The sequence below is a fragment of the Ooceraea biroi genome, chromosome 3 (genome assembly GCF_003672135.1).
Source record: "Ooceraea biroi isolate clonal line C1 chromosome 3, Obir_v5.4, whole genome shotgun sequence".
In the NCBI taxonomy this organism is placed as follows: domain Eukaryota; kingdom Metazoa; phylum Arthropoda; class Insecta; order Hymenoptera; family Formicidae; genus Ooceraea; species Ooceraea biroi.
The window spans coordinates 9,332,830-9,466,389 of NC_039508.1; the positions used below are offsets into that span (position 1 = coordinate 9,332,830).

The 133,560-nt window shown below is 51.4% G+C and overlaps 16 protein-coding genes across 18 annotated transcripts; 6 read left to right on the forward strand and 10 right to left on the reverse strand.

The window, feature by feature from the left end:
• Nucleotides 1–20,289: 20,289 nt before the first annotated feature.
• LOC113561602 lies at nucleotides 20,290–21,159 on the reverse strand. Its single transcript, XM_026968110.1, has one exon. The coding sequence runs from the start codon at nucleotides 21,157–21,159 to the stop codon at nucleotides 20,290–20,292; it is 870 nt and encodes a 289-aa protein (XP_026823911.1).
• A 371-nt stretch (nucleotides 21,160–21,530) lies between these two features.
• Nucleotides 21,531–24,321, reverse strand: LOC113561603. Its single transcript, XM_026968111.1, has 3 exons — nucleotides 22,467–24,321; nucleotides 21,701–22,407; nucleotides 21,531–21,641 (listed from the first exon to the last, which is right to left on the reverse strand). Exons 1-3 carry the CDS (start codon nucleotides 24,319–24,321, stop codon nucleotides 21,531–21,533), a joined length of 2,673 nt encoding a protein of 890 aa, XP_026823912.1.
• An 11,982-nt stretch (nucleotides 24,322–36,303) lies between these two features.
• Nucleotides 36,304–36,873, reverse strand: LOC105277114. Its single transcript, XM_011335283.2, has one exon. It carries the CDS (start codon nucleotides 36,871–36,873, stop codon nucleotides 36,304–36,306), a length of 570 nt encoding a protein of 189 aa, XP_011333585.2.
• A 1,485-nt stretch (nucleotides 36,874–38,358) lies between these two features.
• LOC105277115 lies at nucleotides 38,359–39,138 on the reverse strand. Its single transcript, XM_011335284.2, has one exon. The coding sequence runs from the start codon at nucleotides 39,136–39,138 to the stop codon at nucleotides 38,359–38,361; it is 780 nt and encodes a 259-aa protein (XP_011333586.2).
• Nucleotides 39,139–44,487: 5,349 nt separating this feature from the next.
• On the reverse strand, nucleotides 44,488–46,814 carry LOC109610820. The gene is made up of 3 exons (XM_026968119.1): nucleotides 46,594–46,814; nucleotides 45,068–45,651; nucleotides 44,488–44,828 (listed from the first exon to the last, which is right to left on the reverse strand). Exons 1-3 carry the CDS (start codon nucleotides 46,812–46,814, stop codon nucleotides 44,488–44,490), a joined length of 1,146 nt encoding a protein of 381 aa, XP_026823920.1.
• LOC105277117 lies at nucleotides 46,814–47,835 on the reverse strand. Its single transcript, XM_011335286.2, has 2 exons — nucleotides 47,126–47,835; nucleotides 46,814–46,946 (listed from the first exon to the last, which is right to left on the reverse strand). Exons 1-2 carry the CDS (start codon nucleotides 47,833–47,835, stop codon nucleotides 46,814–46,816), a joined length of 843 nt encoding a protein of 280 aa, XP_011333588.2.
• A 1,315-nt stretch (nucleotides 47,836–49,150) lies between these two features.
• On the reverse strand, nucleotides 49,151–49,747 carry LOC113561604. Its single transcript, XM_026968120.1, has one exon. It carries the CDS (start codon nucleotides 49,745–49,747, stop codon nucleotides 49,151–49,153), a length of 597 nt encoding a protein of 198 aa, XP_026823921.1.
• A 10,400-nt stretch (nucleotides 49,748–60,147) lies between these two features.
• Nucleotides 60,148–61,080, forward strand: LOC105277120. Its single transcript, XM_011335289.2, has 2 exons — nucleotides 60,148–60,216; nucleotides 60,502–61,080. The coding sequence occupies exons 1-2, from the start codon at nucleotides 60,148–60,150 to the stop codon at nucleotides 61,078–61,080; spliced, it is 648 nt and encodes a 215-aa protein (XP_011333591.2).
• A 3,637-nt stretch (nucleotides 61,081–64,717) lies between these two features.
• LOC105280828 (DNA-binding protein HEXBP-like) lies at nucleotides 64,718–65,221 on the forward strand. Its single transcript, XM_011341646.2, has one exon. It carries the CDS (start codon nucleotides 64,718–64,720, stop codon nucleotides 65,219–65,221), a length of 504 nt encoding a protein of 167 aa, XP_011339948.2.
• Nucleotides 65,222–65,741: 520 nt separating this feature from the next.
• LOC113561605 lies at nucleotides 65,742–66,803 on the forward strand. Its single transcript, XM_026968122.1, has one exon. It carries the CDS (start codon nucleotides 65,742–65,744, stop codon nucleotides 66,801–66,803), a length of 1,062 nt encoding a protein of 353 aa, XP_026823923.1.
• Nucleotides 66,804–73,783: 6,980 nt separating this feature from the next.
• LOC105277121 lies at nucleotides 73,784–74,566 on the forward strand. The gene has a single exon (XM_011335290.2). It carries the CDS (start codon nucleotides 73,784–73,786, stop codon nucleotides 74,564–74,566), a length of 783 nt encoding a protein of 260 aa, XP_011333592.2.
• A 948-nt stretch (nucleotides 74,567–75,514) lies between these two features.
• LOC105277122 lies at nucleotides 75,515–76,000 on the forward strand. Its single transcript, XM_011335291.1, has one exon. It carries the CDS (start codon nucleotides 75,515–75,517, stop codon nucleotides 75,998–76,000), a length of 486 nt encoding a protein of 161 aa, XP_011333593.1.
• A 10,914-nt stretch (nucleotides 76,001–86,914) lies between these two features.
• On the reverse strand, nucleotides 86,915–88,818 carry LOC113561643. Its single transcript, XM_026968332.1, has 2 exons — nucleotides 88,031–88,818; nucleotides 86,915–87,809 (listed from the first exon to the last, which is right to left on the reverse strand). Exons 1-2 carry the CDS (start codon nucleotides 88,271–88,273, stop codon nucleotides 87,729–87,731), a joined length of 324 nt encoding a protein of 107 aa, XP_026824133.1. The 5' UTR covers nucleotides 88,274–88,818; the 3' UTR covers nucleotides 86,915–87,728.
• A 1,752-nt stretch (nucleotides 88,819–90,570) lies between these two features.
• Nucleotides 90,571–95,793, forward strand: LOC105276839 (Golgi phosphoprotein 3 homolog sauron). The gene is made up of 4 exons (XM_011334773.3): nucleotides 90,571–92,086; nucleotides 92,178–92,424; nucleotides 92,486–92,661; nucleotides 93,454–95,793. The coding sequence occupies exons 1-4, from the start codon at nucleotides 91,808–91,810 to the stop codon at nucleotides 93,700–93,702; spliced, it is 951 nt and encodes a 316-aa protein (XP_011333075.1). The 5' UTR covers nucleotides 90,571–91,807; the 3' UTR covers nucleotides 93,703–95,793.
• A 3,344-nt stretch (nucleotides 95,794–99,137) lies between these two features.
• Nucleotides 99,138–102,436, reverse strand: LOC105276840 (protein-glutamate O-methyltransferase). 3 transcript variants are annotated; one of them, XM_011334775.3, is made up of 8 exons: nucleotides 102,177–102,435; nucleotides 102,033–102,097; nucleotides 101,701–101,864; nucleotides 101,365–101,470; nucleotides 100,782–101,029; nucleotides 100,514–100,699; nucleotides 100,020–100,425; nucleotides 99,138–99,914 (listed from the first exon to the last, which is right to left on the reverse strand). In XM_011334775.3, the coding sequence occupies exons 3-8, from the start codon at nucleotides 101,781–101,783 to the stop codon at nucleotides 99,573–99,575; spliced, it is 1,371 nt and encodes a 456-aa protein (XP_011333077.2). In that variant the 5' UTR covers nucleotides 101,784–101,864; nucleotides 102,033–102,097; nucleotides 102,177–102,435; the 3' UTR covers nucleotides 99,138–99,572. The 3 variants fall into 3 exon arrangements, with proteins under 3 accessions (XP_011333077.2, XP_011333079.2, XP_011333076.2); XM_011334777.3 differs by lacking the exon at nucleotides 102,033–102,097 and having other exon boundaries at nucleotides 102,341–102,436; XM_011334774.3 differs by lacking the exon at nucleotides 102,033–102,097.
• Nucleotides 102,437–109,227: 6,791 nt separating this feature from the next.
• On the reverse strand, nucleotides 109,228–121,174 carry LOC105276841 (venom acid phosphatase Acph-1). The gene is made up of 8 exons (XM_026968398.1): nucleotides 116,060–121,174; nucleotides 114,790–114,973; nucleotides 114,601–114,708; nucleotides 113,247–113,512; nucleotides 112,423–112,700; nucleotides 111,531–111,736; nucleotides 111,205–111,423; nucleotides 109,228–109,936 (listed from the first exon to the last, which is right to left on the reverse strand). The coding sequence occupies exons 2-7, from the start codon at nucleotides 114,919–114,921 to the stop codon at nucleotides 111,244–111,246; spliced, it is 1,170 nt and encodes a 389-aa protein (XP_026824199.1). The 5' UTR covers nucleotides 114,922–114,973; nucleotides 116,060–121,174; the 3' UTR covers nucleotides 109,228–109,936; nucleotides 111,205–111,243.
• Between the last annotated feature and the right edge of the window lie 12,386 nt (nucleotides 121,175–133,560).

A 133,560-nucleotide genomic window follows, 5' to 3' on the forward strand; every position in this document is an offset into this window, starting at 1 on the left:
TGTTGCAGCGAAGGGGTTCATGCAGGCAGCGTGCCCCAGTCAGAACCACCTGAACCTGTGCTACAGATGTGGCTCTGCCTGCAGGTCATCAGGCGCGAGGATGCGTCGCTGTTGAAGTGGCTCAGCCATGGGTCTCAGCAGGAGCGGACCACAGGCTGGGGAGCGCGGCCTGTGCTCTGCCCCATCAAGGGGAGGGAAAAGTGGGAGTGCAAAGGGGTGGAGACAGGGCCCAGGGGAGGGCGCGGCCGACGGAGGCCGCTCCCGCCGCAAAGTCTCGCCTCCCGGCTCCCATCAGGCAACCCCGTCGGCGGACGCGGCTTGGGCCGACGCGCCAGCCGATGGGGACAGGAGGGCCGGCTCACTCCAGGAGGAGCGAGGCCCCAGCAGGTGACCAGTCGTGGGAAGAAGGCGGAGACAAGGACGACGATGAGAGGGCGGAGCCGCCATGGACGTGGGTAATGGCGGACCACGTCCTTCAGGCCAGCCTGCTGCCCGCCGGGCAGAGATCTTTCCTCAGAGCCTGCTTGACGCGGTTACGCGTTAGAGTGCACTTGGCAGGTATGAGCCCCGCGGACAGCCCCAGATGGGCTGTCAGCATGAGGACCTCATCGCGATAGTTCGTGGCGGCATAGGCTCCCTCTCGCAGTGTTGAAAGGATCAGGGGAGTTCGTAACAACACCAATGGTAGAGCATCACCGTGTTCAGATTCTCACGTGTCCCAGGCCTGAGTCATGGTGAGGATTCTGGACAGGCTGGGGTGCATAGTTTCAGCACCCCGCGGCCTGCTATTGGTCTGAGGGACATCAGTGGATTCCGCGCTCTGGAGTTCCGGCGGCCGAATGCGAAGGGCAGTGGCGGCGAACTGGGCGGCAGTCTGGGCCTGCAGTGAACTAGGAGCCAGACAGCACCTGCGTGCGGTGGGCAGGGGTGCGTGGTCCCGATCTGACCTGGGCATCCCGGCCTCGCGGAGAGTGGTGTCAGGTGGAAGTGTTGTCGGGGGTGGGGCTCTGTGGTTCATGGGTATATCTATAGTGGTGTCTCGCCCCGCCAGCACAGGGACAGGCGGATCTGACCGCGGAGATGAGCATCAGGGGCTGTCTGGTGACAGACAGTGTGCGCCTGTGCTCGCGTCACGTGGCCGGGAAAGCCCGAGGGCGCGGTGAAGTAGGGCCACGGCTGGCTCGGGGACATCGTGACGCCGGCGTGCGGCCCGTGCCCGGGCCGGCCGGCCTCGGCTGGCCACCTATTGGTTGAGCAGGGCTGGCGGGCTGCAGCATCGAGGCGCGCCTGGCGCCGCTTCTCCCGCCGTCGCCGGGGACGGTGGCGGAGGTGGACGCGCTACGGGGAGGCTCCAGGAGAACACCAGCTCCAGGGCGGCGATCAGGGACGCCAGGCAGGGGCCTGGGAGGGCTCCTCCGGTGTGGGGGAGCGTCCTGGGGCGTCATGCGGCTGTGGGCAAGTTGGTGTGGACGCCCCGGAGACAGAAGAGTGGATCCCTGGGCCGCGGTGCCCTGGTAGCCTCTTCCTGCAGGAGGCGGGTGCAGGACCCCAGTGGATGATCTCCGAGCGGCCCCAGGAGATACAGGGGATCGGTCCGGAGGAGTGGGCAGGGATCTGCGCCCGGGCTGCAGACCAGCAGGCTGAGGCCGGAGGGCATTCCAGCAGGTCTGGGCCTCGCAATGGACGTCTGGCCCCGAGGTGGCAGGCGCTCTGCGAGCAGATTGCCTGGCGGAGGACGCTTCCCTCGGCCTGGAAGAGGCCGGGTGGTCCTCATCGAAGGGCAGCGGAGGGGCAGCGGCGGTGCTGGATTCAGCCCGATATGCTTGCTGGGCAGATCGGCAAGCGGCTGAGCAGGTGATGCTTGGGCCGTCTCGTCCAGCACCTCTGGGGTGCTCCAGTTGGAGACAGTTCGGCTGGGGCCGCTCCACGGTGGACGCCGTGGTGAGCGAGGCCTCACGGAGGCCACTGAGGGGTTGGTGGCGTGTCGCTGGAGCATGGTGAACATGCTCTGTAGGGAAATAATAGTGGAGGGTTGCAACTCCTCCCTCCTCGCGAGGTGATCCTGGAGTACTTCAGGGCAGGTCGCTGGGCAGGTGGGTCGGCCAGGTTGAGCGCACCAGGACCCGCGAAGGTGGATCGCAGGTCCTGGTCGGTCTTAAGGACCCGTACCTGGAGACTGCGGCCTGGCAGGTCACGCGCGTCCTTCTGCCAGCTGTCGTGAGTGTTACCGCCAGTGACACCTGCGTGATGGCTGAGGTCGAAACTGGGGAGGCATCCCAGGCTGGCTGAGTTGGTAGTGGTCCGCGCCATCAGGGAAGGCAGGCTGGAGGTGCTTTCCTGAAGACCCAGGCGATGTTCTTTTCGACCATCGAAATAAGGGTCAGCAAGTTAAGCGTCCCGTCGGGACCAAGATGAAATATCTTAACTCACACTGGATAACCTGGTCGCTTCGGGAACACTTCAGTGGATTGGCCCCGAGGAGCTGGAGGGCGACCAACGCGCTAGATCGCTGCCTCTCAGACCTCAGGGGCCCGGAGGGCGAGTGCGTCGCTTGTAGTGGGGACCCGGGGTGCGGTCGATGGCTCATGCGGGCTCCCAGTTTGGGCGGGGACCTCCGCGGCCTCAGCGGGCCTCAGGTGGTGAGGGCAGCCGAGCTGGCAGGAGATGCGTGAAGGCGTACCGCACCACCGTCTCTTACAGGGTGGCGCTGGCCTGGCGGGCAGCCCCCGTGGGGCTGCTGGCAGGGGCACGCTAACGTGCCTCCGCCGGCGGACCTGGAGAGGGGTGTGGTGCTGACGGCCCAGGGCAAGAGGGGCCCTGGGGACCAGCCAGGGAGGAGGGCGGTGCTACTGAAGTGGCAGCGGCGACTCGCCGACAGGCGAATCGGGTCGGAGGGTCGCCAGGGCCGTCAGCCATCCTCTGAGGAGGTGGATGGACAGGGGATGCAGGGCGGTGTGGATGACACAGGTCTCTCCGGACTGCAGATGGCTGGGGGTTCCTGTCATGTCGGGAAGGAGCGCGGGTGCACTGCCACCATTGGGGCGGAGGAGGGACACGGCCACCTTGCCAGTGCGCGGTGTGGGGTGTGGAACGCCGTGTCCTTAGAACGTCGTCGGGAGGACCGCTCTGACCGTCATGAGGAAGATGGTCAGGAGCGAGAGGAGGGACTGGGCGGTCTCCTCCTTGTGCAGCAGGTGATGCTGCGGAGGCCGGCGAGGCGCCGTGGGGTCAGAAGTGGGGTCGGCACAGGCGGCAGTGGCCGCGGGGTGTCATGCTTGACACCGGCGGCCCCTCGTCGCGTCGGGACTGAAAGCGGCAGCGGAGACTCAGGAGAGGAGGTCGGAGGGCCTCCTCGGACTCACGAGGAAGGTCATCTCTCGGTTGAAATGGGGCTGCAGGCGCGTGACTCCTGGCCCAGGAGCAGTGCCGGCAGGACACTTGCCCGTGCACTCGGGTGGCCTTTGGTCGTCGGGCATCTGCCCGGGCATCATCGTCGAGGGGTCAGGGACTCCGCGACCCCCAGCAGGAAGTATCGGGATGGTGGCGGGGCTGGCAGGAGTGTCGGCCGTCGCCTTAAGCATCTCAACAGGAGGCAGGTCCCCGCGGAGCGTGTGTCACCTCCGCGGGTGGGATTAGGGCGAAAAGGGCAGCGCACGCGCTAGGGCGTACACCAGGCAGCAGGGCGCAGACAAGTGCCTTTAGGCGTCTCGCGCTCCATACAGCCAGGCTGGCAGGCAGAGGTGGTTTAGTGGTAAGTCTCACTCCCTCACTTGCCAAGGGGCAGGGAGCTATGACAGGTTCCTCTCAAAAAGGTTGAGTTGCAAGTTCCCCTCAGGGCTCTCCCGTGTGCGCCACCTTGACGTGGTGGAGGGCTCCTGTCTCGATGACCCTTTGCGGCGGTACCGGTGGTCCTTGGACCTTTAGGGAGCCCTGGGCGAGGATATGATCAAGTGCACAGCCTCCGGAGGGCACAGCCCAGCGACTCCATTAAGGACCTTTTCCGTCCCAATCGTCAGTGGGGATGCAGGCTGACTCTGAAGCTTGGTGGCACGGCTGCAGGGAGGATTTCTATCCTCCTCCGTGAACTAATGATGGGGTGCCTTCCGTCTGTCGGGCGGGATGACGTCTCAGCCGGTGGAGGCGCCCGCGCCGTCGTTGCCGCTGGTGCTCGGCCTGACAGGAGCGGATTTGTCACGCGGCTTACGACTGTACGCGGTACGGGGCAGAGTTGCGTGTGGGCCCCTCACTCAATTGCTGCACCTTGGACGCGGTCTAGGCGGCCTGAGTCGGGGCCTGGGTGATGAGCGGGCCGCTGGGACATATTTCGTGGCAGGGCCCGAGAGGGGTCAGGGTGCGGGTTCTAGCCCCTCGTCCTTGCGAGGAAAATGCCTCTGACCCAATCTAATGCGGTATGCTGGCGCCCGGCGGAAGATGGCACCGAGTTGTGACCTTGTTCCCGTACCAAATCCATAGGGCTGCCGTGTGGCAGCGTCTGCAGCAGGCTCAGGTTGTCGGAGGCCCAGGTTGAAAGCCTGGGTTGGGTTCCCAGCCTGGGGTGAGTAAGGGGCTGGGCTCAGGTGCCGGGTGAGTATCTCCCGGCCCAGTACTTGGCATAAACCGACCGCCGAAGACTCAGGGCTCAGTCTGAGTATCCAGGACTGGTATGGGTACACCGGTCGGGCCACTGCAGATAATTGGGATAAACTAAAAATGGATGCTCTGGGAGGTAGGAAGGAGGAGGGTGGACGGGCGGACAGGTGGGGATCATCTTCCTCCGTCACTCAGCCTGTCGCTCCTGCAAAGCGCTGGGGCAAGGCGCCGAAGCCGGGCCTTCGGGGGTGGAACGGCACCGTTCCCTCACCGGAGGAGAAATGAAGGACGGGACTGATCCGCCCCGACACCAAGCGGGGAAGCAGGGCAGTTTCATGCCTCCTTCCTCTCTCTTGCCGCGTCGGGAGGGACGTGGGTTGGTGAGCGACATGACTCAGGGCCTCCGCGTCAGCGGCAGAGGAAGGCAGGGACACCCACCGCAGGAGTTGATAGCTGGGCGGAGGCCAGGTCCAGCAGCCTTGGAGGAGGAGGGTGGCTCCGGGGCGTTCCGCTCCTCCTCCCCAGGCGCCAGAGCGCGGGCGCTGGATGAGTCGCGGGTGGAGGAACGGGTGGGCGTTGACCCTTCACCCTCCACCGACTGCTGCGCATCCCATCCTGGAAGGATGGATGGTGGAGTGGGCTTCAGGGGAACCTCAAGGGGCTACATTGCAGGCCTCGGGGACTGCATAGAGGTGCAGGCCCTCTATCCTTAGGACAAGGTGACAGAATCCGGGAGCAGGATCCTCCGTCAGGAGGTGGACTCACCGTTCGCGAGTGGAGGCTTCTGGGAGCCTCCTCCGAGACCTAGGAGGGGCTCAGTTGCCCCAGGATGGGCAAGCGGCGGACGAGGCGCAGTTCGTCCCCGCCCCGACCACGCCGGCACCAGGTCGGCAGACGACCGAAGTGAGACAGGAGGGCGTGGCTCCCGCTCCTGCTCCACCCTGGTGCAGAGGCGAGCCAGAGGACACAGTCATACCTGCGCACCTGCGACACCAGAGTCGAACTCAGGGCGCCTATTTGCGCCTCAGGGCTGCCTGTGGGCTGGGCCCAGCCCACAGAGGTCAGGAACACCCCAGCAGTGGCGCCCTGCCCTCTGCCTTCTGGCACCATGGCTGGCGGTAGCAGGTTGCAAACAAAACCCCGGAAGGGGAAGGAACGGCGGCGAAGGGCAAGCGGTGGGACGACCATCCCCACGCAGCCCCTCCCTCGACGACCTGCAGCCACGGCGCTGCCGAGACAGGCTCCTCCCCGGTAGAGGGAGGAGACGTAGATCACCGAGTCGTCATGGGCCGCAAATGGCGCAGGTGGCGGAAGAAGGCGCGTGCAGCGTCCCCAGCCAAACCTACAGGCGGTGGGTCCCAGCACTTAACGTGCAGGGACCCAGCTGGGGATGAGAGGCAAAGGAGCCTTCCCCCTCAGCTGAAGGCGCCGTAAAGGGAGCCGCAAGGCCCGCAAGGCGCGGAGGCGCTCAGGGTCAGCGCCCATCGTGCTGGGCAAGCTGGGAGGAGACCTTGGCGGCGCTCTCGAGGTGAAGTTCGCAATTAAATTGTTGGACTCGGAATCAGGCGTCTCCCACTCAAAGGAGCCATCACGGGGCCGCATCGTCTGAGGTCCCAGGCCGGAGACACCAATCAGAAGGCGGATGCCTGTCGGGCCATGTACAGCTTGGCCCACCTGGGCATGAAAGTCACCATAGCCCGCCCCATAAAAGGCGGGCTGCGTGTGGGGCCTGGAGGGGCTCACACTTACCCTTGCAGGAGTGAGGGGAGTGCTTGGCGTGGAGCTGCCCCAGAAGCGATCTGGGCCCATTAAGAGCAGGCCCAGATGGCGTAGAGGGTGGTGGTCTGGGTCCCTGCCCTGCGGCCACTGCAAACAAGCGGCGGCCTGGGCGGGGTCCCAGATAGGCTGGACACGCGTGGGGTGGCGCTGTGGGAACCCGCCCTCCAGTACTACAATGCCTGGAGGTGGGTCGTCCGGCAGCTGCCCCGAGGCAGTCAGAGGTGACCGGTGCTACAGATGTGGCAGACCGGTCACCGCGCTCGTGGTGCCCACCAAGGCACAAATGCTCCCTATGTGCCTGGATTGGGGCGGCCGGCGGCACACCGCCTGGAGGCCCCTCTGTCATTTTGCCAGCAAGCTTGGTCTAGAGGGCGGACGGGCGGCAGTGGGCGGCCGGTGCTGACAAGCCTTGCCTCCCCACGACGCCCTCCCTGCCGGAGCAGGAGGCAGTCACGGAGGAAAGCGAGGCAGCCAGCCCCACCAGCAGGGACAGTGGTCATGGGGAGTACCAGGGAGGAGCGCGGCACCTTCCCCTGATAGAATGGAGAAGGTGGGGATGGCTCGCCTCCGCAGTGGGAGACCTGGAGGAGGTCGGGTGGTCAGTAACAAAACATTTAGCACCTCAGGCAAGCCTGAACCACTCGACAGGCAAGATTTGTTGATCACAGTCTGTCGGGCGTGGTTCCGGGCTGGGATCGCGTCGGAGCCCTATCAGATGCCCAGGGAACATCCCAATTGGGCAAGCGATAGAGGCTCCATCACCCGATCCTGAATCTCAACCAGCAGGTCCCTCCAGCACTTGAGCCCGCTGGAGTCTGGGAGGGATACATGGCCGTCAGGTCGTTGGCATCGCCGTGGTTGGCTGCTGCTTGTGTCCTTCTTGGGATCTCCCCATTTTGGCAGTTTCTGGCGGAGGTGGGGCTGCGTTGGACGCTGGGCCCCTCCCCTCCTGGTCTGGGGACTTCAGCTGCAAGTCACGCGTTTGGGTTCCCCGATCAGACGCCGGGGGCGAGACCTGGTAGACTGGAGCCTCTGGGCTGTGTATGTGAACACGGGCTCAGAGGGTGCCTGCAATGCAGGAAGTCAGTGTGGTTGACTCGCCCCCAGCCCGCGCGGTGAGGGTGGAGTGGAGACAGGATCGGAGATTGTCGACCATGTTCATCCATGACCTTGTCTCCACCCAGGGACGCGCCACACAGGGCTGCCAGGCAGCCGACCGCAGCGATGTCAGCGAAGGAGAAAGTGGACGGACAGGCTGATCTGTGATCTCCTCCGACAACGTGGGCGGGCTGTGGGCCACGGATGATGTGAGGGAGGCCATCTCAGCTGCGGGGCATAATACTGACGAACGCGTGTGTCATGCCCCGAGCCGGAGGCCTCCTAACCGGCAGACGGCGTGCCTGGTGGACGGAGGAGATCGCCGGGTACGGCAGGCCTCCGTCCCATAGGCGCTTCCTGCAGCAGTCACCGGTCAGGGAATGCCGCGGGATGGGCGACGCCTATGGGTTTGCAAAAGCGGGGCTCATGGACAGACGTCATACCTTCAAGGAAGCCTGGGAAGAACTCACTCGGGGAGTGGGCAGGGACCTGAGGGTGTCCATGCAAGATAGTGCGGGCAGAGCTTTAGCCCGTGGGCGTCCCCATTACCAGGTCCTATGCTCCCCAGGCAGGAGGGTCATGGTGCCCTCATTCACCAGAGGGCGTCAGCCTCGAACTGCGGCAGTTTGTTGATGAGACGCGAAATCTCCCTGGAGGAGGTGCGGGCCCGGAAGCGCCCTGAGACAATAAGGCCCCGGACTGACGGGATTCCGGGCAATGCGTGGGCCCAGGCCTTGGAGGTCTGTCCCCGTGCCTGAGGCAGCTCTTCACAGGCAGTGGCGCTTCCGGGACCGTTGGCTGGTGTGCACCTGTCAGGGCGGCGAAGATCATCGAATCTCAGTGGCGCGAGGTGTCCCTGAGGTGATGGTTGGGCCGACCGTGTGGGACATTGCATTATTAAGATCACTGCGGGCTCCCCACCTGCCTCCCGCTGCCAATGCTTTGCATACGCCGATGACGTGCTAGCTGGTGGCGTAGGGGTAGGATGGGGGATGCGGTGAGAACCGCAGGATGGTAGCCTGCGTTGCCCGAGCTGTGCGCCTGGGCTGGAGATGGCCCCACAGGTCAAAGTGCGTCTTTTCCACGGCCCGGCCTCGTGGGCCCCACCTCAGCACAAGTGGTGGGGAACGTGCCTTGTCCCAAGTGGGGCCCAAGATAAAGTATCTGGGCCTGCACACTAGATGGCCAATGGTCGTTCAGAGACCACTTTGTGGAGTTGGCCCCAAATTGGAGCGTGGGGCGGCAGCCGCCGGCAGATCTGCCACCCAATCTCGGGGCCCACAAGTGATGGCTCGTCGCCTCTGGGGCGGCAGTCCGATCCATTGGCCTTGCAGGGCCACCCGTCCTTGCTCAAGTTAATAGTGCCATACCGAGCGGAGGGTGGCAAGTCGCTCTGCCCCACCGGACCGTCTCCCATAGGGTGGCGACATCTCGCGGGGCTGGCCCCATTGCCCTCTGGCGCCCGCGGCCGCATATGCAGGCGCGGAGGAACAACGGATCAGGTTCAGCTGACCGCGAGCCAGGAGGTCCTTGGGCGACAGGCTCGGCAAATGGCGCTGCAAGCGCCAGCGCCAACTCTCGATCCAGGCCATCAGGTCGGAGAAGGCCAGGCATCCACTGTCTGGCGAAGTGGCTAAGACGGGGATGGGGCAGGTGCGTTCCGGATGGACCAGGTACTCTGGGGACATGGTTGTTTCGGTGATGCCTGTGCAGAATCAGGAGGCGCGACCTTGGGCCACCTGCCACCTTGGCGCAGACCAGGATTTAGCGCAGCACACGCTGGAACTGTGTCCAGCGTGGGCGGACTGGCTTCAAATGTCCTGGTCCCTCATGGACAGGACCCACTCTCTAGCTGCTGGCGGTCATGAGTTCGATCACCGAGGCGAGAGGTCATGGAGAGGAAGTTCGCCTCCGGGAACCCGAGCGTCAGGAGATTGCGGCGCCGCGGGGAAGAGGAAGAGAGCCAGCGGGCGGCTCCCCAGTCCTGCGCGTCAGGGCGGAGGCTGGGGCTCCGCCGAGGGCCGTCGACGTCGGAGGCAGGACTCCGGACGAGACCACCCACGCAGAAGGAGGTCCTCCCACCCCGCCGGGGAGGGCCCCTGGTCGCCATGGAGGCCAGGTGCATGGCCTCCATGGGACCCATGTCTCTGAGATCGTCGCGAGGGCAGTGGCGCCCTGGTGAGGCGCTTGGCGCGAGAGGCAGGCCGACGCAAGCAGGACAGGGCAGGCAACGGCAGGACGGCGAAGAAAGGAGAAAGGCAGAAGGGGGTGGGCGGGCAGGCTTGCCCGCATAACCCCCTCCGGCAGAGCAGCGGCCCAGTTCGGCGGTGGCTGGCCCGGCTATCCGAGTCCCAGCCAGCGGAGGGCAGCCGTGGGTGACGGTGGTGGTGGGCAGGGCCGCAGGCTCACCCAGCCTGGCGCGGGCCAGGCAGGCCGTGCCGGGCAAACCCGCCCCAGGTGGGGCCAGCGGGGGCAAACCCGCGACCGTGACCACTCTCCCGGCATTCGACCCGGCACCCGAGGCCAGAAGCCCTAAGTCGCCAGACGGCAGCCGTCGTCATCGGCAGCCGACGGCGACTGAGGGCGTGGAAGGCGCAGAAGGCGTGGACATCGACGCCTGGGATCGCCGCGCAGTGAGAGGAGCCCTGACGGGCCTCATCTGAATCAGGGCCGGTCGCCACCAAGGCGGACGAGCTGGCTCTCTAACTTGGTGAAGATCTTTGAGGTCAGACCAAGGTCACGGCCCCTCAAAGAAGGCGGTGCGCGTCGGCGACTGGACGACGCAGCTACCCGGAGAGTCAGTGTCAGGCGGTCACGGCCGCGGAGGCACCCCGAGACGTCAATGAGTACGTCAGAGGTCCCCGGGCAGCCTGAGGACCTCTTGGATCGAACTTCCTGCTGAATGGCGGAAGGTCATGACCTGGGCGCAGGATCAGAATGAGCTGGGCCTGGGCACCAGTAATACTGGGCAGGCGCTTATCTTATAGGTGCTGGCAGGGCACGTGCAAGCGACGTGCCCAGTCGCGAGACGCCGAGACCTGTGCTACAGGTGGCGCGAAGAGCTGGTCATCGGGCGCGCGGATGCGCCGCTGACCGAAGTGCCCCTAATGCCTGAGTCTCAGCAGGAACCACAGGCTGGGTAGCGCGGCCTGTGCTCCGCCCTCCAGGAGAAAGTGAGCAAGGGGTCAGGTTGGCGGCGAAGGGAGGTGCGGGCGACGGAGGCGCTCCCGCCCTGGGGTCACCTCCCCGGCGGCCAGTCAGGCGGCCCCTTCGGCGGGCGCGGCGCGGAGCCGAAAGCCTTCGTGGGGTTCTGCAAAGAGGCGGCTCCTCGCGGAGGGCAGAGCCTCAACAGGTGACCACTTTGGGTGATGGGAGGAAGATGGCGGAGGCAGAGGGTGAGGCCTGGAGGGCCCGCCGCGGACGTGGGTAATGGCGGGCCAGGTCTGGTAACCTCTTGCCGCCGGGCTCAGGATCTTTCCTCCAGGGCCTGGCGGGCGCGGTTGCCGTTGGGGATGCTGGCGGAGCCCTTCTGGAGCTGGGACAGCCCCAGATTGGGCCGTCGGCGGGGGCCTCGTCGCGTCGTGCGCGGCGACGCCATGAGCTCCCCTCCCCTCCAGTGTTGGAGAGGTCGGGGGAGTTCGTGGCGGCACAGTGGAGAGCATCACCGTGGTCGAGGTCTACGTGTCCCCAGGCCTGGAGTCTCGCCAGTACGACGGGTTCCTGGACAGGCTGGGGGTCATAGTTCAGCACCCCGCGGCCTGCCATTGTCTCCGGACTTCTGCGCGAAGTCGCGCCTGGGGTTCAGCGGCCGGACGCTTGGGGCGCGTGCTGGCGGACGGGCAGCCAGGTCTGGGCTGCATTTGTTGAACGTGGGCTGGACCTTTTCTGCGTGCAGTGGGCAGAGTCGTGGTCGATCCGGCCGGGCATCTCCGGCCTCGCGCGTCAGGTAATCGGGGCCGGAGGGTGCTGTCAGGGGTGCAGACGCTGTGAACCATAGGCGTGTCTATGGTGGTGTCTCCGCCTCAATCCGCCCCGCCAGCAGGGGTAGGCGGACCCCGACACCGCGGGAATGGGCGCTCGGGGCTGTCTAGCGAGCAGACTGGTCGCCGCCCTGCTCGCGTCCACGTGGCCGGAGGCGGAGAGCAGTGAGGCCAGCTGGCTCCCAGGGTTGTCCTTGACACCAGGCGTGCGGCTGCCCATTGGCTGGCCGGCATCAGCGACAGCCTGCCAGGTGAAGCGCAGGTTGGCGGGCTGCGGCGCATCGGGGCGCGCTGGCGCCGCTACTCCACGCCCGGCATCGCCGGGGACGGCAGCGGAGAGGTGGACGCGCTGCAGGGCTCCAGGAGACGGAGACTCCTGAGGCGGCGACTCCAGGGACGCCAAGGCGAAGGCTGGAGAACTCCTCCGGTGCGTGGGCAATCCCTGGGGGCATCGTACCAGCTGTGATGCCCAGGCAAGTTGGCATGCGGGCGCTTTAGAGACGGAAGATGGATCCCCTGGAGCTACGCGCGGGGTCCTGAACCTCTTCCCCGGCAGGGCGGTGCTGAGACCCCAGGTGGATGACCTCAGGCGGCCCAGGATGCCGGGATCGGTCGGAGTGGGCGAGGTCCTGCGCCGGCTGCGGGGCCAACAGGCCGGGGCGGACAGGGTCCCAGCCAGGTCAGGCCCTCGCGTGGAGGTCTGGCACAGTGAGCGCTCTTCAGGCGGTGCCTGGCGGAGGACTTCCCGCAGCGGAAGGGGTGGCTGGTCTACTCCTCCCGAAGGGCGGCGGAGGACGTGGCGGCGGTGCGCAAGTTCGGCCGTGCTTGCTGGACGGATCAGCAAGCTGTTGAGCGGGTGGGCCGTCATCGCTGCCAGGAGTCGGGTGAGAGACAGTTCGGCTTCGGGAGGCCGCTCCACGGTGGACGCCGTGTTGGGTGAGGAGCCTCCGCAGGCCGCTGGCCTCGGGGGTTGTGGTGGCGGTGTCGCGGGCATGGTGGGCATGCCTCCTCCTTGAGGTGACAGGTGGAGGAGATGCGCGCGCAGCCACCTGTCGCGAGGGTGGTCTGGGTGCTTCGGGACAGGTCGCTGGAGTGGGTCGACCAGGCAGGCGCAGGACCTGGTGGGCGCGGCGTGCCGCGGGGTCTGAGTCTCGGACCGCACCTGTGAGAGCTCGCGTGCAGGCAGGTCACGCGTCCTTCTGCCAGCTGTCGCGTGAGGTGTGCCGACGACACCTGCGTGATGGCCGAGGGTCCAGCTGGGGAGACGTCCGGCCTGGCGAGTTGGCAGTGGCGGTGGTGGTCCGCGCCATCAGGGAGGAGCTGGGTGGCGCCGCAGAAGGCCAGGCGATGTTCACCGACCATCTTGGGGTCTGCCTCCAGCCAGATACGAGTCGGCGGGGTCAGCGTCCGGAGGCCAAGATGAGTATCTGGCCTCACCTGGACGGCACCTGTCGCTGGGAGCACTTCGGCGGGCTGGCGCCGAGGCTGGAGGGGCGACCAGCGCTGAGTCGCCTCCTCCCGAACCTCGGGGCCCGGAGACGCAGTGCGCCGCTGGTGGGCGGTGTCAGTCGCCCTGTGCCCGGGGCTCGGTGGGCGGAGGACCTCCGCAGCCTCCCGGCAGGCCCTCCAGGTGGTGAGGGCGGCTGAGGCGGCGGAGGGTCGTGGTGCTGCATCGTCTCTCACCGGCGGCATGGCCTGGCCCAGGCAATGGAGGGCTGTTGGGGTTGCTGTGCCTCATGGCAGGACCTGCGGAGGGGTGTGGTGGCAGCCAGGCAAAAAGGTGGCCCTGAGGAGCAGGGAGGGCAGTGCTGCTTAAGTGGCGGCGACTCGCCGACCAGATCAGGTCGGAGGTCTCCAGGGCCGTCAACCATCCTCCCGCGAGTGGGTGGATGAGGATGAGGACGATTGACCTACAGAGTTTGGCCACGGGTTCTCAGTTTGGTCTCTGGGGTTCCTGCATGTATCAGAAGGAAGCGCAGGCCACCCCTGTGGGCAGGAGGGACACGGCAGGACACCTGGCCAGTGCGCGGCGTGGGGTGAGGAACGCCGTGTCATGTAAAACGTGGTAGGGGAGGACCTCGCTGCCAGGCAGTAGAAGGGTGGTCTAGGGCAGAGAACTGGAAGGCAGTCTCCTCCTTCTGCGAGCAGGTGATGCGGAAGGAGGAGGCAGCCTTGGCTCGACCGAGTCGGCCGGAAGTCAGCCACGGATGACGGCGGGGGCGCGGGGCGCCTGGCGCCGGCAGCCCTCATCGTCAGGGCAGGAGTGCCAGGAACAGGGGTGGAGACTCGGGAGGGCTGGAGACTCCTCGGGAATCACCAGAGAGGGCTGACTCGGGTGGGAGTCGGGGCTGCAGGGCGCCTGACCCCGTTGGGGCAGAAGTGTCAGCGGGGCATTTGGGCACTCGGGTGGCTGGTCGTCGGGGCATCTGCGGTGCGTGTCGAGGGGTCGGGACTCCTTGACCCCAGGGAGGTATCGGGGACTGGGTGGGCTGACTTGGGTGTCGGCGTCGCCCTAAAACCTCCCCTGGCGAGGGGAGAGTCCCGATGTGGTCTGCCACGCACCGCGGGTGGGGATGAGGCCCAGGGCAGCTGCGCAGCATGCAGGGACGTGTGCAGGGCATCGTGGGGCGCGAAAGAAGTGCCGTTTGGCTTGATCTGGCGCCCCACTACAGCCAGGGTTGCTTGAACGGAGGTGGTTGATGAGTATGAGTCTCACCTCCCTCCTTTTCCCCACTTAGAGGCAGAGACCTGTTTTAGTTCTCCGAGAAAAAGTTAGGTTAGGTTTGGAGGTGGCCCGGGGCGGCCCATGGGAGGCGGACCGTTTGGCGGAACGGATCGCGCGACCCTGATGGGCGGAACTGGCAAAGGTGGCTCTTATGGCGGGCAGGTTGACGGGGGTCCGAGGTCTCGAGTCGTCTCGCTCGCGAAGTGGCAGGAGGCCGTTGCCGTGGCTGGGCTGCAGCCCCGGCTGGTGAGACGGGCCCATCAAGGGGCGGGCGGATGGGCCGTGTCTGGGTCAGTGCCCGGCTGCCGGCATCCCAAGTCGCGGGCGGGCCGGATCCAGGTGGATGGACATGGTCGGGGTGTGCTGGGTGCGCCCCTCCAGTGCTTTGTCTGGAGGTGGGACATGTGAGGGCAGCGGTGCCCCAGCCGGGAGGATCGGGTAGCAGTGTTGCAGTGCTGAACATGGCCACCGAGCGCAGGACTGCACCGCGGTGTCCCCGTTGCCCGCTTTGTGCGGACTTGGGAGGCCGGGCACCACCTCAGTGGGGTGGCTGCGCCCGCGGCAAGAAGGGCAGGCATAGAAGAGAAGGGCAGGGGGCTGCGGCGGGGGCGACAGGGACCTTCACGGTCCCCTCACGTGCTGGCCCACATCCCGATGCAGGTGGAGGACGGACGGTGCAAGGTCAGAGGTACTCCCGTGGGTTTAAGGAGCAGCATCGCCCAAGCGCCTCCGCAAGGAGGCAGCGACAGAGGAAGGGACTCCCGTCCCCTCCCAACAAGCAGTGGACCGGCGGCGAGGCACCTCCCCGGCCACCAGTCAACAGGTGGTGGCGGAAGTTTGTAGGAGTTGTTTGGTAGCAGACCAGCACACGCAAGAGCAGGTCAGGTGGAGAGGACAGGGGCCTTCCCCTCCGCTGCGACAGAGGCCTTGGGCCATTTGGCGGTTTCCGGCAGTTGGTGGTGACCTGGAGGTGCAATGGCCAATGCATGTGTTGTGACTCCTCCAGGCCAGCTAAACCGCCGCCGGGCTCAGGACCTATTTGTGGGGCCTGGCGGGCATGGTTTTGCGTTGGCGTGCAGCAGGGCACATCAGCGTGCCTGTCGGCCACCCACATTGGGGTCGCCGACAGGCGTGGCTCCGTCGCAGGTCTCGGTGCCCCGCGCGGGCTCCCCATGCTCGCTGGTCTGGGAGGGGTTGTGGCGGTAGAGTGGGCGACACCGTCGTGGTCGGGTGCTGCGCGTCTCCGGCAATGGGTCTCGCCGCATTCGACGGTCTGTTGACCCGGTGGGAGTGTGTCAGCATTGCCTCCCCGCCCGGAGTCCCTGATCGCAGGGACTTCTTGCCAGGTCTGGCGGGGTTCCATGGTTACGTCGAGGCGAGACCTGGTCGGGTGGGCGGCAACTCTCTGGGCCTGTGCGTCCTGAACACGGCTCAGAGCACCTGGAAATGCGTTGGCGGGGAGTCGATCGGTGGTCTGGCCTGGCCAATCCCCTGCCGCAGAGTGCAGGGGCAGAGGTAAGTCGGACTCGAGACATTGTCAGACATGCCACTCTCGATGTCTGGCTCACCAGCGATGCAATTCCACTTGCCTGCGCCGTAGGGCGACCGACCGGCAGTGGAAGTGAAGGAGATGTGCGAGGGACTCGCTGATCGCAGTCTCCTCTCGCGGCGACGTATTGGCGGTGGGGTCAGCCGGTGGCAATGAGGAAGGCCGCCTGGCTTCATGGGACATCGTCACGGGCGTGTGACGCTGCGTGCCCGGGCAGGGCCTCCCGGGACCGGCAGGCGGCACTATTGTGGTGGGACGTGGATCGCCGAATTACGGCGATCCTGCGTCCGCGCCAGAAAGACCGTTTGCATTCCCATGGTCAGAATAAAATGAGGATGACGTCATATAGGGGTACGGGAACCCGGGGCGCTCCTACGGCGAGTGGCAGGGCCAGGACGGGCCTAGGATAACGAACTCCTCCAGGGCATGGGCCGAGGACCCGTGGGGGCGCCCTTATAACTTGTTATGGGTAGCTTCGCCCGTAGACTTTAATTGAGTCTTGACCCCGAGTGAGGAGAGTTATGACGCTCTTCCAGTGGAGGGCGTCCCCCTGCCAGGCCCGCCTCCCGGATCGGGAGGCGGAGGCCAGGGTCACTCGGAGATGGCCGAGACCCGTAAGGGCTGCGGGCATGCAGGCCCAGCCTGACAGGATCCCAGCAGGCTTTGAGACAGGCCTGAGGTCTCCCCACGTGAGGCAGCTTTTCACAAGCGCCTCAGGAAGGAAATTCCTTCATCTCCTGGAAGAGGCCAGGTGTGGTTCTCGCCGAAAGGTTGAGCAAACCTGCGGACGGGCCTGCGTACCGTGGTGTGTCTGGACGGGAAGATGTTTGGGAAGGTGGTGGCTACCGCATCGTCATTTTGGAACGGTCAGGACTGTGCGACAGGCAGTACGGCTTCGTGAAGGTCGATCGACCGTGGACGATCAAACGCGTCCGATCGGATCCGCAGAGCCATAGCCGCGCGGCCAGGGTGGGGGTGGCGTTGGCGGTCGTGTGCATCGCGCCAACGCGCTACTTCCCCTTCATTGACGGCCGTGGTGGAGTGCGTTATCACCGCCTCCTGCCACCTGTGGATGCAGTGGACTACTTCGGACTGTAGGATGGAATACACCGGTACGGTAGGGTCACGTGGAAGGGCGCCTGTCGCGAGGTTCCTCGAGGTCGGTGTTGGGACCCTACTTTGGTGCTGCATTTGTGGTCCGCCAGGATTGCCTACTGGGCTGCCACCTGGTGTATTATGCCGACACGCGATCAGGTGGTGGTCAGAGACCCAGGATGGAGGCGGCGTATGGCCGAAACGGCGGTGGCGTATGGTCGCGCGTTCGCGCCTAGGGCTGGAGGTGTCGCCTCAGAGTCGGAGGCCATCTTTTCGTGGCGCTCAGAACACCTCCGTACGTCTCTAGAACGTCCTGTCCCAGTGGAGACGTTATTCTCACCTGGTGCCTCCTGGACGACCGCTGGTCGTTCGGATCCTTTGGGACCGGCCCCGGTTGGAGCGACTGGCCATATCGGTCAGCCGCGTGCTCCTTAACTAGGGGCCGCACGAAACTCGCCGCCCTGTACGCGGGGGCGGTCGATCGGTGGCCTGTAGGCTTGTGTGAACGGGCGATGTGGCGTACCAGCCGGGCGACAAATCCGTCGGCATTCGGAAGGTGGCCCGCGCGTAGCCGCGCATATCGGTCGTTTCCACCGTTGGCGACGTAACCGCGCCATCGCCGCTGGCGCCGCGGCATGACAGCGTGCGAGCGGGCACCGGCAGGTATCAGAGGTCAAACAGCCAGGCAAAGTGATCAGGCGACAAGCCCGGCAAGGGCGCTGCTCGGGCCGTAGCGCCACTCGCGGACCCGACCGTCGTCAGGCGGAGGTTGCAGTGCGTCACCTGTCTGTGAGTGTGGACACGGGGATGGGCGGGATGACGTTCGAATAAATCAGTGCTCTCCGGTTATGGGCTGTTCGGGGCTGCCTGAGCCGTATCAGGCGCGAGCGTGGACCAACGCTGTTCATCGCCGGCGCGGACCGGGACACTGGCGCAACACCTTGATGCCCCTCGTGGGCGTTAGGCGCCGTGTCTATTCTGGTCAGCGGATGGGGACTCTCCGTTCCGTCGGTGTGCGCGCGATCGTCGAGCAGGAGAATCTGGTGTCGTTCCTTACTCCTTCTGCGAGTCATCTCTTGGAAGAGCTGTGGCACGAGTCGAAGACTGACCGGCAGCCAGAGGCGGGAAGGATGGGGGCTGGCGCCAGGCTTGGATGACCCGCTGAGAGGATCTGGTGGATCCCCCTCTCCGCAGTATGCGGCGACGGTCAGGGACCACGGGAGGCACCAGGTCGGGCGCTTGTCATAACCCGTTTAGGGCGGGCAGGCCGCCTGGTGGGTCTGCGACGAGCAGGAGCTATCGGGCGAACCGTACCTTTCCGGTACTCACAGAGACGGTCCGTGGAACGCGGTAATCTCGCCAGGTCGGCAGAATTTGCCAGGCGGCATTCCCTCCATTCACCGCGGCGGGAGAGGTCCTCCCTACCACGTCTTTAAGGACACGGCGTTCCTCACCCCACGCCGCGCACTCGGCTAGGGTGTGGTCCGCCGTGTCCCTCTCCGCCCCGCAATGGTGGCAGTTGCGGTCCGCGCTCCTTCCCGATACGACACAGAACTCCCCGAAGCATCCGTGTCCGGAGAGAACCTGTGTCGTCCTGTAGGTCAACGTCCCCCATCCTCTGTCCACCCACTCGCGGAGGATGGGCTGGACGGCCCCGCGACCCTCCGACCCGATTCGCCCGGGTCGGCGAGTCGCCCTGCCACTTAAGCAGCACCGCCCCCTCCCCTGCTCCCTCAGGGCCCCTTTCCCTGGCCGTCAGCACCACACCCCTCTCCCGCAGGTCCCGCCGGCGGAGGTACGCGTTAGCGTGTCCCTCCGCCAACAGCTCCACGGGGGGGTGCCCGCCAGGGCCAGCGCCGCTCGGTGAGAGACGGTGCGGTACGCCCTCACGACCCTCCCGGCCAGCCGCCTCTCGGCCGCCCTCACCACCTGGAGGGCCCGCCGGGAGGCCGCGAGGTCCTCCGCCCACACCGGCGCCCCGTACAGGGCGATCGACCGCACCGCTCCCACCAGCAAGCGGCGCACCGCGTCTCCGGGCCCCCGAGGTTCGGGAGGAGGCGACTCAGCGCGTTGGTCGCCCCCTCCAGCCTCGGCGCCAGCCCGCCGAAGTGCTCCCCGAAGGACCAGGTGCCGTCCAGGGTGAGGCCAAGATACTTCATCTTGGTCCCCACCGGGACGCTGACCCCGCCGACCCGTATCTCGGCCGGAGGCGGCAGACCCCGGCGATGGTCGAAAAAGAACATCGCCTGGGTCTTCTGCGGCGCCACCTCCAGCCCAGCCTCCCTGATGGCGCGGACCACCACCGCCACCGCCAACTCCGCCAGGCCGGACGCCTCCCCCCAGCTCGGACCCTCGGCCATCACGCAGGTGTCGTCGGCGTAACACCTCACGTGACAGCCGGGCGGCAGAAGGACGCGCGTGACCCGCTCGTACGCGAGCCTCCACAGGTGCGGTCCGAGGACCGACCCCTGCGGCACGCCGCGCTCCACCTCGCGGGTCCTGGTGCGCCCGTCCCGGTCGACCCACTCCAGCGACCTGTCCCGGAAGTACTCCAGGATCACCCTCGCGAGGTAGGGAGGGAGGAGCTGCGCGCGCATCTCCTCCACTATCACTCCCCAAGGGAGGGAGGTGAAGGCGTTCACTATGTCCAGTGACACCGCCACCACAACTCCCCCCTCGAGACAGCGGCCTCCGTGAGGGCCCTCACACTCAACACGGCGTCCACCGTGGAGCGGCCTCCCGGAAGCCGAACTGTCTCTCCTCCTCACCCGGAGCACCCCCGGGCAGGTGCCGGACGAGACGGCCCGTTATCACCCGCTCGAACAGCTTGCCGATCTCGTCCAGCAAGCATATCGGCCGGAACTTGCGCACCGCCGCCACGTCCCCTCCGCCGCCCTTCGGGATGAGGACCAGCTTGGCCCTCTTCCAAGCCGCGGGGAAGCGTCCCTCCGCCAGGCACCGCTCGAAGAGCGCCCTCACTCGCGGGGCCAGGACCTCCATCGCGAGGGCCCAGACCCGGCTGGGAATCCCGTCCGGCCCCGGGGCCTGTTGGCCCCGCAGCCGGCGCAGGATCCCCGCCCACTCCTCCGGACCGATCCCCGGTATCTCCTGGGGCCGCTCGGAGGTCATCCACTCCGGGGGTCCCGGGCACCCGCCTCCCGCCGGGAAGAGGGTGTCCAGGACCCCGCGTAGCTCCAGGGGATCCATCTCCTCCGTCTCTGGGGGCGTCCATTGCCGCAACTTGCCCATCACGAGCCGGTACGGACGCCCCCAGGGATCGCCCTCCACGGACCGGAGGAGCTCCTCCCAGGCCCTCGCCTTGGCGTCCCGATCGCCGCCCTCAGGGAGCTCCGTCTCTCCTGGAGCTCCCCGTAGCGCGCGTCCACCTCCGCCGCCGTCCCCCGGCGACGGGCGCGGGAGAAGCGGCGCCAGGCGCGCCCCGATGCGCGCCGCAGCTCCGCCAATCCCGCGCTTCACCAGTAAGTGGGCCGTCGCCGAGGCCGGCCAGCCCGGGGCATCGCAAAGTCGCACGCCTGCGTCACGATGTCCCCGAGCCAGCCGGCCTCCTCCTCCACCGTGCCCTCCGGCCTCTCCGGCCACGTGGACGCGAGCAGGGCGGCGACCAGTCTGTCGCTAGACAGCCCCTTGAGCGCCCATCTCCGCGGTCGGGGTCCGCCCGTCCCCCGTTGGCGGGGGGCGGAGCCCGAGGGCGGAGACACCACCATAGACACGTATCTATGGTCTGACAGCGTCTCCACCCCCGACAGCACCCTCCACCCCGACACCCGACGCGCGAGGGCCGGAGATGCCCAGGTCAGATCGACCACGGACTCCCCCGCCCACCGCACGCAGGTGCTGTCCGAGCCCACGTTCAACAAATGCAGGCCCAGACCCGCCGCCCAGTCCGCCAGCACCGCGCCCTTCGCGTCCGGCCGCCGGGAACCCCAGAGCGCGGACTTCGCGTTGAAGTCCCCGGCGACCAACAGCAGGCCGCGGGGGTGCTGAACTATGCACCCCCCCAGCCTGTCCAGGAACCCGTCGTACTCGGCGAGACTCAGGCTCGGGGACACGTAGACCCCGACCACGGTGATGCCTCCCCACTGCGCCGCCACGAACTCCCCCCCGACCTCCAACACTCGGAGGGGAGGGGAGCCCGCGGCGTCGCCGCGCACGATCGCGACGAGGCCCCCCCCGCCGACGGCCCAACTGGGGCTGTCCGCGGGGGGCCTGAAGGGCTCCGCCGCGATCCCCAACGCGTAACCGCGCTCCGCCAGGCTCTGGAGGAAAAGATCCTGAGCCCGGCGGGCGCGGTTGAGGTTGGCCTGGAGGACCTGGCCCGCCATTACTCCACGTCCATGGCGGGCTCCTCCAGGCCCCTCTCACCCTCTGCCTCCGCCATCTTCCTCCCCATCGTGCGGGTCACCCGTTGAGGCTTCGGCTCCTCCTTCCGCGGAGGAGCCGCCCCTCTTTTGTCCCCATCGGCAGGCGCCGGCTCCGGCGCCGCGCCCGCCGAAGGGGCCGCCTGACTGGGAGCCGGGGAGGCGACCCTTTGCGGGCGGGGAGCGGCCTCCGTCGCCCGCACCCCTCCCCGGGCCGCCGTCTCCGACCCCCTTTGCTCCCACTTTTCCCTCCCTTGGAGGGCGGAGCACAGGCCGCGCTACCCAGCCTGTGGTCCGCCCTCCTGCCGAGACCCGTGCACAGGGGGCACTTCGGGTCAGCGGCGCATCCGCGCGCCCGATGACCCGCCGCGCCACACCTGTAGCACAGGTCTCGGCGGTCCTCGCGACTGGGGCACGTCGCTTGCACGTGCCCCTTCGCCAGGCACCTATAACACATAAGCGGCCTGGGCTCCAGTACGCTTACTGGTGCCCAGGCCCAGCCTACCCTGATCCTGCCCAGGTCGGCGACCTTTCCGCCGGCCTGCGCAGGAAGCCTGATCCAAGAGGTCCCCAGGCCGTCTGGGGACCTCTGGATCGGCCCTACTTCGACGTCTCGGGGGTCGCAGCCTCCCGCGGCTGCGACCGCCCGAGACACCGACTCCTCCGTAGCCGCGTCGTCCAGTCGCCGGACGCGCAACTCCGCCTTCTTGAGGGGTCGGGTGACCCTTACACCCGACCCCTCAAAGACCTTCACCAAGCGAGAGGCCAGCTCGTCCGCCTTGGTGGCGGACTCCGGCCCCGGGATCTCGTAGATGAGGGCCCCCGTCAGGGCCCTCCTCACTCGCGGCGCGGCGATCCCCAGGGCGTCGATGTCCACGCCTTTCTGCGCCTTCTCCACGGCCCCCTTGTAGTCGCCGTCGGCTGCCGTGATGACGACGGCCGCCGTCTTTGGCGACTTAGGGGGCTTCGGCCCCTTCGCGCCGGGTCGACCGCCGGGCAGGGAGGGTTTGCCCGTCGCGGGTTTGCCCCCCCCGCTGGCCCCCCTACCTGGGGCGGGTTTGCCCGGCACGGGTTTGCCCTTACCCGCGGGGGCCGGTGGCTGGGCGGTTGGCCTCGCGGCCCTCCTGCCCACCACCGTCGACCACGGCTGCTCCTCCTCGCTGGCTGGGACTCGGATAGCCGGGCCAGCCACCGCCGAACTGGGCCGCTGCTCTGCCGGAGGGGGGTTAAGGGTGGGCGGGGCTCGCTCGCCCCACCACCCCCCTTCTTGCCTTTCTTCTTTTTCTTCGCCGTCCCGCCGTTGCCTGGCTCCTCCTGTCCTGCTTGGTGGGTCGGCTCCGCTCCCTCTCTCGCGCCGCGCCTCACCAGGGGCGCCACCGCCCCCGCGACGATCCGCGAGACCATGGTCCCCATGGAGGCCATAATTCTGGCCTCCATGGCGACCAGGGGGTCCTCCCTTTCGGCGGGAGGACCTCCCCCCTTCTGCGGGGTGGTCTCGGTCCGGAGTCCTGCCTCCGACGTCGACGGGCTCCTCGGCGGAGTCTCCAGCCTCCGCCCCCTGACGCGCAGGACGGGGGAGTCAGCCACCCGCTGGCTCTCTCCCCCTTCCCCCGCGGCGCCGCAATCCTCCGGGACGCTCGGGTTCCCGGAGGCGAACTCCCTCCATGACCTCTCGCTCTCGGTGATCGAACTCATGACCGCCAGCAGCGAGAGGTCCCGTCCAATATGATGGACCAGGACACGGCGCTCGTCCGCCCACGCTGGACAATGTTCCAGCGTGTGCTGCGCTGTGTCCTGGTCTGCGCCACAGTGGTGGCAGGGTGGCCCAAGGTCGCGCCCTATCCTGCACAGGTACTCACCGAAACAACCATGTCCGGTGAGTACCTGGTCCATCCGGAACGTGACTCCGCCCCATCCCCTGTCTAGCCACTTCGCCAGACAGGGGTGGATGGCCTCGGCTCTTCTCCGACCCGATGTGTCATTCGGATCGGAGAGTTGGCGCTGCCATGCTTGCAGCGCCATTTGCCGAGCCTGTCGCCCAAGGACCTCCTTGGCTCTCGCGGTCAGCCGAACCCCCTGATCCGTTGCCCTCCGCGCCCGCTCGTACGCATATGCGTACGCGGGCGCCAGGAGGGCAATGGGGGCCAGCCCCGCGAGAGCCGTCGCCACCCTATGGGAGACGGTCCGGTAAAGGCGAGCGACTCTGGTTGCCACCCTCCGCTCGAAGCGGCGCACCACTAACTTGGCGCGACGGGTGGCCCCGTAAAGGGCCACCGATCGGACCGCCCCCGCATAGAGGCGACGAGCCATCACTTGTGGGCCCCCGAGATTGGGTATGAGACGGCTTATGGCTGCCGCCCCACGCTCCAATTTGGGGGCCAACTCCACAAAGTGGTCCTCGAACGACCATTGGCCATCCAGTGTGAGGCCCAGATACTTTATCTTGGGCCCCACTGGGATGGGCACGTTCCCCACTATCACTTGTGCTGGAGGTGGGGCCCCACGGAGGCCGTCGTGGAAAAAGACGGCCTCGGACTTGTGGGGCGCCATCTCCAGCCCTAGGGCGCGCACAGCTCGGGCAACGCAGGCCACTCCATCCTCTGCGGTTCTCACCGCATCCCCCCATCCTGGCCCCCACGCCACTAATAGCACGTCATCGGCGTATGCAAAGCATTGGCAGCGTGGGGGCAGGGGAGCCCGCAGGATCTTGTCAAATGCAATGTCCCACACGGTCGGCCCAACTACCGACTCTTGTGGGACACCGCGCGACTGAGATCTGATGATCTCTTCGCCGCTCCGACAGGTGTACACCAGCCAACGGTCCCGGAAGTACTGCCTCGTGAAGAGCTGCCTCAGGTACGGGGACAGGACCTCCAAGGCCTGGGCCCACGCATTGCCCGGAATCCCGTCAGGTCCGGGGGCCTTATTGTTCCCTAGGCGCTTCCGGGCCCGGGCAATCTCCTCCAGGGAGACTTCGGGCACCTCGGCATCAACAAACTGCCGAGGTGCCCGAGGGCCGATGCCCTCTTCTGGTGGAATGAGGGCATCTATGACCCTCTCCCGCTCTTGGGGAGACAGGGACTCCGTAATGGGGGACGCCCACGGGCGAAGTTTGCCCGTGACCATCTTGTATGGACGCCCTCAGGGGTCCCCGTCTACTCCCCGGAGGAGTTCTTCCCAGGCCTTCTCCTTGAAGGTGGCGATCGCCCGTCTCATGGAGTCCCGCTTTTGGCGGTAAACTCCATAGGCGTCGTCTATCCTCGCGGCATTCCCTGACCGGCGATCGCGCAGGAAGCGCCTTCTGGCGTGGACGGAGGCTCGCCGTAATTCGGCGATCTCCTCCGTCCACCAGTACGCCGCCCGCCGGTTAGGAGGCCCTCCGGCTCGGGGCATGGACACGTCACACGCGTTCGTCATTATGCCCCGCAGCCAGACGGCCTCCTCCTCCACATCATCCGTGGGCCCATGTTCGGCCCACGTTGTCGCGAGGAGACTGGCGATCAGCCTGTCCCCATCCACTTTCCTTCGCTGACATCGCCGTGGTCGGCTGCCTGGGCAGCCCTGTGTGGGTGCCGTCCCTTGGGGTGGAGACAAGGTCATGGAGATGAACGCATGGTCGGACAACGTCTCCGATCCTGTCTCCACTCTCCACCCCGATACCATGCGCGCGGCTGGGGGGGAAGCGAGAGTCAAATCCACAATTGACTCCCCCCTTTGCCGCACGCAGGTACCCTCTGAGCCCGTGTTCAATATACACAGGCCCAGAGAGGCCGCCCAGTCTACCAGGGTCTCGCCCCTGGCGTCTGATCGCGGGGAACCCCAAACGCGTGACTTTGCGTTGAAGTCCCCCGCGACCAGGAGGGGGAGGGGGCCCAGCGTCCAACGCAGCCCCCACCTCCGCCAGGAATCCGCCAAAATGGGGGAGATCCCAGTTAGGCGATACATAGCAGCCAACCACGGCGATGCCAACGAATTCGACGGCCACGTATCCCCTCCCAGACTCCAGCGGGGTCATGGGAGGGGACCTGCCGCTGGGAGATCTGTGGATCGCGACGGAGCCCCCTCTATCGCTTGCCCAATTGGGATGTTCCCTGGGCATTCGATAGGGCTCCGACGCGATCCCCAGCCCGGAACCACGCTCCGACAGACTGTGGACGAACAAATCTTGCGCCTGTCGGGAGTGGTTCAGGTTTGCCTGGAGGAGGTGCTGGGTCGTTTTGTTACTCGACCATCTCGACCTCCTCCAGGGTCTCCCCGTCCTTCGGTGGAGGCGAGTTTACTCCCGCCCCTTCTCCATTTCCCATCGGTGGGGGAAGGTGCCGGGTGCTCCTCCCCGGTACTCCCCCCGCGACCACTGTCCTCGTTGGTGGGGGCTGGTTGCCTCCCTGCCTCCTCCGTGACCGCCTCTCCTGCTCCGGCAGGGAGGGGCGGTCGTGGGGGAGGCAGCGCTTTGTCAGGCACCGCCTCTTTTCCCATCGCCGCCCGTCCGCCCCTCTAGACCCGCTTTTTGCTGCGGACATAGGAGGGGCCTCCTAGGCGGTGCGCCGCCGGCCGCCCCAATCCGCACATAGGGAGCATTTGGGGGCCTTGGCGGGGCAATCACGAGCGCGGTGACCGGGTTCGCCACATCTGTAGCACCGGTCACCGCGATCTGCCTCGCTGGGGCAGCGCTGCCGGACGTGACCCACCTCCAGGCATTTGTAGCACTGGAGGGGGCGTGGTTCCCACAGCGCCACCCCCACGCGTGTCCAGCCTATCTGGACCCTGCCCAGGGCCGCCGCTTTGTTTGCAGTGGCCGCAGGGCAGGGGACCCAGACCCACCCCCATGCCATCTGGGCCCGTTTTAATGGGGCCCAGATCGATCGCTTCTGGGGGGCAGCCGCCTACTCGCGCCAAGCACTCCCTTACCTCCGTAAGGGTAAGGGAGTTCTCCAGGCCCTTTACACGCAGCTCCGCCTTTTTTATGGGGCGGGCTATGGTGACTTTCATGCTCTGTAGGGCCGTTGTGATACGGCCCGACAGGGCATCCGCCTTCGATTGCGTCTCCGGGCCGGGGACCTCGACGATGGTGGCCCCCGTGATGGCCCTTTTGATGCGGACGCTCTCGATTCCGAGGTCCACCAATTTAATTGCGAACTTCATCCTCGAGAGCGCCGCCGTTATCTCCTCCTTGGGGCCGTTCAGCACGATGGGTGCCGACCCCGGAGGCTTCCGCGCCTTCGCGGGCGCCTTTGCGGGCTCCCTTACGGGCGCCTTCGCTGGGGGCTGAGGGGGGGAAGGAGTTCTCCCTTTTTTGCCCCCTCATCCCTGCAGCTGGGTCCCTGTGCACGTTGGGCGTGTTTGGGACCCACCGCCTGTGAGGGTCGGTTGGGACGCTGCACGCGCCTTCTTCCGGGCCACCTGCGCCACCTTGCGTCCGACGACCTGCGACCACGTCTCCTCCCTCTCTACCGGGGGAGGAGCCTCGTCCGGCAGCGCCGGTTGCGCAGGTCGTCGAGGGGAGGGGGTTGGGGTGCGGGGCAGGGGGATGGTCGTCCCCACCCGCTTGCCCTTCGCCGCCGTTCCCTTCCCCTTCCGGGGGGGTTTGCTCGCGTCCCGCTACCGCCAGCCACCACGGTGGCTATAGGCGGTAGAGGGCGGTAGGGCGCCATCGTTATGGGGGGTGTTCCACCCCCTTGTGGGGCTGGGCCCAGCCTCGCTGCCAAAAGTGCCTCGAGGCGCGCAAATAGGCGCTCCTCGAGGCCCGACTGTGCCTCCTGGTGTCGAGGCGCAGGCATGAGGGACTGCGTCCCCTCTGCTCGCCTCTGCACCAGGGTGGAGCAGGAGCGGGAGCGATCGCACTCCCTCTCCTGTCTCACTTCCGGTCGTCTGCCGACTGGTGTCGGCGGTCGGGGCGGGGGACGGAACTGCGCCTCGTCCGCCGCTTGCCCATCCTGTGGGGGGCAACGCTGAGCCCCCCCTCCTAGGTCTCGGAGGAGGCTCCGCAGCTCCTCCACCTGCGAACGCAGGGAGTCCACCTCCCGACGGAGGATCCTGTTCTCCTCGGATACCCCGTCGGCCTCCTTTGTCCTAAGGATAGAGAGGGCCGCCCGCACCTCTATGGAAACCTCTCGGAGGGCCTTAATGTAGCCCCCTTTGAGGTTCCCCGAAGTCGCGGCGACCCTCTCCACCACGTCCATCCTCTCCAGGATGGACGCGGCAAGGTCGGTGGAGGGGTGAAGGGTCAACGCCTCCACCCGTTCCTCCTCCACCCGCGACCTATCCAGGCGCGCTCCGCGCTCTAAAGCGCCTGGGGGAGGGAGGAGCGGAACGCCTTTTCCCGGAGCCACTCCTCCTCCTCCGCGCTGACCAAGCGGCGCTTGGCCTCCGCCCAGCTTATCAACTCCCCGGTGGTGGGGTGTCCCCGCTTCCTCTTGCCGCTGACGTGGGAGGCCTCGGAGTCGGCGTCGCTCACCAACTCCACTGTCCCCTCCGACGCGGCAAGAGAGTAGAGGGAAGGGGAGGGCGAAACCGCCCTGCTTCCCCCGCTTGGTGTCGGGGCGGGATCAGTCCCGTCCTTCTTACTTTCCTCCGGTGAGGGAACGGAAAGCCGTTCCACCTTCATGAAGGGCCCGGTTTTCGGCGCCTTGCCCCCAGCGCTTTTGCGCAGGAGCGACAGGTTGAGAGTGACGGGAGCGGAAGATGATTCCCCTGTCCCGCCCGCCCGTCCCGTCGTGTCCGCCTCCTCCTCCTTCCTAATTTTGTGAGCATCCATTTTTAGTTTTATCCCACCATCTGCAGCGGCTCCGCCGACCGGGTGTACCCATACCAGTCCCGGATAATTTCGAGACTGAGCCCCGAGTTCCCTCGGGCGGTCGGCTTATGCTACTGGCCGGGGAGATACTCAACCCGGCACTGAGCTCCAGCCCCTTACTCACCCCAGGCTGGGAGAAACTCCCAACCCAGGGCTTTCGGGGGTCCCGGGCCTCCGACAACCCGAGTACCGCTGCAGACGCCGCCACACGGGCAGCCCCACGGACGGTACGGGTCAGCGTCGCTACAACTCGGCGCGACCTTTCCCGCCGTGGGCGCCAGCATACCGTATTAGATTGGGTCGGGAGTAAGGTTTTCCTCGCAAGGACGAGGGGTTGTAGTCCCGCACTCCCGACCCCTCCCCCCTCGGGCCCCGCCACGAAATATGTCCTAGCGGCCCCGCTCCTCATCACCCAGGCTCCCCGACTCAGTCGCCTAGGACCGCGTCCAAGGGTGCAGCAACTGAGTGAGGGGTCCACACGGCCCCGTCTCCGTACCGCGTACAGTCGTAAGCCGCGTGGACAAATCCGCTCCCGTCGTATGCCGGAGCACCAGCGTGCAACGACGGGTGCGGGTGCCTTCCACCCCGGCTGAGACGTCATCCCTGCCCGACCAGGACGGAAGGCAACCCCCCACTCCTCACAGTTCACGGAGGGAGGATAGAAATCCTCCCCTGCGGTGCCGTGCCACCGGGCGTTTGAAGTCAGGGTCGCCGCATCCCCTACCGACGATTGGGACGGAAAAAGGTCCTTATCGGAGTCGCCGGGCTTCGTGCCCCCTCCGGAGGCTGTGCGCACTTGGATCATATCCCTCGCCTCAGGGCCTCCCCATGGTCCAAGGACCAATCGGTACCGCCGCAAAGGGTCATCGAGACAGGGAGCCCTCCCACCACGTCAAGGTGGCGCACACGGGAGAGCCCTGAGGGGAACCTAACCCAACCTTTTTTTTGGAGGAGGAACCCGTCATGGGCTCCCTCGCTCCCCTTGGGCGGGGCGCGAGGGGAGTGTGAGACTCTTACTCACTAAACCTACCTCCGTCTGCCAGCCCTGGCTGTATGGAGCGCGAGATCGGCCTAAAGGCACTTGGTTCGCGCCCCGCGTTGCCCGGTGTACGTCTCTAGCGCCGGTGCGCTGCCCTTTCGGGCCCTAATCCCCACCCGCGGAGTGTGACACACCACCGCTCCGCGGGGACCTCGCCTCTCTGTTGAGAGGATGTTTAAGGCGACGGCCGACACTCCCAAGTCAGCCCTCGCCACCCATCCCCGATACTTCCCGTTGGGGGTCGCGGAGTCCTCGGACCCCTCGACGATGATGGCCCGGGCAGATGCTCCGACGACCAGTCACCCGAGTGCACGGGCAAGTGTCCCGCCGGCACTCTGCTCCCAACAGGAGTCACGCGCCTGCAGCCCTACTTCAACCGAGATGAGGACCTTCCCCGTGAGTCCGGAGGGAGGTCTCTCCGACCTCCCTCCCGAGTCTCCGCCCCTGCTGCTCGCTTTCTAGCCCCGGACGCGACGAGGGGGCCGCCGGTGTCGCTACGACACCCCGCGGCCACCGCCGTCATTCGTGGCCGGGACCCCTACTTCCGACCCCAGGTCGGCGCTCGCGCTCGGCCTCCTCCTTCCGCAGCATCACCTGCTCGCACAAGGAGGAGACCGCCCTCCAGTTCCTCTCGCTCCCGACCATCTTCCTCATGACGGTCGGGAGCGAGCGGTCCTCCCCGACGACGTCCTTAAGGACACGGCGTTCCACACCCCACACCGCGCACTCGGCAAGGGTGTGGTCGCCGTGTCCCTCTCCGCCCCGCAATGGTGGCAGTGCGGCCCGCGCTCCTTCCCGATACGACACAGGAACTCCCCGAAGCATCCGTGTCCGGAGAGACCTGTGTCGTCCTGTAGGTCAACGTTCCCCATCCCCTGTCCATCCACTCTCAGAGGATGGGCTGGACGGCCCCGGCGACCCTCCGACCCGATTCGCCCGGGTCGGCGAGTCGCCGCTGCCACTTCAGTAGCACCGCCCTCCTCCCCTGGTCCCTCAGGGCCCCCTTTGCCCTGGCCGTCAGCACCACACCCCTCTCCGCAGGTCCCGCCGGCGGAGGTACGCGTTAGCGTGCCCCTTCGCCAGCAGCCCCACGGGGGGTTGCCCGCCAGGGCCAGCGCCGCCCTGTAAGAGACGGTGCGGTACGCCCTCACGACCCTCCCGGCCAGCCGCCTCTCGGCTGCCCTCACCACCTGGAGGGCCCGCCGGGAGGCCGCGAGGTCCCCCGCCCAAACCGGGAGCCCCGTACAGAGCTATCGACCGCACCGCTCCCACCAGCAAGCGACGCACTCGCGTCTCCGGGCCCCCGAGGTTCGAGAGGAGGCGATTCAGCGCGTTGGTCGCCCCCTCCAGCCTCGGGGCCAATCCACCGAAGTGTTCCCCGAAGGACCAGGTGCCATCCAGTGTGAGGCCAAGATACTTCATCTTGGTCCCGACCGGGACGCTGACCCTGCCGACCCTTATTTCGATGGTCGAAAAAGAACATCGCCTGGGTCTTCTGCGGTGCCACCTCCAGCCCGGCCTTCCTGATGGCGCGGACCACTACCGCCAACTCAGCCAGCCCGGACGCCTCCCCCCAGCTCGGACCCTCAGCCATCACGCAGGTGTCGTCGGCGTAACACCTCACGTGACAGCCGGGCGGCAGAAGGACGCGCGTGACCCGCTCGTACGCAAGTCTCCACAGGTACGGTCCCAAGACCGACCCCTGCGGGACTCCGCGATCCACCTCGCGGGTCCTGGTGCGCCCGTCCCGGTCGACCCACTCCAGCGACCTGCCCCGGAAGTACTCCAGGATCACCCTCGCGAGGTAGGGAGGGAGGAGTTGCGTGTGCATCTCCTCCACTATTACTCCCCAAGGGAGGGAGTTGAAGGCGTTCACTATGTCTAGCGACACGCCACCACAACTCCCCCCCTCGAGACAGCGGCCTCCGTGAGGGCCCTCTCGCTCAACACGGCGTCCACCGTGGAGCGGCCCTCCCGGAAGCCGAACTGTCTCTCCTCCTAACCCGGAGCACCCCCAGGGAGGTGCCGGACGAGACGGCCCGCTATCACCCGCTCGAACAGCTTGCCGATCTCGTCCAGCAAGCATATCGGCCGGAACTTGCGCACCGCCGCTACGTCTCCTCCGCCGCCCTTCGGGATGAGGACCAACTTGGCCCTCTTCCAGGCCGAGGGGAAGCGTCCCTCCGCCAGGCACCGCTCGCAGAGCGCTCACACCCTCGGGGCCAGGACGTCCATTGCGAGGGCCCAGACCTTGCTGGGAATGCCCTCCGGCCCCGGGGCCCGTTGGCCTCGCAGCCGGCGCAGGATCCCCGCCCACTCCTCCGGACCGATCCCCGGTATCTCCTGGGGCCGCTCGGAGATCATCCACTCGGGGGTCCCGGGCACCCGCCTCCCGCAGGGAAGAGGCTGTCCAGGACCCCGCGCAGCTCCAGGGGATCCATCTCTTCGGTCTCCGGGGGCGTCCATTGCCCCAACTTGCCCATTACGAGCCGGTACGGACGCCCCCAGGGATCGCCCCCCACGGACCGGAGGAGCTCCTCCCAGGCCCTCGCCTTGGCGTCCCTGATCGCCGCCCTCAGGGAGCTGCGTCTCTCCTGGAGCTCCCCGTAGCGCGCGTCCACCTCCGCCACCGTCCCCCGGCGACGGCGCGGGAGAAGCGGCGCCAGGCGCGCCCCGATGCGCGCCGCAGCTCCGCCAGCCCCGCGCTCAACCAATAGGTGGGCCGTCGCCGAGGCCGGCCGGCCCGGGGTATCGCAAAGTCGCACGCCTGCGTCACGATGTCCCCGAGCCAGCCGGCCTCCTACTTCACCGTGCCCTCGGGCTTTTCCGGCCACGTGGACGCGAGCAGGGCGGCGACCAGTCTGTCACCAGACAGCCCCTTGAGCGCCCATCTCCGCGGTCGGGATCCGCCTGTCCCCCGTTGGCGGGGGGCGGAGACACCACTATAGATATATATCTATGGTCCGACAGAGTCTCCACCCCCGACAACACTCTCCACCCCGACACCCGACTCGCGAGGGCCGGGGATGCCCAGGTCAGATCGACCACGGACTCCCCCGCCCACCGCACGCAGGTGCTGTCCGAGCCCTAGTTCAACAGCTGCAGGCCCAGACTCGCCGCCCAGTTCGTCAGCACTCCGCCCTTCGCATCCGGCCGCCGGGAACCCCAGAGCGCGGAATCCGCATTGATGTCCCCGGTGACCAACAGCAGGCCGCGGGGGTGCCGAACTATGCACCCCCCAGCCTGTCCAGGAATCCCTCGTACTCGGCGAGACTCAGGCTCGGGGACACGTAGACCCCGACCACGGTGATGCCTTACCATTGCGCCGCCACGAACTCCCCCCCGATCCCCAACACTCGGTGAGGAGGGGAGCCCGCGGCGTCGCCACGAACTATCGCGACGAGGTCCCCCATGCCGACAGCCCAACTGGGGCTGTCCGCGGGGGGCCTGAAGGGCTCCGCCGCGACTCCCAACGCGTAACCGCGCTCCGCCAGGCTCTGGAGGAAAAGATCCTGGGCCCGGCGGGCGCGGTTAAGGTTGGCCTGAAGGACGTGGTCCGCCATTACTCCACGTCCATGGCGGGCTCCTCCAGGCCCCTCTCATCGTCGTCGTCCTTTGTCTCCGCCTTCTTCTTCCCCATCGAGCTGGTCACCCGCTGGGGCCTCGGCTCCTCCTCCCGCGGAGGAGCCGGCCCTCCTTTGTCCCCATCGGCCGGCGTCGGCTCCGGCGCCGCGTCCGCCGACGGGGCCGCCTGACTGGGAGCCGGGGAGGCGACCCTTTGCGGGCGGGGAGCGGCCTCCGTCGGCCGCGCCCCTCCCTGGGCCCCCGTCTCCGACCCCCTTTGCACCCCACTTTTCCCTCCCTTGGAGGGCGGAGCACAGGCCGCGCTCCCCAGCCTGTGGTCCGCCCTCCTGCCGAGACCCATGCACAGGAGCCACTTCGGGTCAGCGACGCATCCTCGCGCTCGATGACCCGCAGAGCCACATCTGTAGCACAGGTCTAGGCGGTCTTCTCGACTGGGGCACGCCGCCTGCACGTGCCCCTTCGCCAAACACCTATAACACATTAGGAGCCTGGGCTCCAGCACACTTATTGGTGCCCAGGCCCAGTCCAACGAGGTCCCCAGACCGTCTGGGGACCTCTGTATCGGCCCTATCTCGACGTCTCGGGGGTCGCAGCCTCCCGCGGCTGCGACCGCCCGGGACACCGACTCCTCCATAGCCGCGTCGTCCAGCCGTCGGACGTGCAGCTCCGCCTTCTTCACGGGTCGGGTGACCTTGACCCCCGACCCCTCGAACACCTTCTCCAGGCGGGAGGCCAGTTCGTCCGCCTTCGTGGCGGACTCCGGCCCAGGGATCTCGTAGATGACGGCCCCCGTCAGGGACCTCCTCACTCGCGGCGCGGCGATCCCCAGGGCGTCGATATCGACGCCCTTCTGCGCCTTCTCCACGGCCCCCTTGTAGACGCCGTCGGCTGCCGTGATCACCACGGCCGCCGTCTTTGGCGACTTGGGGGACTTCGGCCCCTTCGAGCCGGGTCGACCGCCGGGCGGGGAGGGTTTGCCCGTCGCTGGTTTGGCCCCCGCTGGCCCCTCTACCTGGGGCGGGGTTGCCCGGCACGGGTTTGCCCTTACCCGTAGGGGCCGGTGGCTGGGCGGTTGACCTTGCGGCCCTCCTACCCACCACCTTCGACCACGGCTGCTCCTCCTCGCTGGCTGGAACCCGGCTAGCCGGGCCGGCCACCGCCGAACTGGGCCGCTGGTCTGCTGGAGGGGGGTTAAGGGCGGGCGGGGCTCCGCTCGCCCCACCACCCCCCTTCTTGCCCATCTTCTTCTTCTTCGTCCCGCCGTCGCCTGTCTCCCCTGGTCCTGCTTGGGGGGATGGCTCCGCTCCCTCTCTCATGCCCCGCCTCACGAGGGGCGCCACCGCCTCCGCGACGATCCGCGAAACCATGGAAACCATGGAGGCCATAATTTTGGCCTCCATGGCGACCAAGGGGTCCTCCCTTTCGGCGGAAGGGCCTCCCCCCTTCTGCGGGGTGGCCTCCGTCCGAAGTCCTACCTCCATCTTCGCCGGACTCCTCGGCGGAGTCACCAGCCTCCTCCCCTTGACGCGCAGGACGGGGGAGGTAGCCACCCGCTGGCTCTCTCCCCGTCCCAAGCGTCCCCATCCCCAGACGTCCCCGCGGTCGCCCGACCCATAAGGGAGATGGTGTCCCTCAATTCGCCTATCTGCGACTTGAGGGACTCCACCTCCTCCCTCAGGGAGGCGTTCTCTCTGCGATGACGGTGAGCGCCGCCTTGATGCCCGCCGCGGCCTCCTTCAGGGCCTTGACGTACGGGCCCTGAAGGTGGCCCGACCTCTTGGCCACCTTCACCACGTTTCCGAGATGGTCCATCACCCGAGCCGAAATGTCGGGCGATGGACACTCCCGGAACCGCTCCACCTGGACTTCCCACGAGTCCCGCTCCCTCTTGTCGGCTGGCGACGGAATGGAGGCGAGAACCTCCTTCTCCCGCTCCCACTCCCTCGACTGCCGATTCTCCTCCCTGGCGGCGCGCTTCGCCTCCGCCAGCCCGACGTACTCCCCGGTGGTCGGGGGCCTCCCGCGCTTGCGCTTCTTGCCGGCCTCGCTCAACGACGCGTCCGTGTCGACGTCCCCCGACAGGGACGCCACGTCGCACGTCGTCGAGGCGATCGAATCCCGGGAACTGTCTCGGCTGACCCGACCGGTCCGACTGCCCGATCGCGCGCTCGACCCACCTCTCCTCGCCATTTGGCGGGTCCGCGGCCGTCGCGTCCCCCCGCGGCTGCCGTCGGTCGCGAAGGAGGCCACCGCCGGGTCCAAAATGGCCCTCAGCGAGATCCCCTTCTCCACGTCCGACACCACCACCACCTCTCGAGGCGTCTCACTCGCCTTCACCTCCACGTCCTCCGGCGCCTCCGCGCCCGTCTTCCCCCCTGTTTTCCCCAAAGAAAATGCAGAATCCATATTGCAGTGTTAAATTCTTCGGGTTCGGCCATCATGGCGTCCTCACCGCTGTGGGGAACCTTCCCCCGGTAAATTTACCCTAGTGAAGTGTGGGATAGCCGAGAGGCGGTTTTCGGGCAGCCAACCCTAGTCCCACCGAAAGCCGAAAGAGGGTGGGGTTACCGGTGAAGCTGGCCCCCGGTACAAAATTTTGAGGCTTAACGTCCGACGGCGCCGTGCAGGCCCCGATCCGAACGGGGTCCTACACGGCCCCGACCCGGACGGCTCCAGTGCACTCACCACCGCCTGGCAGCTACGCTTGTTATGGGGAGACTCTGGCCGAGTGCTCCCCCGCTCCCCCGCCCGGCACCGACGCTTCAACCTCCGCCTTGGCTCCGACCCTTCGCCCGCCGGCGACGGCGCCCCACCACAGGGCGCCCCCGCCGACCCGATCGCCAGGGGCAAGCCCCCAGCGGTCGAACCAGTGGGCTCCCACGTTCCGCATTCGCCCCGAGACGCCGGGTGCACTGCCCGACCCCGCGGGGAGAAGAGGCCTGGTACCTGTCCGGCAATGAGCGGCACGGTCGGGGGGCTTACTACTCCCCCCTTGGCTAGTCTGCGGGGAATATCCACAGCGGGCCGACCGGGGCCCAATCATTCATACTCATACCGTGACTCGGGTGCCCCCGGGAACGTCAATTCCCGTACCTGCTACACCGTAGCAGGCCCCTGAGGGGAGACCTGACCTGACCTTTTTTTTGAGGCAAGAAAATGCAGTTTACGCACCCCCGTGTCTTCCAGCGATTACTCGCCATCCGACACGGGGAGTGTGGGACTCTCCCAGGACCCATGCTGGCCTCTGGGCATACCTACTAAAGAAAAAAAAATTCCGGATTTACATCCTCCGACACTGTGCAGGGTCACCGGGGGATTGCCTTCAGCAGACTACCCAGCGAGCCATGCACAGCCGCGTCCAGGGATCGTGTCCCCCAATCCCAGAGGGATTCTTCCCGTCAGTCTCGGCCGATCACACACACCCCCACACTCTCAATCACACGCACACACTCCACTCAACGACGCGAGACCGATAGCAGCAAGCCGCCAAAGTCCTAGGGTAAAACCAAAGTAAAGATCAAGAAGGATCAGTCAACCGATAAAAGAATAAAACTAAGGAGAGATCAATAAGGAGCAGTCATTCGATAAAAGAGTAAAATAAAGAATAAATTAACTAAAACGTAAATAGTAAATAATAAACAATAATAATAAGAAATAACTAAACACAGGACCTGTGGGCCAAAAAAAAGGGCTAACCCGGGTCGACACGTACAACTTGGGGGCCTTGAGCCTGCCGCAATCGTTGCGCCTCTTCTTTTGAACGCATAACCGTATTGCAAAAAGTCGAGAAGATGCTCCACGTCTCCCTCCTACTCACCGCCCCCTCTATGATGGTTTGCAGAGAGAGACGCCGACCAATCACATCCCTTAAGGTATTCCTTTCAACAATCCAAGCGGGACACTCCAACAAGGTGTGTCTGGGGGAGTCCGACGCAGCCAAACAGTGATAGCAGTTCGGATCAGGAGCTCTACCAATCCGGAAGAGATAGGTGCCGAAACACCCATGCTCGGTAATTATCTGCGTCATGTGGAAGTGCAGGCTTCCCCAATTCCGCAAAAACCAATCGTTAAGGCACAGGAGGATGGCGAGACGGGTGCGGGCACCCGGAACATCATCCCCACGGAGCCAGACTTCCCACTGTCGGCGCGTCGCCTCCCTTTCCTCAGAACGAATAGCCACGATGTCTTCCGGTGACACCGGGCCATCCCGTTTAGTTTCTCGAACGCGAAAGAATACCGTCCGCCTCTCCGCGGCCACCATGATCCACGGGGGGGAACGCGTCAAGAGCGTAACAGCGGCGAATGATGCCGTACGATAAGCTGAACACACCCTGATGGAAATGTCCCTCTGAAGGCCCTACAGTAGCCTTTCAGAATTAGCCGAAACCTCCAAGGCAGGACTCCAAATAGGCGCACCATAAAGCACCATCGAATTCACTACGTTAGCGAATAATCTACGCTTACTTTCATTGGGCCCTCTTAAATTCGGCATAAGCCGAGATAAAGCCCGAGTAACACTACTCACCTTGGCTCCCACGCGACAGAAGTGTTCCGCAAAAGTAAACCGAGGATCCAGCCATACCCCCAGGTAACGTATCGCCGGCTGCATACGGAAACAATGACGGCCTATACGCAGCACAGGGTCAAACTCCGGGCGACTACGGCCCCGAAACAAAATAGCCTCCGTCCTATCAACGGCCAACTCCAACCCGAGGACCTCCAAACGATGCAGGATCACCACCAACTGCTCGTTAATACGCGACATAACTAGGGCAATCGTACGAGCAGTCGCCAACACAAAAGTATCGTCCGCGTAGCATCGAATTATACATCCGGGTTTGTGTTTCATCTCGATAGCGTAGTCGAATACAATGTTCCACAACAGTGGACCCAAAATCGAGCCCTGAGGCACACCACGCGTCATACCACGACGTTTAGTGCGCCCGTCACAACCTGTACACTCATAAAAGCGGAGATGCAAATAGTCGTCAATCATGCGACGAATGTACTCCGGAAAGCCTTTCCGTCTTAGGGCCCATCTTATAGAGGTCCAAGGGATGGAGTTGAACGCGTTTCGGATATCCAACCCTACGCCCATAACGAAACCACCCTTCGAAGTGGTTCTACGAACAGTAGAAACAACGGAGTCAAGTGCATCCAGGGTGGAGAGTCCCTCCCTAAAACCAAACTGTGCCTTGGAAAGCGCAGCCTCAGGAGTATTCTTCATAAAGGCTGTCATGCGTGAGACTAACACCCGCTCGAAAATTTTCCCGATATCATCCAGCAAACAAATCGGTCGCGCCTTAATTGAATTACCAGGAACAAAATCCCCTTTATGGATCAAAACTAACTTGGCGATCTTCCAGGCTTTCGGGAAAATATCCTCACGCAAGCAAATAGAGAACAGTCTAGCCAAAACCACGAGAAATGAACCAGGAGCCTTCGCCCAAATCATGAGGGGGAGGCCATCCGGACCCGGGGCAGAGCTTCCACTTTTACGTTTCATACATGCTGCCCGTATTTCAGCAAGAGTGACATCAAATTCATCCCGATAGCTGTTCCAGTCCCTCCATATCTCCGCCGGGTCATGGATCTCTCCAGGGGGAAACAAAGAAGCCAATAACTCCTCTAACTGCTCCAAGCTAATGGTCTCGGGAAGCGTAGGCGAAGAACGTCTAAGCCTCCCCAGAACCATCCTGTAAGGCAACCCCCACGGGTCGTTGTTCACCTCCTGGATAAGGTCAGCCTATGATTGAGCTTTAGCCTTTCGGATCTCGTCGCGAAGTCTACCACGGGCAAGGCGATAATGTGCCTGAAGCTCGTTCGTCACCTCAACAGAGCGCCGTCTGCGCAAGGCTCTCTTCCACTTCCGCAAAGCAGCTATGCATGCACGGCGAACCGTCACTACCTCATCGCACCACCAATGCGCGGAGGTACACGAAGGACGAGGACCCGACCTACGCGCCGCCAAATCACACGCCTCGACCATTGTGTCGTTAACCCACCTGACCATAGAATCAACCGCTCGGGTATCGTCAAATAAGTAAGATTTAAAATCTAAAACAGCGCTAAACGAAGGTAAGTCAAAAGATTTAAAATTCCAAGCAGGGTAACGACGGTAACCACGTCCACCAAGAACGCGAAAGTCAGCACCAATAGAGAAGCGAAGGTAGCGGTGATCTGACAGCGACTCCTCCTCGGAAAGGACTCTCCAATCCTGTAGGTGCGTCAAAAACGCCGGGAAAACCAAGGTGAGGTCAACAATCGAAGAGCCCTGTGGTTTAACGCAAGTAGGAACTGCACCGATATTACCAACCCGCAAATCTAATTGAGCCAACCAACCCTCCAACTCCGAACCCCGCCTATCAGTGGTAGAACCACCCCAGGTCAAGAATTTCGCGTTGAAATCCCCGCAAATAACTACTCGATCTCTGACAGGCCCAATGAAAACAGAAAGAGAGTTCAAGACAGCACAGAACTCAGCAAAATCACGATTAGGGGACACATACACCGAAACAACATACATATTACAAAACTGTATTGCAACAAAATCCGCGGAACGAAAACGTAAAACGCAATGTGGACCGGAATCAGGCATCAGACAAAAAATTGCCGCCAAACCATTCTCACTGCCAAACCACTGCGGATGATTTGGTGGAATGGTCCGTGGCTCCGTTACGCAACAAAAATTTATATTCCACTCGTAAACATGTTGGACCATAAGATCCTGAGCGGACCAACAGTGGTTAACATTAACCTGAAGAAACTAGCTATTCATTGTGTCCTGATTCCGGTTGAGGTACTCCGTGGAACACATCCGCAGTTCGCAGTACCCAATCTATGATTAGACGATAGGCCACGGTCCGCACATAACACGCAGTTTGGCGCCGCAGAACAATCATTCGCTTTATGACCCGCTAAACCGCAACGGAAATAACAACCAGAACGGATCTTCTCCGACGAGCATGTTGTTATGACATGGCCAAACTCCCAGCAACGAAAACATTGTAGAGGCCTCGCCCGAAGGAGCTCGACTGCCGCCATTGTCCATCCAACGGGGAGACGGCCAACTGCCACAAGTTTATTAGCCGCTGTCAGCGGGCAGCGCACCCAAACCGCATACAACCCGTTCGCAAGACGTCTAAAGACGCCAAGTTTGACGTCCTGCGCTAAGCATCCGCTGGCCTCCATTATCGCTTCCGTCATCTCCTGTTCGGTGACCGAAAGGTCAAAACCCGAGATTCTAAGCTCTCCCTTTGTTGTAGGCCTCTGCACAAGGATCTCCGCACCAAACTCTCCACGAAGTCTGCCAGCTAGGTCATCCGCACGGGCCGCACCATCCGGACCAGGAACCTCCATAACAATACCGCCGTTGAGGGCATGTCGGATGCGCATATTCGAAATACTAATTTCTTTGATATTAACTGCCTTCTTTGCTCTTTGCAGGATCTGTCCGTAGGACGCCTTCCCATCGGCCGCACGAAGAGTCACCGCCGCCGCACGCGGAGGACGACGACGCGCAGAACCCGGGGTATTCTGAGCACCAGAGACCGGAACCGGAGGCAACGGAGGTTTCTCCACCTTACCAGGTAAGTCACCGCTTCCTTTAGCGCGTTTCCGTCGAACCTGAACCCAACCTTCATCACTGCCGCCATCGTCGGGGGTCAAAATCTCAACGCCCTTTCCCTGGTGCAATAGGTTCACCCGGGTATTCGCGATGATCCTCGGCTTAACTCGTTGAGGCAAGGGGGTATCAGGGCGGTCAATCAGTCGGCGAAGATCCGACTCCAGCTGCAGCAGGGCCGACTTTTGCTTCTCCAGCTGCTCCCCATATCGCGAATAGACCTGGAGACGCTCATCGACAACTTCAGGGGAGGGAAGGGTCTGCATACCCCCAACTTCATCGTTTCCCAACATCCCTGATTTATCAGGGGGTAATTTAGCCGGGGAACTACGTTTATCAACCCCTGTTGTAGTCCTCTTCTTCTCCACTGCCGGGGATTGCACCACCAGCCGCACCGCCTCCGCAGACATCGATTTCGAGCCCCTTCTGCGATGCAGATCGGATAGCTCGCCTCTCATATCACCGATCCTCTTCTCCGAGAAGGTAAGCTCCTCTCGGAGTCGCTTCGCTTACGCCTTCGACTCTCTCAGCTGCACCGAGAGATCCATATTCTGGGTACGCAAAAAGGCAGTGTCACCAGAATCCTGTAATCTATCCGCAAGCACACGGACAATTTCCTCGATCTGCGTCAAATTCGTCTTCATCGTATTAGAGATCCGGCCTTGTATATTCTTACTCTTGACTCGCGCCCCATCAATAGAATGGACCAGGGATATTGCCGAATCCCTCAGCTCTTTAACCGACATGCTCACTAAATCGACATTCTTCCTAGACCATCCAGTGATCGGAGTGGTCACAGCATCCGGAGTAAAAGTAGACCGTAATCGTCGCTGCTTCAGCGGCCTAACTCTCGACTTCGATTTAGTCTTAACAGAACTAGAGGCAGTATAGGAGCCATCCGCGCCCGAAGACGGGGAGGATATCTCAATTGGGCTCCGATACATAGTGGCATCAAGGTCACGTTGCGGCACATCCTCAGCATCCGATAACTCTCCTGTTACCTTTCTACCGACAGATGAAAAGTCGGCTTTTGTCTTCTCGGGTGAAGAGGACGAAGTAATTCTTCCCCTTTTAGCACCCGAACGTGGCACAACCACGTCATCATCCGAGGGGATTGGAAGCCCCTTAACACCACTTGACGGAACAGTTTCAATGTTCATGAAGCCTTCTTCATGAGGCATCGTCGCCTACCTCCATACACGAATCCGCCTTATCACCGCTAACATTCGCCATATCACACGCAATCGCACGCACAACTCAATATAAATTAAGCGAAAAATATAGAAGAGCCGTAGATGGGTGCCCCCCCATCGGTCTCGTCAATGCAGACGATTCGCAGCAAACAAGAACTTAATACTAATAATAACGCGAAGAAAACAAAGATCATATTAACGAACAGTATATTTGGAATATACAAACACTGATGTATCTTAAAACTAACACACTAATAAGAAAAAATATATAACGCACTACAGTAAATTAAATCTAAATTCCATCACCGACGTATTATCCTGTATATCATCCTCTCTAATATAGGAACGAGTATGAACTTCGCGCTTCATATTCGCAATGACTTCCTTTAACGCCGCAACTTCTGCTCTAAGTGAGCATATTTCCTTATTCAAGATGGCGGTCTCCTTTTCGCCATTTTGATCATCATCTCGTTTTATTAAAATAGACATTGCCGCTTTAACGGTTAATGCTGCATTGCGGAAAGATTTTTGGCATGTGCCCTTAATATTGGAGGACACTTGCACTGTACCTTCTATTTTTTCCATGTTTTCAAACACGGTAGCACGCAAGTCGCACGAAGGTTGCTGTCTCAAGTGCTCCATCCGTTTATTCAAAAATTTCTCATCAAGCTTAATTCGTGTATGACTTTTAGCCGGTAATACGCCATGCTCCAAAAAATCTTTCTTTTTTTGCCACAGTAACGCATCGCGTTCTGCTTGTATCGCATCTCTCTTGGCTGCAACAAGGGCCGCATACTCTCCTGGTGTTATAGGACGACCACGACCTCACTCAGACGACGTCTTTGACGCCTTTGAAGACACCGATGACCGTGACTCCGCGTCGCTGTTTGACATTACATCATCCTCTTCTCTTTCTTTACGCTTTAATATTGGCGTAGATACTGTGGTAACCGGAGCTGATGCCGATTCCACAATATTTGGCTTGCTTTTAGTGCCATGCTGCTTAGACAGAGCAACGATTAAACGCCTAGGCTCGAGTAAAATCTCCTTAGAGACTATCTTGTGCTTGGTGGGCTCAAGAGAGGCCTGCACTGTAGACGTTGATGCCTGCCGAATATCATCGGTCTTTCTATAGGGGTGGGCGCCCCTCTCCTTCTTCGTTTTTACGCTTTTTAGTTGTTTCTCTTTTGTTGTGTCTGCCATATTTTATAACCGTTATCTCTAATCGTCATGGGTGTGTATGTGTTGCATGAGTGTGAGTGTTGGTATGCATGTGTGAGAAGTGCATGCAAGCGTGTGTATGGCGTTGTGTGTGTTTGCATGATCAGGATGTTGTTGCATGCTGTATGTTATAGTAAAATAGGCCAATATGCTTCGAACAGCGATCCAAAAAGTGACGAGGGCGCCTGCCACGACCAATCATGTGGCCTCGGGGGTGCCCCCCGCATGCGCGGCACGGTCCCAACCAGTCACCACCTGGCAGTACCACACATGCGAGATTATTCGCTGGCTGATGAGGCAGCCCCGAATGTCTCGGTTACAGACTTCGCGGGCCTCTGTACTAATCGGGGGGGCCGAACACATGGCCCGCACCCCCCCTTTAGCGGCACGAGGGAAGCGCAGAACCCCCACCTTACCCCTGTACCCTCTTTAACCAATCACGACAGGCACCAGGCACTTCCGGATACACTGTCGTCACAACCGACCTGCTACCATAAGATGGCTTCCCGACGCACACACACAGAGCATCGGGTACTTGTAGGAGGATGTGTATAGAGTGCCTCCAACACTCGTGGTTGTCTAGATGTTCATGACAACCCCCGGGCCCTTAGAGCTAAGATGGTGTGTGCTCACAAGGGCTTACGGTGTTGCGTGGGTTTTTATAGAGGTTGTCCTCCCTCGCGGTCCAGCAGGCCCCCGGTCCCCCGAGGTCGGCAGCAGCCTTCCAAGGGGGGTTCCGGTATGAGCGTATGACGGGGGGAGGATAGAAATCCTCCCCTTACGGTGCCGCATCCACCGGGCGTTTGAAGTCAGGGTCGCCGCATCTCCTACCGACGACTGAGACGGAAAAGGGTCCCTATCGGAGTCGCCGGGCTCCGTGCCCCCTCCGGAGGCTGTGCGCTCTTGGATCCTATCCCTCGCTCCAGGACCTCCCGATGGTCCGAAAACCAAAGGTACCTCCGCCAGGGGTTATCGAGACAGGGAGCCCTCCCACTACGTCAAGGTGGCGCACATGGGAGAAAACCTTTTTTTTAGGTGGGGGAACCAGTCATGGGCCCCCTCGCGATCCGCCCAAGGATCGCGAGGGGAGTGTGAGACTCTTACTCATTAAACCTACCTCCATGCGCCACCCCTGGTGTTACGGGGGAAGCCCTGGAACCGCTACGGATTCTTCTGGCTTCCCCCCACCAAGTATACGGTTCCACGCGCTGTGGAAGCGCGTGCTCGCAAATGCGGGCCCGTCCCACCCCATGGAGTGTGGCGCACCACCACTTCACGGGGACCCCTCACATGTAGAGGGGGGTTTTTAGGGCGAGAGCTGACTAGCCCAAATCAGCTCTCATCCTCCCATCCTACCCGTCCTTGGTTGGGGTCACGCTGTCCCTAGGGGACAGCACGACAGGGAAGGCCCGGGCAACTACCTTGCCGGCCAACCCCCGTGTGCCCGGGACAAATGCCCCAGCGGCGCACAGCCCCAACCAAGGACCCACCGCGTCACGGCATTGCACGGGAGCAATGCCGCGTATGAGATGGTGAGAGTGAACGCTGGGCCCGGGCCAATGCCCCGCCGACCCAGCGTGGGGTTAGGCCGCGTTCCACGGCCCTTCCCCCCAAAGTACCGGGAAAAAGGGTACCCTGTCACCCGCCCGATATCCCCGCCCGTTGCAGATCCAACCGGTGTTGGGCCTGCCCCGCCTCCGAAACTGGGGCCACTTGTGGGGTGGCCTTCCAGCCGTGTTCGCCTCATACCGGGTGGGGAGGGGGGATCTTAACTTAGATCCCCCCAGCGGGGTCATCCGGGCCTGGCGTGCACGGCCCCCCGTCTTCTCCCCCCGCCTCATGGCTGCCGGTCGGGGTCCTCGGCCTCGCGGACCCGCTCGGCCGCCTCCTTCTGCGACATAACTTCCTCGCAGAAGGAGGCAAACGCACACCAGGACCTCTCGCTCCCGACGATCGCGCGTACGACCGACGGGAGGGACAGGTCCCCACCAATTCTGTTTACCAGGACACGGCGCTCACCCGCCCACGAGGGGCACTGCTCCAAGGTGTGTTGCGCCGTGTCCTGGTCCGCGCCGCAATGATGGCAGCGCGGTCCGCGCTCGCGCCCTATACGGCTCAGGTACTCCCCGAAGCACCCATGTCCGGAGAGCACCTGAGCCATTCGGAACGTCACACCGCCTTATCCCCTGTCCAGCCATTCCGCCAGACAGGGGTGGACGGCCTCGGCAAACCTCCGGCCCGACGTGATGGTCGGGTCCGCGAGGTGGCGCTGCTATTCGAGTAGCGCTCTTTGCCGTGCTTGTTGCCCAAGGACCACTTTGGCCCTGGCCGTTAATTTGACCCCCTGTTCCCTCGCCCGCCGCGCCCGCTCGTACGCGTCGGCGTACGCGGGAGCAGGCATGGCAATGGAGGGGTACCGGCCAAGGCCGTCGCAGCCCTGTGGGAAACGGTCCAATATAGGCGGGCCACGCGGGCGGCCACCCTTCTCTCGAAGTGCCGGACGCCTTTGTCCGCCCTGCTGGTGGACGTCACATCGTTTGCCCACACGGGGGCCCCATACAGGGCCACCGATCGGACCGCTCCCGCATACAGGCGGCGAGCCTTCACATGAGGGCCCCTCAGGTTGGGCGTAATGCGGCTGACCGACATGGCCAGTCGCTCCAACCGGGGGGCCAATCCTACAAAGTGGTCCTCGAACGACCAGCGGCCGTCCAATGTGAGGCCCAGGTATTTTACCGTGGGTCCCACCGGGACAGGGACGTTCCCCACCATAACGTGGGCCGGAGGTGGTGCCCCGCGGAGGCCATCATGAAAAACGATGACCTCCGACTTGTGAGGCGATACCTCCAGCCCTAGGGCGCGAATTGCGCGGACCACGCATGCCACTGCCGTTTCGGCCATGCGCGCCGCCTCCTTCCATCCTGGACCCCCGGCCATCACCAGTGTGTCATCGGCATAACACACCAGGTGGCAGCCTGGGGGCAGGGCAACCCTGAGGACCCTGTCAAATGCGAGGTTCCAAAGTAGGGGTCCCAACACCGACCCCTGAGGAACCCCGCGTGACAGGCGCCTTCCGCGTGTCTCACCGTGCCGACCGGTGTATTCCATCTATCTGTCCCGGAAGTAGTCCAGGACCGTGTCCATCAGGTAGGCAGGGAGGCGATGATAGCGCATCGCCTCCACCACGGCCGTCCATGGAAGGGAGTTAAAGGCGTTGGCGATTTCAATACTGACTGCCAACGCCACCCCTCCCCCCGGCCGCTGTTACGGCCACCGTGAGTGATCGGACGCGTTTGATCGTGTCCATGGTCGATCAACCCTCACGGAAGCCGTACTGCCCATCGCACAGTCCCGGACCGTTCCGGGACAGATGCTGGACGATGCGGGAAGCCACCACTCTCTCAAACATCGTCCCCGCATCGTCCAACAGACACCACCTGTCGGTACGCGGAAGGCTCGTCCGCAGGTTTGCCCGTCCCTTTCGGGATGAGGACCAATTTGGCCCTCTTCCAGGATGGAGGGAATTTCCTTCTCCTGAGGCAGCTCGTGAAGAGCTGCCTCACGTGCGGGGACAGCACCTCAAGGGCCTGGTCCCAAGGCTTGCCGGGGATCCCGTCGGGGTCGGGGGCCTTGTCGCCCCGCAGCCCCTTACGGGCCCCGGCCATCTCCTCCGGAGTGACCCCCGGGACCTCCTCCGCCTCCCGTTCTGGAGGCGGGTCCTGGGAAAGGGGGGACGCCCTCTCCCGCTGGGAAGAGCGCGTCTATAATCCCCTCCTTCACCTGGGGGGGCAAGGACTCCGTAATTGGGGGCGCCCACGGGCGAAGCTTGCCCATAACAAGCTTGTAGGGGCCCCCACGGGTCCTCATCTATACCCCGGAGGAGCTCATCCCAGGCCCTATCTTTGGCCCTGCTGATCGCCCGCCGTAGAGAGTCCCTGGTTACCCGGTACTCCCCATAGGCGACGTCAGTCCTCGCGGCAATCCCGGATCGACGGGCACGCAAAAAGCGCCTTCTGGCGCGAACGCAGGATCGCCGTAATTCGGCGATCTCTGTGTCCCACCACTATGCTGCCCGTCGGCCCTGAGGCCCCCTGACTTGGGGCATTGAGGCGTCACACGCATCCGTGACGATGTCCCGAAGCCAGGTGGCCTCTTCCTCCACATCATCGGCCAGACGCCTGTCCGGCCACGTCGCCGCGAGGAGACTGGCGATCAGCGAGTCCCCGCATATCTCCTTTACTCTCCACCGCCGTGGTCGGTCGCCTCCGGCCGGGTGGCGACGGGATGGAACCGCACCTAAGGGTAGAGTCAGGGACATCGAGATGTAGACATGGTCTGACAATGTCTCGAGTCCCGACTCCACCCTCCACCCCCGCACTCTGCGTGCGGCAGGGGGATTGGCCAAAGTCAGATCAACGATCGACTCCCCCTGCCAACGCACGCAGGTGCTCTCTGAGCCCGTGTTTAGGACGCACAGGCCCAGAGTTGCCGCCCAAACGACCAGGATCTCGCCCCTGACGTCGATCCGCGGGGAACCCCAAAGGCCAGATTTGGCGTTGAAGTCCCCCGCGACCAGGACCGGGCGGGGAAGGCATCGTTGGACACACTCCCCCACTCCGGTCAAATAATCGTCAAATGCGGCGAGACCCATTGCCGGAGGCGCGTAGCGGGTGCTACCGACCACGACGGTGTCGCCCCACTCTACTGCCACGAACCCCTCCCCAGACTCAAGAAGAGTCATGGGGGAGGAGCACGTGGAGGGGCACCAAGTAATCGCGACGGAGCCACGCCTGTCGGTGACCCAGTGTGGGTGGCCGACAGGCACGCGATGTGGTTCCGCCGCGACTCCCAACGCGTATCCGCGCTCCACCATGCTCTGGAGAAAAAGATCCTGAGCCCGGCGGGCGCGGTTAAGGTTGACTTGGAGGACCTGGCCCGCCATTACTCCACGTCCATGGCGGGCTCCTCCAGGCCCCTCTCGTCTTCGTCGTCCTTTGCCTCCGCCTTCTTCCTCCCCATCGAGCGGGTCACCCGCTGGGGCTTCGGCTCCTCCTCCCGCGGAGGAGCCGGCCCTCCTTTGTCCCCATCGGCCGGCCAGGACCAGCGCCGCCCGCTGCGACACCGTCCTGTAGGCGCGGACAACCCTGGCGGCCAACCTCCTCTCCGAGGCCCTGCAAATTCGCATGGCCTTCGGAGAGTTCGTGAGGTCGGCTGCCTAGATCGGCGCCCCATAAAGGGCGATCGATCTCATCGCGCCCACCAGCAGGCGCCGCACCCTTCCCGATGGGCCCCTCAGGTTGGGCAGTATCCTCGACAAAGCCATCGAGGCGCGCTCCAACCTGGGGGCCAGGTCCTCGAAGTGCCTCTCAAAGGACCACCGACCGTTCAGAGTGAGGCCCAGATATTTGAGCCTGGACCCGACCGGGACGAGATGTCCCGCTACCTGAATAGAGGATGGAGGCGGCGCCCCGCCACGGTGCAAAAACATTGCCTCCGATTTGCGGGGGGCCACCGCTACATTCGCCGTCGTTATGGCCTCCCCCTAGCCCACCCCCCGACTACCAAAATAGTGTCTTCAGCGTAGCCGACGACATGGCAGTGGGGGGAAGGGCAGCGCGCAGCACCCTGTCGTAGCCCATGTTCCAATAACAGGGTCCCACAACGGTACCTTGAGGGACCCCTCGGGACATAGGCCAGACCCGGGCGCCACCACCCCAGCAGACATGATACTCTCGGGCAAGGGCCTCCAGGTATACCGGGAGGCCCATCTGACGATGAGCCCCCCAGATAACCCTCCAGGAGAGGGAGTTGAACGCATTTGCTATATCCAGCGACACTGGCAGCGCAACTCCCCCCCCCTGCAGCAGGGAATCCGAGAGGGAGCGAACTCGACCGATCGCATCGATCGTCGAGCGCCCCTCCCGGAACCCATACTGCGCCTCATGGAGCCCGGGCCCATCCCCGGACAGGTGCCGAGTGAGGCGACCCACGACTACCCTCTCGAATAGCTTGCCGACCTCACTCAGTAAGCATATCGGCCGGTAGGCCGCTGGATCATCTGCGGCCTTGCCGCGCCCTTTTGGAACGAGGACCAAAGTGGCCCTCTTCCAGGCCGGGGGGAAGACCCCTTCCCTGAGGTAGCGAGTAAACAGGCGCCTGATGTGCGAGGACACAACGTCCAAGGCCAAGGCCAGGACTTTACCGGGGATCCCGTCGGGGCCCGGAGCCTTATTAGGCTCCATGCGCCGACGGGCCTCGGCGAGCTCATCGTCCGTCACCTCCGAGACTTCCGGTTCCAGAGGTTCCCCGCAAAGCCCCCGCTCCCCGATCCCGTCCCCGGCACCCCCCTCACTCGGAGGGAAGAGGGCGCCGAGAACGTTCTCGAGAACCAGGGGCGGCATTGATTCGGTTATTGGGGGCGCCCAAGAACGAAGTTTCCCCATCACGATCTTATAAGGGCGCCTCCACGGATCCCCCTCTACCGACTCGATGAGCTCGTCTCAGGTCTTGGCCTTAGACTTCCCAATCGCGGCGCGAAGGGAGTAGAGGGCCGCCCTCCACTCCCGGTACCGTTCCTCGAGTTTCGCGTGTGCGACCCCCCGGCGACGGGCTCGCTGGAACTGTTGCCTTGCCCTGACGAAGCAACGTCGCAACTCGTCGATCACGTCGCACCACCAGTAGGCAGCCCGCCAGTCAGGCTGACCCGCTCGGGGCATGGACGCGTCGCACGCGTCCGCGAGAATGCGCCCGAACCAGTCGGCCTCCTCGACCACCGTCCGGGGTGGTTGCTCGCCCCACGTGGTCGCTTTAAGCGCCGCGACTAGTGTGTCCTCGCACAACCTCCCGAGAACCCATCGCCGCGCCGGAGCACGTTGCCCCCCGCGGCAGCGGAGGGGTGATCGACCGAGGAGTGCAAGGGAGAACCAAATATGCCGGTGATCCGACAAGGTTTCCCCCCGCACCACTTCCCACCCCCGCACCACACGCACTAGGGAGGGGGAAGCCCACGTGAGATCCACAATGGACTCCCCCTGCCAGTGCACACAGGTGCTCCCGGAGCCTGTGTTTAATAAACACAGGCCCAGGTCCGCCGCCATCCCTCCACGAGGCGCCCCTTGCCGTCGGACGGCGGGGAACCCCACCGCGCGAACTTCGCGTTGAAGTCCCCCGCGATAAGGATCGGCCGGGGGGCGCATCTTCGGATGCATTCCCCCAACCGATCCAACACGTCCCCGAAACGGGTCACGCTCGTTCGAGGGAAGATGTAACACCCCACCACGGCGACGGGTCCCCAAAAGGCTGCCACGAACTCCTCCCCGGACTCAAAAGGGTAGAGCGGGGGGAGTTCCTTGCGCCTCCCCAAACTAGTGCGACAGAGCCCCGCCGGTTCTCCACCCAATGGGGGTGGTCGGGTGGAACGCGGTAGGGCTCCGCCATAATGCCTAACGCGGTCCCACGCTCGACCAGGCACTGGACAAAAAGGTCCTGCGCCCGTCGAGCGTGGTTTAAATTGGCCTGGAGGACCCCCAGAGCCATTACGCCGCAGGCATCTCGACGTCCTCCACGTCAAAGACTACACTAGTTTCGGGGTTGGGGGATCTCCTCCACCCTTCCCTGCCTTACCTCACTCGCCCCGCTCCTGCCCCCTGTCACCCGCCCTCGCGCGGGGTGGTCGTTGGTCCAGCCGAGGCTGGGCACAAGATCCACTCCCCTCCGCCAGCGAAGGCGGAGGGGTGTTTAGGGGTTTGGCGGCAGATGGGGTCAAGGAGGGGGGACAGGGCCCGGATATAGCCCCGGCAGCGGAATCGGGGAGCGAGCTCCCCGTGCCCGGCCCCGGGACCCCGGTCCTCTTCCCCCCTCTATTCTTCCCTCGCTTGGGCGGAACACAGGCCCTCTCGCCGTATCGATGATCGGCCGGAAGACCCGCGTCCACACAAAAGGCACACCGGGCCCTCTCCTTGCAGAGATTGGCCCGGTGCCCCATTTGGCCGCACCTATAACACGCCCCCCTCCTGTTCTCCGCACTGCCGCAAAGGGCCATAGTATAACCCCTGCCCCAGCAGCGGAAACACTGGAGGGGGCGTGCGTCTAAGAGAAGCACCTTAGCTTTAGCCCAGCCGACCGTGACTCGGCCAAGGTTAGCCAGGCGCTTACCTGCCTCTGCCGGAACCTACAACCAGACTGCTCCCATCTCGTCGGGTCCCTTCTTCACGGGTCCCGCGTCGATGCTAGCTGCATCGCACCCTCCTTCCTTCGCGACTACCTGCGCCACCACTGCTGCCGTCGCCGACGCGTCGAGTCCGGAGATCCAGAGTTCTGCCTTCTTCTGAGGGCGGGAGATACGCACGTCCTCTTCGCCCCTCAGCACGTCCCTGAATCGGCCGGCCAGGATGTCCGCCTTCCGATGTGCGTCCTCACCGGGAATCTCCAAGATATAGTCTCCGGTGATGGAGCGACGCCGCCGTTGAATCTCGGCGTCATGGTCCGCCAAGTTGACCTCCCGCTGGAGTGATCCATTACTTTCCCAAGGGCGTCCTTGGGACAGGTGATGCCGATGGCCGCCGTGTTGGGTATCCGGACCCGGGGCTTCTTCGGTTGAGGGGCCATTTCCTTGGCCCCCCCGGCCCCAGGCACGGGCCCCCTTTCTCGCCCCTAGGCGGGGGGCGGGGCCCACCGGAATGAGCTTGACGTCGTCCGGTTTGCCCCTACCCCCGGCGCCCCACCACCAGACGCCACTCCTTCGTGGAGTCCAACGGTGTCGGAGGGCGCGCCGCCCCCGAGAACCGCGTAGTGTCGTCCTTGGACTTGACCGGGGCCTTGTCCCGGGGCTTCGCCCTTGCAGCTTTACCCCTAGGTGTAGGTGGGGGAACGGTGGTAGCCCCGTTTTCGCTTTCGCCTTCGCCTTTCCTTTCTTTTTCCCCGTTGTCTTTACGGGGGGAGCGTTTTCCGCTTGTCCCATCCGGTTCGGGGGCCCCGGGGTCAAAGGTCGCGCGACCGCCGACACACGGGCCCGCGGGGCAGCCGAATCACGAGGAGGGCCCAAGGCTTTGATAAGGGCCTCGACCCTCTCCATTACTCGCTCCTCCAACCGGGACATCGCCCCCTCCCATACCCCTCTCAGAGGTGGTAGTGGTCGACCCCCGCGGCGGAGACTGCATCCCCATCACGGGCGCGGATGGCGTATCCCTACCCACGTCGTCCGATGCAGCGTCCCGTTCGGCCTGCTCCTCCCTACGCGGTCGCATCACGAGGGGAGAGTAGGAGGGGCAGAGCCCGGTCCTGGTACCGGCATCGGGTTTGGGGAGTAAACTCCCCGCACCCGGCCCCGGCACCCCGGTTCCGTCCCCCCTCTTTCCCCACCCCACGGGTGTTGCGACTCCGACGCGCGAGCTCGAAGTTCGCGGATCTGCTCTCGCAGGACCTTCACCACCGCCCTCAGCTCCGCCAGTTCCTCCGTCTCCCGATGCCCCTCTCTCCGTTAAAACGGACATACCGAGGCGCACCTGCATTGCGACGTCCTTGAGGGCCTTCTGGTACGTGCCCTTGAGGTTATGGGAGGTCGTCGCTACGTCCTCCACGACCCTCATCGCGGCCACAATAGTGGCCACGATGTCGGCCGTGGGATTCGCACGCAACGTCTCCCTATACTCCTCCAATTTCCCGCGATGTTTGCGTGGAACTGAATGGAGGATGGTTTCCGTCCTGTCGTGGAAGGCCTTGCTCCCTCTTCCACTCAGCCTTCTCCTTCTCCGCCGCTGTGGCCTGCTTCTTAGCTTGCGCCGGTCCAATGTACTCCCCGGTGGTAGGGGGTCGACCCCTCTTCTTTCCTTTGCTGTCCGGGGGGCCTAGGATGTCACTGAGACCTCTGACTCGGCGTCACTCGTTGTCTGCCGCTCCGCCCATCGCTCGCTGCCGCTCGTAGAGGTGGCTGCTTGTTGCCCCTTATGGTGCAATTTCCCCATAGCCTTTCTGGCCCTATACCATGACGGCATGTTCTTCCGGGTCGTCTTCCGTGGCGACTCCGATCGGACACACTCCACCCGAGCGGTCCCTAATCGGCGAACACCGGACCCAGACCCGGGTCCGCTCACTCCCACGACCCCGGATGTTGTGGGGTCGGGTGGAGACATCTCCGAAGGCGTCTGAAGCGCCTCCTGGAACGCTCCCTCTCTACGAGCGTCATCGTCGCTCCCCTTTCCATCGTCCCTCAATGTTTCTCGTCCTGTAAATATAAATAAATTAGTATCTGCCATTTTCATTTATCCCTTCCCCCGTCCGGCTCCTGTCCACCAGGGTATACCCTCACCCTCGCAAAGCGAGGGGCCCCAAGTTCCCCCGGGGAGTGGACGGATACCACGGGCCGAGGAATATATTATCTCGGTGCTGGGTTCCAGCCCCCTACTCACCACAAGGGCTTTCAGGGGTCCCGGGCCTCCGACAACCCGGGCACTGGACGGGTGGCGCCAGCCCGGGGGCCCCACGGACAGTCCGGGTCACCGACGTCGCAACCCCTCGGGACCCTTTCCGCCGTGGCGACCAGCAACCGTCCAGAGACAGCGGTGCCAGCGTGCGAGCGTTGCGTTGCTTCTCCCACTGCCTCCCCGCCCCCTTCCCAAACTCACAAACCCCATTCCTCCCCAGAAACCCACCCATCCCTGAAAGTCCCCTGCCGAGGATGAGGACGAATCTCGATCTCCTACGGAGTTCTCGTACGCCGTCCTCCGTTTTCCCACGAGGGAGATGTCCCGCCGAGCAAGGTAGAGAGGAGGGAGGACAGGGCCCGGACGTATTCCCGGCACCGAGCCGGGGAGAAAAACTCCCCAACCCAGCCCCGGGACCCCGGTTCCGCTCCCCCGTCCCCTCCCCGCCCCGCCGGCGCTGTGCCATCTCGTCTGGCCAGTATCTGCCGATCTTCGTTGGCGCGGTTTACCGCCACCCTTATTCCGGGCACGGTTGTCCGCACATACCGTGCTGACTTGGCTGATGTTAACCAAGTGTGCTCGATCGCTGGCGCAATGCGCGTTGGCACGGTTTGCCGCCCCCCTTTCTTGAAAGGAACAGTTTGCCGCGCGTCTCCCTTCACCCCGTACATCGGGGGACTGCGCCTATAGCCGCAGATTCTAGGAGATGTTTATAGAGGTCCTTCTAAACCTCGCGGTTGTCCAAGAAAGTTGGGGCAACCCCCGGTCCCCTGGAGCAAGATGACGTTTGCATCACAGAGGTTTCCGGTATTGCGTGGGTATTTATAGAGGTTTTCCATCCTCTCGGTTGACGTCGCAAGCCGGCTCGCGCCATCGACCCCCGGGCCCTTGGAGCTAAGGTGGTGTGTGCTCACAAGAGCTTACGGTGTATGTGGTTTTTTAGAGGTTCTGCCGTCCTCGTAGCCTCTGGCAGTACGCCTTTGGCCCCCGGTCCTCCGGAGCAAGATGGTGTCTGCATCACGGAGGCTTCCGGTGTTGCGTGGGTTTTTATAGAGGTTGTCCTTCCTCACGGTCCAGCAGGACCCCCGGTCCTCCCAGGTCGGCAGCAGCCTTCCAAGAAGGGTTCCGGTAGGAGCGTACGACGGGGGAAGGATAGAAATCCCGCCCTCACGGTGCCGCGTCCACCGGGAGTTTGAAGTCAGGGTCGCCGCATCCCCTACCGACGAATGGGAAGGAAAAAGGTCCCTTTCGGAGTCGCCGGGCTCCGTGGGTTTCTTTTATAAGGGTTACCAGTCCTCGCGGTCCCAGCCGAAGCTAAGACCACTGGTCTTATGGAGCAAGATGAAGTTTGCGTCACATAGGCTTCCGGTGTTGCGTGGGTTTTTTTATAGAGGTTTCCCTTCCTCGCGGTCTCAGCCGAAACCAAGACCCTCGGTTCCTCCAAAGAGGATTTCCGGTGTGGGACTCGGGCACCTCGGGAACGTCACTTCCCGTACCTGCTACACCGTAGCAAGCCCCTGAGGGAAGGGAAAACCTAACCTAACCTTTTTTGGAGGAGGAACCCGTCATGGGCCCCTTTGCTCCCCTTGGGCGGGGTGCGAGGGGATTGTGAGACTCTTACTCACGAAACTTACCTCCATCTGCCAGCCCTGGCTGTATGGGGCGCGAGATCGGCCTAATGGCACTTCGTTCGCGCCCCACGTTGCCCGGTGTACGTCCCTAGCGCCGGTGCGCTGCCCTTTCGGGCCCTAATCCCAACCCGCGGAGTGTGGCAGACCACCACCCCGCGGGGACCACCCCCCTCTATGGAGAGGAGGTTTTAGGGCGACGGCCGACGCTCCCAAGTCGACCCTCGCCCACCCGTCCCCGATACTCCCTGTTGGGGTTCGCGGAGTCCTTGGACCCCCCGACGATGATGGCCTGGGCAGATACCCTGACGACCAGTCACCCGAGTGCCCGGGCAAGTGCCCCGCCGGCACTCTGCCCCCAACAGGGATCACGCGCCTGCAGCCCCACCTGCACCCGAGTTGGGGCCCTTCCCCGTGACTCCGGAGGAAGGTCTCTCCGATCTTCCTCCCGAGTCTCCGCCCCTGCTGCTCGCTCTCCCGCCCCGGACGCGACGAGGCGGCCGCCGGTGTCGCTACGACACCCCGCGGCCCCCCCGGCGTCATCCGTGGCCGGGACCCCTTCTTCCGATCCCAGGTCGGCGCTCGCGCTCGGTCTCCTCCTTCCGCAGCATCACCTGCTCGCAGAAGGAGGAGACCGCCCTCCAATTCCTCTCGCTCCCGACCATCTTCCTCATGACGGTCGGGAGCGAAAGATCCTCCCCCCTACGACGTCCTTAAGGACACGGCGTTCCACACCCCACGCCGCGCATTCGGCAAGGGTGTGGTCCGCCGTGTCCTTTTCCGTCCCGCAATGGTGGCAGTGCGGCCCGCGCTCCTTCCCGATACGACACAGGAACTCCCCGAAGCATCCATGTCCGAAGAGAACCTGTGTCGTCCTGTAGGTCAACGTCCCCCATCCCCTGTCCACCCACTCGCAGAGGATGGGCTGGACGGCCCCGGCGACCCTCCGACCCGAATCGCCCGGGTCGGCGAGTCGCCGCTGCCACTTCAGCAGCACCGCCCTCCTCTCCTGGTCCCTCAGGGCCCCCCTTGCCCTGGCCGTCAGCACCACACCCCTCTCCCGCAGGTCCCGCCGGCGGAGGTACGCGTTAGCGTGCCCCTCCGCCAGCAGCTCCACGGGGGGTGCCCGCCAGGGCCAGCGCCGCCCTTTGAGAGACGGTGCGGTACGCCCTCACGACCCTCCCGGCCAGCCCCCTCTCGGTCGCCCTCACCACCTGGAGGGCCCGCCGGGAGGCCCGCGAGGTCCCCCGCCCAGACCGGCGCCCCGTACAGGGCGATCGACCGCACCGCTCCCACCAGTAAGCGGCGCACCCGCGTCTCAAGAGGAGGCGACTCAGCGCGTTGGTCGCCCCCTCCAGCCTCGGGGTCAGTCCCCCGAAGTGTTCCTCGAAGGACCAGGTGCCATCCAGGGTGAGGCCAAGATACTTCAACTTGGTCCCCACCGGGACGCCGACCCCGCCGACTCTGATCTCGGCCAGAGGCGGCAGACCGCGGCGATGGTCGAAAAAGAACATCGCCTGGGTCTTCTGCGGCGCCACCTCCAGCCCAGCCTCCCTGATGGCGCGGACCACCACCGCCACCGCCAACTCTGTCAGCCCGGACGCCTCCCCCCAGTTGGAACCCTCGGCCATCACGCAGGTGTCGTTGGCGTAACACCGCACGTGACAGCCGGGCGGGAGAAGGACGCGCGTGACCCGCTCGTACGCGAGTCTCCACAGGTACGGTCCCAAGACCGACCCCTGCAGGACTCCGCGCTCCACCTCGTGGGTCCTGGTGCTACCGTCCCGGTCGACCCACTCCAGCGACTTGCCCCGGAAGTACTCCAGGATCACCCTCGCGAGGTAGGGAGGGAGGAGCTGCGTGTGCATCTCCTCCACTATCACTCCCCAAGGGAGGGAGTTGAAGGCGTTCACTATGTCTAGCGACACCGCCACCATAACTCCCCCCCTCGAGACAGCGGCCTCCATGAGGGCCCTCACGCTCAACACGGCGTCCACCGTGGAGCAGCCCTCCCGGAAGCCGAACTGTCTCCTCCTCACCCGGAGCACCCCCGGGGAGGTGCCGGACGAGACGGCCCGCTATCACCCGCTCGAACAGCTTGTCGATCTCGTCCAGCAAGCATATCGGCCGGAACTTGCGCACCGCCGCCGCGTCTCCTCCGCCCTTCGGGATGAGAACCAACTTGGCCCTCTTCTAAGCCGAGGGGAAGCGTCCCTCCGCCAGGCACCGCTCGAAGAGAGCCCTCACCCGCGGGATCAGGACCTCCATTGCGAGGGCCCAGACTTTGCTGGGAATCCCCTCCGGCCCTGGGGCCCGTTGTCCCCGAAGCCGGCGCAGGATCCTCGCCCACTCCTCCGGACCGATCCCCGGTATCTCCTGGGGCCGCTCGGAGGTCATCCACTCTGGGGGTCTCGGGCACCCGCCTCCCGCCGGGAAGAGGGTGTCCAGGACCCCGCGCAGCTCCAGGGGATCCATCTCCTCCGTCTCCGGGGGTGTCCATTGCCGCAACTTGCCCATTACGAGCCGGTACGGACGCCCCCAGGGATCGCCCTCCACGGACCGGAGGAGCTCCTCCCAGGCCCTCGCCTTGGCGTCCCTGATCACCGCCCTCAGGGAGCTCCGTCTCTCCTGGAACTCCCTGTAGCGCGCGTCCACCTCCGCCGCCGTCCCCCGGCGACGGGCGCGGGAGAAGCGGCGCCAGGAGCGCCCCGATGCGCGCCGCAGCTCCGCCAATCCCGCGCTCCACCAGTAGGTGGGCCGTCGCCGAGGCCGGCCGGCCCGGGGCATCGTAAAGTCGCACGCCTGCGTCACGACGTCCCCGAGCCAGCCGGCCTCCTCCTCCACCGTGCTCTCCGGCCTCTCCGGCCACGTGGACGCGAGCAGGGCGGCGACCAGTCTGTCGCCAGACAGCCCCTAGAGCGCCCATCTCCGCGGTCGGGGTTCGCCCGTCCCCCGTTGGCGGGGGGCGGAGCCCGAGAGCGGAGACACCATCATAGATATGTATCTATGCTCTGACAGCGTCTCCACCCCCGACAACACTCTCCACCCCGACACCCGACGCGCGAGGGCCGGGGATGCCCAGGTCAGATCGACCACGGACTCCCCCGCCCACCGCACGCAGGAGCTGTCCGAGCCCACGTTCAACAGCTGCAGGCCCAGACCCGCCGCCCAGTCCGCCAGCACTCCGCCCTTCGCGTCCGGCCGCCGGGAACCCCAGAGCGCGGACTTCGCATTGAAGTCCCCGGCGACCAACAGCAGGCCGCGGGGGTGCCGAACTATGCACCCCCCCAGCCTGTCCAGGAACCCCTCGTACTCGGCGAGACTCAGGCTCGGGGACACGTAGACCCCGACCACGGTGATGCCTCCCCACTGCGCCGCCATGAACTCCCCCCCGACCATCAACACTCGGAGGGGAGGGGAGCCCGCGGCGTCGCCGCGAACTATCGCAACGAGGCCCCCCCCCCGCCGACAGGCCAACTAGGGCTGTTCGCGGGGGGCCTGAAAGGCTCCGCCGCGATTCCCAACGCGTAACCGCGCTCCGCCAAGCTCTGGAGGAAAAGATCCTGAGCCCCGCGGGCGCGTTTAATGTTGGCCTGGAGGACCTGGCCCGCCATTACTCCACGTCCATAGCGGGCTCCTCCAGGCCCCACGCACCTTCGTTGTTCTTCTCCTCCGCCTTCTTCCTCCCCATCGAGTGGGTCACTCGACGGGGCTTCGGCTCCTCCTCCCACGGAGGAACCGGCTCCGGCGCCGCGCCCGCTGACGTGGCCGCCTGACTGGGAGCCGGGGAGGCGACCCTTTGCGGGCGGGGAGCGGCCTCCGTCTGCCGCGCCCCTCCCTGGGCCGCCGTCTCCGACCCCCTTTGCACCCCACTTTTCCCTCCCTTGGAGGGCGGAGCACAGGCCGCGCTACCCAGCCTGTGGTCCGCCCTCCTGCCGAGACCCGTGCACAGGGGGCACTTCGGGTCAGCGGCGCATCTGCGCGCCCGATGACCCGCCGCGCCACACCTGTAGCACAGGTCTCGGCGGTCTTCTCGACTGGGGCACGTCGCTTGCACGTGCCCCTTCGCCAGACACATGTAACACATCAAGAGCCTGGGCTCCAGCACGCTTATCGGTGCCCAGGCCCAGCCCACTCTGATCCTGTCCAGGTCGGCGACCCTTCCGCCGGCCTGCGCAGGAAGCCTGATCCAAGAGGTCCCCAGGCCGTCTGGGGACCTCTGGATCGGCCCTGTCTCGACATCTCGGGGGTCGCAGCCTCCAGCGGCTGCGACCGCCCGAGACACCGACTCCTCCGTGGCCGCGTCGTCCAACCGCAGGACGCGCTGCTCCGCCTTCTTCACGGGTCGGGTGACCTTCACCCCCGACCCCTCGAACACCTTCTCCAGGCGGGAGGCTAGCTCGTCCGCCTTGGTGACGGACTCCGGCCCCGGGATCTCGTAGATGAGGGTTCCCGTCAGGGCCCTCCTCACCCGCGGCGCGGCGATCCCCAGGGCGTCGATGTCCACGCCCTTCTGCGCCTTCTCCACGACCCCCTTGTAGTCGCCGTCGGCGGCCGTGAAGACCACGGCCGCCGTCTTGGGCGACTTAGGGGGCTTCGGCCCCTTCGCGCCGGGTCGACCGCCGGACGGGGAGGGTTTGCCCCCCCCCGCTGGCCCGTCTACCTGGGGCGGGTGTGCCCAGCACGGGTTTGCCCTTGCCCGCAGGGGCCGGTGGCTGGGCGGTTGGCCTCGCGGCCCTCCTACCCACCACCGTCAACCACGGCTGCTCCTTCTCGCCGACCAGAGCCTGGCCGACCGGGCCGGCTGCCGCCTGCCCGGGCTGCTGTTCTGCCGGAGGGGGGCTGAGGGCTGGCGGGACTCCGCCCGCTCCACCACCACCCTTCTTCCTCTTCCTCTTCCTCCTCTTCTTCTTCCCGCCGTCGCCTGACTCCTCCGGTCCTGCTTGGGGGGACGGCTCCGCTCCCTCTCTTACGCCGCGCCTCACCAGGGGCGCCACCGATCCGAACGGGGTCCTACACGGCCCCGACCCGGACGGCTCCAGTGCACTCATCACCGCCTGACAGCCACGCCGTTATGGGGAGACAGTGGCCGAGTGCTCCCCCGCTCCCCCGCCCGGCACCGACGCTTCAACCCCCGCATTGGCTCCGATCCTCCGCCCGCCACCGACGGCGCCTCACCATAGGGCGCCCCCGCCGCACTCGGGTGACTGGACGTCGGGGCATCTGCCCGGGCCGTCATCGTCGAGGGGTCCCAGGACTCCTTGACCCCCAACGGGGAGTATCGGAGACGGGTGGGCGAAGGCCGATTTGGGAGTGTTGGCCGTCGCCCTAAAACCTCCCCTCAACAGAGAGGGGAGGTCCCCGCGGAGCGGTGGTCTGCCACACTCCGCGGATGGGGATTAGGGCCCGAAATGGCAGCGCACCGGTGCTAGGGACGTACACCGGGCAATGTGGGGCACGAACGAAGTGCCGTTCGGCCGATCTCGCGCCCCATACAGCCGGGGCTGGCAGACGGAGGTAGGTTTAGTGAGTAAGAGTCTCACACTCGCCTCGCACGCCGCCCAAGGGGAGCGAGGGGGCCCATGACGGGTACCTCCTCCTCCGAAAAAAAAAAAGGTTTCCGAGGCCGTCTTTTTCCACGACGGCCTCCGTGGAGCCCCACCTCCGGCACGAGTGATGGTGGGGAACGTGCCCGTCCCAGTGGGGCCCAAGATAAAGTATCTGGGCCTCACACTGGATGGCCAATGGTCGTTCGAGGACTAATTAGTCCTCGAACGACCATTTTGTGGAGTTGGCCCCCAGATTGGAGCGTGGGGCGGCAGCTATAAGCCGCCTCATGCCCAATCGCGGGAGCCCACAAGTGGTGACTCGTCGCCTCTATGCGGGGGAGTCCGATCGGTGGCCCTATACGGGGCAACGGTGTGGGCGGGCGACCTGGAGGCCACCCGTCGCGCCAAGTTAGTGGTGCGCCGCTTTAAGCGGAGGGTGGCAGCCAGAGTCGCTCGCCTTTACCGGACCGTCTCCCATAGGGCGACGGTTCTTGCGGGGCTAGCCCCCATTGCCCTCCTGGCGCCCGCGTACGCAGGCGCGTACGGGCGGGCGCGGAGAGCAAAGGATCAGGGGGTCCGGCTGACCGTGGGAGCCAAGGAGATCCTTGGGAGACAGGCTCGGCAAATGGCGCTGCAAGCATGGCAGCGCCAACTCTCCGATCCGGATGACACATCGGGTCGGAGAGTAGCCGAGGCCATCAACCCCTGTCTGGCGAAGTGGTTGGACAGGGGATGGGGCGGAGTCACGTTTCGGATGGGCCAGGTACTCACCGGACATGGATGTTTCGGTGAATACCTGTGCAGGATAGGACGCGAGCTCGGGCCACGCTGAAACCATTGTGACGCGGACCAGGACACGGCGCACCACACGCTGAAGCATTGTCCAGCGTGGGCACACGAGCGCCGTGTCCTGGTCCAACATAGTGGTCGGGACCTCTCGCTGCCGGTGGTCATGAGTTCGATCACTGAGAGCGAGAGGTCATGGAGGGAGTTCGCCTCCGGGAACCCGAGCGTCCCGGAGGAATGCGGCGCCGCGGGGGAAGGGGGTGACCGTTGTCTCGGACAATGGCCCCCCGGGGAGGAGACCTGGTTGGGCGACAGGGTGCCTTTATCGAAGCACCCTAGGGGGTGAGACTGTGGGGACCGCAGTCGAACCCCCCCTCATGTCGGCGGGGCATTTGCCCGGGCGCGGGGGGTCGCTCAACCAGGTCGGCGCGTTCGGATGCGTTCGCGTACAGCGGGTCATGAGCGGAGGCAGAGTGCCGGCGGGGTACTTGCCCGGGCACTCGGGTGGTGGACCGTCGGGGCACTTGCCCGGGTCTCCATCGTCGCGGGGCCCCTCTCCGAGGGTCCCTGCGTCCTCCGCACATGACGTGGGGAAAGAAGGGCGGGTGTTGAGTTTGGATCATCAACACCCGTCCAAAAAACCACCCCCTATTGTGGGTGGTCTCCTTGGAGCGATGGTATGCCTCGCTCCTCGGAGGGGGACGGGCCTGCTATTAGTGGGCAGCGCTGGCTGTGGCGCTGAGGCCGTCATACCAGGTGGTTGTGGGGCCCGGAAGAATGCTGGCGGCGTGCTCGGGCCTCACGTTTCACACCAGGGCTGGCATACGGAGGGTGGTTTAGTGAGTAAGAGTCTCACACTCCCCTCGCTCCCCCGCCCAAGGGGGAGTGAGGGGCCCATGATGGGTTCCCCCTCCTTAAAAAAAGGTTAAGGTTAGGTTCTCTCCCGTGTGCGCCACCTTGACGTGGTGGGAGGGCTCCCTGTTTCGATGACCCTTGGCGGCGGTACCGATTGGTCCTCGGACCATCGGGAGGCCCTGGGGCGACGGATAGGATCCAAGTGCGCACAGCCTCCGGAGGGGGCACGGAGCCCGGCGACTCCGATAGGGACCTTTTTCCGTCCCAATCGTCGGTAGGGGATGCGGCGACCCTGACTTCAAATGCCCGGTGGCATGGCACCGCAGGGGAGGATTTCTATCCTCCCTCCGTGCACTGTGGGGAGTGGGAGGTTGTCTTCCGTCCTGGTCGGGCAGGGATGCCGTCTCGGCCGGGGTGGAAGACACCCGCACCCGTCATTGCACGCCAGTGTTCCGGCATACGACGGGAGCGGATTTGTCCACGCGGCTCACGACCGTACGTGGTACGGAAACGGGGCCGTGTGGACCCCCCTCACTCAGTTGCTGCACCCTTGGACGCGGTCCGAGGCGACTGAGTGGGGGGAGCCTGGGGGATGAGGAGCGGGGCCGCTCGGACATATTCCGAGGCGAGGCCCGAGGGGGGAGGGGTCGGGAGTGCGGGACTACAACCCCCCTCCTTGCGAGGAAAACCGTACTCTCGACCCAATCTAACACGGTATGCTGGCGCCCACGGCGGGAAAGGTCGCGCCGAGTTGTAGCGACGCTGACCCGTACCGTCCGTGGGGCCCCCCACGTGGCGGCGCCCTGCACGGTGCCCGGGTTGTCGGAGGCCCGGGACCCCCGAAAGCCCTGGGTTAGGAGTTCTCCTGGCCCAGCGGTGAGTAAGGGGCTGGAGACCAGTGCCGGGATGTTAATTCCCCGGCCCGTGTCATCCGCCCACTCCCCGTGGGAACTTGGGACCCCTTGCTTGCAAGGGTGGGGGTATACCCCGGTGGGCTGGAGCCGTGCAGGGTGGCGGGATTTAAAAAAAAATGGCAGAAATTAAACAAGGGAGGAGGAGGGACGAGGAGGATAAAAATGGGGAGAGTGGGGTTGCGGAAACGGTTTCCGCCCCTCCGACCCCGAACATGTCCTCCCAGGAGAGGAGGAGGGCGACGGCTCTGAAGACGACGCTGAAGCCCTGCACGACGAGGGTGGCACGTTTGCCCCCCTCTGTCTTAACACAGGGGGCGGAGCCGCACAGTGCGGAAGCCGGGGGGTCGGGTTACGCGACCCCCAAGAGTGGCGCGAGCAGGGCGACCTCACCGTTTTGGTCGCTCTGCTCAGGGGTGGGACAGGGGGAGACGGTCGATCTCAGCGATACTGAGTCGATCGCCTCCTCCGCGAGCACCCAGAGCAGGAAGCGCGGGCGTCCCGAGTCAACCGTGGAATACGCCCGCAAAAAACTGCTCCGCGCCGCGGCGGCGGAGGAGCGCGTTAGGCAGCGGGAACGGCAGTTCGCCGACTCCGTTCCCGCTGGCGCATTGCAGCTGGGCGCGGCTATCAACACCGGCCGCGCCACCGAATCGAGGATGCGAGAGCTGGCCAACAATCCATCCGTGGATTTGGCCGCCTCCATCCTCGAATGGATGACGGTGGTGGAGAGGGTGGCCCAGACGTCGGGCAACCTGAAGGGCACATACATAAGGGCCCTTCAGGAGGCGTCGATAGAGGTGCGGGCCGTCCTCTCCATCATGATGCAGCGACCTGCAGACGGCGGGGCAGAGGAGACGAACATCCTCCGCCAAGAGGTGGAGTCCCTAAGGGCCCAAGTACGCGAGTTGCGTGAGGCCCTTAGGGACGTCGGCAATAGGGGAGGGGTAAATCCTCCCTCCCAACCGACGAGTACGACGAGCGGAGAGAGGGAGATGGCGAGGGATTTGCCCCGCCCACGCTCCCCACCTCAACGCTCAGCAACGCGAGGAAGAGGGGATAAGACCCGATCCCCTCAATCTCAGCCGCGGGGGAAGGTAAACACCCCCCCAGGAGGGAGAGAGAAGGCGACGGCCACGAGTGGCCTCGAGGAGCGAATAGTCGCTCGCGTCGAGGCCATTCTAGACCGCCGACTTGGCGCGATCACCTCCCGCCCACTGGGTGGCACCGGCGGCGGGGGAGGGAGCAGAAGGCTCCCCCCAGCCCCACCGAAGTCGGCCGATCGAGACGCGACGGCAAGACCCGCCCCCAACAACAAAACGGGGGCGGCCAAGAAGGGAAAGGGTGGGAAAGGAAAGGGGAGGAGCTTGGAAGGGCGGGAGGTAACCCCCGCCCAACCGGCGCTCCGCCCCCAACCCCCACCGTCTCAGCAGAAGGTGCGTCTGCCCCCGCCCCCGCCCCCGCCCCCGTCACCGCCCCCCTCGACAACGCAGGGCGAGGTCTGGACGCAGGTTGTGGGGCGCAAGGCGGCGCGGGCGGCCAAAAAGGCAACCCGTCCCACGGCACCGACCCCGCCGGCGGTGAAACGAGGGGCTCCCCCTCAGGGTTCGCAGGGGAAAGGAGGGGGAGCAAAGGCTACCCCCCTACCCTCAAGAAACCCCGGGTGCGCAAGCCGCCCTCCTCCGCGGCCATTACACTAAATGGCCCGGAGGAGGGATACGCGGCAGCGATGGCCGCCTTCAAGGCGGCCATCAAACTGGAGGATCTGGGGATCCCCCACGTGCGGGTGAAGCCCGCATACTAGAGGTGCCACGACCGGATACCCACGCAAAAGCAGACAAGCTGGCGGAGGGCATCCGGGGGGTCCTCACCGGAGGGCAGTGGTCGGTGGTCCGCCCCACCAAGAAGGCTGAGATGATGGTTCGGGGTCTGGAGGACTCCATCTCGGCCATCGCCACTGCGGGGGGCTGCAGTCCCACTTCGGTGGAGACGGGCCCCCATAAAACGGCGCCGGACGGCCTGGGCCGAGTGTGGGTCCGGTGTCCTGCCATCGCGGCACTCAAGGTCGCGAAGCAGGCCCGGATCCGGATCGGCTGGACGAGAGTGGGGGTGGTGCTGCTGGAGCCACGCCCCCTCCAGTGCTATAAATGCCTGGAGGTGGGGCACGTACAGCAGCGCTGCCCCAACCAGGCGAACCGCGGCGACCGGTGCTACCATTGTGGCGGCACTGGTCACCGCGCCAGGGACTGCCCCGCTGAGGCCCCCCACTGCTCGCTCTGCGCGGACTTGGGGAAGCTCGCGGGGCATCGCCTGAGCGGTCCGGCCTGCGCCCGCAATAATAGCGGGCGCAAAAAGAAAGGGGGAAGGGCAGCGGTGGAGGGGTCGGGGACACCTAGTGCCCCCGTTACACCCACCCCGTAGCCCAAACCTCCCTCGACGCAGGCGGAGGGGCGCGGCGCTGCCCTGGAGGAGACTCCAAAGGAGCAGCGCCCCCCTAAACGACCCCGTGCAGACCCCGGGGCAACAGGAGGAGCGAAGGAGACTGCCGGGGGTGTGGCCCCCCCGGCACCAACGCCAACGACCGAGGAGACGGGGGAGAAGTGTTCGTCCCCTTCCCCTATCGAGGGAGCTGCAGTGGGGGCGAACGATGCCGCCCTACCCACCGAGAAGGCTGACCTGGAGGAGGTTGTAATGGCCGACCAGTAATGGCCTTACGCCTCCTCCAGACCAACCTAAACCACGCCCGCCGGGCTCAAGACTTGTACGTCCACAGCCTGGCGGAGCGTGGTTTCGGGTTGGGGATAGCGGCGGAGCCATATCGCGTGCCCGTCGGCCACCCACATTGGGCCGCCGATGGGCGTGGCTCCGTCGCGATCACATGGTGCCCCGCCGCGAACTCCCCCCCCCCACAATGACTCTGATTGAGTCGGGGGGGGGGTTCATGGCAGTTACGTGGGGAGACGTCGCCGTGGTCGGCTGCTACGCGGCTCCGGCATTGGGCCTCGCCGAATTCGAGGAATACCTGGAACGGGTGGGGGAATGCGTGAGTACACGCCTTCTCCCCCTCCCGGTCCTGATCGCGGGGGACTTCAACGCGAAGTCTTGCGTTTGGGGTTCCCCGCGGTCGGACGCCAGGGGTGAGGTCCTCGTCGATTGGGCGGCAACTCTGGGCCTGTGTATCCTGAACACAGGCCCGGAGAGCACCTGCGTGCGGTGGCAGGGGGAGTCAATAGTTGACTTGACTCTTGCCAACCCTGCTGCCGCACGCAGAGTGTCGGGGTGGAGGGTGGAGTCGGGCCTGGAGACATTGTCGGACCACGTCTACATCTCCATGGCCCTGGCTCTGCCCTTAGGGACGACCCCACCCCCTCGCCGCCCAGCCGGAGGCGGCCGACCACGGCGATGGAGGATTAAGGAAATGTGCGGGGACACGCTGATCGCTAGTCTCCTCGCGGCGACGTGGCCGGACAAATGTCCGGCCGAAGACGTGGAGGAGGAAGCCTCCTGGCTTCGGAGCATAGTCACGGACGCGTGTGACGCGTCGATGCCCCGAGCCGGGAGGCCCCCAGGCCGGCGGGCCGCTTACTGGTGGTTGGAGGAGATTGCCGAACTTCGGCGCTCCTCCGTCCGCGCCAGGAGGCGCTTTCTACGCGCCCGCCGGTCAGGAATTGCCGCGAGGATCGACAATGCCTACGGGGAGTACCGTACGGCGAGGTACTCCCTAAGGCAAGCGATCAGCCGGGCCAAAGAAGGGGCCTGGGACGAATTCCTCCGGAGTATAAACAGGGACCCGTGGGGGCGCCATTACAAACTTGTTATGGGCAGGCTCCGCCCTTGGGCGCCCCCGATCACGGAGTCCCTACCTCCGCAGGTGAGGGAGGCGGTCATTAACGCCCTCTTCCCAACGGGAGAGGGCGTTCCCCCCCTCACCGAGGACCGGCCTCGCGTGCACGAGGCCAATGAGGTCCCGGAGGTTACTCCGGAGGAGATGGCCGGGTGCTAGAAGGGGTTAAGGGGCAACAAGGCCCCGGGTCCCGATGGTATTCCCGGCAAGGCTTGGGTCCAGGCCCTCGAGGTCCTGTCCCCGCACATGAGGCAGCTGTTTAACAGATGCCTCAGGAAAGGTAGGTTCCCCCCATCTTGGAAGAGGGCCAAATTGGCCCTCATTCCTAAGGGGAAAGGCAAGCCCGCGGACGAGCCTTCCGCGTACCGGCCGGTGTGTCTGCTGGACGAGGCGGGAAAAATGTTTGAGCGAGTGGTGGCTTCCCGCATCGTCCGGCATCTGTCCCGGAGTGGTCCGGGACTTAGTGACGGGCAGTACGGCTTCCGTGAGGGCCGTTCGACCGTGGACGCGATCAAGCGCGTCAGGTCCCTCACGGAGGCCGTAACCACGGCTGGGGAGGGAGTTGCAGTTGCTGTAAGCATTGATATATGCAATGCTTTCAACTCCCTCCCCTGGAACGCCGTGGTGGAGGCGATGATGACGCATCGCCTCCCTGCCTATCTGGTAGACACCGTCCTGGACTATTTCTGGGACAGAAGAATGGAGTACACCGGCCGGAACGGTGAAACACGCGGAAGGCTGTTGACACGCGGGGTTCCCCAGAGGTCCCTGTTGGGCCCCTTACTGTGGAACCTCGCGTTCGACAAGATGCTGCGGGCTGCCTTGCCCCCGGGCTGCCACCTGGTGTGTTACGCGGACGACACACTGGTGGTGGCCGGGGCCCCAAGATGGGGGGAAGCGTTACGGATGGCCAACTGGGCGGTGGCATGCGTGGTTCGCGCCATACGCGCCCTGGGTCTGGAGGTCTCGCCGCACAAGTCGGAGGCCGTCTTTTTCCACGACGGCCTCCGCGGTGCACCGCCTCCAGCCCAGATCATGGTGGGGAATGTCCCTGTCCCGGTGGGGCCCAGTATTAAGTACTTGGGCTTCACATTGGACGGCCGCTGGTCGTTCGAGGACCACTTCGTGGAGTTGGCCCCCCGGTTGGAGCGGTTAGCGGCGGTAACCAGCCGCCTGATGCCCAACCTGGGGGGCCCCAACGAGAAGGCTCGCCGCCTATACACGGGAGCGATCCGGTCGGTGGCCCTGTACGGGGCACCGGTGTGGGCGGACGATTTGGTGGTCACCAGCCGGGCGGCACAGGCCGTCCGGCACTTCGAAAGAAGGGTGGCCGCCCGTGTCGCCCGCACGTACCGGACCGTCTACCATAGGGCGGCGACGGCCCTGGCCGGCACCCCCCAATCGCCCTGCTGGCGCCCGCGTATGCAGACGCGTACGAGCGGGTGCGGCAGGCGCGAGAGAGGGGTGCCCGTTTAACGGCCAGGGCCAAAGAGGTCCTTGGACGACAGGCGAGGCAATAGGCGCTGCTTGCATGGCAGCGCCAATTGTCCGACCCGACAATCCCGTCGGGTCGGCGGGTTGCCGAGGCCGTCCATCCCTGCCTGGCTGAGTGGCTGGACAGGGATCGGGGCGGAGTGACGTTCCGCATGGCTCAGGTGCTCTCCGGATATGGTTGTTTCGGGGAGTACCTGAGCCGTATAGGGCGCGAGCGCGGACCACGCTGCCACCACTGCAGCGCGGACCAGGACACGGCGCAACACACTCTGGAGGCGTGCCCCGCGTGGGCGGAGAGGCGCCGTGTCCTGGTCAACGAGATCGGCGGGGACCTCTCCCTCCCAACGATTGTACGCGAGATCGTTGGGAGCGAGAGGTCCTGGAAGGCTTTCTCCTCCTTCTGCGAGGAAGTCATCTCGCAGAAGGAGGAAGCGGAAAGGATGCGGCAGGCGGCCGATCCTGCCCTGCGGTGGGGCGGAAGGGGGGCGAGGGGCGTCGGCAAACGGCGGCGGCGGCCGCCAAGTTGACCTCGCCGGGGGGGTCAGGTTTGACCCCCCCACCCCCTCTAAGAGGAATGAGGCGGCAAGCGTGGAGGAGGGGGACGGAGCCACGCGTACAAGTAGCCCCCTTCCGGGTTAGGAGCCGGGGCTGGCACAGCCTTAAGCTGTGTCGGCGTCTTTGTGGGACGGGGGTATCGGGCGGGTGACAGAGCACCTTTATCAAAGTGCTTTGGGGGTAGGCCTGTGTGTGGTACACAGGCCGTCCCCACGCCAGGCCGGCGGGGCATTTGCCCGGGTTTGCGTTCACTCGCCCGATACAACACGGCATTGCATCCGGCAATGTCGTGTGCGCGACGGGTCCACGGTGGGGGCTGGGAGCCCGGCCATTGGCCAGGCACCCGGGGAGTTGGTCGGCAGGGTATTTGCCCGGGCCACTCTCGGCACGACGTCCTTGGACGTCGTGACCCCCTACGGTGGACGGGTGGGATGGGAGGGCGAGAGCTGTTTTGGGATAGACAGCCCTCGCCCTACAAAACCCCCCCCTCTATGATGGGGGGTCCCTGTGGAGCGGTGGGTTGCCACGCTCCATGGGGTGGGACGGGCCTGCATATGCGGGCACGCGTTACCGCAGCGCGTGGGACCGTATACTTGGTGGGCGAAGCCCGAAGAATCCGCACGCGGTTCTGGGCTTCCCCATAACAAACACCAGGGATGGCAACTGGAGGTGGTTTTAGTGAGTACGAGTCTCACACTCCCCTTGCGCTCCGCCCAAGGGGCGCAAGGGGGCCCATGATGGGTTTCCCCTCCTAAAAAAAAGGTCAGATTAGGTCAGGTTAGGTTGGGGAGTTCCGGATGGTCCGGCGGCATGGTAGGACGTGTCTCCGTATCGCTCCGTAGTCATTCGCATCTTCTGGTGTTTTTCGATCGAGTTCAGTGTTCTATCTGTACTCAAAAGTTGCGTTTGGTGCTCTAGCATACGAGCATTATCGAGTACAGAGTGTATTTAGTCGAAATTCCGCGGAATCTCTATAAATAAATACGGCGTCGGTGCGCCGTGCCCGCGCGGTTTGGGCGACGCTGCTTATAGATGAAAATACGCGTTCGCGAGTGTCGGTGAGCTCGCGGGTGGTGAAAAACAGTTGTAGAGTGCGATTATGGACACATCGGTGCCTTTTCGCGGTGGTTGATAGTGAATTGTGCGTGGATTGACACAAAAACTTTGTCGGAAAATATTCCGAAACCGGGCGGCTATACTTTGAGTGTCATGGCGTCAAAGGCGTCTGGATTCATCGTACCTGTCATCGTGGGACATTAGCTGTTGATTACATACACGCGTGAAGTGCGCGATAGTTTTTGGGTTACCGGATTATCTCTTTGTAGTGTCCGTGATAATTGTGAAGTGCGCGAACAGCGAGTGTGGTGTATTTATTCCGCATTTCGTTTGCGAAATCCGCGAAGTGTAGTGACGGTGCCGTTCGAACGTAAAGTTACGTCGGAGGCGTCTGGGTTCGGGTTCCCTGTCACTGAGGGACGTTGGATGTTTTTTGCGAGCGTGTGTGTTATTAGCGGCGTATTTTGGATCGAAGGAATGCTGTGTGATAGCGTTTGGAACATTTGTGGAGCGTGCGAACTCTGAATTTTGTGTTTTATTTCGTTTTTGTTTAAGCGGATCGAGAGGACTACGGGTGGTGCCGCTCGAGTGAGGAGGCGTCTGGGCTCGAGGCCCGCTTCGTTGTATAACGCTCGATGTTTGTTACAGACTTCGCCGGGACTTTGGACGTTTATTTACGGTTTGCGCGGGACTGGTGCTTGGTTCACACGTTATTATTAACAAATATTAACCGGATAGTAGACGGAACACGCAAATTTTGTCGATATCACGCAGGTAAGAGTCACCTGTCATTTGGAGACTTCGACGTCAAGTACGGACGACTGCGGCGTCGCCGAATTATTTTGTGTGCATATATATTAGTTTTATTAGTGCATAATCATTTGTGGAGCGCGGTATTCGCGTATCATTCGATTTGGATGGTGTGATTTTATTTCCAATACATCGCGCAATACATCGCGCGGCCTGAGAACGAACGCCATGCTGGGCGATTCAAATAGGTAAGTTGGCATTAAGGCGGTACTTTCAATAGGGAAGGTTAGTGATCTGACCGTGGTACAAGTCAGACGCTCGCCAAAAAAGGCTGTTATATATGTAATATAGACGTTATTCGTTATTTTACGGTTTTTGGAGGCTTTTGTGATAAATATCACATAATTTTCCGATTGTTTTAAACAATTGTGTATGTGTGAAGTGTTCTTGTGGTTTAGATGTGTAGTCTGAGTGTGTGGTTAATTTTTCTAGTGTTATTGGAGTGTCGTGACGTTAAGTGTGTATTATTTTACTTGTGTGTTATTTAATTATTTATGTTAATTTCGAGTGGTGAACATTTTATTGTTATTTTACAAATAATATTTGTAGTGCGGGCTATGCCGATGAGTTTTGTGCGTAGGTGTGAGTGGAGTGATTCGATAGTTTTTTGAGTGATTTTTGTCGGGTTTTGTGATTGTTATTCACAAAGATGGAAGGGAACGAAGCGGCAACAGACATTCCGCTTCCTGTGGATGTTGATGACCAAGGATGGCCCATAGAGGGCACGTCTTTTGTGGACGATCAGCCGATGGGCAGGACCTTCTGGTGCTCAACCAGTCATTCGGAACTTGAATGAATATGTGGACTTGACGAGCACCACACAGACCCAAGATGACGACGCGATGTCTGTTGCTTCGGAGGTATCGCGAAGATCGGACGCTTCAAGGAGGTCGTCGCGGACGACCCCTACTATGAAGAGAAAGAAGATGACGCAGTATAACTCCGATGAGAATCCGGATGGATTAGATTATATCACGACATCACGTGAATTAGGAGTACGCATAATTGATTATGCCGATCAGATCGAGGCCATACGGAAGAAGTGTGGTAAAATACAAGGGAAGTTGAGCGGTGACATGAAGTCGTTGCTTCAGAAAATTAAGGACACTGCCTTCTCGCTTGCTGGACGCACGGATCCACAAGCAGAGACGGAACACTTGCGCCGGACGATTCAATCTCTACAAAAGGAGTTAACTTTTGTTAAAGAGGAAAATCTTGCACTGAAGAAAGATTTTCAAATGGCGCGCCAGGCAGTTATGCCCCCTCCACCGAAGTCAGTCCCCCCTAAAGTGGTGACAAACGAGACATTCTCGGGCACAGTACGTGTTCAACCCGAAGCAGCTAGGAAGGCTCCGTCTACTACGGCCTTGGTATCGTCACCAGTGGTTCAGCAATCACCGCCACAGTCGATAGATGTGAAGTCCATAACGGACACCGTAGTGCGAACAGTTATGGAGACACTGAAGAAAACGGGAGTACTTGGAGGCGCTAGGCGAAGCGATAGCCGTAGCACCAGTCGTGGACGACGCTTGATCTCTCGACCAGCTTCGCGAGAGTCATCGCGTGGAAGACAGCAGATTAGGCTGCCGGAAGGACCTGGAGGCGATGCCTGGTATTGGCAAGAAGATCGACCGCCTACGCAGAGAACAGGATATGAAAGGGTGTATCCTCCCCTACCCCCTAGAGCTGGGAGACAAGGGGTTCAACGAGCGGATTATTTGTCCCCATCGCGGGACACTCGTCGGGTATATTATCCTCCGACACAGGACGAGATGTATGCCACGCAGGAGCGACACGTGGCTTACCAGGATGAGTACTATGGACCTGATTCATATCGGCCATGGGCCTCGGGCCCTCCGGACGTGCAAGGAAGGTCGCCGCGGGATAGACGCCGCCCACCAGGTACCTCAGTAGTTACAGTTACGCGAGCGGAGCATGGCCCCTCTTACGCTGATGCGCTTAAAGAGGCAAAGAAGCAGTTGCCCCTGATGGATATGGGTCTTGATAAAACGAAAGTTCGCTATACAAATACAGGCGCGCTTTTAATCGAGGTTGCTGGCCCGGAAAATAAGGACCGCGCCGACGCCTTAGCGACGAAGTTGCGTGAGATTTTGCGCGATGGTACCAGAGTGAACCGCCCAGTTAAAATGGCGGAACTTCGTTTCATTGGACTGGACGAATCAGTTACATCGGAAGAAGTGCAGCAAGTAGTGGCCGAGATTGGTGAATGCTTGCCCCGGGATGTTAAAGTAGGCCCGATTCGCCCCCTACGTAATCGGTTGGGCATCGTATGGGCACAATGCCCGTTGACGGTAGCTATCAAAGTAGCGAACCAGAACAAAGTTCGATTAGGATGGATGATGGTGCGTGTCGAACTTATGAAGGCAAAGCCTCTTCGATGCTATCGATGTCTGGAAGTGGGGCACGTCGCGCAAGGGTGTGCTAAAAAGGACAGGACGGGGGTCTGCTACCGTTGTAGTGTCGCTGGACACCACTCATTGGACTGCACAGCATCGCCGTTTTGCATCTTATGCAAGGAGGATGGATACGCTGCTGATCATCGCATCGGGGGAGCGCAATGCCGGCATTCAAATGCTGGCGCAACGGGAGCGGGACGGAGGCCCGGTCCACAGGACGGATCAAGAGGATACAACCGTTGATGGAAGTACTACAGTTCAACTGCAACCACGCGAAGGCGGCGCAAGATTTAGCGTTACAATTTATGAGCGATCGAAACATTTTTATTGCGGTGTTTGCGGAACCTTATAGAATGGAGGGCGCGGGCCTTTGGGCCTCTAGCCTAGATGGAACGTGCGCGGTTTTCTATCGCGGATCTTCCACTTTTGTTACGTGGAGGACGCGGGATAGTGGCAACGGCTATACGTTAGTCGAAGTCAATGATGTGTTAATTTTAAGTTGTTATTTTTCGCCGAACCGGTCGTTACAGGACTTCGAGGGATACTTGATTACGTTGAGCGCCATTATTAGGGCCCATCAACACCGGAAATTGTTGGTGGCAGGCGACTTTAACGCTCGGTCCACATCATGGGGAGACCGCATAACTTCCGCTCGGGGAACATGTTTATTGGATTGGGCAGAGGTAGGATCCCTTTATTTATTTAACCAGGGTGACACTCCGACGGTGGAACAGCCTCAGGGCTTCAATAGTCGACGTAACATGGGGGACTAGGGCACTTTGTCCTCTTCTTCGGAACTGGAGGGTTATGAGCGAGGAGTCACTCTCCGACCATAGGTTTATTTGTTTCAGTGTTGAGAAGTGTAGAGAAACGCGGGGGAGTTTATGTCCTCCGCAATTGCCCCGGTGGGCATTGAAGAAGCTGGATCCAGCTAAATTGGATACAATGACGGCTTTTGCACAATGGGGGAGTTTCACCCCCAGTGCTTCATCGTCGGCAGACGATCAAATAGACGAATTAGTGGACCAGGTAACAAACATATGCGATGTAGTGATGCCAAGGGTCCATGAGGGCCTAGTCAGGAGATCAGTATATTGGTGGAATAATGATATTTCGGAGGCACGGGCCCAAACAAACGCGGCTCGACGTCGTTATACACGCGCACGAAAACGTACGGACGCGACATTGATAGAGAATCTTCGATTAGAATATACGGAGGCGCGGGCACGATATAAACGCCTAATTGTGTTAGCGCAGCGGGAAGCGTGGTCGGCCCTTTTGGCCCAGATAGATGGGGACCCTTGGGGTCGCCTTTACAAGGTTGTTTTGAAGAAACTTCGTCCGGGAGGTGTCGACCCGTTGGCTACTTTGCCTCGCCCGCAGGTCCAGGAAATCGTGACGACACTATTTCCGCCGTGTATATTTTCACCTTTGGCTCATGTGGCCACTAGACCGATACCATTGCAGATTTCATGGCTTCGTGACGACGATCCGTTCGACATCACACCGTCGGAACTGGCGCGGGTTATACCGCGAGTAGGCTCGAAGGCGATGGCCCCGGGCCCCGATGGGATTCCCGGTCGTATTTGACGACACTTGCTGCGCGAGGCTCCGGATGCAATCACATCGGTTCTGAACAGTTGTATTCGCGCCAGAGTTTTTCCTAGGCGGTGGAAGGAGGCGCGACTCATCCTTCTCAAGAAGGAGGGTCGACCTGATGACGATCCAGAAGGATATCGATCCATTTGCTTGTTGGACGAAATTGGGAAGGTCTATGAGCGCATACTTACTATTCGTTTGACGAGTCATATAGCTAGATGTGGAGGTATCAGTAATAACCAGTTTGGTTTTTGTGTAAATCGTTCTACGAACGACGCGTTGGTGTATATCCAGGAGATTATCGATCGTTATACTACGCGGGGAGATATTTGTCTAGGGATATCATTAGACATACAAAACGCATTTAATACCCTTCCATGGGCGGTTATTCTAGCAGCATTGGAGGAGTGGAAGTGTCCAAAATATCTGGTAGATATTATTAGATCCTATTTATCCGATCGTAGGATTTTTGCGGTCCTTGGAGACGGTTCAACTCTTCGCCATGTTGTAAAGTGCGGGGTTCCTCAGGGGGCTATACTAGCACCATTGTTATGGTTGATCGCTTACGATAGGGTTTTGAGATTACATTTACCGCCGGATTTATACTTGTCTGGGTTTGCGGATGATACGCTGGCCTTAGTGGGTGGCCGGGATGATCAGGAGGTATTAGCCCGTTCAACTTTGGCGATACAATTACTTCTAGACACCATTAGAAGTCTTAGTCTCCGGGTAGCGACCCGTAAGTCGGTTTTGGTAGTTTTCGGTCGCCCTTCGCGGCATATAACGGAGCGTGGTCTTTCGATGGACGATACGATTGTTTACCCTCAGGAGTAGATGAAATATCTCGGGGTTATCCTCGACAGGTCGTTCTCCTTTGTGGAGCATGCGCGGTATGTGGCCGTTAAGGCAGATAGGGTATGTGGGGCGCTATCGCGTCTCATGCCCAATTTACGAGGGCCGTCGGAGGAGAAACGTCAGAAGTGGCAGCGGCGACTCGCCGACCCGGGCGAATCGGGTCGGAGAGTCGCCGGGGCCGTCCAGCCCATCCTCTGCGAGTGGGTGGACAGGGGATGGGGGACGTTGACCTACAGGACGACACAGGTTCTCTCCGGACACGGATGCTTCGGGGAGTTCCTGTGTCGTATCGGGAAGGAGCGCGGGCCGCACTGCCACCATTGCGGGGCGGAAAGGGACACGGCGGACCACACCCTTGCCGAATGTGCGGCGTGGGATGTGGAACGCCGTGTCCTGAAAGACGTCGTGGGGGAGGACCTTTCGCTCCTGACCGTCATGAGGAAGATGGTCGGGAGCGAGAGGAACTGGAGGGCGGTCTCCTCCTTGTGCGAGCAGGTGATGCTGCGGAAGGAGGAGGCCGAGCGTGAGCGCCGACCGGGGGTCGGCCGGAGGGGTCCCGGCCACGGATGACGGCGGGGGGGGCCGCGGAGCGTCTTAGTGACGCCGGCGGCCCCCCCCCCTCATCGCGTCCGGGGCGGGAGTGCGAGGAGCCAGGGGGTGGAGACTCGGGAGGGAGGTCGGGGAGACCTCCCTCCGGAGTCGTGGGGAAGGGCTCTAACTCGGGTGGAGTTGGGGCCGCAGGCGCGTGACCCCCGTTGGGGGCAGAGTGTCGGCGGGGCACTTGCCCGGGCACTCGGGTGATTGGTCGTCGGGGCATCTGCCCGGGCCATCATCGTCGAGGAGTCCGACGACTCCTTGACCCTCAACGGGGAGTATCGGGGACGGGTGGGCGAGGGCCGACTTGGGAGTGTCGGCCGTCGCCCTAAAACCTCCCCTCAACAGAGAGGGGAGGTTCCCGCGGAGCGGTGGTCTGCCACACGCCGCGGGTGAGGATTAGGGCCCGAAAGGGCAGCGCACCGGCGCTAGGGACGTACACCGGGCAACGTGGGGCGCGAACAAAGTGCCGTTCGGCCGATCTCGTGCCTCATACAGCCGGGGCTGGCAGACGGAGGTAGGTTTAGTGAGTAAGAGTCTCACACTCCCCTCGCACCCCGCCCAAGGGGAGCGAGAGGGCCCATGACGGGTTCCTCCTCCGAACAAAAAAAAGGTTAGGTTCCCCTCAGGGGTCAGATCGACCACGGACTCCCCCGCCCACCGCACGCAGGTACTGTCCGAGCCCACGTTCAACAACTGCAGGCCCAGACCCGCCGCCCAGTCTGCCAGCACTCCGCCCTTCGCGTCCGGCCGCCGGGAACCCCAGAGCGCGGACTTCGCATTGAAGTCCCCGGCGACCAACAGCAGGCTGCGGGGGTGCCGAACTATGCACCTCCCCAGCCTGTCCAGGAACTCCTCGTACTCGGCGAGACTCAGGCTGGGGGACACGTAGACCCCGACAACGGTGATGCCTCCTCACTGCGCCGCCACGAACTCCCCCCCGACCTCCAACACTCGGAGGGGAGGGGAGCCCGCGGCGTCGCCGCGAACTATCGCGACGAGCCCCCCCCCCCCCGCCGACAGCCCAACTGGGGCTGTTCGCGGGGGGCCTGAAAGGCTTCGCCGCGATTCCCAACGCATAACCGCGCTCCGCCAGGCTCTGGAGGAAAAGATCCTGAGCCCGGCGGGCGCGGTTAAGGTTGGCCTGGAGGACATGGCCCGCCATTACTCCACGTCCATGGCGGGCTCCTCCAGGCCCCTCTCACCTTTGTCGTCATCCTTCTCCTCCGCCTTCTTCCTCCCCATCGAGCGGGTCACCCGACGGGGCTTCGGCTCCTCCTCCCACGGAGGAGCCGGCCCTCCTCTCTCCCCATCGGCCGGCGCCGACTCCGGCGCCGCGCCCGAAGACGGGGCCGCCTGACTGGGAGCCGGGGAGGCCACCCTTTGCGGGCGGGGAGCGGCCTCCGTCTGCCGCGCCCCACCCCGGGCCGCCATCTCCGACCCCCTTTGCACCCCACTTTTCCCTCCCTTGGAGGGCGGAGCACAGGCCGCGCTACCCAGCCTGTGGTCCGCCCTCCTGCCGAGACCCGTGCACAGGGGGCACTTCGGGTCAGCGGCGCATCCACGCGCCCGATGACCCGCCGCGCCACACCTGTAGCACAGGTCTCGGCGGTCTTCCCGACTGGGGCACCTCGCTTGCACGTGCCCCTTCGCCAGACACTTGTACCACATCAGTGGCCTGGGCTCCAGTACGCTTACTGGTGCCCAGGCCCAGCCTACCCTGATCCTGCCCAGGTCGACGACCTTTCCGCCGGCCTGCGCAGGAAGCCTGATCCAAGAGGTCCCCAGGCCGTCCGGGGACCTCTGGATCGGCCCTGTCTCGACGTCTCGGGAGTCGCAGCCTCCCGCGGCTGCGACCGCCCGAGACACCGACTCCTCCGTGGCCGCGTCGTCCAACCGCCGGACGCGTAGCTCCGCCTTCTTTACGGGTCGGGTGATCTTCACCCCCGACCCCTCGAACACCTTCTCCAGGCGGGAGGCTAGTTCGTCCGCCTTGGTGACGGACTCCGGCCCCGGGATCTCGTAGATGAGGGCCCTCGTCAGGGCCCTCCTCACCCGCGGCGCGGCGATCCCCAGGGCGTCGATGTCCACGCCCTTCTGCGCCTTCTCCACGGCCCCCTTGTAGTCGCCGTCGGCTGCCGTGATGACCACGGCCGCCGTCTTGGGCGACTTAGGGGGCTTCGGCTCCTTCGCGCCGGGTCGACCGCCGGACGGGGAGGGTTTGCCCGTCGCGGGTTTGCCCCCCCGCTGGCCCCTTTACCTGGGGCGGGCTTGCCCGGCACGGGTTTGCCCTTACCCGCAGGGGCCGGTGGCTGAGCGGTTGACCTCGCGGCCCTCCTGCCCACCATCTTCGACCACGGCTGCTCCTCCTCGCTGGCTGGAACCCGGCTAGCCGGGCCAGCCACCGCCTGCCCCACCACCCCCCTTCTTGCCCTTCTTCTTCTTCTTCGTCGTCCCGCCGTCGCCTGGCTCCTCCGGTCCTGCTTGGGGGGACGGCTCCGTTCCCTCTCTCCCGCCGTGCCTAACCAGGGGCGCCACCGCCTCCGCGACGATCTGCGAGACCATGGTCCCCATGGAGGCCATAATTCTGGCCTCCATGGCAACCAGGGGGTCCTCCCCAGCGGGAGGACCTCCCCCCTTCTGCGGGGTGGTCTCGGTCCGGAGTCCTGCCTCCGACGTCGCCGGACTCCTCGGCGGAGTCACCAGCCTCCGCCCCCTTACGCGCAGGACGGGGGAATGAGCCACCCGCTGGCTCTCCCCCCCGTCCCGCGTTTCGCCATCCCTCGATGTCCTAGCGGTCGCCCGTCCCATGAGGGAGATGGTGTCCCTCAGTTCGCGCATCTGCGACTTGAGGGACTCCACCTCCCCCCTCAGGGCGGCGTTCTCCCTGCTGAGAAAAGGGGCTTTGGCGCCCCTCCTGTCAGCAGTGACGGTGAGCGCCGCCCTGATGCCCGCCGCGGCCTCCTTCAGGACCCTGACATAAGGGCCCTGAAGGTGGCCCGAGTTCCTGGCGACCTTCACCACGGTCTCGAGGTGCTCCATCACCCGAGCCGTGATGTCGGGCGACGGGCACTCCCGAAACCGCTCCACCTGGACTTCCCAGGAGTCGCGCTCCCTCTTGTCGGCTGGCGATGGAATGGAGGCGAGGACTTCCTTCTCCCGCTCCCACTCCCTCGACAGCCGCTCCTCCTCCCTGGCGGCGCGCTTGGCCTCCGCCAGCCCGACGTACTCCCCGGTGGTGGGGGGCCTCCCGCGCTTGCGCTTCTTGCCGGTCTCGCTCGCCGACGCGTCGGTGTCGACGTCCCTCGACAGGGACGCCACGTCACACGTGGTGGAGGCAGCCGAGTCCCGGGAACTGTCCCGGCTGGCCCGACCGGGCCGACTGCCCGATCGCGCGCTCGATCCACCCCTTCTCGCCATTCGGCGGGTCCGCGGCCGTCGCGTGCCCCCGCGGCTGCCATCGGCCGCGGAGGAGGAGGCGACCGCCGGGTCCAAGATGGCCCTCAACGAGATCCCCTCCTCCACGTCTGACACCAGCACCACCTCTCGAGGCGACTCCCACGCCTCCTCGTCTACGCCGTCCGGCGCCTCCGCGCCCGTCTTCCCCCCCGTTTTCTCCAAAGAAAATGCAGTATCCATAGCGCAGTGTTAAATTCCTCGGGTTCGGCCATCATGGCGTCCCCACCGCAGTGGGGAACCTTCCCCCGGTAAATTTACCCTAATGAAGTGTGGGACAGCCGAGAGGCGGTTTTCGGGTGGCCAACCCTAGTCCCACCGAGAGTCGAAAGAGGGTGGGGTTACCGGTGAAGCCGAGGGGAACCTAACCTTTTTTTTCGGAGGAGGAACCCGTCATGGGCCCCCTCGCTCCCCTTGGGCGGGGTGCGAGGGGAGTGTGAGACTCTTACTCACTAAACCTACCTCCGTCTGCCAGCCCTGGCTGTATGGGGCGCGAGATCGGCCTAACCGTACGGAGGATCTTAAAAGAAGAAAAGCTGCACGCGTTTCATTACACCCGCGTGCAGCATTTACAATTAGAAGATTATCCTCTGAGAAGAAGGTTCTGCGAAGATTTTATAAGAACAGAACAAGATCCCACATTCCCTTCTCGTGTGATATTTAGCGATGAATCGCTATTTACGCTATTTATCGCTATACACGAGAAGGGGTATTTAATTCGCACAACATGCACTTATGGAGGAAGGAAAATCCCGGCGGTACACGAGTCAGGAACTTCCAGACTCGTTGGAAGATGAATGTCTGGAGGGGAATTTTTGGAACTGAAATCCTAGGTCCAATTATTCTTCCAGACATTTTAACTGCCGCAACACATCTGGAATTGTTAAGCGACAATTTACCAGAATTTTTAGAAGAAGTGCCGTTGTACGAAAGAAGCAAAATAATATTCCAACAAGACGGTGCTGGGCCACACAACGGAAGAATTGTGACCAATTTTCTAAATCGGCAGTTCCCTGGACGCTGGATGGGTCGATATGGCCCGATACGTTGGCCTGCGAGATCCTCGGATCTCAATCCGCTGGACTTCTTCCTTTGGGGTCATTGCAAAGAGATGATTTATAAAACGCATCCCGAAAGCCTAGAAGATTTGGAAGGAAGATTGCGGGAAGCCATATGGACCATCGAAGACGACGTGATGGAAAACGTGCAAAGAAATTTGTTACGACGGATGAGGGCCTGCATTCGAATGGACGGGGGCCATTTTGAGCATCTCTTGTAAAAGAGAATCACAATCCGTTCTTTTCAGGACGACCAAAAACAATCCGTCCTTTTCAGGACGATCAAAAGTAATTCGCCCTTTTCAGGGCGACTAATATTTTTTACGTCGAATATCTTACGTTTATCAAAATGTAAGAAAAAGTTACAAGAGTTTTAATTCAAATTTTTTCATATTATGATTGCTTTTAAATAATAAAGTGTAATAAAATATTAAATATTTTAAAAACACTTTATTTTAATTAAACTCAAAACGAACATCATACGGCATTATACATTTTATACTTTTCGAATTGCCACGATCTGAATACTGAGGCCTCAACCGATCACAAGTTGGACAACGCTAGTACAATCATAATAAAAAATCAGTCGACTGCTTCCTGTCACCGCGTAAACATGTGTTGAGGTTAGAAACATGTTGTGTACCGTGCGTTGTGTTGTGTTGCGTGTTTCTTTCTTTCTTTCTTGTGAGTGATTTTTAGTCGGCGAGTGATTGAGAGTCATTAGTACATTTCTCGTTTCATTGATCGAGTGAGTGAAACGTAATAGTTTATAAAAAAAACTTTCGATTAATTACTCTGCTGTGAACTCTCAGTGTCTCGAAACTGTGATTGAATATCTGCGTAAAATTTGTGTGTGGAAGAATAAAATATTGATTATGATCGATTCGTCTTTTCCAAGGAACTACAACAACACGAAGTCATTCTCTACAAGGTAAGTGAGTGAGAGAAATGTCGTATTCCTGACTCAATTCTGAGACTTTCTCTTTTCCAAATTGTCCCTGAAGCTTAGTTTTTCAATTATAAAAACAAAGAGTGAGTGAGTGAGAGAGAGAATTATGAGAGATCGTATGTAGCGATCAGCTGAGCGTCCCGCGTAAGCGCCGCGGTGAGTCGCGCCGCGCGCCGCCCCTGTCTGCCTCTCACGCGCGGCCTGTTATTCGACAATTATTTCTTTTTATAATTCAAAAACTAAGCTTCGGAGAAAATTTTGGTAAAGGAAAAATCGTCTCAGAATTCAACCAGGAATACGACATTTCAAGGACATGAAGTTGTTTTGAATCACCCTGTATATAGAATATATATATTTGTTTAGAGTACTAATGATGAACAACAAACAGTGCAAACAGATTTTATAACAGATTTTAGACTAATAAGAATTATCTACTAAAACGTCGGTGGTGGGTCCGACCTATAAAGTATCGTAAAAGCTTGCGTGGTTTTACATAATTATTGTTGTTGTATGGATAAAGTTGGGTATTGTAGCAAAGCGTTTGCTGATGAATTTCGTAATAACGAAATTACGTCTCGTAAATGGGGAAACTTCATTCGAAACAATATTGGTATAGCACTATTACGAGACGATAGCAGTAATGCTCACTCTCGCTTTGCAGCTGGTGTAAGGAAAGATTTTAAAATGAACTTTTTAAAATGAAGGAGCAGTTCCTTGGTAATGGGTTTTATGTTACGGGTGGTAGTGTAAAAGATGTTTGAGGAGTAATATTACTTTGAAAATAATAGTACTTTGAAATAAATAATATAACTATAATATAGATGGTAAGGCGTGTAAAAGTGTAAAATAACTCAATTTTTTCCCATTAAATATTTTATAAACATACATATATTTGATATCTTATTATAATTTTGTTTGCATAATGTATTAAACTTTTGTATAAAAAAAAAAAAAATGTATGTATGCATTATAATAGAATTAAACAGATATGCTATTTAATTACTTATGTTAATTCTCCAGAAGTATACAGTCAGTCTTTCTAGAATCGCCAAAACTAATGTTAACTTCGAATCAGCATAGATCTATACAGGATCTGCTGGATCTGCTGGAAGGTTATGCAATTGTCTACGCTCACTATATGCTCCGTAAGGAAATAGTACTATTTGATTCTATGTGTACTGCGACTTGTGTCATCTACACATATAATATTTTATATTATTTATTGCAATCGTTTTTTTTTTCTGTTCACTCATTCGTTCGCAAAGTAACAAAGTGTTAATTTTCCTAATTTTTAAGAATGAGTAAAATATACATGAAGTTGAACTAAGTAAATTAGTTGAACTAACTAAATTTATAATTGTATTCAAATTAAAATAATTTATTAAACTTTATTAACGAAAGAAAGAAAACCAAATCTTTTATATTGTACTTAGTTTCTTTTTGTACTTATTTTTTTTTTTCCTTAAATTATCCAATATTCTTTGCTTCAAAATATATTCAACATCCGAACAAACATCAAATATTTATTTTCTCGTAGATATTTCTGCTTCGAGTCTTACAAGTTCATTCATAATGTTCATTATGTGTCGTTTCTAAATAATTCTAAATATTGCTCGTCTCATTTTTCCAATCGTGTTTTCAGAAAGTATGAAGACAATGGAGTTCAACTTCCACTGGATGACCAAGTTGACGGAGGAAAAACGATACTAGCATTCGCAGTTTTATACATTAGTGGTGATAGTTGTTGCGTATGAACCGAAATTCTAATTCTAATTTTAATAATGAATCTCAGGAGGATCAATACCATAATCCTCCTATAAATATAAAAAGTTCTATCTTTTGTCCATGTCTCTTCCTTAGAAAAGTCTTACGCTTGTATTCATTCTTGTACAACATTCTTCGGACCCTTCAGTTATATAGTTACTCCTTTAATCGTTTCCAAGTTACTGAATGTTCTAAAAAGAGCAATAAAAATATTCTTCTTATTTAACTTATTTCTTTATATAAACTTCATTCTCAACTCCTTTTTATTTTATTTTCTTTTACATCGCATGTATCATCAAATTCAATTATATGATATATTATATACTTCTATAAAATATACAGTGTAATTCAATACAGTGTAATTCAAATCTGACCAAACGTTCATTAATTCTAGACATTAAATTTACAAAAACAAATCCATTTGTATATAGGATACAAATGATTAAATTCCATTTCTTTATAATATTTCCAATTTTTCATTATTTTATTTGTAGCTGCACTGCCAGTTGCGATATCACTTTTCTCATCTTTATATTTCCTCCGAAATGTATCTCGTAAATTTTTCCATTTTCTTTGACAGTTTTCGATCTGCATCTGTTTAGGAAGAAAAGATATCTTTTCTTCTGCGTTATCGCGCTGGTCTGCAGAAGCCATTAGACCGGTCTCCGTGGTCCTGACTATGTCCACAGTATATAATGATATACAGTAGGGACACTGAGCGTCGGCACCTTTCATCTTTTCATCTTTCTCCAGCCGATCCGCCATGTCTTCGGGCGGCAAGTAGCGTATTCTTACATAAGTAAGTACATAAGTAAGTAATACATACCTTTCTTTCTCTTTTGGAAGTAAAAATAAAAATAATAATAATTTGCAAAATTTTGCATCGCACACACTCGATGTATTCTCTTAGACATTGTTTTTAACAAAAGCACGAAACAAACAATACAAACAATACAATATACGAATTTTCATGTTTCGTTATGTTTCTCTATCTATATGTCATCACAGTTACGGAGATAATGTGCGTTCTTTACTTTCAACGGGATTCGAAGCCGCCCAACAACATGGCCGCTTCGGATGCGCGAACAAATCTGCGCGGCTGACTCGAAAAAACGGATGCTTGTCCCTACTGTACATCCTTATACTGTGCTATGTCCATGCTTCCTGACTTCAACACCAATACTACTAAGTAGATAAGTATCATACTACTCATGTTTCTAGGGATAGTTCGAATACTTTTCGAATTCCGCCGGAAACAGGACTTTTTCATGGGACTCACGGAAAGTTCATCTTGATTAGTAGCATTCCACTCGTCCATCCATCTTGGTTACTACTGCGAACATCACGGTCAGCACCAGGTAACATCACTCGCACACGGAAGACACGCTAATTTTGTTTTTCCTTTTTTCATACACTAGGCTTTTTTTGGATTATCGGCCTGCGGCGCTCAAACAAAGCAAATTTTTATTTTTTTTCTCCTTCCCTCAATTTTCCCACTTTTCCTCCTTACTACTACTGCGCCTATTTATATCGTTAGTACGGCATTCATCCCGGTTACCACCACGTTAGGCCGCCCGCACGCCACACAAAATCTATTATTTTCCCATTTTCTCTCCCTTCCCTTCCCTTCCTCTCATTTTCTCCTCTTTCCTGCTTTTCTTTCCTTACCATCGCGCGCGCATTTGCCTCCTTAATGCCTTAATGCCTTAATGCCGCGTTACGTCGCCCACGCACCAATCAACCAATGTTTTCACTTTTCACTTTTTCCTCTATCAACAGACACCCCGTACTGTCTCGCGCCAAGTATACGCGCAGTGTCCCAGTCACACGGCGCACGGATATACCGACAGCATCTCCGCCGGTCCGTCTATCACGAGTGCAGTACGGATGTCCATGTCCATTTTTTCTCCACATCGACATCCATGTCGACAAAAAATATCCAATATCCACCAATTTTACAACTATTTATATTCTTACGTCCCTGTCGCTCCGTCAGCTCGACCAAGGGCGCCACCGTCTGGCCTCTGCCTCTCCACGTACGTACGCACGCAACCGCCGTACCGAGTGTCTTCCAGCCGACAAGCGTATCGACAAGCGTATCGACGCTTCCATTTTCCATTTTCCATTCTCCATTCTCCATTTTCCGGTCAACCACCAACGTCCATTTCACCCTCTTATATTTATATTATTCCACACCGTCTCTTTTTACTCCATCGTCCTTTTTACGTAAGACAAACGTAAGGTCAATCCCTCTTACCAACGGAATCCTCCTATCCTCCTATCCTCCTCCGCAGCACCTGTACCATCTGTCCAACCAGAGGGTCAAGCCACGCTAATTCCTTCCTTTCATCAAATTTCCCTAATTTCTACTAATTAACCTCATATCTTCCCATCATATTCCAATCAATAACTCTTACAAATACCAATCTTTATCATTTTCAAAACCGAATACACCATCCAACATCATTACCATTTTTTACATTTTTTCCATCTTTTCCATCTTTTCCATTACCCACTCACTTCCACCACTTCCAAATCCACCCTACCATTTTACTTATTTGCAAAACGCAAACATATTCCTACAACGCCTTTCAATTTCATCGAAATTATTCATTCTATCTAAATTCATTCCATTCTTTCCAAAGGTCATGCCTTAAATATCCCTACCCCTACACCTTCTACGGATCTTTATCAGCCAACTATCATTTCCAACGCCTAATCCACACTAATCCAGCCACGCGGTAGCGTCGCCACACCGAGTACGTAAACCACGACCTTCCGAGCAATCGGAGCCACTGCGTACGCGTCGCGCGCTACCAACTAGCTTATCCGCAATTTCCCGTCTAATTCATGTCCAATCAACTTTTTTTCCTTACCATATCTCACCAACTAAACACCTAATCACAAATCTAACCATACTTTTATAACGTAATGTCCATGCGAGCTTTCCATTCCGACCACTTCCAAAACAATTGCTGCGCTCCATCCTCCAATATCCTAATCGTATGCTAAAATTGTCGCTTTCATTCTTCTCCAGATTCACGTTCAGACTCACGTACGTACGCTCGAATGCCAAAAGTCGAACGCCGAACGCCGAAAGTCGAACGCCGAACGTCCGACGTCCAACGTCCAACGGCGAAGACGCGTGTTCGCGGGCCGCGGCTCGCTCATCAGCTCATGTGCCGTACAATACGGCAGCTGTCAATTCTGTCAAATTTCTATTCATCAAACACCATGAAATAAATAACACCTTTAACGCCTTTTTTACAATAGGATTTGTCTTATTTATTATATAATAAATAATAGATCAATATTATTATCCGAAAACATTATTAATATTCAAAAATTAAATAGCGCACGTAGCGCGCGCCTGTGTTGCTAGTAAAACTGTACATAATTATATAGAAACATATAAAATTATGTATCAAATATGTCCATACATGGTCCATACATACTTCCTTTCTCTTGTATAATTTCTGATCACATATATGTAGAACAAATAATAAGACAAATAATTGAAAAATAAGTAGAAAAGTAATTTGTGCATTGTCTTTTTGTAAAATTGTGATTTTGTATAATTGTGACATATAATTGTGAGATAATATTTCATACATCGGGCGTGCGCGTATGTGCGGATGTATGTGCGGGCGTGCGAGTGTATGTACGGGCGTGCGGGCGGGCATGCGGGTGAATGACTTTGTCAGCTAGCTGACTCTCTAACCCTCTCCGTTCGCGAGATATCAAGCATTTTGTAAAAACTAGTTTTTCGCGATTAACTCCGGAACGGTGCGGCTAACGGAAAGTTTAATAAGGGCCGTTGGAAAGGGCTCGCAAATCCCAGTCGAATGCCGCTAGATAGAACCCTCTAGCTCGCTCCGTTCGCGAGATATCGAGCATTTTGTAAAAACTAGTTTTTCGCTATTAACTCCGGAACGGTGCGTGTGACGGGAAGTTTAATAAGGGCGTTGGAAAGGGCTCGAAAAGGCCGAAACAATTCGTCCTGAAAGAACCCTCTAGCTGCCACCGTACGCGAGATATCGTCGAAAAACCATTTCTCGAGAAATACTTTCTCGCGAACGGAGAGGGCTAGAGAGTTCTGCCAAACGGCATTCGACGGGGATTTTCAAGCCCGATACAGCGCCTTGATTAAACTTCCCGCTAGCCGTAGCGGTTCACGAGATATCGGCCAGTTCTCGAGAAAGTATTTCTTGAGAATGCTGGTTAGGACCAGGGAAGGTCTGCCCCGACAATCAAAAAAAAGGGAAAGAATGGAGGAAGAAGGAAAAAATAGGAAGTGGGAAATATGTTACAACCAATATATTCTTTAGACACTGTAATATATTTTTTATGTTTTAATAATATGTTATGTTATGTTATGTTTTTTTCTGGTGCTTTTTTGGGAAAAAAAATGCTTCAGTTCATTTTTTGCAATTTCTTGCTTTCTCTCCTTCTCTCTCGAGGTTGTACTTTGTAGATATTATCTGCGAACGAAGCCAGCACTGTGCAGCACACTGTAAATTTTGGCTCTAGGAATTTTATCTGTTTCTCGATCAATCACCTGAAAAAAAATTATCAGTTTTTTATTTGTACACGCTTAAATTACTAACACCTGGTGCAATTTAATTAAAATATATCTTTCCATTATTCTGTTACAAGTTTCACACGTTTAATTTTCTTGTTTCAATACTATCCTATTACATGATCGTATTAAAAAATTACATTAATAAAGAAATTAATTAAAAAAAGAAAAATAACGAAAAAAAGAAAGAAGAGACATGCCTGCATTTCCTTGTCAATAAACCAGGACTCCTTTGCAAGGCCCGCAGCAATGTTTGCATTTTTGTAGAAATTGTTTCGTAATTCATTTGGCAGATTATCTTCCATTGCCGAATTGATTAAAACAGCTGGATGAGCGAATACTGCTCCAGAAATCGCTTCAGAGGAGACAAGATAAATAGGCGCAGCCGCGCATGTTACCATCACGCTTATCAAAATAATAAGATTTTTAATCTCAACTGACATTTGACGTTTTTAACGTTTGTCTGTAAAATTTTAAATTTCGTATGTATAATTCTGTACATGCTACAGAAAGACCTGTTTCACGGTAGTTGTTACGTTAAAATATTTTTCTTTTGATTGAATTCTATGATACCAGAATTACATTTTTGTCTAGCGATACAAGCAACTTTACATGCATTGTACTTTACATAATCTTACAGAATAAACAAAGCTTCAAATACGAGCTGCGAGAGTTGCATTCTACAATTATATTACCGACAAATAATTGTTCGAATATCATTTATCGATTCTGTAATAATAACAAGTAAATGATAATGATAATTATATCATAATTCACTCGTCTTATTTTACACTTGTCTGCCGATATTATACTTGTATCGTCGAATAATGTAATCCAACTCGCACTCACTTGTCACACGATAAACGGATCTACGATATATTTTGCGGTTGAACGGCGTTTACTTCGTGCGTGCTTAACCGAATATGAAATCCGGAACAGCAAGACTTGTATATATACATGTGTAGCGTGATCGATATTCTCGGCAAGAGTTTTAAAATTATATGTCATGTCCTTTAGTCATTCACTAGTCCAGCTCTGACTCTTTCTTTCGTTTTTACCTTCAGACGAGGTCACTAATCTTTCGTTAAATTGAGTCAAGGATAACGATCTTCTTAACTGCTACTTTCATTAAATAATATAATAGTACTTGTAGTAATCTCGTCTTTTATCAATTCTATTAATGTGTTCAATATACAAATACATTTTTATCGTACTCAAATGGCAAAAGCATTCAACAAAAGAAAAAAAGTTAGAACTTGAAAGTTCTGTCAATGTCACACACATGATCAGGAAATCTCTCTCTCTCTCTCATTTACCCACTCACTCGCTCGCTCGCGATTAATAGAATCAATCTATGTGAATCTAATACTTTCAATACAGACTATATTTTCTGGTTTGCATTTTATATATGTTGTATTATCACTGAAAACTAATTTCTCTCGTCAATTTGCCTGCCAATATCTTGTAAGCTATATCACGTTGTTTGAAAAATAAACTTTGTTCTTAAATAAGAAAATATGCAACATGATATTCATACTGTTTAATGCTAATATATTTATAATATATATGTATGTATGTATGTATGTATGTATGTATGCGCGCGCGCGTCCTAGCGTAATAAATATATATTTTACCCTCTAACTTTCTATATTTTCAATATCTGGACAATTACGAACAATTATTTTAAAAGAAAAGCGTTACAATAATTTTGTTTTTTAATCGCTAGTGGAATTATTTGTCATACTTAATGTAATCAAAGTTCTTTATATCTACAATTTAGTATTTGAAATGTTTGTAATATAATTCCATTTATTACCGGCACAAGTTCTTTTTGCAGTTACAACACATTCAGTAATCGGAGCCAGTAAGAACGAAAAGTTGCTCGTATTATTGAGGTCAATGTTATGATCTTGAAACTAGTGGCAAAGTGGTTATCCTTGTTACATTTAATACAGGAAGGTTTCAATTGCTGTTTAGGAAGTTGTTGGCACTTCATTTTATATACTTTAATTAAAGCTCTGTTATAATTCTATAACATTTATTACGCACATATAAATAGTAGATTACGATAAAAACCGAAGAAAAGGGATGGGAGAAATGGTTCTAGATACGTACAACACTAATAGAGATAGAGTAGAAACCTTTTATTAGCCTTTGTTTTATTTCCATCATACGCATTTTACACATTTCATAATATATTGAATACAATAAAAGACACTTCTTTTTTTTAATATTTAGCAATCTGGAAAAACAAATGGTTCGTGCGCGTGTATCGTATCCTACTAGACGTTACAAGACACGTTACGATGCTGATAGCATCATAAAGATTTTAAATCAGAAATAAAAATATCAGATCCATCTGAACATCAGCAGGTGTCTCGTGTACCACTCCTGTTGTCTCTTAAGTAAAGATTTTTAATATACAATACAATAATATTAATAACAATTTTTATTGTCAACATTATATACTTATAGAAAAATTATATTAAATACAAAATGACAACAATCTAACGTGGCTATTCTAATATTGAATACATTGAGAGATGTTAATTTTGATACAGATGGCTGTGCATTATATGCATAAATATTTGATAAAGTATTTATTATTTAAGTATTATCTTTGTATTATTCTAATCAACATTTGCTAATAAATTTGTTTTGCAATTTGTTTTAATTTGATGCTTTTTTGGAAGAAACTGAGTCTTTAAAATAAATAATAATGAACACATGGCAATTTTCGGAATATTTGTTATTATTTTCTAATACTTTTTTTCATCTATTGGACAGCTGACGAATATTCTTTCTAAAAAAAAGAAAGTAAATAAAGACTAACTTTTTCAAAAAAAAGCATCTCGAATTAATTTGCATGCCTAATTTGCTGGAAATCGCTCTAGGTGTGCCGAAAGATGTAGAATATATTTCTATTCTTGCAATGGCAATTTTATTCTCGAACGCTATTAGCGCTTCAAGTAGACGAGGAATATAAAAACTCTTGACTGTCATTTGCGTTTATCTGCCTATGTGCACCACTTGTTGCAGAGATCTACACTACCGATACTTAGTACATATCGCATGAAACGGAACTAGAAATCATAAATGCAGTATGTTACTCATTGGAAAAATTCATTGATCGGTTAGTTCGGTAGCGACATTTTATGTATACAAAGGTATCTGAAAAAAAATTTGATTGCACTTGAATCGCATTCGTGACTCGTTCGCTTTCGGACTTTCGGTATCTCTCGGATACCGCTTGCGGCTATTACAGCGTCGTGACGTTTGTCGCGTATTTTATTTCTTTTCTCTGACTGCATGACACAAATGACACGCAGCGGTACGCGTACTAAGCTCCAATGATTTGTGGAAACGTTCAAACGTTACTTTGAATCCGCACGTGATTTTACACAGATTAAAGCGAGCCAGCCGCGAGGCGCGACGTGATCGTTCGGTGCAAGTTGGTAGAAGCGCTAGCCAACAGGATCGACAACTCGATAAGCTCGGCTGAAACAACAACGAAACCTCAATCGTTTACCCTTCGCGGTCTCTCGCGAGTCTCGCGAGTCTCGCTGATCTCGCATCGTCCTCGCGTCGTCCTCGCGTCGTCCTCGCGTCGTCCTCGCGTGTGGAATCAACTGCCGTACTGCGCTTGATCACTGGCCGTTTCGTTTCGTGGCGTACGTATCGTGCGATTCGTGCGTCGTACACGTTCGCCACGGATAAACGCGAGCGGCGAGAGTCGACGAGATAGCGACGAAAGGTGGAACGAACGCAGCCTGGCCATCTTGGAAAAGACATGTCGTTTTGGGAGAAACGTCAACCGCACGGTGTTCACCGCGTGATAGGTGTTTCCATTAGCTCGCAATAACGATCCTGGTAGATTGCTGTCGACTGGTCGCAGGTCTCATTTCGGAGGTGACACAGTGGCGTATCTGCTGACGCCGGTGTTCCCAAGTGCTGGTGACTCGTCGCAACGGTGCACGATGAATCGCGGTGACGGGTTGGTGCAGCGGCGACGCGTGGTCAACAATAGCAGCAACAGCAGTGGCGGCGGAGGTGGCGGAGGTAGCGGACTCGGTCAGGATGGCTCAAACACTGATCTCGCTGGCCACAACGACAAACTGTCTGGCCAAAGTCTCGACACGGACTGCTCGTCCCAAAAGGATCTCAACTGCAATCCCACCATCGATGAGGATTCGGACAAGGAAACGCGCCTGACTCTTATGGAGGAGGTACTGCTGCTGGGCTTGAAGGACAAAGAGGTTCGTTCACGTCTTGGTGAAGATGCCGCTTGATCTTGCGGCGTAGATTCGCAGAATTGGCCAAATTGATTGTGTCTTCTCTTTCATGTAGGGCTACACGTCGTTTTGGAACGATTGCATAAGTTCCGGATTGAGAGGGTGTATCTTGGCAGAGCTTGGCTTCCGAGGTAGAGTAGAACTTGAGAAAGCTGGGATGCGGAAGAAGAGTTTGCTGGCGAGGAAGCTCCTCTTGAAGAACGATGCGCCCACCGGAGACGTGTTGTTGGATGAGGCTTTGAAACATTTAAAGGACACGGATCCGCCTGAGACCGTGCCAAGTTGGATAGAGTACCTTAGCGGTGAGTTTCTGCGTTGGAATGAAGAAATAATGGTGCTCACAAAATATCTTTATGATTGCAGGAGAAACATGGAATCCCTTAAAGTTGAGATACCAGCTCAAAAATGTCAGAGAACGGCTAGCAAAGAATCTTGTCGAGAAGGGTGTCTTGACCACGGAGAAACAAAATTTTTTATTATTTGATATGACTACTCATCCGCTCACGGACAACCTTGCCAAAAGCCGTCTTGTAAAAAAGGTAAGAGTGAATAACTTGTCTCCTCTCTATATCCTCTCTATTGTCCCATAATATTTATTCGTAATACATGAAACACGTTCTGCTTCTACTGTAGATGACGGTGTACGTAATGTCCTTCTCAACTCAATTGCAAAACTTGATAAGCTACTTGTTCTAAAGCTAAAAAGGAACTCGTACAGTCAAATTTTTTCAAAGAAGTCAAAGTCTAGAAAATTTTGCAAAGATTTTATCTGAAACTAAATGTTATTTTGAAGGGATTTGAGGGTAACTTTTTTTCTTTGACAACTGTGACACGTGTATATTCCGTTTCTATGTAGATTATTCTATGTTGCAATATCAAGCTCATGGTATCAATCATGATTTATTGTTTCACGACGTGCCGTTCTCGTTTGCGATCCTTTTTTTTTTCTATAAAACTAGAGTGTGATTTGGAGAATGTGTTTCATATTATCTTATAACAACCTGCCTGCGGAAGTAATATCTCATCTTAAAACACAATTTACTATCTAAAATTGATTAGGAGTTGCGTGGGAATGACAAAATAATACTGTAATCAAACTTTATGCGCGCGTGTGTGTATATGTGTTAATAAATGGTCAGGAAGAAACATAGATTATATATATTTCATAATTGAAAAAGAAATGAAGATAAATAAAATAAAGTAAAAAAAGGAAGGTTTTGCATTTCTGTGACAGAGAGATAATGATAAAACATTATTGCACGAGAGTGTTGCAAGTATATAAAATGTGTGTTGTATATGTATAAAAGCATATGGTGCTTTCTGTTTTCCAGATCCAAGAAGCTGTGTTAGGCCGTTGGGTGAATGATGCTGCTCGCATGGACAGACGAACATTAGCATTAGTTATTTTAGCTCACGCAGCTGATGTACTAGAAAATGCATTTGCGCCGTTATCTGACGACGATTACGAAGTAGCGATGCGAAGAGTACGAACATTGTTAGACCTCGATTTTGAAGTGGAAGCCGCTAAACGTAACGCAAATCCGGTACTTTGGGCTGTATTCGCTGCATTCACCAAGTAACATTCACTTCATAAATTACACGGGTACCGAATAAATATCAGATACTGAATAAGAATGTGAATAATTGAATTACAAACTTTGCATGTATTTTAATTGTATTATTATTATTATTATGCAAAATAGAATCATTGTTACATGATGAGATCATTCAGACCAAATAATCTGTATCGAATTACATAGGGAACTCTTTTAGAAGATTACACATTTCCATGATTGTTATATTTAATATATTTGATAGTTGAATGACACAAACATTATGTATAAATATTAAGTAACAACTCTCCGGAAGTACTCTATAAATGTATAATACATCCTGTATGCTGTAATACTATTTCATATTTTATATTTCGAGAAAAACATTTATACTTTTTGCTTAGTATCCACGTGTGTTTGTGGATGAACATTCATAAACGTAATATGGGAAAATTATGCATGGTGCCTCGAAGCGATTGCTGGGTGACAATGTCGAAGCAATTTAAAAATTATATTCTTACGTTCTTAGCCATAATACTTTATAGATAAATGTACATATATTATTTTAAATTTTTATTCTTAATATGCCACACACACACACACACACACACACTTCTTTTCACGTTATAATATGACTATATCTACAGGAGAATTATTTTCATTAAACTACTAAATCGTATTCTCTTAAATATTATACACACACACACACACACACACACGTTTGATTAATATTGTATATTTATCTTAAATCTTTTTCCTCGAAAATTTCTAGATACTTTTTTAATTATTAATTATTCTGTTTTTGTTATGTGAATAATGTTAGAATACATATACTATTTTATGGGAATTTTGTTCGCAAATCTTGTGTAATAATCTTGGATAAAGTGCCACATTTCTGATAATCATTTGGATGTTATAAATAACCTAGGAAATTCTTTGCACCATTTCTGTATAAGTGTTCACTTTATATATATATAATAATCTTGTTGCAATGTCTCCCTGTAAAAATATTATATTAACATTAACAGTATTACCACGTGGCGATTAAGTACACAAATTTAAAACAAGGAAATAACAGATTACTTATTATCAATAAACGACATGTTTACATTACAAAATTCTACAAATAAACAGTAATTTATCATAATCTATAATGGTAATCGAATACGAACCTAGCCTATATATCTAATATAGAAAATCGTTCTCGAAAACTATATTAATATTGATTAATATTGATTACTATTGATGATAGCAATGATAGAGAGTTTTATTTTCTAGTTTGTTCTGTGTTCCATCAATTTTATTTTGGTATATAAAGATCTAACCGTTTTTTTACGAGATACACTTTCCTGATATTTTTCTTTTTGTTTAATGAAGTAATATATGTAAACTTTCCATTTCCAGTTGTTTCTCACAAATTAACTTTTTCCTAAAACAGTTTTTATATTTAGCAGTTACAAAGATATCCTTATGACATAATTTAAATTATTTTCAAGTTTTTCCTAATTATATTCTTATAAATAATTACTTACTAACTGATATTATAAAAAACTAATTTTTTGTAGAACAATTTTACTTTTTTTATTGGATCAGTTAAATTAATTGTAACTACAAGTGAATGGAGTCTTGGATTTTTATCGGATTAAACTGCATAAAATATATCGTAAGAAACTTGTAGTTACCTGTACAATAAAAATAATTTATATGCAATATAAATTTAAATACTAAATATCTATTTGCTTTCTATCGCTAGCATAATATGTATGTATATATCTACACACACACACACACACACACCACACATGTACATATATCACGGAATTGATTTCCTAAATTAAAAAATATCACGTGTGATTGTCGAATACCATATCGAGTGCATACACACAGACGCGCATATTCGATATGGTATTTGAAAACCTCATTTTTAATATGCAATATCTTTAATTTAGAAAACGTACTCTATGAATACAGCAAAATGTGCAAGATAACTTGTCCAAAAGCAAATCTAGTAAATAAGAGCAATTCTATGAAAGTTATTGCTACAGGTACATTAATTATGTGCTAATATCAATCAATAGTTAATACTTTGAGCACTTAATAAATTGCATTACATAATGTTATTTTGTAGTTAATCTTGCGTTAATGAAATCATTGGTTTTATCTGGATTCCCATTTGAAATTTTGAATTTACCACCTGCCCTTCATCCTGTAAGGGAATAAGCATAAGTCTTGGAGCTATAAAATTCTAGAGAAATTAAAATTATTAACATAGACTGCTTAATTCTCGGCATTAAATTAACCTTGTATAAGTTACCACACACATGTACGACATACACACACACACACACATGTATGTATGATGTGATATATGTATAGACAGTAAAAATATAAGAAATAGTTCGAAAATAAGTGCTGATAAAACTAACGTTAAAATTACATAATACGATTGATAAGTCTCAAATTTTTTTTTTCTTTTTTAATGCGGAAACAGATATCAAATACTTTCATCTGGAGATTACGCTGTTATTCACATAAAACAAATGCTTAAAAAATTCTGACGTCTTAAATTAATCGTATAGTTAATTACTTTTTAAATAGTACTCTTTTACAGCCAATTTTATAGTCAAAATTTATTGAACATCTCTCATGTAACGTAAAATAAATAAAAATGCATATTAAATAAATGATCAGATTAATTAGATACATTAATAAGAAAAGAAACCAGAGATAAATTTTAGCATTTTCAAAAATTCATAATCTAATAAATTACTTATAATTGATAATTTATTATAATTTATATGTTACATTATATAACATTTTAATTTATACTGAAAATCTATCTTTTGTTGCCATTCAATTATACGATGCAAACGATAATAGTAACTACGATAGTGTTCCACTATTGTAGTTCTACTATATTTCTTTTTCATCATTTTCTGATACAATATACGAAAGTAGCACAAATGTGCACATCTTACTTAATTGTGTACAAAATCATAGCAGAGTATGCAATCCTGTATTATTAAAATAATGTTTCAAGGAGAAATTTATTAAAACTTTTCCATTATTTTCATGGAATTATTATTTCTATTATATTGTAATTATTTTTGTTAATATTTTTATAATACGATCTTTATTATCATTTTTATAACAATGTAATAAATATATTGTTAGTATTTTCTTTTATTCAAGTATTTTAGATAATTACATTATATAATAAATATGTAATATATAATATACGCATATTATAATATACACCTATTCCTTATTATACAATATACAGAATGTTCCAGAGTTAGAGAATCAAACTTTGCTAACATGTTTTACAAATAGAAATAAAAAAAAACTGTTATCTAAACATAGATACGGGAACGTTTTTTTTTATCATGTTACTTTGTATGTTAACATAACTTATATTTAATTTTCCATTTCAAGGTAGTCATGTCCCTTGTTTCTAATGCAAACTTGACATTGTTGGACACGTATTAATTTTTTAATTTAAAACGCCTCGCCTAGTACTAGAAATGCCAGTGTTTTATCATCAACATGTGTGATTCCAATTATAGCCGTCCAGTACATTACACGAGACCTGTAAGAGAATGATTAGACGACTATCATCACGGAAAATGAATCACTCGAGCAGAACTAACTGCTTGATTCTCGAGATCAAGTCTTATGCCGGCATGCCGCTAGACTTTTATTACAGCAACTGTAAAAACGATAGTATTTCGTATAAGAAACAATTTGCGACAGAAACTAACAGACAAAATCAATGAATGCATTCGTTGAACTTGAATCCTCAAATAGAAAATTAAATAAACTTCTTTTTCAACATAATATAATGAAAAGCAAGTATCCGAACTTATATAACATTTTTCTCGTACTTTTATTCGTAGAATGTACTGACAAATCTGCTCTTTTAACTATGGAACACTCTGTATTTAATTTTAAATATCCATTGGTGAATGATAAATACAGATATCTTAAAATATGTGTCTCAAGATATGTATTAATATATCAAAAACACTCTATTGCCACTTGGTAAAATACGTTCTCGGTACTCTTCTTGTTAAAAAACCAGATATAACTGGATGAATTCAGTTGAATGGTATATCAATATATTATATACGATGTTTTATATAACGACGATAAAATAAATAGTTGGAAATGGATATTACATGCACAAAATCCATTAAAAAACTTTCTTTCCGATCCTATTGATTGAGATGTCATAATTAGTAGTGTTTTATTTAAATATTCGTTATTCATATTACTCACTGTATAGTTATACGACATAAATAAGAGCGTGCTTGATAAAAAAAGTAATAACATGTTTCTTCTGCATCTTAAAATTTATTTCTAATTTCGTATGTGTGAAAGACATGTTATACTTCAAATATGTAGAGCGTCGAAATTTATCAATATCAAATTATTGCAATCAAAACATAGTAGAAAGTTAATTTTACGTATTTTTAAATAGTACATACACACGCACACGCGCACACACGTATATAAAATATCTTTATAAATTTATTTCTTAGCTACATACTGTATCGCATTTTGAGTTACATTTTAGCATTGTAAGTTTGCTTTCTAATTTCATGTGCATATACATATGTAATATACTACTTAATTGTCAAATTTAATAAATGAGAAATTACGTTTATTACCTTTTATTAAACTTTCTTACATGTAACGTAAGTGTAGAAAGTAGTGATATCGTAAATTGATTTTATCATTGATAATCAATACAAAAGTGTCAAACAACATTTCAAATTGTATAAAAATATGCAAAAACGAAATAAATCAATTCTGCAATAAAACTGATGTTTTTTGAACATTGTTTACAAAAATTTGCATTTTCATTGTAAAGCGTGTATTGCAATCTAATCTATATATCGTTTATCAATAAATCATCAGTACATCAATCAATCTCTTCTTTATGTTATATGGATGTTTTGCAAAGTACGCATTAGTAGCGCACTGCTTAGGTAATCATTATATCGTAGAATTACAATGGCGTGATAATTTTAAGCGGAAAAAAAACTTATGGGAATTAAAGAAGCGAAGAGTCGGAAACAGTTTTAACAGTTGCGATCCGCACGTTAGTTCTCGAAAAATGAACCATTATCAATAACCAATATTAATCAGAGAATGCGCATACTTATCATCCGTCGCAGATTTTATTTATATTCTGTATGTATCGTTATTAAGATTTACATGGAGAGATGACGGCAGATTATCTCCGCACATATAAATGTTTACAACAAAATTAGTAGTTTACTAGAAAAAAAGAAACGCTTTTCTGATGCAGCAATATTTATAAATCATGGAAATTTAAATCAGTGTAGAATGTACTATTGCAGTAGTATGCACTATTGAGGCATGGAAAGTCCACATTAGACATCAATAACAATGGAACGTTAACGTGTGGAGTAATATTGTAATAAGGATACGTAATAGTTGGATCAAACTGGCTGATTTATTAGATAACAAGGTGCACAACATTTCGATCTTAATTCAAATGCAAAGTATAAACAATAATTTATTTCCCGTATAAAAATATACGGAAACAAAATTAACAGAAATAAATGAAATTTTTAAAATATTTAAAGTATTTAAAATTTTTATTTTCTAATAATTAATATCTTAGAAGGCAGTTTTTAGTGACTCATGCTGCACACACGCGTGCGAAAAGAGGGTGTGTGTATGTAAATAAATATGATAAATATAAATTGATACATTAACATTATTTTTTTCTTGTACATATAACTTTCTATATTTGTACAATGATATACACGAGTAATCATAACTGTCACAACGAGTTATGATACTTCTTTCTTTACAGAAGAATATATAAAGTCCTTTTATAAAGGTATGTTTTATTCCGAAGAATATTACGTATTATGTGAATGAACGGCCGTTTGAATAATGCCATAATGTCCAGATATCATCCAGTCTTTGTCCTTTTCGAGTAACGATTCAGCTGCACCGAGTGATAATCCAACACAAATGTCTGATTTCACGGTACGCAAGCTCAGAATATTCGTAGGATGAAAATCCCCCAGCGCGGCCGTAAAGCTTGTAGTGTACTTAAAATTAATATCACCCAGAAGTTTCCTATAATTTAAGTCACCCTTAAAAATCACTAATTTAGCATTGGAGAATTGATCATACATCAATGGCGCCTTTTCTTTCATTTGCCTAAAATCGTATGGTCCCGTCCAATAAGGTTCTTCCTGGTTAAAATGAATTGAAATGAAGGTACGTTTAGCATACAAGTACAAAATCCTAATAATCTCTTCTCAGTTATATTGAAATAAGAAAAAGCAAATAGTACATACCTGAATACGCCAGATTTGACGGGTCAAGTAGTCCTGGAATATGTGAGCCAGCGTTTGTACGTTCGGATAACGATCCAAGATGTTCATATACTCTAAAGTCCAATGAAAGTCACGAACCATTGTGTCACTGACATACCATGGATATACTTTTGGGTGAAAGGTTATTTTAGCTCTTGGTAGAATCCTAATTAAAAACGCTGCTAAACACATGTCAGTGAAGAGCTCGTATCCCGCATTATCGAGTACCATGTGAATGTTTTCGACATTTTTTCCTGTCCGTTCACTTACGATATGCCATGCACATTCCGAATCGTTTACTATTATGTTATCATTCGAGGATTCGAGTGCGTCCAGTGGATTGCCAATCTGGCTGAGAGGAGATCCCGCGCTTATAGACAAATCTTGCCTAGACAGATAAAATAATTCATTACTGTTGCACCGAGATGCAAAGTGCATTGGATAAAAAAATAGATGTGGAAAGACGTGATTACAACCTATTACTCCATAGAGTCAGTTTGAGCAATCTCAGAAAGTCATTTTTCAAGTTTAATTCCTGATCGTGCTCCTCGCTCCTTATTATATTTTTCAGATACGAAGCTACAGCATCCATAGACTCGAGAGAATTGATAAAAACGTCTCGTTTTTGAGTTTCAAATGGATCGTAATTCGATATAGTACTCCTATTTTCACAAAGAGATATTTTAGCGTATTCGACTGACGACTGGCGTAAACTTACGCGACATTTGATGCGTCAAAGCTTACGTCAAGCCAATTTCTTGAGCTAAAACGCGATACATGTAACACTCGCAGTATAACCATTTAGTATTGAACCATGTGGGCACTTGGCCATCCACACGTGTCCTGTATTCTAGATATTTGTTCCATTCCTTTGCATCGTTGGTAACTACTTGGTTATTTAAACGCAACAGCTTTAGAGTCTTATTAGTGACTATCTCATTTTTCAATTGACTTATAAATCCTATGATGTGTTTGATATCTTCTTCAGCACCCTATAATTTAATAATAATGTTGTGTATAATACTGCATTAATGCATAAGATGTTAGATAATGTTACAGAGCACGTCGATTTGGAACGAATTTTCTTTTAAAGCATTTTTACAGGATGATTTGTTTTAATAAAGAAGCTAATTATAAGCTATTTTGATAAACAGAATTTGCAAATACCCTACAATATGCAAATATAGAAAATTGTAATATTTATAAAATGATTCTAAAAAGTGTATAAAAAGGTATAAATATATAAAACAGATTGACTAGGCATATGCGTTTAGAATACTATGTAAACACACACACACGTGCACGTATATACATTTGATGGGATTACCTGGCCATATGTATCTATAATCTGATTTTTGTTACGACAAAAGGTATCAATAACTTTGGTCAAAATTATTGGTAATCTATCCTTAACTGTTATATAGGCAAAACTCCTGCAAGATGAAAAAAATAATATTACTTAATATTTTTCTGTTCCAAAGATCAATCAATTGAGAACTAGGTAATGAGCGTTTTCTTCTTACTGATAAATCTTATTAACAAAATAATGTGATAGTACGTTCAAAAACAGTTCTCTGCGCTTTGTGAAAAGTTGTAAGTTTCGAGACTAGTTGTGAGACTTTTGAAGCAAGGGTGCGATACGTGATAGAATAATAGTACTTACTGTTTATATATTGCAGATAATGGTGCACCAAAAGGTGTAGGTATATCTTGCAAATTCGGAATTCTTGGATTGACTGTAGCCATCGTAGATGTATCAAACGGTCAGATTATACAGCAGCAAAAGATGAGACAGAATGACGAGATGCAATCAGAATGCGGTTATATCTGTGAACAATATCAAACATTTCTTAAATATTACGCATTTTGCACGCATTTTCACGCACTTTCACGCATTAAGACGATACATATAGACTATAATCTGAGATTGAATAATGAAAAAATAAAGAATAGGAAAACGAAAAGAGAATAGAGGTTAAGCAGCGCAATACGTACGCCACGGAGAAGCAAAACGAAACATCTTGCGTGTATGTTGTTTTGTGTCATGCTTTCGGCACGTGCTACTTAAAATGAAAGAAATTTTCGTACTAAGAGAAAAAGACAACGAAATTTGTAACAGAATTATACTCGAAACTATACCTCTACGCGTTGTCTTATAAGACTGCAAAGATTGACAGTGCGACAGGTTAGGTTATGCCACATTAATTGATGTTTTTATATTTTACTCCTTTATCAGTTAAACATTTCCGAAAGGTTGTTCATGAGCGTAAACAATAAACAATGGACAAAGTATGACTGTTTACATAAGCAGAAGCTGCACCGTATACACATCAGCATACACGTATCGCGAGATTCGCGAGTGTCGCGAGTCGGCAATGACGTACAGTGACGTACCTATAATTGGAGTAAACATTTCGTCGGCAGACTAAAGTTGCTCCTAAAACTTTCTCCCTCTATTCTATATGTATGTATGTACACGATCGTGTTTACGTATAAAGTATTATATTAAATAAATATCGCTATATAGTGTATAATATGCTATATTATTTGCAATAATTACTTATTCTACATGATATAAAATAGTAAATAGCAATTTTATATCGAGATAAATAAAATTTACGATTTCATTCTTTTACTTTTGTACCATTTTATACGTATATATAGCATTTGACAGTTTTAATTAGTCCAATTCAAGAAAGTTGTAAGCCTATATACCTAGGTATTTTTTATATAAATTAACTTTTACACAATCTAACATAATATATATACATTAAATTGAAAATCATCATTTCCTACAGAATTAATTAATATATTATATTATACATTAAACAGAGATATAGTACTTTATTCAAATGCCAAAGAACATTTTGTTATAATGTATATATAATATTATATATGTATGTATTTTATATAAATAATTGCTTATATAAAACGCTCACACAAGTAAAATTCCAAGTGACATTAAGTGTGTTAACCTGCGTTATTAAAAAAAAACACTTGTTGCTACTTTAATTTTTCAAAAATATCCACAAAAAAGGACAATAGTTCTCCTAAATATTTATTTATCTGCAAGCTTCTTAATCTAAGCATAATTTCCTACTTTAATCTATAATTACGCGTTAGTGGAATATATTTTAATACTTTTCATCAATTAAATTATTTGATAAATCTTACATACCTATCTTTATTTTAGTTTTATCTCTGATAAACAAATTCGATGTCACAGATATCGAATAAACGACAAATAAATTGAGATTAGCGCTGCGCAAAAATCTGCACTATAATATAGTGAACGACACCGATAACAACAAATTGTTTGTTCTATCAGACTGAAATTTACATAATAAGCTTTATGAGAATACATTAGCTTTGGGAATAACGCTGCAGTCTTATTGCTGAAAGTTACAACACAGATATAAGCAGGGCGAAGAAAAAAAGATTCAAATAAAGCGGTCAAATTGTTTTGCCTCCTTGCACTTTGCGCGCTTTTTATTGACTACCGAAATACGAAACTCCAGCGATAATTCAACTACAGCTGCTCGACACTTTAATAAACTCGGCAGGGAAGAGTTTGCAAAGCAAAACTTTGTGTAATGTATATCTTCTGATTTACCTTTGTCATATAGAAGAAAAACAAATATTTTTCTTAACATTTTCATTGCGAGAGATTTGTGTCGATGTCTTTTTGTTTTTTTCTTGTAATAAGGAATTCCTTAAATAGTTGGAAATAGATAGTTAGAAATTGTGCAAGTAAATCCACAAAGTGCGTTGATCAATTCTTTTGTGGAATAAGTTTTTTGTGGAGTAATTGTTGCATTTTGTGAAGCAGTTGCTCGTTAATTTTATTGCTTGCTAATATAGTAATTTCAGAAAAAATTTGGATAAACTTGATATATTAGATAAACTAGATAAATTGGATAAAAATGTTCGGGTAACAAATATTCTTTCTATAATTTCAAAAACATTAATATGTATATTTTAAATTGTTCATATACGTTCATATGTAATGAACAGAAAAATATTTATTAAACATTTTAGGGTGTAAAGTTATAAAAGGAATAAATAAATTAAGTACTCAAGTGCTCATAGTTACGGTTTTGTAATACGTTTTATATCCTTTTATCCTTTTTTTACCCTTTTTGACGATGAGAGATAATGCAACGACAAATTAATATAATAAATAACAAATATTTAAAAAATAACAAAATGTAAGTTTTTCTATTGTTCAATTCTGTTTGATATTATGATATTCTTATTGGCCGTAACAACCAATTGGATATTAGATATTGGATTGGATAATTGAAAAATTTGGTTTGATTTTTATGTCAAATTTTATTTCATCGCGTTCAGTAGAAACAAGTTGTTTATCAACAAAGTTTGAATCATTATATTGTCTATGATATAGACATCATCAACATTGTTGCCTCTATTACATGAAAATTGATTTAAAAAATTGAAAATCGAACAGATTTGACTGACTCAATACGCAGTTTTTTCTTGCTTCACTTATGAAATGTTTGACAAGTATTAACAGCAGATAAAAACAATTGGCAGTGGATATTCGAACAGAATATTGCAACAAATCCAGTATCATCTGTTTCCGTATAAAAATAATGCTTTGCCGAAAGATCTTATTGATATAACTTCACGACAGATTGACAAATCAAGCAGAATTGTTCAATTGTACGTATTAGTATATACCATATAAATTTATATCAGAAGTAGATTCCGCTCGATTTCTATCTGCTGTCTTATTCTCTTATCAGATCCTGATTTAGATGATCTGCTGACATTCTGCTATCAAAATTGATAGTAGACACTGTAAAATCTTCCCATAGATTTGATTGACTGGATATTTGCATAATTTTCTCTTACTAATTAATTTAATTAACTGTTTTATGATTATTTAATTTTTTAATTACCAAATATGCATGTATTCGATATTAAATTATCATTGTAAATGGTTGTTAACCTGCATATTGAAATAATTCTTTTGTGAATTTTACAAAAGAATAAAGTTTTAGATAGCTAAGGATTGTTCAAATTAAAAGCGCGTCATAACATTTTTGTCTCCATTTACAGTTCTCAATGTACAGAATCATTAAACATTACAACACAGGAACACAGATAAAATAATATCTCCGTTGTGCGTTCTGTTCCTTCGAAATGAAATCTGTGCTGGTGGATTCGCCCCGGCCTCCATACCCCTCCACGGCTCTTCCCTGATCCTCCCATCCACGAGATCTGGGAGCAATGTTGCTAATTACTACATACCACCGAATGCGGCATAACCCGCGACCCATGAATTCCATTGCGCTGTAGCCGATGGTGTACAGTCGCAAGAGTCAGTTTTCATCCGTGTAATTTGTGGAAATTGCGGTTTCCTATGAGCGAGAAGCGAACTGATAATGCACTACCGAATGTCAGCTCGATATAATAATCGTATTTCTGCTAATGTTATATAAATATACGTGCCAAATAAACGTCTAGTTTTTTTTTAAACTGATACATTAGGATTGCATATCGGAAAGATTTTCTTTTTGTGTATAATATTTACATTAAAGAACAAAATGTATTGTCTCACGTCATTTGTATTTCATAAAATGAGTTTAATATTCGAGTAAGATTTTTAGCACTTTCTTCGTTTTTTTCTTAAGCAGTTGTGTCGTGCGCTCTGAGTCCATCCAATTTTATTTATTTTAGAGGGGGAGAGGAGAGAGAGAGAGAGAAAGGAAGGGAAGGTTTCATTCATTACGCACTCTGGAAAGAATCCTCTCAAGCGCAAAAGTTGCTTAATAGTGTTATAAGTGCGTGATTATTGTGCAAGATATAGATATATAGAGAACCGATTACAAAAGAGCAGAAGAGGATCACGGCTGATTAGTTTAGATAACTATCATCTATTTAGCCATTAGTCTGTGAATGAATGGCGCTAGGGGCGAAAAATATGTTTTTATGTCTCTGTTAACATAATGCACCAAGATAAAGAATCGATCAACTGACAATCGATCAGGCGAGCTGTTTTGATTCTTTGTCTTCACAGTAATTAACTAATGTCGCAGTCGCACAAACAGTCGATCAGCTATGCCGATTCTCGTTCTGTTTCTAGTGTTTATTTCGCGAGTCCGTTAAGTTTTTTGTAAACTTTGTATCGACAACAAATTATATTCAAGAATACTAATAATCGTTATAAAAGTTTGGAACAATTATTATAATTAATTGTTTTTATTGTATCAGCGAATTTTGAAAAAATTAATAAAACTAGATTATAATAATTTATTTTATTGTGTATTATAATACAATTATCTAAAAATTAGTGTTTTAAAATTCAACTTATCTAAATATGCTTAAATATGCGTTATTATTTCGTAACATGTAATTTATAAATTATAAATCATGTAGAAGAAGAGTAAGTAGAAAAATTTTCATCAAAACATTTTTATTAATTATTTAAAATGTTTGAGCTTTAAGAGAGTTAATTGAAAATATTTCACAAAGTTATAATAAGAGCAGTAATGTGCAAAGTCAATACTTATACATATACAAAATTTGTTACATAAATATATAAGAAAAATAAATTCGAAAATTGCTTTTGTGGTTTGCCTATTCCTTTTATTTCAAATTCTTTACAAATTTTAAATTTCAAATTCGGTTCGTTTCTTAAAAATGCTTTTTTCTTGCAATAAAAAAAAGATCTCATTTGTCCTTACCGTTGCAAAATAATAACAATAAATCACACATATTTTTATGATGTCATAGAAATATCGCCTGTAGCCAGTGAAAAGTTTTCTACGGAGATCTTATATTCTATATCATTCTAAAGGTATATTCCAAAGAGCATAATTTAAAGAAGTTTCTTGAGGTTGTCGCCAACTAGCGTAGCAGCCAAACGAAAATCCAGTTTGAATGTAAGAGTATGTAAATGATAGGAGCTGCTAGGAGAGAGTTCATTATAACCGGTGCGACCACAAAATTGTTCGCGGAAACTTTTGTGAATGGCAGTTAATTATAATTAATTCCGTATTGTCTACTCGACAGCTCGTGCTAATTTCTTGCTGCCGACGAATCGCACGCAAATACTGCTGTGGAATTTCAGTTAATACTCCCTCATATAGGCAAATTATTACGAATTAATCAATTAAATGGTACATTTTGCAGCTAACTTTTGCATGTACTGTTTCGAAAATTTTATACTTTTTCGATTATTGTATCATACATATCATACATCTAGACATTTCAACAATGTGCTTTATTTAATTCTTTTTATACTTTTTTTGTACGTAGAATTACACTTGTAACGTTGGTTTAGGGAAATATAAAGAAAAAAAGCAAAAATCTTGAAGTTAACAAGTATTAAAACAATAGAAGACAACTAATAAGAAAACAATTGAAAAAGAACTTTTGTCAGCTGATTATAATCCGAAAAAGCGCATATCTTCTATTCTAATAAACATTATTTCTGCAAAATGAAAAAATGGAGAATGTATCGTACATACGTAAGATAACTTTATAGAAAAATTGTTGTTACAAAAGTGATGTTACAATAAAAAAGTACGCCAATTATATTTAACTATATTTAACTATCTTTAATAAAATACAATTCTAACGAAATAAAAAAATGCTTTTCAAATATATGAAATGAAAAAGATTTATAGAAAACACTTTATGTTACAATTAAGATAGCATGTTAATTATCTATATGTATTATATTATTATAATAAATGCATCTATGCGATATAAAATATTTTTTAAATGTTATTTAATAAGTCACAATAAATATGTATTATTTTTGTATTTTGGTTTACATGATACTTTAAGATACTAGAAACACCGAGTTTTTTTTACTTTAACTAAATCTTTAACATATTTAATGTATCAATCAAATATACCTTTCTAGAATTTTATTATAATTATTGTATAAAAATTTTATTATCTTGTTGAACGTAGAATCAGTCAATATTCATGCAATCTTGTACAATATCACAACTTTTACAGAAAATTATTTCGCGTTCTGATTTATCTTCTTCTTTAAAATTATTTTTAATAAATATCATGTTTTAGTAATATTGAAATCTATAGAGTTAGCCTTAATCCGATACTAATTATTATTAAGTGCGCAAATTAAGTCCATCTTTCTTTTTAAGAAATTAAGTGTTCATTACAAATAGATAAAAAACATTCAAAATACTTGCACTTATTGTCTAATACAAAATTTGGCACAAAAATCAAATTGAACTTTTTGACTGACCCAATATTTGGGTAAACAGTTCTTTTTGGAACGACTGACTTTGACACATATTATCAAGATCATGATCCAAAGTAACCTTCGCTAAGTCAGCACAAATTATTTAAACAAATGTTACAAACGAGTCAAAAATTTCGGTTCAATTTTTGCATCAAATTTCACCTTATTACGTTCAAAAGAAAGAATTATTCAATCAAGTTATTCATTCACCGTTGTTTATAATTAAACAATTATGTTTATGATATAAATATTATCAACAATATTGCCTGTATTACATGTAAATTGATTTTAAAAAATTGAAAATCGAACCGAACTTTTTGACTAACTCACAACAGTAAATATTGACAAATCAATTATAAGATTTAATAAAAAGAATATATATTTTCTTCTGCTACAAAAAAATGTTACAATATGTTTCTTTCGTAAAATGAGATATTTTTGCTGATTGTAATTTAACGCGATATTAATGTGATTAAATGATGATCAATTCAATCATTACATTACATTATGAAAGTACAATACAACTCGATTCAGTGCAAGTGCCCCGATGTTCTGTATCCGCAATTAGGACGATTTCGCGAGTTTAATTCCGCAGAATTAGGAGTGTGGAACTGGTTCTTCTCATCCGGGCAACTCTCAGAAATTTCAAGAGTTTATCCCGAAGGAGCGAAAGAAGAATTACAAGAGAAAAGGGATAAAAGAAAAAGATGATCCGGCACGAAAGAAAAGGGAAATAGAAAGATGAACTTTGTTTTTAGAATATCTCAAGTCTCTCGTTTAGTTTTTTAACGACGAACTTTTGTAATGATTTTCGAAATTGGAAGATCGTATGATTCCTCGTACATGAAAAGATATAGAAATTATATTTAACTTATATTTAAAATCGTTCACAAAGATGTTGAAACGCTTGTGCTTAAAAATGTTTAAAAGTGTGAAAAGATAAAATTTTGTTTCACATATTTTATATATAATTATGTATATACACGCATAAATGTATACACCGTATTATGACATACATCTATCAAGAAAAATCATTTTTAATCAAATTCTATACTTAGTGCTGAAACTGCTTTATACATCTATAGACTAAGCATACTTTACACATCTCCTTGTATAAGAAATACTTTGATCGTTATATCTATATATACATAATTAAATAACACAATCATTGATCGCGACACCAGCAGCATGGGGAATAATTACGTAAAACGACAAATTAAACTTGAGTGCTGATATCCGCTTATACTACGGTCGAAAAGATTTACCCTTAATGGAAGTTGGAAGTATATCGTGGAACGGAAATGTGCGGCGTATAGGCCCAATGAATTGCCGTGGCAGTGTGTGCGAAATAATAGGGTAATTGTTATGCCACGGCACGGTAGGCGGAGGATCTGAGCTCCGTGTCTTCGATAAGACACGGCTCCGGGCATACTTAACGAACTTAACTTTCCGCGATCGTGTGGGCATCTAGTTTTCAACGGTAGCGATACTAGATATAATGAGGAGGATCTAATAAAACTCTCCCCTGCGTTTGATTGGAGATGGCAGTTCCGATGTCATCTTACGCAGCGTGCAATGAAAAAGATTGTAAAATGGGATGTGCATCATTCTGCCCCTTCCCTCTGCTGGATGAATCATATTTCGTCAACCTTTCCTGCAAAAAAGCGTGAAGAGAAACCTGAAAAAGTGTCTTTGCGAAATTTACTCCAGGGATACGTGTTCAATCACAAGTTCCCAATAAATGTTGTCAAAGAAAAAGAAATTAGATTAATAGCAATATTAGACAAAATAATACTTTTATTAGATGTGCAAATTAATTTGGTACTTTTTTTAAGGAAATTGAGCCTTTATTACAAAAAGAAATAATAAAAATGTCAATTCTCGAAGAGCACCAAATTAATTTACACAAATAATATAAGTTACAGTTAAAATAACAAATTGATAGATTTTTTGCAATAATATTAGAATATGTCTCTTGACTTTCCCATTTTTTTAAAATGAATTATTATTAAATCGATTAATTTTATATGAATTACATAATATACAGTGCATCTGAAATAAAAATAACGTATTGATGCAAATACATGTATAGAAATCGATTACTTTATTTAAAGTATAATATTTCCTTTCGACATATATTAAGAGCAGTCCGTGAATGAACTCAAAAGTCTACTTTCCGAGTTGTTCCGAAGATCTTTGTCATAGTGGCTTCGGATAGTTGGAATGTCATTAGCAAGTTTTTTAAAGAAAAATAAATAACAGTGATTGGGAAAGGGAAGAGAGAGAAATGGATGAGGGAAAAAAGTGTGTGTATAGGAATGTGTAGTTAATAAGAAATAAAATAATTGGATGGTAGAAGTGTGTGTGTGTGTGTGTGTGTGTGTGTGTAAGAATAAAGGAATAGATGTAATAAGGCTAGGATTAAGTTTAGAAGTTTATCATTAAGATCTAGATTAAGTTTATAGATATTAGTTTATATGTAAGATTATGTGTAAAACGGAAGTCATTGTAATCCCAAGGGGAATCAAAGTATCTAATCTAATCTACTCTAATTTGATAACAGTGATTGATCATCTGCTGTATGCTTTAACATAACAAAAGTCGACCTTTTCTATGATTACGTTTTTATTTCCAAAACTCGGAAGTTTGATAAAAAGAGACTCGCCACGATGATATTTTAGTCATCCAAATATGCAAGTCCTAAAATCCTCGAAGCGATACCGGAAGTAGATATCATATCCAAAAGTTCAAATATAAACTCATTGTTTAACTGTCGATACCGAAAGAATATATTTTGAATAAAAGAAACGATTCTTATATACACGATACAATTAGTATTTCAATTGATATAGTGCGAATCCTGTGATATTTCAGACACACTGTATAGATATATTCCAGTTTTTCACCCCTTCGTTTGTTTACCTTAAAGAAACTATTTCATGACGAATTTGATAAAAGATTCTACGAGAGAATTTCTTCTAATTCTTTTGGTAAGCTTCTCGTTAGCAGACATGTTGGATCATTATCCGTCCTGATCGACGTCGATATTAATGTAACAAATTTATCATACGAGCATAGTGTTTCGCAGCCAGGTATGATGACTTCTATTACTTTGGATGGGATACCTAAATAATGCAACACCTACGAGAGATAAATTACAAGAAAACGTTACCCATTTGTTCTCAAGTGTCTAGTTATGTTGTTTATGTTCTCGTAGACAGAGACGAGGGCGAAGAAGAGATGCTTACTCTAACAAAGTAGTCGCCGTCATTTTCACGTAATTCTATAATAACGCTGCTCGTAAACTGCGGGATATTATTGTCAAATATTTTTAGAGCTTTAAGCATTGCGGCTACATGTATGTCGTGCGCGGAAAAGAGATTGATTCTTCGATCTTTTAAGGTTCCGTGGATTTTATTATTCATGTCGTTGATTATATTGTATAATAATCCACCTGCAAAGGATTAGTAGAAATATGCTATAAAAATATGTGCATGTGCATGTGTAATATTCGATGTGCAAGAACAATTTATGTTAAATTCGCGATATCAGCTATCTCTGTACTATAATATCCAATGTCTAGGACAAACGATAATTGAAACATTTATATTTTCAAGTAACAACTTATTATTTTAATGCTTGAATTATTTATACCAATTTTAGCAAAAACAATTTGTAGTAACTGAAGAATGATAATACGTTTTGCAGTACTTTTATTATAATGGTGACTGCATTTTTATAAAATATTATGGATAGATCAATCTTTTATTATCACAAAAGTGATATTAATATTTTATATTTTAAAGCATATATTTTATAATAATTTCTTATTTCGAAATCTGTGTATGCAATATCTTTGCCCTCTTTACAGGTACGTTCAATTCACAAAATAAAAGAAAGAGAATTTATATATCAATAGAAAAATTTGAATGTTTTTTAAATCATTTTAATATTTAATATTATTAAAATGAGTAATCACACATATATATGTATAGTATATGTATATATATATATATATATATATAATACATATACTATACATATAATATACATATAATAAATTGGGAATTATTTTAATGAATACATAATTCTAATGTTACTCATACTATTTTCATATTTGCGATCTAAACTTGCCTACACCATACTGGATCAACTGGTCGTTATAATTAAATAAGTCATACTGCAGAAGAGCTGCTTTCAAAAGCTTGCCATCTCGAAGTGCATCGTACGCCCAGTCAGGTAAATCAAGATTTAAAGACACTTGCGTTATCAATGTATGATACAGAATAAAGAGATTACTTATGGTGGTCATATTCTTTCCTGTACGCTGCGACATCTCTTTCATTAAATCACTATATTCGTTTACTTTCATTTTCACTGTTGGATCATCAGACAGATTGTTAACAGCTTCGATGTATCTATAAAAAACATTTACACGCAAAGATAAGATGTTTTCAAGAAATAACAGAGGAATAATAATTTATATAGTATTAATGAGAGAGATATACAGGGTGTCTGACATAAAGGCGAAAAACCTCTCGCCCACAGGTATAGATCTCGTCAAACTGAATTAAAAAGTCCTGTACCTGTGGGTGAGAGGTTTTTCGCTTTATATCAGACACCCTGTATAATATATATATATAGTATTAATAAGATAATTACAACAGAATATACGATAAAATTTTTAACTGAAATATTTTTTTAATTTAGCGATTTTTAAAGAAATAAATTTATTAATTAAATATATTTATTTTTAAATAATTAAATATATTATTATAAATAAATAATAAATGTAGTACTTTAAATAAACTTTGCTCGCACGTACGCATACGCGCGCACGCGGAAGAGAGAGAAAGAGAGAATTTCTATATCATTAAGTGACTTTTTAAATATTATATCATTAAATATGCTATAACATGTACATCCTAACGTTACTACTTTTTAAAGAAGCAGGATTTACTTACGCGGGGCACAATACTGAAAACAGTATATCATCTTTGTCTGCAGGGGTATATTTAAAATCTGCTGGCTGCCAAGATAGATGCGGATTCCACTTTTGAACGTCATTAGGTGGGTAAAGTGCCGCGAGAACTAATTGTAAAGTCATTTTGCATCTAACAACTGCGGAACTTTGTGCATAGATATTTGGTTGATAATACACATCCCCAAGAAAACTCTTGTACATTTCTTTGAGTACTTGCCCGAATTTATATGCTCTGTCTTTGCCAGCCTTGAAAATATTAATGACGATATTATCATATGAATAATAAATATATTATGAAATAAAATATAAAATAAATAATTTGATATTATTAAATAAAAATTATTATACAAAGAAAAAGCATAGGATGTTCGCATTGTTTTTCTAAGAAGATGGAAAGGAAGTTGAAAGTACATTCTTCTTAATAAGGAAACGCGAAAAAAATGAGATAAATAAGTTTTTTAGCATTACGGTCACATTTTACTACAGTATTAGCGCGAAAAGTATTTATTTTGAAGATTTGAAGAACAACAACTAAAAAAAATGGAAAACGAAAATATAATAATGCACTGCGTATTAAAATGTGCGTTAAAGATAACTTTCAAATTTTCCAATTTTTTTCAAAGATATGCGATGTGCGTCGCAGCAATGATTTTGATAATGGAAAGATTAACAGTCTCCTATAATATAAGGGAGACTGGGGCAAAGTTGTTACTTTTTTTTCGGTGCCGATTTTTAACAACAAAATAAATAATTTGAAATGTGGTGTACCGTTGTAAAAAGTGACTACAAACTTTATATGGGCATTTTTAGTCTACGTCACTTTGTTCAACTGGTATAGAGTAAAAACGACAAAGATGCAAAAATTGAAATGTCAAAATTGCCGGGGCGGAGTCGTCACTTTATTCTTGGACTAGATTTTAAATGAAAAAAAAAAAACAACATAATTTCGATCATGAAGAATGATGGGATACGTTTTATTAATTATTTTTAATAGAAAAAAAAAAACATTTAATCATCGGAATCCGATCACTGCTGCTTGAGTTCGATTTTCACCCACTGCTCGTCGAAGGCTGCGGTTTAAAAGTTCACTTATACGACGAGACATAGAAGAAGTCCGAAAACACGTTTGTCGTAATAAAAATCACAACATGACACGTAACATCACTAAATTCCGTTGGTCACGCGTGGGCGTCATAAGTGGTGTTTACAATATTAACGTAACGTACAGATTTTGAGTTAATTGTAGTGACGATTCCGTTCCGGTGACGACTTCGCCCTGGTCTCCCCTACATAATGTATGTAAATATAGGTATGTATTGAAAATTAGATCTTACATTAGTTAATTGACCATCGCCCACTGGATAGGTATCATAATGTTTGTGCGGATCATCTGGATAATATTCGATTTGTTTCTCTAATGTACGATCACCATGTCGAAATACCTGAAAATTTTCATTACATCGTACATTTTCTAAATAATGTGTAATACTTTATTATGGAATGTTGATTTTCACATATCTCACCGCGCTGACTAATCGTAGCTTTGGATAAATACTGTTACGAGTCACGATAACTTCACGACAAACTCCTGGTGTCGTAAATAAACCGGAATAAAATAGCAGTACGATGCCCAGATAACATTGAAGATTTGCCATTTTTTCGATGGACCGTGAATCAGATTTGCCGCACTATTACGTGATGATGGATCTACAATGAAACAATTTTTCTTGCTTACTCACGTTAAATAATATTTTTCCAATCATTCAAATTTAGAATACATGTTGTAAAGGAAACACGATGCACAGTGATTTTGCTTCATCCGATGTTTGCACATTGTTTATGTAATATGTAATTGTATGATTTATATAGTATATAATAGTATTTTTTCCTATTTCTCCCATCTTCTCATCAATCGTCCATATTTTCTTTTAACTAGTTTCATGTTTTCGTGCGATATGAGATTTATCATTCATAGCACTTTTATTCTCTATTAAAATTTTATTTGTCGACAATTTTGCAAACAACATATTCCTACTTGGAAATCTTTTTAATATATCAACATATGTGTATGTAACAATTAAAGATAATGCAAGGCTACGTTTTATGATGTAAATATTGTAGTTATCAAATTTTTAGTTTTATTTATATGTATATAGACTTGTTGCATTTAAAATATCAATACGAATGATCACGCATGTCTGAAGGATTACTGAAAAGACGCTGGCATTGAAATTTGAAGTGAGTTAAGTACTGTTACGTTGTAATTTCGTTGTTATAAGATTCCCCTTTTTTGAGTCAATGCACTGAAGCAATTTACTCTGGGAACAGAGTGTACAAGTAAGATCTTTAATTTGGTCTGAATTTTCGACGGATGGCAGTATTGGATATGAATCCGAGATGGTTATTTCATCTCTATCTAAACCAAACGATCCCAGGAACCGATAGATTACGCGTCGCGGAATTTAGCGATAATCAGAGTATTTATGTTCAATGATTAGTTCTTGGAGTTTATATGGGCGTTCTTTATTAATTTCCAAGGTTTCTAGTTTCCGAAGGATAGAGAAAAAATCTTGACCGGTGCATGGAAAGAGCGAGTCGAATCTGGTAACGAAGTTTCTTCTCCTGGACTCGCGTGGCCCTTTTTAGTAGGCATAAATAAAGAAATTAATTAAGCTTGTGTCTCTGGAAGATAAATGTAAACGAGAAATATGGAAAAATAGGAAAGAAATTTCATCTTGAGATTTTTTGTTTACTTGAGATTGATACTTTATTGAATAATAGAATAGTTCCTACCTTAAGTCTAGAGATCGTTTATGACTGATGCTGACTGCAACCTTTCCTATCAGGAAATCATATCATTCCTTTGCGCTACGTTGCGTCTTGGTTAATTTCGCACTTCTTTACACTGCTTCTACAATATTTTCTCGCGCTCTTATGCTTACTCTTATTCTCCGTTTCACTTTTCACGATTACTTTTCCGGCTTCGAAAATCGGTTTATGGGAATCGACTTTGACCAATAAGATTTTAAACAAGATATTTTATACATTTTAGGACTCACTTTCGTCGTTTCGACGTCTAGGTTTCATAGTGGGGCTCCGCGTAAACACTACCCTAAATTTCGAAAAACACATGATTTCCTTGCTGGCAGTTGTTTGGTTGCTGTGGTGCTCTACAGATGTATCTTTGTAAGTCTTTGACTATCTAAGACATTCAGTCATCTTCTGCCAGTGAGTGTTTAATAATTACGTATAGGATCTATGCATCTTATCAAACAATAACTTCATTTTAATTTTATTTTGACTTTTAGAGGATGATTTTTTGACAATCATATCATATGATTTCCACTTGATAAGAAGTAAACTTTATGAAATGTTGTGGTTCATCATTTGGTTTATGCTGGTTTTAGTCAACAATAAAGAGGTTTACTAGTAAAACTATTATAGCCTTGACATTTTCGTATTAGAAGTTTTGTCTTGGAATGTTTTATAGAATATGTCCTTGGCTATCAATGGATTTCAATGGTTCCGGGACACCTTGTATAGTCATATAAACATTGCTCACGCGTTCCTGATAATAAACTGATCCAACAATCAACAGCGCGCATGCTTTTATTAATGCTCGGATTTTTCGTGCTTAATCTTTCGTAACGAAGCTTGCGTAATTTAGTATGCTGCTTCTATTTTTATAGATTTTTATAGATTCGTAAATGTGGCTACATGATTTGATTGTTATATAAACAGTTGTCTTCAATATGACGATATTTTTAACGTATTGTTGGTTCGCGTATGCAACTGCGAGCATGAATCAGATAAAACAAATTTCAAACGGCAACATTATTAGGCTGCACTACTGATCAATTTGGTCAGACTATGTTTGGCGAATTTATGAAATCACAATTATTAATTTCGTGGTCACAAAATACATCAGGAAGAAAATATTCTGTAACTGTATCCGCACGCTCCTGTTTGAAATAATCTCGTTCCGGTCAAAATTAGTCACGACTAATAAGTACATTACACACGGAATAAGCACACGCACTTTTCAGTCTTTACCTCAAGATTGTGAAACAGGCTCGCGGAACAATTATAACGGATAAGATTGAAAATTACTGCGTTGCTTTTCACTTTGAACGAAGTAAATGATTTCTTTCTGACTATATATGAATCCAGCGAGCCACCTCTCTCATCGTTTCTTGTACGTAAGTACCTCCCGCAATGCAATCTCCCCTTTCCCCGCTACAATACGTCAAACTCAAATAAACCGTTGTATCTCTGATAAATCTTATCTTAAGCATATCGTTTTTCAAGAATTTACACTTTTTCATTGCTAAGCCATCAGCCAGTTCTTCATCTCATTGTCAGTCATGTCGAATTATGACGTGAAAGATGCAAGAAATTATCTTTTTTGTCCTTGGAACCATCCATAAGAGAAAGAAAAGGAAGCTTTTCGTGTTTGGCGGCAAGCGCTATAGAGATAGAGATCTAGGCTCTTGTATGTACTCTTAAAACTATCTGTTTATAACGAATAAACATGAGAAAAAGGGGAAAAACTGTCAGATAAGAGCGATCGTTCCTTTCTCAGAACTGACTGGGAACCCCCGGATAAGACGATCGCATAGAGGGGAACATCAACAGCAAAAGGCTTTTCCGTGGAAGAGCGGTCCAAAGAAGAAAAAACCGCCCATCTCAAAAATCACTCACGACCGTTGATCAACTGTTGGCTGTAAAAATTATTACCCACAACAAAGCTTCCTCCATTCTTGAAACTTTCCGACTACTCTCGACAGATCGACAGAACGTTGCTCAAAAATCGCGGACTTTGCGCAAAACTCCCCCACCTCTTCCCGAAATTCGACTTTTATTGGAAAATCTCGTTCTCAATGGAACATTGATTTTAGATGTAAAAAAGGGTGCAAACCCTGAAGGCGCTTTCTCTCTCCGATTCTTCGATACTCTCTGTTAGCTATTTATTCAGTATCACATCAGTATTCAATATTCTCTGTTAATTTCCAGTTTTATGTCTCGATTTTCTATCCTGTTCTCCATCACTGATCAGCGGAAGCCCAATTTTAATTCAACTCTTCCGTGGCTACCAATAAAGGTGAATTTTCATTTCAATTTCTTCAAAGATTGATACCGGTTGTCGCGACGGAAGTCGTATCTCGACCGCGATCTGCTTGTAATTTTTAAATTACATCGTTCCTTTCCTTACCTACTTCGTCTCACTCCCTTTCCGTCTTCCTACTCTGTTGTCTTTGCAATCACGTCTTTTACAAAATATTTCCCTCTATCTCTGTTCATAAAACAATTGGAATTTGTAAAAATTATTGTCGCGTACAAATTATATCCACTTTCAAATTGTAACTTGTTTTGTGTTTGTGTTCATCAGCAAATAAAATCCAAAAAATTGTTAATTAAAATAAACCATGTTAATTTTTAGTTAAGCGTTAGTTAATTTCTCTTTCTTCTTTTTCCTGTATTCATTTCTTCATTCATAAGATCATACAGAGTCCCACAAGGTAATAGAGCTTTTCCTTAACTAAAAGAGAATCCTACCTAAAAGATGCGAACTTTCAAGAGTAAAGCCGACTCTTCTGGTCGTTGACTTTGCGATTGGAACTCTGCTAGGTTGCTCGACTCGTGTGTTTCGCTTAGTGCTACAACAGGGCTTTTGTTGCGCTCAACCTGCTTCGAGCTTTTCCCTACTTTTGGAGCTCTGGGCGTAACACATATAGGAAATTATTTAATAACTCTTTCTGTGTTGCTTTTTCTTGGCAAATCAAGGTACGAAGAAGGTAAAGTGTGTAGTACAATCCGTATCAGCAGCTACACATAGCTATACAATAACAATCAAATATTTCAGCTGATGATAGATTATTAAAATGACTATATATAAGAGAAACCAATAAAATTTGAAATACTTTGGTTTTAAAAACAAAAAATCAAGATCAATATATGCGATATTTGCAGTGGCGTATTGTAGCTATTTACGCTTGATGTAAGAAATCTCATTGTATTTAACATTTCTTTCGTGATCAGTACATGTATAATAATTTCGAATCATATTACTATTTTTTGGAATTTTACTCTATTATTACTGATTTAAATAATCTCTTATATACTTATTGGATCGAGTTTTTTTAGCAAAACTCGGAAACGAAATTTCGGATGAAGAATTAATATAGTTTTGCGTCTGAATTTTGCTAAAAATTCTGAACCTTTTGATCAACTCAATATAATATAATCAAGTGTGTAATAAAACAATTCATAAAATGTTGCTTATTTATATACACTTTAAAATGTAACTATTAAATAAGAATTAGGAAAGGGCGTAACAGTGATCCTCTCGACATTATCGCTCGTATGCGAAATCCGCGAGTCGAGGAGACCAGCAATAGTCAACGATCAGAAGGCTCGATCTTATTCTAGAATCAGGTCAGCTCGTTGGTTTTCTTCTTTTTATAAAGGATATTAATCCCTATTTTACCAGGAATAGGACCGTGTGCAGTCTAGCGAGGGAAGAAGAGTTGGATACGAGGAGCAAAAAATATTTAGAGACGAGTTATAAAATAAAAAATTAACGTACTTTATTCGATTTACGACACGATATCGATACAATTTAAAAGTTACAAGGAATGTAGCGGAAAAATGTTTAAAATTCTTTTATTTTTAAATTAAATTTCCTCATTTATTATTGAAGGTGGGGGATGTTTGATGGGGAAAAAAGACAAAACAAAAGGAAGGTTGTAGAACCCTAAAAGAGGCTTTTTGACAAGACGCGGGAGTCGGAAAGAAGCGAGCAAGCTTGGGACTCACTTTTATGAATATGCGCGCTGAGCTTGATTCTTCTCGTAGGTGGAGCGTTGTTGGAGCATTAGCGGCTGAATATGTCTGTCACTTGTTATACACCGCGCATACACCACGAATTTTAAGTAAAAGTGGATTCACCGGGGAGCGCTTGATACTTTTCGAGTGCGCGAGTTGTAAATGTTGGACGTTGAGCAGCTTGTACGGTTGAGGAACTGGTAAGATTCCGATGCTCGGGGTATGCGCCGCATTTTATACTCGGGAAATCGGTGTTACACCGGGAGGGGAGTTTTTAAGCAACAATTTGTAGTTCGAAAGAAAGAGGGAATATCGAGTCTTATCTAATGGTCTCTTTGTTATAACTATTCATTGAGGACGGTTGTTCTGAAGGACATAAATTTTAAGGGCAATAGATTTGTCTACCACTTTCCCTTCTGCTTTCTGCTTATTTCTCGTAATCGGATATTTGTGCGGAACTGAGATTTCGCGACTCTTTATTTCTACATGGTGTATGTCGTCGATCGTAAAATCTTATCCTTGCGCCGTCTGTTTAACGTTATCTAGCTCCAACACTTATTTATTATCAATGTGGTTCGGCCTACTGTTACTCTATTTTCCTTTTTAAATATTCGTAAGATCTGCCCTGCTGCCATATCACTTTTCCTGGCATTAACTTGAGAGAAACAAAAAGGAGACTGTCAAGAAATTTTAGTCAATTCGTAAAAAGATATTTTTATGGAATGCAGAGTTCCTCCGAAAGAAAGGAACCATGGAACTCGCTGAACATAATAACTTTAACCGTTGACTCTACATCAGACACTATCGTGTCTCTTGACACACTTTGACTTCTGATAAATAAACTTTTACTTTCAGAGAGGAGAGTATGTATACATTATTTTTTTTATAACGAAAAAGTTGAGAAACATTGATTACTGTTGTGTGTAAATCAATTAATTTCATTATTAATTATTGATAACAGTTATTGATAACAATTATTGACAATAGTTATTGATAACTTTGTTGTTAGACATTGAAATATTACATACTAACATGTGCTGCCTATCTGTACTTGTTTTTAAATACGAGGATGCAGAAAACAATAAAAAGGGGAAACAAAATCATTTTACAAAAATTTTCAAGAATCTTGCATTATTCGTCGCGTCAAGCAAAAGTGAAATTACAGCAAAAACCTGTAAACACCTGTCCTAAAGATTATCAAAAAGTTCATGGAATAAAATGGCGAAGCACAATTGAAAAATCTCTGATTCAAAAATACAAATAAAAAATTCAATAAAATTCAGTCTGATTTGAGCAATAGAAAATATTGATCAGGTAATGTTTTTTTACTGACGAAATAAAATACCGTTAGGTTAGCACGGTCTATCATCATCAACAGACGTCTTCAATGTATTAATAAGTATGGTAAAAACGTTAGCTTAAGTTAAGGTTTCTTAAAGAAAAAATATTATGTATCAACATGTACCAACTATACAGAAAATACAAAGAAACGCATCAGAAATATTTATCGCGACATTGACAGGATGATTTTGTTAAATATTCACCAATCTTTCATTCAATATTAAATAAATATTCATAAAAAATCAAAAGTGATGATTATCGAGCATTTAATAAAATATTAAAAATTCAATTAAATTGAAAATGACCTTGATTTAATTATTTAAACTCTTCCATTATTTCCATTATTCCATTATTTGATCTCAAATGATCTTGACTATGTAGTCATTCAATTTGTCATAAGAAGGACAAACATAGGTGTGTAAAAAAAGTAGAATCTCATTAAGAGATATTAAGTTGATCTTCATTTTACCTTGACACTACAGCCGAAGGTCGAAGCAATAACACGACACCCTCCTTAAAATCCTGCAACTTAATTTTGTCTGAGACATTTCTCTTCAGGTTGCTCTATTTTTTATTATGTAACATATATTTAGGCGTCTCAATTTAAATACCGCACATATGTATCCATACTTGCACGCTTTTTCTTATATTTACACACGATATGATTGTTGTGTCAATTGCGTTAACCTTACGTCAGCAATTAGACAAGTCATCTAATGATGGTATCGCGCTCGTAATATTAGCAAATCAAGTATGGGACACAGTCGTGTTTTCGTAATCAAACGATTAGCTAAAAGGTAATATTTATCATACAGATTATAACTATATTTGTTTCTCATGTCTATGTTTCTTACACATCTATTGTCTATTATATATCTATTTAATCATAACACGTGTTAAAGGTCACGCGGGGATAAGACATTTTTATTACATTATTCTCCTATATTCGTCATATCGATCAAGCTTGTTAAAAGTAAAAGTCATTAGTTCAGGTATCGTTAAATAAGATATAATAATTGAAAATGTTCTTGAAAAAGTATATTTGAAAATATTTATTCCATGTTTGCTTAAAGTTTATTAAAAATAAAAATTTTAAACTTAAAATTTCGTATCATTCATCCAAAGTTGCGAGCTCAAAATTACACACGTGCATCGCAGTGCAAGTAATTATCAGTTCGAGAGGGGGCAGTTAGGTTTATCTTAACAGATACCGAAAGACATGTTGCGATAATGCATGTGTAGAAAAGGATGATAATATTTTACAAAACAATTCACGATAAATAAACAAGTTAAAAAAAGTCTCGGAGATAAGAATAATCCCACAGCCAATGTATTAACAAATTGGGTATCACTTACATAATAAAATGGCTTTCATCATTGATGCGGTATTTGAAGAAATAGCGATTCGGTGCCAGACATGAAAGAAGCATTTCTTGCGACTACGAAGGAAGAGGACAACTGACATAATACAAACGCAAACTATATTTTTGCCTTAAACAATATTACAAAAGTCGCTTGTCCCGTGATTCGTATATTAATCCGAGCAAAGATAATTTGTTTAAACGCTGCTTGCAAAAACTAACAATAAGACTATATAAGAATAACACATGATTCGGTGCATTTTTTGAAGAAATTGTGTCTTTATTAGAAAAAATAATAAATCTCAATCTCCGAAATATTCACCTTTATTTTCCAATACTTTTCTTCATCTATCAAGCAGCTGACGAATCCTCTCTCGAAAAGAAGAAAATAAATAAAGCACCAAATTACATTGCACACCTAATATTTGTCCATTATGCGATTTTTCTTTATTTTCTACAATTTTTAACAACTATTGCATTTTCACATTTGTTTCAAAATTCGAGTTAGTGGAAGATGAGCAATGCGGACGAAAAGATTTATTTTTCGGATTGTGTGCATGAAATGGCGTGTGCGTGCGTGTGTTATGTGTGTCAAAATTTGTTACATGATTAAAATACAGTGTACCTATATGTGTATTTATGTATATTGTATTTTATTATGTTTTTCATGCGTTACTTGCTCATGACTCTCATTAATCATAATGTAATCGAACGCGCGCGCAGACATGTACAATATAACTTTCTATCTGAAAATGTATTGTCTTCAGATTTGATTACATGATGGCTAATGAGAGTCATGAGCAAGTCATGCATGAAAAACATGATGAAATACAATATACATAAATAAACTCACACTACAAAGTAAAATCCCATACTAATGTGTAATGTTGTAGGAAAAAGAGATAGGATAATTTTTGTTGCTAACGTGTTTAACACAAACTTACACCGTTGTATAAAACTGACGCCGCATTATCTTAAACACTCTGACTCTGCTCTGTTCTACTCTGTAGATTCTAAAATATAATGCTCTCTATGCTCTCAAATGCTCGTTCTTTTATAGTTGTATTAATATCATTCCCAAAAACCAATTGCACCAATCGCGTTTTCTTTTGTCACACACCGTATCACACAATTATTGTATTATAGATTATATTATAGATTGTATTATAGCATTCTCTTTGCACATCTAACAACTCTACAAATATGTATAACTATATGTATATTATAAGATAGCCCCGTTTAGATAAATTGTTTAGTATCTCTTTTGTCGAAAATTCCGCGGGAACTCATTACGATTTCGCAGTTAGTAGATATAGCTTGACAAAATTTAAATAAAAATTCTATCAAAGTAAGTTTCCTTCGAAAATATTACTTGAAATATACAATTCTCGAATCCATTTAGAACTTTGTCAAGTCTAGTCCAAAAAGCCATTTCTTTTACTTATAAAAGTTTGATATTTTTCATTCAACAAAAATTCATTTTACAATAATAAAACAGTTTGCAAAAGTTTGAATATTAGTTATTTAAAAGTTATTAAAAAGATATTTCTTGGACTTTGTTCTACACACATACAAGATGTTCTGTAATATGTATTGTAGGCATACTCAAACATGAATTCGTACACTTACAATTATCCAAATATATAATAATACAATAGTGAAAAATGTTTGTATTACGTATAAAGAGACATAGAATAGGGTCTCGCTAAGTTTACGCGGCAAGCGAGAACACAAGCGGCGAGACGGACCATATATGTATGTATATTTACCCAAAGCCTCTAGTTGAACGGAGGGGCACGATTATCTTCACGTAAAGCTGAAACTATCGATTTCTAAGTGTCTTATGAGAGGAGATATTCTATCTCAAAGACACAAATATAGTTAAATTTTACCTTTAAAATATTCAAGCCGTTGTCCAACCGGATAGAGTCAAAATTTATTTGATGCTAGGATTCTTTGCGGTAGTAAAGCGAAAAATCAAGCGAATTACTGATATTTATGTACTGATGGATATAACGTACCAAATTTTTCAACTAATGTTACCTTGCAATCGGTTTCGAGAAACCATCCAAGATGAATTTCTGTTGCTTATTAGTGAGTTCACTGAGTGCCTACACTTGTGACTTGCCCGAGTCACAGTACTTGTATTTCTGACACAATTCAAATGTCCGAACGAGTAGAGAATGACAAAAAACATCGCGTATTACAAACGCAATATTTCACACTTGAAATTCATTCACAACAATTGAAATGCCAAATGTCAATAGAGTACTTTACATGTTAATATACTAAAAAAGATTTTACATATGTAAAACAATTATCTTTTCAAAGAAAAAGATAATTATGTATTACAGCTGAAGGCAGCTCTTAATCTCAACTATATTGTCGAGTTCACGACCCTGAGTAGCCACCAAAAAGTTTCAGCCAGCACTCGTTGTTGTTTACTCGTTATTTAAAAAGTTATTAACAAGATATAAGTTTAATCCATAATACGTAATCTTCCAACTATTGGTTAGGTTGAACATTTTTATTTATACATACATGTTGTACTAGGAATTTCTGCATTTGACATATGATTATAACAGTTTAATAACGTATCTGACTATTAAAAGTTATTTTACGTAATATAACGTAAATTGAAGTTAAGTTAATAAAATATGACAGTTTTAATATTGTATTTCCGATAAATGTAACAAGAAAAAAATCAAAATAAATATGTGGATGGGAGGAGAGCCTCCATCCTGGAAAGAATATATACTTTGTATTGGTCGTTACGAAAAAAATATTACCTAACCCAAAGTACTTTTTTAAATTGTTAAATTGTATGAGATATTTCATACATCTTGGGTTATATAAGTGGAAGTTATAAGGATGGTAGGTATAATATAGATTATATTTCCAAGGTGGGCAGTGTAAGAGGAGTAATACTCCTTTCCAAAGGATATGAGAGGAAGAGGCGGAGAATAGAAGCATTAAGAAGATATTTAACGTGAGCATAAAATTAGTTATTATCGTGATAACCTACATATGTTATTGGATCTTGCAGAGCCAAATTTTTACATTAAATATTTTTGTAATTTTGATGAAAATCTCTGAGAGATATCATTTTTTTTATAGAAAAGTAAATTCAAACAACTGACAGAACCTGAGCTTGGCGTGCTTCCGCTTTACTTTTTTTTTGAAAAGATAATTTTCTTAAGATATTATGCTTATAAGATAATCGGACATGTATGATAAATATTTATTGATAAATCCAAGTTCTTTTGTAAGATATGTAAGCTCTATAGCAAATTATAAGTTTGTTATAACAAATTATAACATGTTTTAAATTTTAAATCTGTTACCTGGCAGAACAAATTATTATTATTAATTACACAAAAATAATAAACATTTCATTTGAAACATTTGCCATAATTTTGTAATATTTTTCTTCATTTATAGAACAGCTGAATGCATCCCGTTTTGGAAAAATAGAAAATAAATAAAGACTTAATTTCTTCAAAAAAGCACCGAGTTAACTTGCGCCTGATAGAATGCATAAAACGACAGAAAAAACAATGGGATTGATATTACTAAGTTGTTGCGTATTTCTGTCACATTACCTGCGCTTATCTTTGACGCGCAATAAATTATTATTAGACTTATTTTTGAAATGCAATATTAAGATAATATGCAAATGTAGCATGTAACTAACCTAGCAGCGCAGTTCAAATATAAATCTAATAATAATATATTGCGCGATCGAAGATGAGCGCATGAAATACGACAGAAATTATGCAACAGTATAATATAATATAAACCAATTTGAACATCGATGTTATACGAAAGTAATCATTCAAAATACGATCCTTCGGCATCGATATAGCGGTGTGAATGTGTAGACGAACACGTAAGTAGGTTTATGGAGAGAGAGAGAGAGAGAGAGAGAGAGAGAATAGATTTCTGCTTTGGAAACGCTTGGAGGGTCCTTGTTACAGTAACTGGGATGGCTGGAATACCATCGTAATGAGAGTTTAGCTAAAAACAAATATGACTAGTTGGCCATTCGCCGTATTTAGCTGCTTTGGCTCTTCGCATGATTGCTTTCTATTTTCGAAACTCAAAATACTGATGACAGGAACTCGATATCGAGTTCGAAATTATCTCAATGATTCTTATCATTGCTGTCTGAGTAGCCAGAATATCACTGTATCGACTTTGTCTCATCGGAATTAAAAATTTCGGAAATAGAAAGCCAAATCAAGCAAATACGACGGGTAATTAATTATTGCTACTTGTTTTTCGGCAAAAAACTCGCCACGATGATATTCCAGCTATCCAAATAGCCACGACGACTCCAAAAACAGACTCCAGATACTTATGCATGGTTGACCCTGCCTAATATCAATATTGAAGAATCAAAATTTTCAATAAAATAAACGATTTTTACACATAAAATATATGTTTTAATTAACATAGCGTCATACGATTATTTTTCAGACAACTATGTATGATAAATATGCAAGCTATTTTCATATACGGCGATTTATATTGGATCGATATTGGATCGGAAAGAAAAAAATTGTATGTTAGATCATTAACTAACATTAAGTAGTCTGGGTCGTGTCCAAATACAACTCGATATAATGTAAGATTTATATCACTTGGTTCAGTCACAAAACAGCTACGAGCTCTAATTTATTATCCAATGATCAGAAAAATTGAAAGGCCAGAATAATTGACTCGTACGAGATGTAACCAGGGTAGAAACAACTATATTTATTCTACTTAATTATAAGAATATTAAACAACCGAGCGAACACATACCAAAAGACTGGGAGATATTAGGTACCGGAAAAAGTTTGTGTGGATTCTTTGGTCAAAATTCAAACACTGAACTTTTTTAAAAAGTAGTTTTATTTGACGATGTAGTCACCATTGACTTCGATGACCTTTTTCCAGCGTTCTACAAGCTTATACATCCCTTTATTGTTAAAAATCTCGAGTTTTACTCGCAAAAAATGTATTAATTGCCGTTTTGACTTCGGCATCATTCTTGAAATGTATAATTCTTTCTTCTGGATTCCTGTTTTTTTTTTTTTACCGAAATTGATGACCACCTCGACAGAATGATTGAAAAAGATTATAAGGTTAAGGTTGTTAAAAGTTAGATTATTTTGCTTTCCACTTGTTATACTCTTTGAAGAACCTGTCTGTCAAAATTAAAATATCGATTTCGATAGGAATTGACGATGGCAGGAGCTACTTCTAGTCTATGATAGAATCCTGCTGCACGTTCGCGATTGTTGTTTGTAGCCATATCGATAAAATGATGAAGATAAAGAGTTCGTATCGATGAAGATAAATTACTAAGGCTGATACAAAAACGATCTTTTTATCGACAATATTTAATATATAAATACAAATGCTTATCAAGATAACAAATAGCAAAGTCTATTGATCCCAGTTAGCATATAGTTGATGCATGATTATCTGACGAATATTAAATATCATTCTTCTCGAAAATATTAGGTGTGCAAATTAATTCGGTGCTCCTTTTTTGATAAAAGTAAGCCTTTATTTACTTAATTTTTTTCGAGAGAGACTTCATCATACCAGATGCATGTAAAAGCCGCGTGTAAACAAATTTTATTGTATTATATTTCATATATTGTACATTTCACCTGGGATCTGTTGTGTCATTGAGTTGCGTCATTAGGTTTATGGGACACCTTGTATATTCATTGTAATTCAACTACGGCTGTAATTCAACAGTATGTGCAGTCACTGTATGCATTGCGTTATATATGCGCACGCACATACTCTTATACGTAACTTTATAACATAATATTATCTTAAAATTACATCACATCTGCATAAACTTTTGAAATTGTAATAAGGATAAATGAACACGTTGGAAACATAATAGTTTATACGCGTGTGCCACAGATCTTATCGCTGCGAAACTTGTAAAAAGAAACACGTAAAATTTCGCGGTGTTTTATGATTGGAATCATATTTGTGTTGCAAGAAGATTTCAAATTTTCTTCATGCAATGTAATACACAAGATATTACTTACAGAATTCTCAAAGGTATCAAAAGTATTAAAATAATAATAAATTGAAGTAATTAAAGTATTAAAGTAATAAAAAAAAGTATCAAAATATAATAAATGTAATAAGATTATTGTTCTTTCAAGATTACATTAATTTCGCTGCTATGTTTCTAATTTTAGAAAAATTATTTGCTTACTTATATTGTAATTTACATGTTCGGATCGCAACCTCTCCCTCTCTCTCGTATTACATTGCTTATAATTACGTGTGTTCATTAGCAAATATTTGATAAATGTTAAGGTTAGAGGTCACCCCATCAATTTTAATGACTTTGATACTTATTGTCAAGAATGTGGTTTTGATTAACTTGCAAAACTTTTCGCCGTTGCGCATTGTTTGTTACAAAATTACTATAAACAATAAAAATAGTGTGAGAGAGAAAGACCGCCCCTATTCTTAACATTTAGCTTTTCTTTTCATTTTTGGTGAAAAGGTGAAAATCTATGTGTAACTGTATGATTCCACAGAAAACGCGTGGGCGCAGAAGTGCACTCTGGCACTCTATCCCTTTCCTTGTATCTCACTCCCAAAAAAATTAACCTAATCTAAACCTAATCCACAGATTTCATAATTTTAATTCTAAATTAGAGGCAATCTCAATTTAATTAGAGACGATTTCAATGATCTCTCCATATGTTGTGAAGAACATAGCTTTGATTAATTTGCAAAAATTTTAGCCGTAGTTCGTTGTTTATTACAAAGTTATGAATTAAGGTTATAGTGAGGTCGCCCTATAATCTTAATATTTACTAATCTTGTTTTCTTTTTATTTTTCTTTGCATTGCATTATACAAATCATACAACACAATATATTGTTTGCATGTAAATTTCTGCATTTATATACCTTTTTTTACATTTTACGTTAGTACATGTATACATTGTGTCGTGATTTAATTTTTCATATTTCATATAATATTCAAACAGAATAGTAGAAACTCGGGTAGAACACAAATAGGTAGAACGAAGCTTAAAAAATTCAACAGGGTTGATTATATTGTACTATCGCCACTCTTTTCGCTAGTACATATGAATGCGATCCTACGTGCATGTACATATCTTGGCAAGTATATTCTCGTTTTCTTATTTCGTAGACAGGACCTACGTCACGTATACAAATAGTGGCTATTTTGACATTATAGCTCTGTAATATTCGTCGCGACTTGTGAATATGTTCTGATTTTTATCTCTTATGAAGTATGTCAAACAAGTTGGACGGAATTTTGATTAAAAAAATGCCAATTTATCAGTTTTCTCATGCGTATAATATTATTCAACATGTTTTTTTAGATTAAAACTCTAGCTCCTGCATGCGGATTTCATATAATTTCCACATCATTTTTTACACTCAATTTCATACATTCGATTATAAAACAATAATAAGAAGATAATATGTTAATTTAAAAATATTTTAATATAATATAATGTAAAATATACTGTGAGATATAATAACATATAATGTGAAAAACACATGAAAGAGACATTTTTATTGAAAAAGATTCGTCAACGAAGAATTAAGAATTTAATATGAATACAAAACTATAAGCAGCATTTATTATATTTTTTATATAATTATATGAAAAATAAATCGAGATCCATAGCGTTCAACATTTCTTAATAATGCCCTCTAAACAAAATTTTTGTATCTTGATTTTAAGTTACTAACACAATATCAGGAAAAGAAGATATCTTTTGCGATCTTTTGATTTTCGTGTTGACGTCTTTACAATTACAATTGTTAAATTACAAAGTTTTATTTATTAAATTTATTAAATCAAACTACTCTACATCTAAATAATCATCTACACCAGAGTTTCCCAAAGTGGACGCTATCGCCCCCTTGTAGGTGCTGAAAGGATTTGAGGGAGCGTTGGCAGTAGGGTGGCGTTGAGGAGTAAATGGGAAATAAGAAAGCGAAAAAAATTTGGTCGCCTAAACAAATTGATAGCAGCACATCAGGCTCATCCTTCTCATTAATAATTATTTTATCATTAATTATTTTTAATTTTACGGATTCGATTGATATTAATTAATAATAATAATAGCGAGCAATCTTATATGTTATGTGCAATTTCTTTGTTATTTTATATTAATAAATAGCTTTAACACTTCAGTTCTAAGTAGTTTTATTTCCAACTTTCTAGCTTTTTAAAATTCAAAAATTACATACACAGATACAGAAATATTTTGATGAAATTACTGACACAGCTACGCTTGCAATTTTTTTAGTTGAGATAGAGATAGAGATTTCCTGAGGGGGGGCACTGAAAAAAAATTATCTTTAAAAAGAGAGCGGTAAGCTAAAAAAGTTTGGGAACTCTCTGATCTACACTGACAAGTACGAAAATAAATTCCTCAAATGAATTACTTGAATGTTGAGCAACAAATGGGAGCATCACAATCTTTTGTATAATATATATAATATGGATCCAATGAGCGAGATGTCGTTAAAATCTATAAGAGAATGCATCAGCATTTCTCGACACGACGCGAGATGAGGCGTCGGGACACGGTGGATCTGGCGACAGGGATCGAAGGTAAGTAATTAAAATGGAATCCGACCGCATCGTAACCGCCTATGGGGTGGCGGGGGTGACTACGACGTGCGTGGAGCATCCCCGGTCGAATGGTAGTGCGATTACAATTCCAGAACGCTGCCGAGCAGGTCGAAAACCCGCTCCCTCCGTGTGCGCGGGTCAACTGCCAGCACACGGACTGGCCCGTTTACTCCACTTCTATCCGTTTCCTGGCATCGTCCCCTACCTTACTCCAATATTCACGCCCCACCCCTTTCTCGCGCCCCCCCCCCCCCCACCGCGTCGCCTCATCGGCTACGGCGCTGGAATTCGAATTGTAACTTCTAACCGCGCGACTACGCACGAGCCATTACCTTGCCGTTCGAAATTCGTAAACGGATTGCGGATTCCGGACTTCCGCGTGGCTCGCGCTAAGAATCCATCGCATACGGGCTTCCGCGCCGAATATGCATGATACGTGCCACCGAAGCTCTTCGTTCTGCCCGCCTTCTGTCATATTTCGAGCTGCACCGACATGGCATTCTCGTATTTCCATCATTGCTCTGGTTGAAACACTTCCACCAGCATGTCGCTCTCAATATAAAGGCATCCTTGTCGCTGATGTAGCCAGCTATCGATTATTGAATCACGCCAGTAACTTGTATCATTCCCTTCCGCTCTTTCAATATCGTCTGTCATTCGGTACATTACATTGTCACAATCATTCCGTGCCACAATTGACGTATTGTTATAATTCCAAAACAGTTGTCAAGTTTCATATTTCTCTATACTCACATACTGTTAATAGAGAAAAAACCTATACTTTACCGGTTTCTCTTTCTACATGACTTTACGTTAGGAAATTAGGTAATGATATAAAACATATTGCAAATAAGTCGGAATTTACAATGCTTTTAATCACTGATGTAATTACTCTATTAAAATAAAGAATTATAAATCGAATTTCAACTTCCTCATTTCTTAATTTCTTAATCCATATCATTAATGAGAAAGCATAATTTGTATTAATTTACGAATATTTCACGGTGATTCTTTTATGACGAAGAAAACGTCTTCACAATGCGACTAAACGAAAGAGAAAAGTCTACTAGAGGCTATTGAAGGAAAGAGAAACTTGAATGAATTGTCGAGGAGAATGCCCGGTGAAACGGTTGCTCGCTATGGACCATATCTATTATGAAGTAAGGTAAAAGAGACCAGCACAGGGGGAACGAGCCGAGAGTGAATTTAATTCATAATCTGCTGCAATGCCAACTTGTCAGCGACTCTGCTCATCAGAATTTCAACAAGTCTTTTCTTCTTCAGTTACCACAAATTCGCTCTCCAAATATTTCATTAACTTTCATAACTGCATTTTACATAAGCAATGTTAGAGTGACACTAATTATTATCAAAGCTCTCGAAATGGTTGTATTCCATAGATCGATAACTGTAAAAGATCAAATATGTGTTTCGCTAAACAACATATAAATCTCTTGTATTTAAAATAAAAACTTGTCAAATTTCAAGCGAAATAAACACTCGATGGTCTCTGTTACGTTATTCTAACTTTTTTCCAACATTAGTGACGTCCGAAATAAAATATAATCTCACACAACGCACAATAAACAAACAAATATTTTAATATAGATTGCACATAATATATTATCAATTTACTCTCTTACATGCACATAATACAAAGGATATAAGATTAATTTAACATTGTTTTAAAATAATAGATAACTTTTTGAAGAAATAAATTACAAATGATCCTAAATTCACAAATTGGCAAATATTATATTGTTGTAAATAAATAATATGTTGTAACAAAGTTGTAACAAAAGTTCGTGTTTTTTAGTAAAAAATTCCAAAAAACAATTGTTATAACATATATGCGTATTTATTTAATTATTTTATTTGTTCAAACCACATGCGCCGTTTTGTTGCACTATTATTTGCCATATTTGCAGTAACTTTATGATTCCTTCCAAAGCTTCTCATCTTTTTCATAAAACAACTTAAACAAACTTTACGCCGCAAACTTTTGTTACACCCCAATATAACATATAAATGTGGCATGTAACTAAAGTTTGAAAACTAAAATTGATCTAAAATTATAATTTAACTAGAAATATAAACATTAGAAATCTTGCAGTTA

What these genes read in the sequence shown, in the direction of transcription:
- LOC113561602 (XM_026968110.1), bottom strand. Translation starts at nt 21,159, where the DNA reads ATGGCGGGCCAGGTCCTCCAGGCCAACCTCAACCGCGCCCGCCGGGCT.
- LOC113561603 (XM_026968111.1), bottom strand. Translation starts at nt 24,321, where the DNA reads ATGGTCACGGGCAAACTTCGCCCGTGGGCGTCCCCCATTACGGAGTCC. An exon ending in GGCGAAGAAAAAGAAGAAAG is followed by an intron (nt 22,408 to 22,466) that starts GCAAGAAGGGGG and finishes CCCCTCCGGCAG; the next exon opens with AGCAGCGGCCCAGTTCGGCG. An exon ending in CCGACCTGGGCAGGATCAGG is followed by an intron (nt 21,642 to 21,700) that starts GTAGGCTGGGCC and finishes TATGTGTTATAG; the next exon opens with GTGCCTGGCGAAGGGGCACG.
- LOC105277114 (XM_011335283.2), bottom strand. Translation starts at nt 36,873, where the DNA reads ATGGTGGCCGCGGAGAGGCGGACGGTATTCTTTCGCGTTCGAGAAACT.
- LOC105277115 (XM_011335284.2), bottom strand. Translation starts at nt 39,138, where the DNA reads ATGTATGTTGTTTCGGTGTATGTGTCCCCTAATCGTGATTTTGCTGAG.
- LOC109610820 (XM_026968119.1), bottom strand. Translation starts at nt 46,814, where the DNA reads ATGTGGAGGAAGAGGCCACCTGGCTTCGGGACATCGTCACGGATGCGT. An exon ending in TCGCCTATGGGGAGTACCGG is followed by an intron (nt 45,652 to 46,593) that starts GTAACCAGGGAC and finishes CGCATTTGACAG; the next exon opens with GGTCCTCAGGGTTGCCCTGC. An exon ending in GGCTGCGACGGCCTTGGCCG is followed by an intron (nt 44,829 to 45,067) that starts GTACCCCTCCAT and finishes ACAGGGGATAAG; the next exon opens with GCGGTGTGACGTTCCGAATG.
- LOC105277117 (XM_011335286.2), bottom strand. Translation starts at nt 47,835, where the DNA reads ATGCGAATTTGCAGGGCCTCGGAGAGGAGGTTGGCCGCCAGGGTTGTC. An exon ending in TGGGCGGCAACTCTGGGCCT is followed by an intron (nt 46,947 to 47,125) that starts GTGCGTCCTAAA and finishes CTCTACCCTTAG; the next exon opens with GTGCGGTTCCATCCCGTCGC.
- LOC113561604 (XM_026968120.1), bottom strand. Translation starts at nt 49,747, where the DNA reads ATGGCGGCGGACCTGGGCCTGTGTTTATTAAACACAGGCTCCGGGAGC.
- LOC105277120 (XM_011335289.2), top strand. Translation starts at nt 60,148, where the DNA reads ATGTGGGGCACGAACGAAGTGCCGTTCGGCCGATCTCGCGCCCCATAC. An exon ending in GCCGGGGCTGGCAGACGGAG is followed by an intron (nt 60,217 to 60,501) that starts GTAGGTTTAGTG and finishes GTTGGCCCCCAG; the next exon opens with ATTGGAGCGTGGGGCGGCAG.
- LOC105280828 (XM_011341646.2), top strand. Translation starts at nt 64,718, where the DNA reads ATGGTTCGGGGTCTGGAGGACTCCATCTCGGCCATCGCCACTGCGGGG.
- LOC113561605 (XM_026968122.1), top strand. Translation starts at nt 65,742, where the DNA reads ATGGCAGTTACGTGGGGAGACGTCGCCGTGGTCGGCTGCTACGCGGCT.
- LOC105277121 (XM_011335290.2), top strand. Translation starts at nt 73,784, where the DNA reads ATGAGCGAGGAGTCACTCTCCGACCATAGGTTTATTTGTTTCAGTGTT.
- LOC105277122 (XM_011335291.1), top strand. Translation starts at nt 75,515, where the DNA reads ATGCCCAATTTACGAGGGCCGTCGGAGGAGAAACGTCAGAAGTGGCAG.
- LOC113561643 (XM_026968332.1), bottom strand. Translation starts at nt 88,273, where the DNA reads ATGTCAGTTGAGATTAAAAATCTTATTATTTTGATAAGCGTGATGGTA. An exon ending in TTATTGACAAGGAAATGCAG is followed by an intron (nt 87,810 to 88,030) that starts GCATGTCTCTTC and finishes ATTTTTTTTCAG; the next exon opens with GTGATTGATCGAGAAACAGA.
- LOC105276839 (XM_011334773.3), top strand. Translation starts at nt 91,808, where the DNA reads ATGAATCGCGGTGACGGGTTGGTGCAGCGGCGACGCGTGGTCAACAAT. An exon ending in TGGGCTTGAAGGACAAAGAG is followed by an intron (nt 92,087 to 92,177) that starts GTTCGTTCACGT and finishes TCTTTCATGTAG; the next exon opens with GGCTACACGTCGTTTTGGAA. An exon ending in TTGGATAGAGTACCTTAGCG is followed by an intron (nt 92,425 to 92,485) that starts GTGAGTTTCTGC and finishes TTATGATTGCAG; the next exon opens with GAGAAACATGGAATCCCTTA.
- LOC105276840 (XM_011334777.3), bottom strand. Translation starts at nt 101,783, where the DNA reads ATGGCTACAGTCAATCCAAGAATTCCGAATTTGCAAGATATACCTACA. An exon ending in GCTCAAGAAATTGGCTTGAC is followed by an intron (nt 100,700 to 100,781) that starts GTAAGCTTTGAC and finishes TTGTGAAAATAG; the next exon opens with GAGTACTATATCGAATTACG. An exon ending in CTGACTCTATGGAGTAATAG is followed by an intron (nt 100,426 to 100,513) that starts GTTGTAATCACG and finishes TTATCTGTCTAG; the next exon opens with GCAAGATTTGTCTATAAGCG.
- LOC105276841 (XM_026968398.1), bottom strand. Translation starts at nt 114,921, where the DNA reads ATGGCAAATCTTCAATGTTATCTGGGCATCGTACTGCTATTTTATTCC. An exon ending in GCGATGGTCAATTAACTAAT is followed by an intron (nt 113,513 to 114,600) that starts GTAAGATCTAAT and finishes AATATTTTCAAG; the next exon opens with GCTGGCAAAGACAGAGCATA. An exon ending in TTTTCAGTATTGTGCCCCGC is followed by an intron (nt 112,701 to 113,246) that starts GTAAGTAAATCC and finishes TGTTTTTTATAG; the next exon opens with ATACATCGAAGCTGTTAACA.